We start from the raw sequence: 142,453 nt of genomic DNA, 5'->3' as shown, positions 1-142,453 counted from the left end.
TTCTAGGTTGGTTATCATAGAAAAAATCATTTTTGTTCTTTTTTTCAATGATAGACAATATTGCATATTATATTGTACTAAGAATGATTTACTATTTAATAACTAGATCTATTCTACAAGCTAAATGAACAAATTTGTTTGGCCAGATGATAAATATTCAATTTTATGATAAAGCCTTAAAACTCCCTTTGGATAGATGTTTATTCGATTTAGCTGACTGACAGCATCATTCCAGCAGAAATATCTGTAGCTTCCGCTCCTGGTGTTCGGGCCCTTTCTGCGCAGTCCCCGCCCCCACCGAAGACCCCGCCTACCCAGCACTCTCGCAGAGGGTCTCTGGGAACGCCCAGGTGTGCGTTAGCCTCCCGTTGGGTGTGCGTGGGACAGCCAGGGGACCGCGGCGTCGCTAGCCATCCATAGCACGCCGCGGCGCGCACGAGGCCCGCCCAGGTGCGATAGCGCTCTCCCGCGCCCGCCATATGGGCTCGTGGGGCGTTCGGGATCGCTCAGGTGCGCCTGCGTTCTCCTCCGCCGTCCATATGGCCGCGTGGGGGGGGGGGGCATTCCAGCTCGCCCAGGTGCGCCGCTCGCTCGCCCTTTATTCTCCTGGCGCGCGGGAGAGCCTTCTGGTCACAGGACATGGCGGGGCCTCTGAGATTTCAGAACCGCCGTAGCCTGTCTGTGGCTGTGCGTGTCTGTTTGTGTGGGTCTGTATGTACAGTACTGTATGTGGGACTGTATGTGCTCTGATGAACTTCAGCTGATATTCATAATAAAGTAGGTGAACATAACACAGTGTGTTATGACAGAATGGTCTGATAAACAGTATGGAACTTACTGGAATATCTTTAATGACATCTTTGATTTGGATGAGTCTGGGTATTCCATGCAAGATCAAGTATACAGCTAAAATCTTGGATGAAAGAAAGAGCATTTATGCCAGGGTTGCACTTATCCATAAAAGGGCTGGTGTGGGTGCAGGTTTATGTGTCTTAGTGCAAAGCTACAGCAAAAACCCGCACCCACAATGGCCTTTTTTGTATATGATTGGTCATCCCTGATCTTCAGTATTTTAATGACGAACCAATGGACTAAAGGTTCAAGAAGAGCAGAGCTTCCAATGTAATCAAATGACTAGAAAACTCACACACACAAGCACACACACATTTAGCGCTTACAAATTGTGTTACTTTTTGACAAATCGTGTCACGCCGCGTAGCCCCGTAAACTTGCTCTCTGCGGTCTGACTTTCGCTTCCCAGACTACGCCCCTCGCATTCTCGCCTAACCCCCTGCCCCTTCCCTTTCCTCCTCGTCCAGACAAAGCAACTCAACACCGGGTTAGGGGGCACCAGCGACTCCGGGCTTCCTCTGGGCACCCTCCCGGGCCCTCTCCTAATCAGGGGGGCGCATCGGCGGAGCGCTCGCTCCCGGCCTCCCGTTCCGAGGGGTCAGCGCAGCCCCCCCCCCGAGGTGCGGGTCAGCGATACCCCCGGCCCTCGGCCGAGGGCAGGAACACCATCCTCGGGAGGGAGACGCAAAGGTCTCCCCATTGTTCCCGGCTCCTCTTCCTGGGGAAACATGCCAGGTCTTGTCGGCTGTCTCCAGACGTGTAAATTGACAGGGGATTAGAGGAAGGGGCGAGGCGGGAAGAGAAGGTGGAGCGTGCTCTTAATCCGCACTATCAAATGTCCTTCAGGGACAGCTTTATAGCAGGCTCCCAGTCACCCGGCCTACATATGCATATGTATTACATATCCACTTTAGATGTTGCTAATGCTATACTGTCCTGTGTTCAACAAATTAAATAATAAGATAAATATACACTTAGCATACAAAAAAAATGTATTTGTATATACATGTAAATTACGTACAGGATTACACATAATATTCACAATGTTGATATACATTTTATATAAGTTAAATACGGATTTACATTCAACTGGAACATTCCAGTCAATTCTAAAATGAGCTGTTCTGTGTATGATTTCATATTGTGTATGTGCCGGTGTGAAAGAGCGAGAGAGTAGTTCTGTGTGTTGGGGGTTTAGGAGACCCAGATGCTGATATCGATGCTGTTTCTTTAGATTTAAAGAGAGGCAGCTCCCTTGGGTAACCCTAAGGGTAGAAATATCTCTCTCTTTTTTTGCTTTTTGCCAACTCTTCAACTCTACACTTCAATTTAGCCAATTCTGACTGATGCGCTGCTTGAGAGTAGATGTTCATATTTCAATGACAGTTTCAGCTGGTTCACAAAAAAAAATAATAATAATACCATTTCTCACATCACAAAAGAATTATTATTTTTCTGTCCAGCTATATGGGAGCATATCCATATACCAAAATATACCATCAGCCATTGCTCTGGTCTTCATTAATTCCCAGAAACAGTTAACAAATGATTAAGCACCACTTTCCCCTGAAACATAAAACATAATTTTGCGAAGATTAGGAATAAGTACTTACTGTATCGAATGTCAGGATTGTCAAAAGCCCAAACGGGGTGGCTGGTTTTGAGCAGGAAAAGACTGTATTGAATATAGCTCTGTCAGATGCGTTCAGCTTCACTGCACTGATTACTTCATGATGTGAGCAAAATCTAACCTTGCCATTTTCCCAGCACCTAACGGCTCTCTGGCCTGCCTGGATGGAATTATAGAATTTCCTATAGAAAGCAGAAGTGCTGTTGTAATAGGAACAATGTGTCAGTGTCTAAATGGCCTCAAACGAGGCTTGATATTAAAAATAGCAGGAGAAACCCCCGGAACACGAGTTCTCATGAACCGAGGGCAAATCCGGAAGGCGGTTTTCGCCCGCAATCAGCGATGGAGATTTATTGAGAGCAGATTTCGGTCCCTGGAAAGGCGCCCGGGACGCTGCGATTTTAATACGAGTTCTCGTTCGCCTCCGTAAAACAGTCAGAACGGGTTAGCAGCCAGCAGGAACACCAAGGCTAAGCTAATAACCAGACAGATCCATGCGCAGGCCCAGCCTGATCTACTGCTCCTTAACGAATCTGTACTGGGGCAAAAATGCTGATTCTGACTTCCACGCAGGGTTTATGGAAACCGGTGAACAGAAATGACAGAAAGCAGCAGCAGGAGAGCATTGTAAGGAATTTTGTCCATACAGTTGATCAAATTTTATATTTTCCTGCAGGTTGAACTGTTTTGCAGACAGCAGAAGTCTTTCATTTTACAAGACTGTGCTTCTAACAGAAGTGCAATTATGTTACCGTCACAGTGGACAGTCCTGCAAAGCATGAAGATATGCATTTCAGAAGCAGTGTTTGCATGTGCCCTGTCTTGCTATGCATGGTATACTGGCACGTCACGGTCATAATTTTCTCGCCGTTTACAGTAAATCGCACGTCATTTGCGATGAACTGCACTTGACTGGAACCTCTCTGAACTCTCTGCAATTTCTAACAAGTCTGGAATTCTTATGGCTGCGATACTGCCCAGAGTCTCCCAGAGGTAATGTCCTCTCTTTCTCTCTCTCTCTCTCTCCGCGAGACGCAGTATTTCAGACCCCGAACATCAACAAAGAAGATCATTCTGGACATCAGACACCTCCTTCATTCCATTACAAGCCCCATGTTTTCCTGGGGGCTCGCCGTTGCTTTTGGGTCCGGCTATCCGCGCCCGTTACCCGAATGCAAGTTCTGTTCAAGGTCTTATATCAGAGGAAATAATAAAGCAGCACACAGTCTCTGTTCTGGGTTACTTGATGGCTAACAGGCTCACAGTGATGGGAACCCCAGGCAACCCTGTCATGTTGAACTGAAGGGGCTGCCCGCGCCACCTTGTCGCTAAAATAGATCTTGCCCGAGTACTGCTTTGTACTTGGACAGGACGTACACAGTGGCGGTTACAACACTGTTCTCCTTAGCACGGTGTGTTCAGGTCCCAGGCCATATCCTTATATTTTTCTCAAGGAAGGTGCTTTGCCTAATTTCTAAACCCTAAATTGCATCAATGGTTCATAGATTATACAAACTGTGAAATTGTAAACTGCCCCAGAAAAGGGCATATTTTCCAGCTGGTTAACCATGCTTTGTTTTTACAGTAATGCGGACACGTATTAAGTGATATCTTTAAAGCACATATAACCGAGCAATAAAATCACTCGAAAGCATGAAGAAAGTGACAGATTATTGGAGATTGATGAAAAAAAAAATCTTCATTGAAGCTGGAAGGCATTACAGACAGACACTGAGAAGTGATAAGAACGTTGAAACAAATCGTTCTGTTTCAAAGAGCGCTCCCCCAACACACTGCTGGCTGGAGAATTTGGCTAGCCCAGCTCTCAGTCGAACATGCCAGATAATGTTAACACCAAAAGAAATGAGCGCGAGCGTCGGGAGTAATCCTCCGAATTCGAGTTTATTCATGTCGTATGTTAAGGAGAGTGTGCACTGTGACAAACACCGAAAGCCTGCGCCATTCAATTCCAAATGCGCTCGTGATTCCCGACATCACTGTTTGTTGAACTGAACATCTTATGGCGCTCGCAGATATTTCTAGATGGACAGCTTGTCCTTCTAAAGCCCGTGCTTTGCTGTTTTTTATTCTTTGGTTTTATGACATTCTCGAGCCAGCTGGCTTGAGCAAAAAGCGAAGGGAAATAAGCTCCTTATTGCAAAGTCCTGGTATTTACTTTCCACCCGGGCTGAGTGTTCTCATTATGGGATGTTCATGAGGCTTCCAGCGCTAATTGGTCTTCCAGTGAACACAGAAAAGACTCTTGAAAAATATGACTGCAGGCGATATAACCTAATTAGGAAGTTTGCCACTTTAAGAGGCTCAAATCTGGCAGAGACACGCTTTCTCTGAGATAAACAGGAATACCCACAATGGGTGCTATCGTGAGAAAATGATTCGAAATTTGCTTAAAAAACACACACATTATCACGCTGTTGTTAAATGCATTAATGGTATTTGTTAACAAAAAGGATTAGGAGCTTTGCTTAAGCAGCTGCTATCCTCCTTTTGGCGATATTTTGCTACTATGCACTACAAATGTCAAACAGAAAATCCTCCATAACCTTTAACCCGATAGATATAATTGGTTGACTCCACTTAAGACTACAATGACTCGGGGTTGACAATAAGATATGTGTTTTGTGTGTGTATGTATCTGTGTGTGTTAGCACGTGTGCATGTCTTTGCGTGTGCATTTGATTTTCTGTTTTCTATTATTATTGATTATAACCAAAATATGCAATCCCTAGCCTGTTTATGCTTTACTTTTCAGATCCAGCACCTGAGAAGAGCCTGAATTTTTCAAGATGCAAAGAAAAAAAGCAGCTATGCTCTTTCATATTCACTGTCATAGAACTGACGCCGTAACACTACAGATATTATGTTCTTCTGAAGTTTAAGGCAAGAACCCTTGTCTATAATATTCCGTGTTATTTTATACTCCTACATAAAGTACAAAGACTTCCACTGAACAGACCTACCGTACATATTTTTTATGTTATTTTATGTCATTGGGTGATGAGAGGAATGTTCTGACAGGCATCAATAAACACTTGAAAAAGCAATAAAGTGAACGCGAAATTATACCTTTCTTTACTGTGCATCCCCTGTTATAAATAACGGGCAGAGTTTCTCGAATCGAGCGCGCCATTTGCTGTTTCATTTAAATTGAGCAATCTCAGTAGCTGCGCTGTAAAAGCTGAAGGCACTTACGGGAACGGGCATTAAAGGGCCAATAAGTCCAGTTAAATTAAGGATCGGGTGCTGCGACTGCTGGGCGAGGGACTCTTGGATGGGTTGGGTCTCGTTCGCGAGGAGACGAGGAAGCAGCGCGCTCTCCGTGGGCTGGAGGGTCGTCCGGCGCGACCGACAGCGGGCGGCACAGCGGCCTCAGCCGGGCGGAATTTTAACACCACCCCCCTTCCCAGTTCTTTGTCCCTCATCTCTCTGAGCAATGGTAGGAGCGGGTTGGGGTGGGGGGTGGGCGGGTGGAGGGGGTGGGGGGTGCGAGAAGGCACGAGGAGGGCTGATCCAGAGTCAGCGGCGTTTGGCTGGGACCGGGCCCGTGTTCTGACAGAACAAGTGTTGCATGAGATGTGAAGGATGGCGCTGGTCCGTCTGAAAGCCCCGGAGCAGGTGTTCTTCATCCGCAGCTGCGGCGGAGCACGCCCCCCCCCACCCGCCCCGCGCACACGCACCCCAGCCCCCCCCTTCCAACCCCCCACCCCCTACCCCCCCGGAGCAGCGAGCCGAAGCGAACGCGCTGGCTTGGCCCCCGTCGCGTACCTGTGCGCCACGATGCACTAATGATAATGGATGCAGGCCTATTAACCATCAGATCCATAATGGAACATAACACTGATTGTTTTGGGAATGAGTCAGCGGCTTTGCACAATAATATATAACTTTATTTTTTTTTTAAATGAGAGCAGGAGAGACAGATAGAGAGCGATAGAGATAGAGAGAGCAAGAGAGAGAGTGATAGAGAGAGAGAGAGAGAGAGAGAGAGAGAGAGAGAGATCCAAACGCCCACGGGTCTCCGAGGCCTTGTACCTCATCCAGGTGCGCAGAGACCTCCCGTTTTAATAAGCAACACAAATGAACACATGAGATGCTCCATGATCCTCTATTTAAATCTATCGCTCTGGGCGATACATTGGTTAGGTACTGATATGTTTTTTTTTTGTTTTTTTTTGTTTTTTTTTGGTTTCTGGACCCACTGCTCAGGGGCGGGAGTTCAACAGCAGTAATAACTGCATTAGCTGGTCCGCTGACAATCTGTTGAGACACCCACCAGTAAAACACACGATTCCCCTTCGGTAATGTCTGCATCATTATGAGCAGCGCTGGTGGCTCGCTCAGCGGAGGTGGGAATTGCTGCAGTACCACTGGAAACAGAAGGCAGAGGTACATTAATTCATTTAGTGGACGAGGTTTTTTTTTTTCTTCTTTCTCTTCCTTCGTAGCGCGCTGTTGTGTTTCGTGGCGGTTTTCTAACGTGTTGAGCCTGTCGGTTTTGGAACGCGGTTGCGTGCGTAATAGCCAGTGTTCTGTTGGAAGCCCCGGCCCAACGATCCTGCCCCCGGGCTTGGCACGGGTGGGCCACGCAGCCGCGCGGTTTCCAGGACCTGACCGGGGCCAAACCCGGTTATGCCGTCCCACAGGCAGGGTGACCGCTCCATCGACACAGGGGCTGATTTGGGCCAGGACCCCTCCCACCAGGCATCTGCTGGCTGGTTGTTTCCATTCAAAAGAGACTTGCCAACCAACAAAAAAAAAAAAAAATGAAAGTATGATCCACTCCACCCTTTTCTGCTGTTCAAATACTAACATGCCAACATTGGAGAATAGATGTGCGCAATTAAATGCGCAATTAAATGCATGTGGTGTTCCCATGAACATTTGTGCAATGCTTATTTTCATTTGTATTTATTTGCTTTTCACTTTAAACTGACAAACAGCACATGCTTACAAATGTAAGAGAAGAGGACTGTCCAATCACATCCCCCGAAGTTCATAAGAGAGAATAGAGAATCTGATATGCATGACAAAACTTAACATGATCGCATTTTGAACAAATGCAGCAATGCAATGTCTTTTTCATTTTGTTTAACTACATTTTGTGTCCAGCGTGAGAAAATCTCAGATCCATTCTTTTAAAGCAGAAACCGCCATGAAACATGAGTGCAAAATGTAAATTGGATGAAAAGGTAAATTGGTGCTGTCTAAATGATGGTTTCAATATCTACAGTAGCACAATAAATGGCTGATGTTGATTAGATTTTTAGCATTAATGCTCGCAGTTAATTGTGAGTGAAAGATAGAGGTTGACGAGAAAATGTTTAATGCTTGCATTTACATGAAAGTCAAAGTTAAGAAGAAATATTAAATATAGGCCCCAATTTTAGTAACTTGAGAAAAGGAAATTCCTTGCAATGGGCCCAAGTAGTCGGAGTACTGACTATGTGAGAGCTGCGTTTGGTGGGCCGGGATATAAGCAGGGGATAAATTATGCCTGCTAGCAAGCATCTTGTTTTTTCTCATTGTCCAGTGTTGTGCCTAAAAAGGTCTAATCTCAGAGATCCTGATTACAAGTCACTCTATTAGCAGGGTGGTTATGGTACAACTTCACGGCTTAACCCCGAAATCTCATGTTTTAAAAATGTCCTTGAAACAGCGCGACAAAGCACAACAAGCAGGGCCGGGTTACTGTATGGTGCTTCTACAGCAGACCAAGCAAAAACATGCAAATAAACACAGACCGGGATCCCAGTAAATATCAGACAACATACATTCGTAAGTGACAACTACGGGCAAACACAAAGGGCCTGACGACTATTGATCGTAAATCGCTCAAAGTTGTATCCGGAGCGAACACTCCGTCATCCCCGTGTCCATTGTGCAGGGTTTCTTGAAAAGCTCATTATTTTTTATTGGAGTCATCTGCGGTATGCATCGCCAGTGAGGTCATGTGTCTGAGGGACTGGCGGGGAAACGTAATACTGGCTGTCGGAGTTTCGGTGCAACCTCCCGGACCATTACTGCTTGTTTTAAGATGATCTAGAAGAATAATTGTGCGGCACCGTGACAGGCCATCAATCGACGCTCTCTCAAAATGTCTCCTGCAGGAGCTCGGAGCGGTAATAGGAACATGCCCTGGAACGCCGTGTGGAAAAATATGTCTAATACAGTCATAAAGGCTTCACCGCAGGCCCTTTCCCACCTGTAAAAAATGAGACAGTGAGAGATCTGGAGTGGACGAAGCCCTGATTGATCCCCGTTTCCTCTCCCGAACATTGTTTGCTTTTCATCGCGGGCCATCGCTTCCTTTGACACGCCGAACCGCCGCCTCTATTAGTCACCGGCTCCTCCGGAAAAGCGGCCCGCGCGAAACGACGCGCGGAGACCGCGAGGTTGAGTGGGGCGGCGTCCTGCGCTCCCCCTGAATTCATCTCACCTGAGTGGCTGTCGATTGCTCTCCCTCACATGCAGAGAGGATAACTACCTTCTAATCTTTTCTTTCCCCCCATCTAATGTAACTTACTGCATACAAATTTTGATGTGAAATATTTAAAATAGCCAAACAGTTGAAATGATTCATTCATTATGAATGATGAAGCGTCTAGTCAGAAATTACTTCTAGATTACACTCATGGACTTTTGAAAAATGAGGCACTTTAGCAACATTGCTGAAATATTGTTGTTTTATTTCTTTTTGCCAAGTACTGTTTACAAGGTGATAAATGGGCCGAAGACGGCGTGCGGTCAGCGGGAACGCCAGACGCTATAGATAACGCTAAAGGAAGACGCGTGCCAGAGGACAAGGACCCGGCAGATTAAAAAAAATAATAATGTGGTGGGTTTCCCTTCCGTGTCCTGGATGGCTTCTTTTTTTTTTTTTTTTGTTTCTAATAGACTGGAATAATTTCCATTTGTAAGTGTAACAGCCAAATCCCAGACTAATTTGAAAGGGAGAGGAGGGGAATGTAACAGCATCTAAAATTAACCCTCTGGACTCGAAGCGGCGTTCGGCACGCGAGGCGGGCGGTGAAAGGAGCCCGAGGAAGGGGATGAGAAATAATAATAATATCCAGCCTCAGGTGGAGCGACTCGGGAGCCCTGGGGAATTCCCCCCGGTGACAACCGGCGCACCAGGAAAGACTAGCTTACTGGAACTTTTCTCTCTAATAGACACAAATGGGCTCACTTCCTTGCTCCTTTATGAGACATTTTGTCTTGGGTTGGGGGACCAGAGGCCCTCGGTGACAGGCTCCATTGGTATCTGAGGGGCTGCTCGGGTCACCGAGAGAGAGAAACACCATTTCCATATCACAGAATAAATCCCTCTCTACAGAGCACATGTATATTCCCTCAATAATAGTCTCTGAAATAGACATGGATTGCATGGCACTTTTTGATGGAGGGATGACGAACTGGAGAAAGGGGGAGGGGAAGGGTTGGTGGGGGTGGGGGGTGGTGGTGGTGGTGGTGGTGGTTTGGGGGGGGGGGGGGTTGGGAGTGTGGGGAGGGTGGAACAAAAAAAAAATCTCTAGGCTTCAGATAGAGAGCACGAGCCCCACAGGGACTGCTGGGACTTGAGGAGGCAGCCATTACTGCGGTGAGGGAAGAGAGCCGATTTCTATTCTGCAGCCAACAAATGCAACCTCTGGGACTCGCTCGCAGACGGGTGGAAGAGTTAAAACCATTCTCTTGTTTGCTCCTGACACAAGGCATCTGAAAAACTCTCATCTCCTATCATGACATTTGTGATCTCCCCCGAGGAAGATCTGATGTCATACCTGGTTTGGAGTATTAGCTGGAACTCAGCGTTGCGGAGGCTAATTATTCATTTTTTCGCTGCTCCATCTGTTTTGTTTGCCGGGGTGTAGACATTAGAGCGGAGCGCGGCAGAGGGCCCGGGCGGGAGCCGGCCCGCCGGAGCAGGAGAGCGTGAAAGTGGAGAGAGAGGGAGAGAGAGAGAGAGAGAGAGAGAGAGAGAGGGAGAGAGAGAGAGAGAGAGAGAGAGAGAGAAAGAGCGCCCGGAGGGCTGGGCCGCCCCGTCCGCGCCTCGGCCGCCCGCCCGCCCGCCCGCCTGACGTGCCGCTAGACGGGGCCCCCGCGCTCGCTAAACCAAATTACCAGGCAAACAGAATGAGCTGGCCCTGAATCTCTGACCTCCCTCGCTCCCTCTGATGTATTTTTCACTCGGAGGCAGAGTCCCAGAACAAAGGGATAGGAGGGGACGCGCGGACCCCGGGACGCAGCGCTGAGCGCCCGTAACAGGCGGGGCCACATGTCAAGCAAACTAACAGTTGTAAACAATCAAAGGTTACCGTGTGGAAAATGAGCACGGAGAGCCGTGTAGACACACAGGTAGGCTGTCGTCAGCCTTTAACGGCCTTGCCCCCCAGCATCCTCCCTTAGTTCTGCAAGGGGTATAAATTGCGCAGCTTGCCGAGTTGCTGCTCATCTTTTTTAACTGACAGACTTTCATTGCTTTCAGAATTAGGCTTTGTTCTCGACGCCGCTGCAGCGAAACCGAGAGGCGAGGGCTCGCGGTGTGTGTCCACGGCCTGGAAGCTTCCTGAACCTGTGCAGCGTGAATAATTCCACACAGACTTCACTGAGGGATTACAAATGTTTATGTGACCAAGGAAAGGAAATAATGACCGTTTTTATTTTAGGATTTCTCACCGCAGCTCAACCTTTAGAGGGGCGGTTTTCATTGAAGTGTAATATCAAACTGAAGCCGGGATTCATTATTCATCACTGCAATTTTTTTGTTTGAAAAGTAAAACAGTAGCCCTTGCTAAAATTCAGGACAAACCTTATATGCACATACTGAGTAGAGACCTTTTAAACTGTTGATCATTAATCAATTACACATTATACCGCTGACCTATTCAAAAGAAAACAAAAGACGTCATTAAAACTGCATCAAATGAAAAATATTTCTCTTAATATTATCACATAAGTTATTTTGTTCTGTAGTTACTTACAGCTTCTTTCAAAAGGTCATAATCATACATTTCCAGTTTAATTCCACCTCCCTGGCCACATATGGTATACACACAAAAGCAAAAAACTCACCCAAGCGCACACACAGACACACACACACGGACACAGACACACACGCAGACACACACACACGGACACACACACTCGGACATGCCCCCCCCCCCCCCCCCCCCCCCCCGTGCGATGCGGTATCCGGGTCTGGTTTTTCTCAAGGTTCAGTCAGTTTGAGTGGCAAAGCCTTGACAAAGAGCCCGGGCGGCGGTGAAGGCAGAGCAAGGCATCGGGGCCTGAAGTCAATCAGTCAGCCAGTCACTCATGCACTTCACCAATCAGTTTCTGCCCATTTACCCGGCGGTCCAAGGCTCACTCAGCCTCTGTCCATCACCGTCACGTCGATTCCTCTGACCTGCCACGGCTCCGCCATTTATCCCGCGCGGCCGGCCCGCCCGGCTCGGGCACGACACCGGGCCAGACAGCCGCGCTCCAGCCAACTCAAACAGAGATAGAACACACAGCGCTTCGGCTCCGAAATGGCATCGTAGCATTAGAACCTGGCCGAGCAACTGACAAAATAATATCTGCGCCACACACATTAAAATGTCTACTGACACAATAGGATTTGCACCACACACATTAACACATGAACATTATACTGTGCATCAACATTAAGAGTAAGTGGTTTAGTATGCCAACGGTTAAAATAAACCGTGTTAAAGAATGCTAACTATGTTAGCCTTGGCTGTAGTAATGGCTGTAGCTGTGTTTCTTTCCCCTTCAAAAGTTTGATAATTAATTAGTCATCTCGATCACATCCCAGAAATTCAGCAGCCACCTGCTGTATTTTAGTATGCACAGCAGCCGTGCTCAGCTCTTCCAGGAGGCAGTGTAAAGTCATCATTTAGACTCTGAATCAATCAGTCCTTTGTCTCATTTTTTCCCCATGACCATTTCAGTTGTTCCTGCATTTTTTTTTTCTCTCCTCTCTTTGGTGGCAAAGTTAACTTGTTTGGACGACTTGGAAAAGAGACTTCAAAGACCTTAGAAAGGTTGGGAGGGGAAAAAAACAAGACACCTGCGATTAAATCCCAAATACTAAATTATAAGACTTAAACAATTAACAATAACTTGTATTAAAAATTGATCATAAGGACTTAAGTGGTTCTAAATTATATATAGCCCGTTGACGCATTTAAAAATGCATTATAATATAATTTGCATAGACTTTTTTTCATTGGGAGATAATGAAGAGTTCTTTTCCAGCTTCTTTCATGAAGAATGAAGCTCTCATGCCTTTTTTGCTCCCCCTCCAACACACTCTCCTTATTGTGCCTCATTAAATATTTAAAGTAAGCCGTTTTAATTGTCAAAACTTTGACAGGTTGATGGAAGTGACTCGAAAATTAGGTTCCTGGGCCTTACCATGCATTTTAATAAGTTCTTATTGGAGGCCCTACTGTCATTCAGAGTAGTGTTCATAGCATATCAAAACTATGCTTCTCTTACAAGCTTGGTCTTCTGACAAGGCCACCTAGGGTGCCAAAGTTGTACTCAAGAAGCATTTATAACTCAGCCCAGTAGAGGTCATAGCACACAGTACATCCAGCTTTCCAATTTCAAAAATGCATTTTCCTACATTAAAAAATATCTATTCTCAAATATGTGCAAACAAACTGTAGGCGTGTTAAATGTTTCTATAATATAAATGATGGGTCTTTTATAAGACTGATATAGTTGCCCTTTAAGGCTTGACTTGGATTTGAGACAGCGCTCTCCTGGGTCAGATTGCTTTCTTTCTGTGCCTCAGAGCAAGCCCTGTCCCACAGCACAGAAATGTGCATGCCCCCCCCCCCCACCCCCCACCCCCCGAACTGAGATTGAACTACTTCAGTGTAATCCCGTATACCTGCCTAAGGCACTCTCAACCTCCCTCTCATTTCTTTTGACTTTCCGCATTCTCTTGTTTATGAATGATTAATAAATGATAGATCCGTTTTACATGCCCGACGTGTGTTGGGACTTGTCTGTGTCACTCTCGTGGCGGATGCCACGGGGAAGCCTTCGCCGCGGCTCCCCCTGCGCCCCGCGCTCCCGCGGCGAGAGAGCGGCGCGGAGGCCCGCGTCGCGCGGTTCAAACGGAGAGAGGAGGCGCTCCGCTCGACGGCGGGTTCCCGGAGCGTCGCTCCGTTTGATCCCGGGATCTTTTTTTCCTCGACGGCGGGCCCGCCCGAGCTCTCTGCTCTCTCCAACTGGGCTGAGCGCTCGGCGCTCCGGTCGAACCCGCCGTCGGGCCGCGGGCAGAGTCTATCGTGAATCTCGCCGGTTCAGGCGGTTCTGGGTGACTGTTGGGGGTTTGTTTGATTTTCAGCAGGTACCCCTGACCCCCCCCCCCCCCCCCCCCCGCCCCACCCCCAGACCCACCCCAGAAACCTCTGAGGTCAAACACAATTCACTCTGCCCCTGCGTGCCAGCTAGAATGCTATTATCAGTTATCCATGTGGAATCTAGTTTGAAAACTAAAGGAATCTGGAATGAAATATAATTCCAGTATGTGTGCACTTCTGCTAGCAAATAAGGATTTTTTTGTTAAGTCAGCAGCAATTAAATCACTCATAATTAGTATCAGAGTATAGCTACAATGAGGCCAAAGTTCTTGAATATGCTCATTGAGTTATAATTCAATAAACCATAAAGGCCTTAATTTACTGCAATTTGCTTAAGGAAAGCAACTGTGAACTAACACATTCATCATTCATCATTCCACAATGTCTCAATAAACATGCCACTTTACAACAGTCTGCCTCTAATAAGGTGTACCAGTAGGGTCTGTGAGGCCAGAGAAAACCCTGACTGTGTTGAAATACAGCTCCAGGAATCTTACATACACGCCTGTCTGACAAAGGGCACAAGACCAGATTTCCATAAAGTGGAAGCTTTTATTTATTCATGAATTTATTATACATTATTATAATGGCCGTTAACACTAAATGACAGGCTGAACACAACAGAACTGATCAGTTTATATATATACAAACATACGTGTGTGTGTGTGTGCGTGCGTGCATGCGTGTGTAACATCACTCTTATAAAGGCCTCTTAGGCCGTGTGTAATGCGTGCACGGCCTAAGATATTGATATGACCGTATTTAGCGCGGTTGATATTACTTAGCTCCTCGCAAGGATTTGGGCGGGTTTAGACAGCGCGATGTCTCACAAGTCCCAGCAAAGCGCGGCGCGGCGCCGGCTCCTTGATGTTTTTAATCACTTTGTTGTGAGATCAAATGAACTTGACAGACCAGGCTATCGGAACATTGCCTCTCTAAAGTGCAGTTTGCCCGCCGCGCTCCAGGGGGCCCCGCCGGGGCCCGACAGCTAATTGTTAATTGTTCGTTGGGGCACCTCGGAAAGCGCCAGGACGACGGCGAAGGGGGCGCCTTGGCTGCCTCCTTCCCAGCGCTGCCTTCGCCTTTCCGTCGCGTTACTTACACTTATTTATTTTTTATCCCGCTCGGTCGACGGAAGAGAAAAAAAAAAAAAAAAAAAGGGAAGTATCATAAGGCCCTGACTGTGGGATCCATTTGTGTCGTTTGTACTTACAAATGTTATTAAAACATGAGATATCCACTCCCGGTGTATTTTTAACCGTGTTAATGCATTTTGCGCGTGTCATCGCCTGACAGCTCCACCCCACTTGCTAGTCAGCCACGAGGGAAATTTACATGCATTTGAATTCGCCCTGCCAAGCACTGCCATCTCCCCCTGACAGCCCATTTAACTGGGTGATAAGTTAATCTGTGCAACAGTGGAGAGGTTGCAGTATTTTACCCTGGACCTCTCCGCGAGCGCGATCCTCACTCCTGTCCCCGAAAGCACCCTGATCACCTGACCCGGGACCCTGTCTTTTGTCTCGCTGAGACGTGATTAAGAAAACAATGGCTCAGTGTCCTCCCGTTCGCACTGCCGCGTCAGTGAAGCACCCCACAGGTCTCTTAGTCATCGTTTTAAAATACGACGTAGGCGGATGACGTGGCAAGCATTTTGAAGATTCTTTCGCAAATGAAGTTCAAGCATCTGGGTCTCCTCTTATAGGCATTTTTGGTAAGGCCATTCAGGAAATATAATTTTAACCTTACAGAAGACAGCAGAGCTTCTGTGTGCGAGTACAGATAGTTCCTTGTGTTCCCACCCCTGTCCTACACACCTCAGTCTCTGCTGAGCCCCACTGTAAAGATAATACTGTAAAAAAATACAGTAAAAAAGACTCCATGGTTTTTCTGGAACACCCCATTCACGAACCCTTTTACCTACCCACTGATGTACACCATACAGTATACTGCAGCAGCAGTCTTTCAGTTTTTCACAAAGGAAGAAAAGAATCTTTGAAAGAATTCTCCCAGCATGCACTGCACATGTGTTTAGTTGGGCCATTGTTAATTTTTAATTGACAGTGTTAATGGTAATCCACCTTCACTCTAATATAGTTTTTATATTGCCCGTGTCTGCTTCCCTTGTGGGTTCCACGGAGTCTGTGGTTCCCTCTGTCTGCCATGTTCTGTTCTTGAAAGACTTTTCAGCATTTCAGCCCAGTAAAAGCAAAATACTGCACTTGAATGCTGAAACATCCATTTTGATCATGAATCTGTCTCCTCTTGGCGGTGACAGTGAGACACTTCATAAACAATGTGTTTTGAAATTCGGCCCGTTTGAACAAAGTTTAATAACTACAGAGTTAAGGATCTGACATAAATAAATAAATCAAAATAAATGAACATATACAAAACACGCAAAAATGTACAGAAGAACGCAGACGGTCTGACAGCCTGTGTCGTCTGTAGTATTTCAGTCTGTAACAGACATAATATAAACGCATGCAATGTCTGCAAAGAGGAGTCACAGCAGCCTCGGTGTTTGATGACACAGCTGTCATAGGGTGAAAAAAAAGAAAGAAAAACAGGAGTCACTCCTTCGACATTAACCGTACAAACGAGCGACATCCAAACAGTTCCCTCAACAGCACTGTCAGGGAGGTGAAAGAGGTTCATGATTAAATAACCGTTTGTTTTCATGGTTCAAAAATTAATGCGCGAAGCCCAGCGCAGCCATAAAAGCAAAATGATTACACACAAATGAACTCGCACCGCCCTCAGCTCTCAACGTCTTGTTCTTTCCCAAATGGGACCATGCCAGGGTAATCCGTCCCCCTTTTTGTCACATTAACTGTTTACCCACTTAAGTTCACCGCAGCTGGCAAATTTGAGCTGCTCGTTGCTATTACAACAGCTGATCCATCTCAAAGTCAAATGAGTGTGTCATGTCCATCAGTGTCAAAGTACGAAATACGAAATATGAGAAAAATATTTAAATATATGTAAAAATATATCAAAATCTACATACAAACATAACAATTACTTGATATATCTATTCCTATTTAATATAATCAATTTCATGCAAATTGGTAATGATTTGCAATCTAACTGTATGTGATTTTGACAACTGTGCATGAAAGCATAAATATAAAAATGGCAATAATTGACATATTTTGCATTTTAAACATTCAAGTGACCATGAGATCTTCACATGATTGCACTGATGACATAAAATGCATAATCAGTCTGCAGAGCTTCATTTGTTTCTGTGACACACAGTTGCAGGAGGGGGATCTGCTGGTGCTTATCCACCTGGGACAATTAGTATTATTTTCCATAAAAGTTAATTAGATTGATGTTATGCCATGTTATATAAAGGCTATATAATGTTTTAGCTGTAGAATATCAGGCCTGCTAATTAGTGTTGTGTCATTAATATCTGGATCCATCTCTGTTGTTGAAATTCTATAGTTTCACCATATTGATAAACAGAGTATTTAGCCATTCCTCACCAAGACAAGCTAAGTTTATAGTGCACATTGTTGCTGGTGAAGTATTCGTTTTTATAGTATTGCAGAGCACATGCACACACCATTTATGAATCACTCAATGGGAGGCTACATGGGAAATCTGCTACAGGGGGCCCTAGACCGCGTGCTGGGGTATCCGATATTGTCATCGCCATGGCGTCGAGGTGTGGCGTGAGCGGCCCGGGGTGAGGTACCTCTGGGATGCGGTGACCCCACTAATTGTGGGTTCTGAGAGGGGGGGGGCGGGGTGGGTCTCTGTGGACATGCTGGTCAGCTGTTAACCCGAAAAATCAAAAACATCCCTCTCTCAAGAGAGGCCCCTCGGAGAGAGACAGAGACAGAGACCAGCCTTGTCCAGTCCAGGGCCTAGCGATCTGTTCATAGGGTCAGCATCCAGTCTCTCCAGACACAAGCACGAGGCAAGACCAAAGAGCCCCGTATCTCCCTGTGCATGTAAAAAAAAGAGACACCGCCAAGCCATAGGGCAAAGAAGAATGGACAGATAGACTGGAAATTGTACTCTTCCACCTTATATCAATGCTCAACAGTGCAAGGTGGCATTTTCAACTTGTACTCAAGTCCTAATTTATTAAATGTCTCTGAAATGCTACTGTGGATGGAGGGCCTCGGGAGAGGCAACATTTCATCTTTTTTTCTTTCTTTTTTTTTTTTTTGAAGGAAAGCATATTTGAGCCAACTGCCTTTTTTCTGAGGACAGGTGCTGCAGACACGTTTTCCACTCCAGCGCTCCCGTGAGAAACGCCGGCTCATGAGAAGAAATCAATTAGAAATCGCAGGCGGATTTGGTGAGGTATCGTTCGCGGGGGGGGGGGGGGGGGGGGAGGTGGTGGGGGGGCGGGAAGGAAAAGGGAAGAAACGTTGGAAAAGGAACATTGCAACTTCATTATTTAGGTACACACACACACAAAGAACACACACACCCACACACACTTATTCACACACGCACACACACACACTCACACAGTGCTAATGGCATATCCTCAGCTGGTCAAGGGCTTAATATCCGTAACACAGAACAAGCCCGCGCCGTAACAGTTGGAGAGGAAAGCCCCGCCGCTATGAGCTTGGCCGACGCGGCAGCGAGCAGCGAGCAGCGAGCAGCGAGCAGCGAGCAGCGGCGCTCAGTCACTGACCATAGCGTAATTGATGTTGTTTTTCACGGGTCAGTTGGCCGCTAAAATATATCTGATGTATAATTACATATTAATTAACCTCAGCTTTCAGACGCCTCTCGCGTGGGACGCCGCGGAGAGGCCCGGTCTTCCTCCTGGGCGCCGCGGCGTCCCAGGGTACTTGTTGAGGGGGTGCAGAGGTTTTGATCCAGCTGTCCCGGCCCCCGCTCCCCCGGGACGACTCAGCCCCGCCGTCTAAAGGACACCTTCTCCTCTGGAAGTTGAAAGCGGACGCGGGCGGTCAGGGCTGGGTAAACACTGAGTGATGCTCCGGCGAACGAGCGCCTAGGAGGCGGGGCCGAGCGGAGCGCCCGCAGAGCAACAGCGCTCAGCCAGGTCAGCGCGTGCACACATAGCCGTGAGTCACAGCCTGTGACATCACTAATCAACAGCAAATTAAGTTCGGAATGCGGAAGTTATATTCGACTCATTTTATTGCCCAGAGAAGCGACGGACCGGGGATCCATCTGTATGGCTGTGCTTCTATATGTTGCTTCTTCATATCTCACAAGTCAGGACTCCAAAGCTCCAACTCTGATAAATTTGGGAGAGATTTGTGAAAGAAAAGCTTACAACCTCTAGGCACCCATCCCATTAATTATTTTCTTTTGAGCAACTGTTGAGAAAATTCTATTTTCTCAGACCACCTATGTATATATATATATATATATATATATAGAGAGAGAGAGAGAGAGAGAGAGAGAGAGAGAGAGAGAGAATATATATTATATGTAGATATAGATATTACTGGTAGTTACACATGGGAGTGTCACAATAGGAAATGTAATTGGGCTACTTAAATTACACTTTAATTGCATATTATCAGTAAATGCTATGAAGCACATACACATATACATGCATTTTTTTATTTTTAAAAAGGTCAGATATAATAAATAAGGTCGACCTGGCTGTGTTTACATTAGGGTAAGTACATGCCCAAGGCATAGCCAAGCACAGCCTCATAGGTTACAATACATAAATATGACTGTGAACGGCTGATTGGTGTCAACACTCAGTGAGCGGGGGAGGGGGGATGAAAAGAAAAAAAGAGGGAGGAAAATCCTATTTTTTTTTTTTTTCTATTTTCTCTCATATTTTTTTTCCCTCTCTTTAAGCAGGAGGAGGCCGAAGCCGGCTCCCTTCATCTGATACGGTGACCTCTCAAGTGCATCGAAGCCCCGAGGGCTGGACCGGCCCAGCCACCATCAAACCCCTTGGGTTGATAATCTTCTCCCACATTCGCCGTCGACTGCAGACACAACACCATTAGCTACAGCTCCACTGGTGCTCATTAGGGCCGATCAATACGGGCTACTACAGGGACGGCAACTGCTACACCTTCTGCCGCTATTATAGAAGGGTCCCTTTGACTTCGAGGTCCCCCCCTCTCTCCCCTCCCATTTTCTCGGCGCGCCGCGGAAGCTAACCCCTCGGCGCGCGGGTCGGTTTCGGGGTGCCGGCTGGGTACGGCTCGCACGCGCGCAGTACGCGCGTCGGACGCGGTCGGAAAAACTGCGCGCCCCCCCCCCCACCCCCACCCGGCTCCCCCATTTACCTCACACGCGCGCACAGCGTAATGTGATTAATCAGAGGCCCGCGTATCTCCGAGTGTGTTGGGACATCAGAGGGATTGGTCTTTTGGCAACTGACGACTCGCACCCCCCCACACCTACCCCCCTCCCCCCCTCACCCCTCAACAAAACTGAGAAAAATGGAAGCAAGCACAGACAGATTTCATCTCTAAAGCTTTCTATAAATAACAAGTTGCCTCGCATGTAAATAATGCAAGGCTGGACGTGAAATAAAAGCTCTTGTCACTTTCAATAATGCGCATGGAAATTTGATAGATGGCGAGAGAGCCAACGTATGCATGCAGGCGTGTGTACAGAACAGAACGCACATATGTGCAAAAAGCAAAGGGTTTCCTTTGCTGTCATTAAAAAAAAAAAACTTGGATGTAAACATTTCTGACTTTCGGCGCTCAGATTGTGTGGGTAATTTGACACTGATGGCTGCTCGCTTCTTAATTATTTTGGGGATTAAAGGGTGCAGTCGAGACATGAAAGGGCAGCACGATTGCACTGCCGATGTGGAGCAAGAAACAGACAGCTCTAACAATATCTGTAACAACAGTGTGTTGTTATGATGATCATATAGCCACGCATGGCCTTTTTCTGCTAAGAGCTGACAGCTCATATTCAAGACATGAGAGCTAAATCGTTAAGATGTTGCTTGTTAAAAAATATGGAGCGAGAAGACAAACAAGGGCCGCTGCGTACATCAATGATGTAAGCATCCTTCCCTTTTAAGGGGGAGCCTTTTAATCTCAGCAGAACAAAATGAAGAGCCAATAGTTTCCCAATTTATTTGCTTTTAAATTGGAGCTTTGGAGAAATCAGAAAGAACAAGAGAAGAGGGTGGGGGGGGGAGAGAAAAAGGAGAAAAAGAAAAAAACTGACCTGGTGTTGCATGAGTTTGTAGCTGGAAGGTAAGTCCTGGTTATATTGAAGCAAAGTTCTGAAAATAAGCAAAGAACAGATTTATTGATTTTCGGTGGAGTCTGGGTGTAGAAAAGAGAAAGAATAAAGAAGTGCTCTTTGCCCGATATGTCCAAATGACATCCCAAGAGACCTGCTTAATGGTGGGGGAGGGGAGGAGGGGCAGGTGCCTACCCTGTCTCATGGATAGAACTGCCCTTAGGCTAGGGCTAATGGTATTGGCTGAGCCTGCTATAAGAAGCTCTTTTCTAATAGCCAACTTTGTGTGTGCCAGAAGACAGACAGATATTGATTGGTCCAAATGCCCTTGAGTTGACAACATCTGAAATGAAAATCCACCAGGCTAGCCCAAACTTTCTGCAAGTTATGTTTCTGGAATGCGATTAAAAAAATGGGGGGGGGAGTTCACATGTGTATTGTGTGTGTTGGGGGGGAGGGGGGGTTCGGGGTTTGGTAAGGAGTGGTCCTGTGCCCCCACCCTCAATTTTTCTTTCTCTGCCAGGAAACCCCACATGTGGACGGAGTGATTATTATAACTCACTGTAGCACGCGGACCCTCCTTTACTGTCTTGAAGCACTAATAATCTCATTGACATCAAATTCAAATCCGTTGGATATTTCACCATGCCTGTTTTTTTTCCTCTCCTCGCTCTGCATCATTGATGACTTGGCACCATACAGAAGAAGGAAGCAGTCGATTGAAGTAATCTGCCTTGTGTGATTGGATGGCACTGAACAAATAACACCAATCAGAAACATCTTCCAGGTAAACATAGAACCTCCCAGTAAATTTTACTGCAATGTTTGATTTAAAAAATATATGATATGAATGCATTTTTTTTGTCATGCTATTTATCACAATAGTATAATCTGTTAGGAATACAGAATTTTTGCTTACCGTTTCAAAGCATGGATGAGAATACGAATACACAGCAAATTCTTAATCATTATAAAGATTACCCTAACCCCGGACCTGTGGTCGTCCATGTTAACACAATCATACTGCTGATCACTGATGAAATAACTGACATACCATGGTTAGCAAAAATAAGGGAGGCTAATGAATGTGAAATGCAAATGCTGAAGAAGATGTGCTACCGCTCATGCTTTCTACAAATCCTGAATCATGACTTCATGATTTATGTATGTATGTATGTATGTATACACAACATATATAAATATATAACTGTGAACCATGACCTTTTACCTACTATGGGAAATTTATGCAGAAGGCCTGCTGTTTTATTAGCACACTGAAAAGAATTTCAAATTTCACATAAATACAAAGAGGAGAAAGGCACCTAAAGCTTAGGTCATGTACAGTACTTTGTATGCATACGTGAAGGACTAAGAGTCTTTCACTGTTTCTATACCTCAGTGCGTTGGCATCACTACAGCCAGCAGTTCCACTATAAATACAATAAAAATGGAAACAAGCAAAAAATGTATGCCACTTAAAGCATTTGACTAATCTTGTTTCAGTTCACTGGGCAAAGCCAGTGAGTGTACTTAATCTTTACATAGGAGTGAGTCCTTAGGTAACTTGCTCTGGCTAAAACCATGTATAGCTTTAGTCAGTGATCAAGTACATGCAATTTAATTGCTGTGCAGTGCTTCTGCAATTATATACCGGTTGCAATGTATGGCCTCCAGTAATTGTCTCCCTTTTATGGACACAACTGTCAGAAAACAAAAAATGCAGCACATCAAATAACAGGCAAAAAAATATTTATAGTTTCTTTTTTCTTCTTCTTTTTAAATGCATTCAGGGCTTCTGTATATTAAACATGTTTTCTGTAAAAAGAAAAAAAAGCTTTACTGTTCTTTCTATCCCATGTGCTTTGCAAAAGGAGAACTCTGAACCACAGACTCCTGAGTTCCGGTTTCCAAGTCTTATTATCTCCAGTGGAAAACCTGAGTTAACAAGACTTTGTTGCAAGGACACCTTTAACAGGACCAAGACGGCAATTCATCACAAGAGATCCCCAGCCGTGACTTCGAGATCCAGCCTACTGTATCAGAGCCCTCCTTTCCGAGTCGAACAGCAGGGATTATCAGCATCCCGGTGACAACCAGCATGAGCACTGGAGCTACACCGGCAAATGCATGTGACCCTCACCTCATTTTACCAAGACATTAGGCAATCTAATAAAGGCGGGTAGCCCACAATCTGTTCAGCTAGTCGGTTGACTTGGGTTGCCGTAGTCTTTGAGGTCAAAATTCTAATGGTTATTGTTTTGTTTTTTTTTGTTTTTTTTTTCAAATTTAGGATGCAAATTTTACATCTGATGAACAGTACAGAGGAAACACAGGGAACATCCAAAGCTGCAATAGCCCTTCAGAAAAGGGTTTTTGCTGCATGTGAACTCCAGTGGAAATCCCCTGTTTTTCATGTATTGTGTATTGTTATGTATCTGTTGTGCTCCTGCAAGTACTCTAGTATGTCAGAAGAAATACATAATTTTATGTGGAACTGCAGTGTGAATGTAGACTTCAAGTGTTTCTGCTTGCCATGTTCAAACTGATGTAGTATTGTATATATACCAAAGAAAAGTCAATTGCTATTTTATCTTGATAATTCATTATTGAACATAAAATAGAATTCACATACTACCCAAAAGAGAGAATTATATGACAATAGCCATTTCAAGTATACATACATCAGGAATAGCAAATTATTATTTTTTTTTGGCGGGGGGGAGGACAGACAAAGAACTTTCTTTGCAGTGGATCCAGCTAAAGTACCAGTCCATGTCACAGTGGTGAGCTCCATGGACTGGGACTGAATCCTGGCCGCATCATCCCTGCTGCGCAGTGCCTAATTGGCCTTAGCGTCGCCCAGGGAGGGAGGGTCTGAACCAGCAGGATTTTCCCAGGCTCACACAAGGGCACCGCGTCTCGCGGATCGCCCGCCTCCCGCGCGTGAAATGCGGCCCTCGGGCGCGACGCGCGGCTCGGCTGCTGGACCGCGGAGCGAAACGAGGCACCAGTTGGCGCCGCGCTCCTCGCAGGACAAGTGTGCCAGCCTGCACTGCCAAATCAAATTGATAGAGGACTCTGTGGCAAAGGGACAGGGCCATAAACATGACTGGCTATTCGAAAATGGAGAAAACAAGAGAATACTTACAAAAAATAAATACAATGAACACAATAAACAAAATAAATCGTATTAATGAGCATGATATTTTGATTCTTGCTCAATTAGCCCTAATAGCCTTTATTCATACTGTAGCTGTCGTATTAAATCTTTTTGCCTTGCACTGTCACTGCATTCTCTGAACAGGATGTTCAGCTATAAATTGTACCCATGTTAATTAACTGTGTCACCTTCCCATTCTGTAGACAAGGGCTGCCAATGATCATAGTCAACTCAAAGAACAGGAAGGGTTCCCTCTGAGATATCAGAATTAAAAAACAGAGAATCGTGAAATGGTGTTACAAGGGTCACGGAGGTGTCTTTGTATTGGAATTCTAAGCTCATTTCAGCATTCCTTTTGCTAATTAATTTTATAAAAAACAAATTATTACAACTCAGTGTTTTGCGAGGGCTCTGAATGCCATTTAATATATTTTAAATCTATTATTTATATCGAATAATCCCAATTCCATTTGAATCTTTTGTGCCGTCAAGATCGGCGAAAAAAGGACTGTTGAGTGTTAAAGTGTTTGAAGCCAGGCCACGTGGGCTTAATTTCAGCCTAATTGTTTTATTTAGATTTATAGATTTCTGAACGCAGGGCTTCGTACACTCCAGAGAGGGATTTAATGAAATATTGAGTTCAAAAGAATTTTGGACCACACAGAGGAGGGGCTGAGATTGCTGTGGACTATCGTAGGGTGACTCCACCAAGATGAAAGTCTAAGCAAATCGGCTCCTAGAAAACGAGAACACCGGCGGCCAGAATAGGGTAACGGGCAGATATTATGTACGCAGCAAATGGAAACAGCAAAAGACTAGCGCAGTTCTGCATTGACGTACAATATGACAGAAACTACATTTCCCATGAAAATATTCATTACAAAACTAAATCACCATGATGTAATATTATGAATTACAGACATGCACCAATGTAGTTATTTCAAGCATAGCGCAATGGTTTGTTTTCATTTTAGCTAGCTACACAGATACATTTAGTGAGAAACTGACAGAATGTAACCCACAATAAATATCCACAAGGTTTTTGTGACAGCAGTAAATGTGGAACTTTTTGTACATATTCACATAAAGTAGTCCAAATAAGTGGAACAAGGAAGTAGACACGAGGCGTGAATTGATGTGGTGTGCCTAAATGTGGTCGAAGAAGTCTACTGATGAGACATGAGGCAGGTAAAGTGGCAGAAAATAGCTCATAGCTAAGCAATAGTCAGCATCATATGAATGCTTTCTGAATCATCTCGCCTGCATAACTCCCATAGGTTCTTCCCAGTCCAAATGTTCTTTGATTTCTTCATTTCCTTGAGGAATGCAACAAGAAATGCATACAGTAAATGTGTTTATTGAGAGAGCATATAACTTTTTCACATTTGTTGCATTTATCTTGGAGTAAACCTTGTATGCATAATTATGCTATTAATTTATAATATCCATACGTTTATTTGGGTGCTGCCTCAATTCTTTTCATAGGATATCCATATATATTGATTAAACTAGGGATTTCCATGAAGGGGAACAGTTACTTATCTCCCAAATGCCTCCAAATGTGGCTAGGATTGCCTGTCCTGAACAAACAGTGAAAGTACAGATTCAGTATGCTTTTCGCATAATACAACACATTTTGCGTAAACACATTCAGGATGTGATTGGGTTCAGAGCTACTGAGGATTGCAAGTAAAGACATGCAACAAAATACCCACAATGTGCATACGTACAATAATATATACACAATATACACAATCATTCATATTAGTGAATTTCAATCATGTTCTCACCTTTACACATCACATGGATATGTACAAAATCATGGTATTTTCCTGTATTTGTTAAATAATCTGGCAAATGGCATCAAAATGACTCAAGAGTCTTTGTATACTTGAAAGACATTTTCTCATTCAATGCAGAGTACATCTGGTATGACTGGTAGAAACACAGATATAATCATTACAATGTATACTGAAATGCAGCATCTGAAATACTGGATGTTATTTTAAAAGATACTTAATTGACAATAATTATCATTAAAGGTAAGTACAAAGGTACAGGCAGGGCTCACACAGTCTGTACAAGAGTGATGATCATATATCAAGTACTTATGGCCCCATGAACAACACAGACAGTGTAAGTTATATAACCATTTTAATGGTGTTAAAGATATGAAAACCTGAAAGGAAATGCCCTAAAACACTCGTATCATATCATAAAATTCAAGGTTATTCTATGCAGCAATTCATCTGTCTGTGCATACTGAAAAAAAACACTTGCAGACAAAAAAAAACCATCATATATAATCTAGAATTACCATTTGTCACATCTACGAAACTGGTTAGAATATGAAAGGATTTTAACCTCTTGGAGAAGAGGGGACGATTTTCAGTACGCTTTGTGCTTTGTCAAATTGAGAGAAAAGCAGAGGGATGGCAGAGGAGGAGAAGGAGGGGGAGGAGGAGGAGTAGGGGGAAAAAAGAGTATTCTCCAGATGATTTAGAGTAAAATCCTTAAATGGAAAAAAGTAGCAATACATCACTTAAATGTAGGTATGTTCAGACATTTACTGTACCCTGATTTGGTTTGCACTAAGATGTTACACTCTGCTGCGAGGGCCTCAGGGAGCGGGATTTTCCGCTCAGCCTCATTTTACAATGCTTAGCATTTGAGCACGACCGGCACAGGCCAGACTCCTGATCAAATATCGGACATCTTTCTTCTCGAGGAAGCAGAGGGGAGAAATGGGCTTTCACTCACCCAAACGTGTATATTTTTATGAGGCTAACAGGCGCACAGAGGCCCACTGCGAGTTATCTTAAAAGTAGTCAACTCTATTCGCTCTAATCAAGAGGCTAGCATGAACAGGGGCACCCTGGGATTGGCGAGAGTCAGAAACAGCATTTAGCACTTTGCTGACCTTGAGTCCACCTTTTCAAAAACGTCCTCGTGGAGCTAAGATTTTTTTTCCAGTCATTTTCAAGTCATTTTCTCCCCCTCAGGAGAATAAAGCACTTGATTGACCAGGACTCTTAGGCCAAATACAGCCACAGAAGAGGAGCTAACAGCCCCTGCTATGTCAAGAAGAAGATAAGTTTTTTTCATACACACATACATATATATATATATATATATATATATATACATGGAGAGAGAGAGAGAGAGCTCCATAATGTTTGGGACAAAGACATATTTTTGCCTCTGTACTCCACAATATTAGATTTACAATTTAAAAATTCATGCGTGGTTAAACCTCTTATTTAAGGGTGTTTTTTTTTTTAATTAACTTTGGTTTTATGAAATTGGTATCTTTTTTTATAAACAACCGTGTTGAAATTAAGTAAGTAACTAAGTATCATCACCAGGCCTGTAGTTGTTTTCTCTTCAGTGCATGAAATGCACGTTTTGATTGGGTGACTGAGTTGTCCGGTCAAGAATTTTCCCATTTTTGGCTTTGAAAAACACCTTTGTTGCTTTAGTAGTATGTTTTGCATCAATGTCTTACTGTACAATGAAGCGCCATCCAATCAGTTTGGAGACATTTGCTTGAAGTTGAGCAGCTAAGATGCTTTTTTGTACACTTCAGAATTCATTCAGCTGCTGCGATCAGCAGTTACATCATCAATGAAGGCAGGTGAGCCAGTACCTGTAACAGCCATACATGCTCAAACCATAATACCCCCACCGCCATGTTCTACATATGAGAGGTGGGGGCTTTGGATCTTGAGCAGCTCCTTTTTAGCCTCCACACTTAGCCCTTGCCATCACTCTGCTACAAGTGAATCTCGGGTTTCATCTGTCCACAAGATCTTTTTCCAGAAATCTGCAGGCTCTTTTAGGTACTTCTTAACTGTATCCTGGCCATCCTGTTTTGCTGCTAACTAGTAGTTTGCATCTCGCAGTGTAGCCTCTGTAGTTCTGTTTGTGAAGTCTTCTACGGACAGTACTGTCACTGACACATCGATGCCAGGCTTGTGAAGAGTGTTTATAATCAGACAGTTGTTTTGGGATTTTTCTTCATTATGGTGTGAATTCTTTGGTCATAAACTGCACAGGTCATTATTGGCCTACCAGGCTCGTTGCCATTACTAAGCTCACCAGCACTCTCTTCTTAACTTAATAATGTTCCAGTTGATTTTGGTAAGCCTAAGGTTTGGTCTATGTTTTTTTTTTTTTTTTTCTCAGCATCATACTGGCTTTCTTGTCTTTCATGGGCACAACTCTGGTCATCATGTTGTTAAATGCCAATAACAGACTCCAAAGGCTATCAAAAGCCTACAATCAAGACTAGATACTGAAAGTTCTCTTATACTTGACTAAGGAAGCAGAAACACCTGTGAAGCCATTTATCCCAAACCTTATGTTGCCCTGAAATGATAGGACTAAGTATAAATAATGCTGTAATTTCTACATGGTGAAGCCAACATATATTTTAAAAAATACCCTTAAATAAAAGCTGAGAATGTGCACTTTAACCACGTGTGTGTGTGTGTCTGTGTCTGTGTGTGTGTGCATGTTATTTGAAGGTGGTGCTCAGAAGTTCAGGTGTCACCCAAGAGGCAATTACTTATTTTTTTGTTTCTACTTAGCAATAATGTATTGAAAAGTTAAATATTACCATATGGTTTCTAGGGTGGTTGACTACAGTAACTGCAGCACTGTCCAAACACTTTTTAAAACTGGATTTACAGTGGATTTTGTTAAAGATACAGTATTTATCAAGATAAACACACAAATACAAAGCACACACTTAGAAATACATTCTTTCACAAACAGACTGATTTATGACAATGAATACTGACAATTAACGCAAACGTAATGGAATAATCCCAACATCATACGTCCTCAATTCCAACAGTCATAAAGAGATTTCAGGTGTACTCCCGGTTAACAATTTTCAAAAATAAAGAAAATGTTTGATTTTTTCCATCCTTGACGTTGCGTTCTGGGATTGATTTAGTTCACAACAGAATTGCAATTTAGACACACGAGAGGTGTTTCGGCGAAATGAAAGAAAATGGAGGCTGGAGGAGAGCTCTCGGAGAGGCGGGCCGGCCTCTCTGATGCGAACGCTGTTTCTGTACCACTGAGCTTTAAACAATGATGCGGCTTGGCCCGATTAGGATTAAATGTTCTTTCCTGCTAGTGTAGACGTTGCCTCTTTCTTCGCTGCGGGAGCCTCTGGGCTCTCTTAGCAATAGGAGTAAATTAGTGTGCACCTGTTCCAGAATCAGATAATACACCTCTGGGGGGTTTACTTTAGAGTAAAATAAAATGTACAAAGAATAAACGGAATATTACAGCACTACAGTAGCGAGGCAAAGTTGCTCCCACTTGCGTGAGGGTGGGAGGGGAGGTTGGGGGGGGGGGGGAACGGTTTTGCACAACAGGCTGCACAATATCCTTCATAAACTTCACCTTCAGAGAGGCTGTGGATCCGGCTCGTTCAGCCGAGCTCCTCCCTGACCGAGTCCTGTGGAGATGCCCTTCAACCGACAACAGTTTCAGTTCCGACCCTATGGCTACTCGTTCAGTCGCTCATTCAGACGCTCGCAGCAAAATATATTTACACGCGTCACGGTTTCCTAAGGCCTTACTGGAATCAGAACTGTTGCAGAGAAATATGAAACTACCGCTGAGAAACAGGGGTAATGTGTGGGTTAATTCCACTTTTGCTTAATGCTGCACCATCACCCATTGCAGGTCACATTTTCGACAACCTTTTGACATTTTTCTTTGCCGAGAAAACCATGTTAATCGCAACTAGATTAACCGTGTAATTGTGCAAGAAGTTCAACATCAGCGAGGTGCTAATACAGTAACACAAGTAACATTTGTAATTTTACACTGACTCCAATTTTGATATTGCATCCCATTAGTAAATGCATGAGATTTTTTTCCTTTACACTCACAGATGATTGAACTGAACTCACAGAATAAATTAAAACTTCATAAGTCTCAGACTAAGAGCAGGCCAGGGTGCACAGTAGCTTAAAATGAACTAATTAAAAACTCAGCCTTTCCCACGGAGACTTCCTGATCGGCATTATGTAATTTCAAATTTCATTACAAATAAAAAATAAATAAAACAACACTCAATCTGGGCCAACCAGAAAGTTCATTTGTACTGACGTGCTCCACTCCCCTGCAAACACACACACATAGACAGACACACACACAAAATGGTGTTCTCTCAGCCAGAATGGGAATGCTCTTATAATTCATAAATTATAAACATGTGCAGTGCTTTAAAATGTCATTCCCTTTAAGGAGAAGGGATCTGACACATAAGTAGTCCTGCGGTTACGGGGGGGGGGGGGGCCAGGAGGTCGCTCGCTGCCGGTCCGTGAGCAGGGCCGATATTGTGTCCCGCCGCATATCCATCAGAGAGAGCGGCTGGCCGGTCCCCAGGGGCCCGGTCTGAAATGTGCTTGTACTTATCTGAAATGCTATCAGTAGCGCACTCGCCGACAGCACCAGGACTTAAGCTTATCCCCAATATCAGCCATTACGAGATTCTGCTCTCGCGTAAGAACGTGCCACCCTGTGCGATACGGGTCAGGTGACTTTCGGACGGAAGGTCCGAAGTTGAGATTTTTCCCGGACTTTGGACCGAACGCGGTTACCTTCGACTAGGCCTGGCTCAGTTACCTGGGATTTCTTTATTGTTATTCGTCGCAAAAAGCCCAGCTGTTATCGTTCATTTTCCCCGCGCCGTCCTGTTGGGGCAGAACTAACAGGATTAGGCAGATAATTGTTTTTAATCTCTTGTACTCAGGAATGGGGATAAACCCACATTATGAGACAATATTTAAGAGCATTTCACACCTTTCAGATCATATTGCTTTAATCCACAGATTAAAAAGCAGCTCTTCCAATAAATCCTCCTCGCGGCACTTATTTGATGGAAAGCGAACTTCTGCGCACAGTGTGTGCCATCCTTGGGACCGCATACACATCAGACACTACACTGATGATCAATATTCTATAATGTCATACATATAGTCATGACACATCTCAACAAAACAGAAATCTATTGGACAGTGGCAGTGAGAAAAGCCTGCATGTATATCGATGAAATATGCAAATATGACTGGAAGTGCAAGAGAAAAAAAGGGAAAATGAAGATTGGAATGACTGACTGGAACTACTTTCAGCTCAGAAATGATAAATATAAAAATATACATTTCCCAAAGGCACAACATATCAGATATAGACACTGGTAATTATATATTTTTAATTAGTGTCAATTAAAGATATTGCAACAAGTAATTCCTGTAACCACTAATTCTAATCATTTAGGCTTGTGATAAGAATAATAAGAAAAATACGTGCAAGCCACAACTCTGCATTAATACAAAATGTGTGTAATATACATTAATAAATGCTTAACTTTGAAATTTGTCTCTAACTTTGTGAGCAGAATTCTGTAATCAGGTTTGATATTGATGAAGCAGACAATGTGCGATAAATTCAGACCAAATTGTACCAACCTGGGTAGATTTAACACAGGTTCTTAAAAACAAAATAATCTAAACAATGGCTGCCTGAGAACTGTTTTTGAACAATCAGTCAAAAATAAGGAAATGTGAAATGTGAGACAGTTCTTTCGAAAAATACATACTGACCTTTCACTCTCAGTGTAAGCCTACTTAATTTAAACATGACATAGCAATTGTATTTTTAACATTACTCACCATATTTGCATTATAAGAATACATTTCAGTTAAAATTATTCTCTCATGAGCACGAAACACAAGAGAGGTAAGATTCAAATTGGTCTTTGCCAAGAAGAAATGATACCATAATTTGAGCTCTGCAAGTTTCATCAGTAACAAATGAATGGTCATAAAAAACTTAAGAACAGTTGTTTTCTTCTATGTAATGTAGCCAAGGTATGGGGTAACATTTATATGAAGGGCGATTGTTTCTGTTTTTAGTGGACTATCTAAAAAAACTATCCTATTTAAAAAGCTGAGTATCTTTTATTGTATGAGAACAGAAAAAAGAAAACTCAAAACTTTATTTAGGCCTTATAACATACAAATAGCCTTAATTTGGCAGTGAAAAAAACAAAAACAGCATCAGTGTCAGACCAAATATGTCCATATGAGGCCAGTATCAGTTTGGAAAAAACTTTCATTATTTTAAGACGTGGAACTACTCTGTGTGTTTCATTCTAGAAATAAATTATGGAGACACTGGGGTGATGTCTTCTGATCTCCAGGAAGGCAGTTCTTGCATGCATAAAATGCCCAGCTGGTCACGAGATAAAACACTAATAATTAGTTCCAAAATGTTACATTTCATCATGAATACTTTTAATAATCCTATTTATTTAGTCTCATACGTGCTGCATAATTTCAGCCACCGCCACCAACCGCCCCCCCCCTCCACCCCCCACCCCCCCCACCTGCACATAAACACACACACCCTCTCTCTCCCACTGGTGCCCCTCTACGGAGAATTCCAGTTCTTAAGCAGAGCATTATCATTCTTGCTTCTAATTAAACTGGCGAGCCGGTGGCATGTCCTGCCTTGAAGTCGTGCTGAAGATCAGGGCGGGATTGAAATGCGCGCGGACGGCCCGCCTTCCCCGCGGCCGCGCCGCGCCCGACGGCTCCCGCCCGGCCCCGCTGCTCCCTTTGACCGGCCCGGATCCGGCCTGATCAAAAGTAGCCGACGTGGGGCTCAGGCAGAGGGCAGGGGCGGGGCTCGGCGGCAGGGGGGTGGGGGTGGGGGTGGTGGGGGCGGGGGAGAACGGGCGAGGCGTGGGCCCCGCTCGCGTCCCGGATGTGGGGAGCCGGGTCCCCCGCTGCAGCCGGGCTCTGATGATGAGGCCGGGGCCCGCAGATTTCTGAGGCCTCCCTCAAAGCAGAAGGTGGCCCCGCCAAGCAGGGCCCCCGCCAACAGCGTCTCTAATTAACTCGGTGAAAAAAAAGGCGGTGCCCCCACCCCCTCCCCCCAAACCCCCAAAACCCCCCTCGCCCCAGCCGAGGAAATCGGCCGTCCCGCGTTCCCCGGGCCGGACCACACAGCAGCCCCAGAAGGCCCAAGGTGTGCTTTATTTTCATACGCCAGATTGGGTCAGCGCAGTGGCGGGGAAGGGCTGTGGCTCGCTTTGTACACACAGTTCTAGGAAGCGACAAAGAAGCAAGGACAGTCTAAAAGCACCTGAGGTAATCAGTGCATATTAACGGCACCAAAACCTGCGCCATTACATTTATTATGGCTGCACTAGATGTTATGTCTGTATCTAAACATGCCATTTTCAACATAGCGTTAAGGACATTTGCATGGATAGAGTGACCAAAGTATGATTAAAGCGTCTTTGTGTTGAATTTGTTGTGGTTTTGTTGTACCAAACACTAACATGAGCATACATAAATGACCGTATTTCATACAGAACAATTATGTAGAAAATCCATTTCAAATGCAGCACAATATTGATTCATTTGGGCGAGCACATCAAAAAACACAGAAAAGACAGACATACCCAGATATCGATATCATATTTGAAAAAAAAAAAAAACAAAACATTTATACCATAAAAAATCTAATAGGTGTCACGTTTTATTTGATGGTGCGAGATTATCCCGTAGCGTGGAGAGGTAGACACCTCGTAACCCCCAGAAAATAATTTCTTATCTCCCAGAGAACGTTTATAGACATTCAACTTTTTTCTTTTTTTTATACTCGTCTCGGATCCCTGCCAATACATCAATCCATCCGCGAGCGCAGCCAACCTCCCAATAAGCATGGCAATGAAAGCGGTGCCATATTAGTGATTTATCAATCGGCTTTGGCTCCTGCCTGCTGTTCCCAGTTGCCTCCGCGCGTTTATGGGAAGGCGGATCTCCGGAGCGCCGGTGTTCTGGCTCCGGCGCGGGGCCTAGCGGGGCCTAGCGGGTCCGGCGGACCGGGGGGTGGGGTGGGGTGGGGTGGGGGGGGGATCCCGACGGGTGGATCGCGGGGAGAGGAGGAGCCGGAGAGGGGGGAGCCCTGAGAGAGCGAGACCGGGGGCCCTGGGGCGGCCTCGGAGGGGGCCGGGAGACGAGTCGCCGTGTTTAACACGCGGCGGTAATGAGTTTTACCGCGGCTTAAGCCGTATTGCTTTCCGCCAGGTGACGGGAGCTTGGGGGGGGGGCGGGTAGGGGTGGGAGGTGGTGGGGAGCTGGGTTGGCGGCTGTGGGAGCTCCCGCTCTTGCCGGACCCGCTCGACTACGCGGAGCGAGAGAGGGATGGGGGAACGGGGGGACAAGCGCTCACGCTCGTCCACCGCGGCCAGCGTGACCCATGAGCCCCGTCCCCCCGCGGCGGGATCGCGTCGATTCGGACAGCGGCGCGCACGACTCAGAGACCTCATTCTCTCCTCCTCTCTGCGGCCCTTTTCCATCGTTCCACCTCTGAGCGCTGTCATTAACCGCTCCCCAACAGGGGGGACGGACGCATTCGCCATCAAGAGCCTGCTTCTGAATACATTTCACTGAATTATGAATGCCGCATGCGGTTATGTAATGTTCTCCGTAACTTTTTTTTTTACATGACTTACACTAATTTAGATATGCAAATGCGGCAATCGCAATTTACGGGGCAGAGAGAGGTGAAGCCAGAGGGAAGAGCTCTACTCCGGCAGCCCAGTGAAAACACCACTCCTCTAACAAAACAGATTCCATCGCCCCTAACTGTTTCTGACTCGAATACTTACTGGATTCTTCATCAGGACTCCGCCGCGTTCATTCATATTTCATGTTTGCTTGTTCTCTCGGAATTCCTCTGCCTTTCTTTGATGGCGGAAAATAAAAGCTCTCGTATCTCTGCGAAAAGACTCACAGGCTGTTCGGAATAATATAACCGGTGAGCTGCCATGAACGTTGCCAAAGAAATGAGATCTATATATCTTATCAGGGCCACATTCTGATTGTTCTCCATTTGAATTGCATAGCCTTACAGGAGTGCAGGCACCATCAATATGAATGTAAAATACTTTTCCACCAGCAGACACTGTATTGGCCTGTACGAGATATTTTCATAACAGTGCGGACATGTCTTTTCTACCAATTGACTAGAGAGGTAGGAGTCCTGTATAAAGAGTTCTCCTGCTTCACTGAAAATTTTCCATGATTATTTTTTCCCTAATGTGACCAAAAGTTCTTCCCAATATCATGTTAAACATCCTCCTCATCTTCTAATACAAAATCTACAAGCACACAAAAAAAAGAAACACTGCAAATTGAGTGGTTTAAAACATAGATGAGACTATTGCATGGGACTCAATGAACTACCCCGTGATTACACGCAAGCACACAGGAACACATGCACACGGAAGCGCGGGCACACACACGCGTGCACTCGGACGGACGCGGGCGTGTGTGTTTCATTAGAGGCGGCTTGCAGAGGTGTTTCTCAGCGCTGTTTGCTCATGGCTTGTGTTTCGGTGGCGCCGGTGTTGACAGAGAGGAGGGCCTGAGCGTACTTGACCTGCAGCCCATTAAGGCCTGGTCTGGAACATGTTTTTTTCCCTCCCATCGCCCTCGCAATGCATTCTGAAAGCTAGACTCAATTATGACTCCTCAAACTGGATCGGGTCCAGCTTACCGCGGGGTCAACCCGTTTTAGCACACGCGACGTCCGAGCCGGCCGTAGCACTGTCTCAGCAGAGAAAACGTACGCTCAGCATCACCGACCTGCTCGCACAAATGCGTGTTCAATACCTCACACGCACCAACAATGAAAGCCCACAATTCATATTTTTTAAATGAATGTTGCCCCTATTGCTGCTATTATTTGAATGTTTTTGAAAATTTGCCACACCGAAAATCAATCAAAATATTTCCATCATCTAAATCATCTCTAATAACTAGTTAGCAGCGTATTCCTGACAGAGAAACATGCTCTTGACACACTATCACTTTTAAATTATATCTAAATAAAGCATTATTATGAATGGATAATGGTATAGTGCCACTTAATTACTAGCCATGCTGACTTTTAATTTAAGTCCAAATTAAATTATGTTGCATGTTTCAGCAGCTGTCCTTACAAATATTCATCATATTGGCTTAGGTGTTCCTGTTTTATACTTTGGGTAAAATTTTGTAATGTTAATAAGAATTGTTATGGCTAGATTATAGAAAAAATTCACACTGTTATTTCCTACAATCCTTAAAGAACAGTTTTCCTGCTTTTAGAGACGGGTTGTCTTCCAAAGCTTAAGAGTGCCACCCGGTGGAAAAATAATGTTATTTAATTTCAGTAACTGACAGAAAAGTTCTCTGAACTTTAACAGTTCTCAGGTATCAAATCGATCTCCCTTTTTCTGCAAATATTTAACTTTAAAAGATATGCCTGAAACATTAATTATTTAATTGCTAATATACTGTATATTCATACACACAAACATAAAGAACAACTTTTCTGTTCTTTATCTTCAAATATGGATTGCACATTGGTCACTTTTTCATTTTCTGTCAATACTAAACATATTGGCATTGGAATTCCCTTCCTGGATTTTCACTTCAATCTGCCCTACACAATTCCCAGATTGCATCACTCTGGTCTGTTTGTATATTAATGCGCTGTACTCAACCTCAACTGTTTTTCACCTAAAAGAGCAAAGTCAGAAAACACACTCAGCTAAGCTGTAGATAAATTTGTGTGGGTAAGTCTATAGAATATGAAATGGTATGGTACAGTAAATCCACTTACAGTAGGCAGCGCAGTGGCCTCACACTATGGAGTGTGACCAGCTTTACAGAGCACTGTGCAACTGTAGCTGATGAGCAAACTGAGGTTCATTAAATAAATAATAAATGGCACAATAATTTTAGGGCAGCCACCAATACATAGTCTGATTATATTGTTTTGTTTTAATGCAATTGCAGCAAGAGGTGCCCATTTTCCACATGCAGTAGAGCCAGGAAATCTCCGGTAGTGACATCAGTGATTTTATGGAAAATGTAAAAGGAAAGGTGGCGTTATTCACTGAGAAACAGGATTCAGACCAGTTTTTCCCAACGGTATCTGATGTATTCACATGTATGTATCTTCCAAAAGCTACAAAACAGCATCTTCCAACAGCTGTAAAACAATATACCTTTTTTTTATTTTGAGATGGAAACATATCTTTGTGTGCCTAGATGATAAGAGTTATTTTACTGAAGAGAATAATAAGAGATGAAATTTCACAAAGCCTTGTGAGAAAAACCATCTATCTTCATAATATTTATCCTATCCTCAGTTATGGGTTTAATCATGATACATTCTGATGAATGATAACCTGCACTTACACAATTATATTTGGGAGTAAAACACTGATTGGTAGTCTTGGATTGTATACTATTCTTAATTTCCTGTGTTGAAAAGGGTTGATAAGTCCAAATAATTATTTGTGAACATTTACCAATTGCTAGCTAAGAAAAGCCAATACTAAGGATACAGTAAATAATTATATAGTTGATTAAACATCAGGATAATGGCTTCATCAGAGTCAGAAGCTTTTAATGGAATGGCTGGAGAGAGACAGAAAAAGAAACTCAGTCCTCAACTGGTGATTCTCAAAATTACTGAGTCTTGTAGTAGCTTTATACCCACTTAGCTTTTCAGTCAAACACATTCCCATTGACACATTTTGTCACCATGATTAGACTGTAGGCTTGTAGCTTAGCTCTTATCTCTCAACAAACATTCAGTATTGTAATGTTATGAGATTTACCAAGGAATTGTAGCAGTCCAACTGAGATAATGCCAGTGATCATTCTTCTGTTTAACAGTTGTCCACACAATCATTTGCACGGACATCATGGGAACAGTGTAATAATCGTTAAAACTAAGCTATGCAGATTAGAATGTTTAAGTTATTTCTCTAGGAGGTTTAGCATGTAAAGAAACCCATTGAATTGTATGTTACTTTTAAACACGCATTTTATTGCTTCCAATCTGAGGCATAGGTTTAGGCCTAATACACAATGTAGATGTTCTGTGTCCATAAAAGTCCAAGTAGTCACATTTACTGAGCGAGAAAAAGCACTTCGGGCCAAATGTAAAATGTCTATTTACAAGGGTGAGGGGATAGCTTAAAGATCACCTGCCTGCATTCGTCAAGTTAAAAAGTCCAGAACGAAAGCCACTCCAGACGTGTTTAAATTAGCCTTTCCCCTGGTGGGCCCAAATCAAATAAAACACAACAGTTGGAGTCCAAACAAGTTACAAGAACGTCCTTGCGGGTTTTATCCACTAAAGCAATAGTAACTAGAACAACCTTCTCAAAGGCTAAAATGTCCCAGTGGCCCAACACTCAATAAAGATTTGGCTACTTAAGAAGGTCGAAGCAGCAAGCCATTTAGGGCCTGACACGGACCCGGCGAGCACACCGCGTTTCGCCATCAGTCATACTGGGGTAATGCAATTTTACTGATAGTTTTTTCCCCCGCACTAGCTAGTGATTTGCTTAAGCTAATGCACGATGCAAATGACACCCAGAACAATGCATCTTCATCACCCCGAACCTCTGTCCCAGACGCGAGCTCTCTCCTGGGGTAGTCCCTTTCGCTTTACGTGACTGTCTGGGGCTGAAGCTGCCGGTGATGTCAGACTGGTTCAACACCACAGGACTATATTAGGTATTCTTTGCTGATACATATATATATTTATGTTTTTTCAGCAGAACATCTCCATGAACACTAGTACACTGTGGCTTTAAAGGAAGAAAGAAACAAAAATGTACATTTGATGCTGTATGCTGGATTTTCCCACTCTGGGAGATGTGCTTACCTTGCTGAGGCTGTGATAAGAAATAATTGTTTTGTTTTGCATTATTTGATTTGTTCCAGAAAACATTAAACGCTTCACTGCCCTTCTATTTTTGTTAATGTAGTCTAGAAAAAGAAAAAAAAAAGATTCTAAATCGCTATCACACTGAGCTCCATATTGTTTGGGACAAAGTCATTTTTTCTTGATTTGGCTGCACTCCACAATTTCAGATTTGTTTAGTAAACAAATTATTTGCATGTGATTAAAGTGCAGATTCTCAGCTTTGATTAAAAGGGATTTTTATACATTTTGGTTTCACCATGGAAAGATTTCAGCACATTTTAGACATAGCCCCCCATTTCAGGGCATCATATTGTTTGGGACAAATGAATTCACAGGTGTTTCAAATCAGGTATGTTCAATTGCTTCCTTAGCGCCGGTACAAGAGAGCATTCAGTAACTTGTCTTGATTCTTTTGATTGTCTTTGGAGTCTGTTATTGGCATTTTTTAACATGAAGACCAGGGTTCTACCAATGAAAGTCAAGGAAGTGATCATGAGGCTGAGAAATAAAAAGAAAACAGAGACATACTTCAAACCTTAAGACTAATCAAAATCAACTGTTTGGAACATCATTAAGAAGAAAGAGCACTGGTGAGTTTGGTAATCACAAAGGTAGGCCAAGGAAGACCTCTACAGTTGATGACAGAATAATTCCATCATAATGAAGAACTACCCCCAAACACCTGTCTGACAGATCAGAAACATTCTTCAGGACTACACTGCAAGATGTAAAACCACAGGTTAGCCACAAAATAGGAGGACAGGTCTGCCCTTAGAACCTCCAGCCTTCTGGTTACAAAGCCAAGGCCCAGAGTAGCAGAGAGCTGCCCCATAATTAAATTTTTTAAAAGTTCATTTGTGCCACTGTGTGTCATTATCATCATACATATTTAATGCAGTTGACACAAGGGGGAATCTTTTCTGGCTACTGGCTGTCAGTCTTGAAAATAATCAGGGTCTGACAAACTTTGGAGTGACTACATGGCTTCAAAAGTTCAGCTCTAATTAAAGATGAAAGCATAGAGTTGAAGATGGGTATCTAAGTTGTGCATAGCTCTAACTTCAGTCAACAGTCTTAAACAGGTGTTGAAGTTGCTGAGATATGTTCCTATTATACTGTAAATTTCATAAATGTGTATATATACAGGAAGTGACAAGTGATGAGTTTAAAAAGAGATTATTCCAAAATACAGACTATGGTAACTGTTAATAAAATTAGTTTTCATTACATAAGCATGGCTCAAGACATAAAATGATGCATGCATAATAATACACATAAACATGAAAAACTGCAGGCACCATTATTTTCCACATGCATTTTGAACACTTCACAGATCTGAATACACTTTTTTAAAAAGACTAACAATCGTCCAGCTTTGGCAAGACTTCACTGTTGCTTAACAGTGTGTACAGCGGTCTGCTAAGATGAGTCGCAAATCCACTGAACAAAGGGACAATTACTAGTGGTCTTATAGTGCCAGCCTTAACTTTTAATGCATTCCTTCTGAAGTCCCCATTCATCACTATAAGACATTTTATTGTGTTTGTTTTCGCCTTTGACTGACAAGCTTTGTTTGGTGTTTGTCGACTTTGCAATTGAGCCTGTAGTGGCGCGATTACAGGCTTACATCAAAGTTCTTTTTAAACTGCATCCCATGGCCTGCTCTCTCCCTGTAGACCTGTCTGTTCTGACAGTGCGTACCCCTTGTATGTGACAGTGCTCGCGCCGAGAGAGGGGGAGAGCAGTCAGCGGAGATGACGACTCTCAGCCCAGGACTCTACAGGTTCTACTTCATGGCCCCGAGCATTAATGTTGTACTCTTTGTTGCAGACTGCCATGCGGATTGAGATAAACTCGACGAGGGCTTCTACGAGCCTTCCAGACCGACACTGCTAATCTTGTCCCCCCCCCCCCCCAATTCTCTCCTCTGGTAGCAGCCTTCAAATCGCGTCGCTAAATCCCTCCATATCTCCCTCCCAGGCCTCTACCTCTTGTGTTTGCGAACAATTCCCTCTCAGCAGCCCTTGGATGTCAGCCCAAGACTACTACAGCCTGGCTCACAACAGCCAGGAGAGAAATAACCCCACATTATAGATATTCATATAAGTATATCATTTTCATTATGGATATCATTCATGTGCCATTGACGGCTCTAATATGCTTTTTTCCAGCATTTACGATTTCATAAGGCATTGTGCAGGATGCTCTGGGAAAAATGAAAGGGAGGATCCGAGGATGAGAAAGCGAGAAATCAAATGTAACAGAAAATAAAAAAATCTGCCATTATCCCAGGCAACAAGATTACACATTCAATTAAATGTATGACTAAAAGCTCATTAAGTACGATTTGAATGGAATTTTAATGCAGTGTACACGACTCTGGTTGCACGTTGTCAGAACAACTGCGTTCCTAATTTCAATAATAAACATCAAACTTCTGGAATGGAAAAAAAAAACACACTTCAATCCCGCCACAGACGAGAGTTCTATTCCCTGATCGCAAGGGCTATCTCTAAAGTATAACTGTGTTCTCTTCCCCTGTCAAACTGAGTCCTCAAATCTAATTTGAATGCTAATTATTTTGGTCAGTTTATAAACTATAGATCAACCTAGTCTCTGTCTCTTTTTTAATTTTTTTTTTTTTTTTTTTGGAGAACCTCGAAGAGCCTCCCCTTGTGGATTTAAATTACCTTGCCTCCCAACTTGTCTCCTGTCTCTGCATCTTTCATTATACAACAGATGACCTATCAGATATTCCTCTTCTTCAGCAGCTCATCTCTTATTGCCAGCCATCAGCGAGAAAAAAGCGGACGGCCCCTTTTTATCTTCATTCTGCTGCTGCCCGCCCGCCTTTTTTTTTTTCTTTCTAAAGATCGCTTGCCAATTGCTCTCTCTGCTTTACCCAGTGGAACATACAATGTCTTCTGAACTGACAATTCTAGCTTCTTTTATTCTGGTTCTATTTTTTTTTTTTTTTCATTTTTTCTTTGATGAAAAAAAAAAGCATTTAGATAGTGTAAGAATCCAAGTGTATGCTCCTTGTAATTAAATATGCTATATTGTTTGTGGAATACAGAGTATGCTGGTGTCAGCTGCTAATTTAATTTTAAAACTAAAATTAAGACATTTTTAGTGGGAGAGAACTACAATAGATATAATTAAATGAAGATGTATACTGTATATATGCAGTGGAGTCCATAAGAATTTGGACAGGGACACTTTTTTGTGGCTCTACTCCAGCACAATGGATTTGAAATGAAACAACGAATAAGAGGTTTAAGTGCAGAATGTCAGCTTTCATTTGCAGGCATTTCATCCATCTCAGGAGGAACATGCATTTGGAGTCTGTCATCTCCTAACATGAGGACCAAATCAGTGTCAATGCCAGTAAAGGAGGCAATCGTGAGACTGATAAATCTGAATGAATTGATCCGAAACACAACCAAAACATTGGGTGTGTCAAAATCAACTGTTTGGTATATTGTTAGAAAGCAAGAATGCACTGGCAACCTTATAGCAAATAACCTTATATAACCTAACCCTAACCTTAACCCTTATAGCAATAGCAAATAATCAGGTCGACCACAGAAGACCACTGTAGTGGTTAACATAATTTCAGTTGCAAAGAAAAAACTTTTCAGATGGACGAAAAGATCAACACTCCAAGATATAGGCATAAATGTGCCACAGACCACGATAAAGAGAAGATTACATAAGCATAACCTGGGGCTTCACAGCAAGATCCACACCGCAGGTAAGCCTCAAGAAGAGAAAGCACCCCCCCCCCCCCCCATCTTTGAAACATGATGGTGGTGGTGTTATGGGTTGACCATGTATGGCTGCCACTGGAAATGGCTTACTTGCCTTATTAGTTGATGCGGCAGCTGATGGCAGCAGGATTAATTCCAAAGTGCACAGAAACAACTCATCTGAGATCCAACCAAATGCCTCAAGACTCACTGAACGGCAATTCACCTTGCAGCAGGACAATGACACACTGTTAAATCAACCAAGGATTTTTTTTCAGTGCCAAAAAGAGGAATGTTCATGACTGGCCAAGTCAATCACTCGTCCTGAAAGAATTCAATTAAAAAAGGGGTTTCATTTGCTGAAGACTGAAGGTAAAAAGCCCCTGAAACAAGCAAGAACGGAAGATGGCTGCCGTACAGGCCTGGCAGAGCATCACCAGGGAAGATAACCAGCATCTGGTGATGTCTATGACTTCAGGCAGTCATTGAATGCAAGACTTGCAACCAAGTACCAAATATGAGGACTTCAATATTAATTTGTGCAATTACATTTGGTCCCCTAACATGGGAGGGGGCAATGTACAAAACCGGCTGAAATTCCTACATGGATCACTGGATATGGATGTAAACACCCATAAATATAAAAGCTATAAGTCTTCACTTTCACCTCATATTCATAGTTTAATCATTTTCATTTCAAATCCAATGTGCTCAAATACAGAGCCAAAACAACAAAATTGTAACTGCCCAAACACTTAAGGATTGCACTATATACAAGTAAACATAGTGATATGTTGCTGGACAGAGGTCATTCATTACACCATTACTTCATATGCTACCGCATCTAATCGGAAGTGGTCAGTATTGTGATTTTGTCCAAAATTGGGTAGTGCTGAAAGCTACATTTAGCTTGTCTCTAGCTGTAGTTTTCAATATGGTTGCCATTATTTTCTTCCCCACACAAAGGAATTTATCTTTCTTGAAGAAAACATGTTGAGATCCTTTTTAACACTAAATAATGGAAGCGTAGCCATTCTTTTTCTGCTTGTTGGGTGCTGGAGAATGAGAGCCAATTTAATTGAAGGCTGAACCCCCGAAAAGGGGTCTTCTGAGACCTTTCCTTTTTTCCTAATGCCATTATCTCCCTTTCCTGGTGTCTAGGATGCATAAACACAGCAGTCATTGGAAAGACATTGTTCCTGATAATTACTGTCAGACTTCAAGATAAGTGCACTACGTGATGCAACGTTCTAGTCGGGGCCCACTCTCCCTCTTCTCTGCAAATGCGTTCTTGAGCCTTCAAATGGGACCTATGGCAACAGCACTTGGCATTTTGCCATCAACATCAGTCTGTTTTTTTTTAATACAAAGGCACAATCTGGGCCCTTTCATCTCTCCAGCTATATTTAAAGATGACATTCTAGCCTGGCAGACTCTCCCATTGTCCTCTCCGTGATTATTTGCCTGTATTGTTGTTTAGCCAGAGTCGAAGGTTCCTAATGAAAGGTCTGCTCCCAATTTAAAGGTATTTATTAAAATGCAGGCTATCCAATACACTCCTGAGCATGAGGGTGCGGGGCAGGGGGGTTGCAGGGAGAAAACCTGAACGAGCTGGTTAAAAGTTAATTGTATAATTTTCATGCAGATGAGGGCCACATGTACATGAATCCCTGCTCTGCAATTATTGAAATAAATAAATAAAGCACTATAGAAATGCACTGGGACTCCGTGCCGGGTAAACAATCAGCTGAAGTTTAATTTGTGGTAAACAAAGTGAAGATACACCAGGGGTCTCTAAAGGAGAAACTAAGGTTAAATTAAATTTAGAAATGCACAGATACAAGACGTTTTGTGTTTAAACCACGCAATTAACCCAATCCCTTAATGATGAAAAAGGGCTGGTTGCAAAGCAGTACTCCAGGAACTGCTGTATAATAAAAGGAAGGATATTACCACCCGTCACCAGCTGTGAAATTTACATGTGGGGTTAAGATCCGGGCCAGGACTCCGAGGACTGCACACGGCGGAGTCACAATCTTTGTGCCGTCATGTCATTTGGTTAAATGCAACTGTTTACAACTAGACGCAACATTCCTCAACAAAAAAGTGCCATCGCCTCGGAAAACGTAAAAATCATACAACAAAATTAAATTTATCAATCACACTTAATGAGAAAGCAATTCAGTGAAGACAGAAAGCAGTTTAGACATTTTTAATAAGAGTGTAACTGTAGTCAATATACTCAAAATATGCTGATACAGAATGCGTTACATTCTAAGCTTTGAAACCTCTTTTTATTCCATAAAATATTTAAAAATAAAGACGTCGGACCTGCAACAAAATATTGATTTTCAGCAGGTAAATTACAGTGCATTTATACTCTGAAATAAACTGAAGCACAATGTTTGACATTAGACTTGAAAATTGAATGTAGAATTTACACATTACATGAACTACCCTGATAAATAAGAATCTCAAAGACTTGGTATTGAAAACAAAAGTAATCACAAGACACCAAGGAAAAGTGGTTACTAAATACAACACATTGAGGACTTATTTTGCTATCCAAATGTCAACAAGAATATTAAACCACTTTGAAATGTTTAATGGAGGACTCCTGTTTTGAAAATACCAAAGTATAAGATTTAATTTCTTTCTAATTTACTATTCTTTGATAATGTTCACATTTTCCCATAAGCGACTTCAGATTAGTTTCGTAGAGAGCATACAACTACAGACTAACAATACTGGTTTTGACAAGTCGTCCCATGTGAACAGAGATCATGATTCAGAGTCCCAATGCACAATTCTATTAGGGTGAATTTCATCTACAGGGGTTTGCTTGAAATAAAATCTTATTTTTAGGTTAGCCTCCTGCAGTTTTCAATTTTTACTATCCAATACCAAATTACAATTAAAAAAAATAATAATTTGAGAAAGCCAAAGGTGAATGCCAAAGTTTACATTGTCTAATTAGGTTATGGGGAACAGTTTGTGAAGAAAATGATAATAAAATAGAATAAAATGACCAATAAAATGGAAAAGAGTCATCCAGAAATGACACTGGAACTGCTTGTGCTTTCAAAATGTAAAAAGCATTTAAGCTTGCCTCTATGCCTAAATAACCAACAATCAAAATACACTTAAATGACATTACAAAATATGCCAGACTACTTGCAAATGCATAGTAGACAGAAAGCAATGTCATTGGACAATGAAGGAATATGAAATATAAATTTGGGTTTTATTTATTTTTTTTTTTTACAGAAAAATATGGCAGTGCCAATATTTCTACAGGAAATCTAAATCCAAATTGCACAATTTTTGCAACTTTAAAACATCTAATAAATGCGCACAATTTGAAATAAAACAGCAACCCCGCATATACAAGTAATCCATGTCCTTTACGTAAAAACTATTAGAAGTTACTATAAAAATATAAAAATAAACAAGGCTAAAGTCAGTCAAGCAGAGGAAAGTAAATGCACGCTATAAAACTACATAAAAAACAAATTAAAACCATGTAAGCTTGCCGATTACTATATATACACGCACTAAACATTCAGCTCATTTCTGCCTGGTACGTCTCACTGGTTTGGCCTCTTCTGAGCTTGTACTGTCCGCCTTCTTTTCAGCCTTTGCTCTTCCTCGAGTGGCAGTTTCTGCAGGAGAAAGAAAATGACTTGCAAAATAAAAGGACCCCTCAATCAGGACAGTTAGCAAATAGTTTGCATGCAATTTATGCGTGCAAGAAACTGACCGTAGAAAGAACTCTGTGCTTTTAAACGTGAATATGGGCTCATGGTAGCATTGATCTCCCTAAATCTACAAATTGTAATTTAACTAAATGCTTTGCTTGTTAATAACCACCACCTGGATTCTATTTTTTTTTTTTTTTTTTAAATCAGTAGGGCTACTTTGATAAGATTAATTCAGGATTCGTTACTTACGTTTAGCACTTTCCTTTTTTCTTTTGGTAGGGCACTCCTCTTGGGCTGGCACAGGTTTCACATCATCTTGGGCCATCTTTCTCCCGCCCCGTCTAGCAGGCCTTGGGGTTTCCATGATTGGCTTTGTTTCTTCTACCTCTTTAGCAAGCGCTTTCCCTGACTTTTTTGCAGTGCCCCTTTTTGCTTTGTTTGACTCGTCCTCAATTTTGGTTTCATCCACTTTTGTCATCCTGCCTCTAGCCCTCTTAGGCAGGGAATCAAGGCTCACAGACTCACTAGTCGAGTCATTATCACCATTAACCTCATCTGTATCTTTCTGTGTCAATTTCCTTTTTGTCCCTCTTTTTGCAAGGGGGACATCATCTTTTACAGGGTCGGATTTAGGTTTAACAGCCTGCGTTCTTCCTTTTCTTGTGGACTGAGCCTTTTCCGTGTACGGTTCTGAACCCTGCTGCCCAGTCGGCTGAACGGCGGATTTCTTTCCAGCTCTTCCTCTGCGTGGGACAGGTTGCGGCTCCAAATTCACTTTGGTTTCGTCAGCCCCATTCTCAGCAAGTCCTGCAGTTGATCCTTCACTGATCATCGACCGTCTTTGCTGAGATCCTTCTTCAGAACTGGGTGACACTGCAATTTCAGTGGTATGTGAAATCGCCAAATCAGAAGTCCAATTGACAGATTTCTTTGCAGGAACTCGTTTCACATTCTTGATACTGGTTGCAGTTTCTACACTTCTATCAGCTTCAAGAACTCCAGCTTTTCGTGAGCCAGCTTTTCCTCGTCCATTTTTCACAAGATCATTTGACGATGAAGTGTCAGGTATGCAGTCTCCATCCAAAGGTGCAGAAGGAACATCAAGAGCAACTGAATCAGAAATCTTAGCCTGTCTTCTCGTCCCCCTCACCTTCTTGGGGGACTTGGTAGAACATTCTGTGGATGAAATTTCAGCTTGGACTGAAGTCACCTCTGCTGTGCTGTCCAAATTCTGAGCCTTTCTACCCCTGCCACGACCAGACTTTAAAGAAGGAGCAGGGGAAGCAACCGTTTGCGAGGCCAAACTGTCAACTGCACCACGACGTCCTCTTTTTGGGAGGACCTCGAGTGATGTCTGAACCTCTGTCACAAGGGCCTTAGCTTTCCTTCCTCGCCCAGACTTAACAACAGGTACCTCTTCCTTTGACTCGGGCAAACAGTTTCCAACATCAGACTGCTTGGCATCAGACACAATGCTCTCCATAGCTTGTGCTACACTGTTATCAACCTCACTCGTTTCAGCTTGTTTTGGCTTTCTTCCTCTTCTAGGTTTTATGACGGGTACAGGTGCAGGCATCGTCTCCGGTGCATCATCAATTTTTTTAGGTGCTGGGGACATTTCAATGCATTTGATCCTGTCGCTCTCATAACTCTCATCAGCTACATCTGTTACTTTTGCCTTTTTGCCTCTACCAATTTTTCTAACAGGAGCTGTGGAAGTGTCATTTTGAGGAATTTCTTTGGTTTTCTTTCCTCTTCTTCCTTTAGCAGGGACCAGATCAGGAACAGGCTCTTCTGCAATTTCCATGTCTGAACCTCTCACTTCATCACCACCTTCCATTTTGGACTCCATATTTTCACTTTGCTTTTCTTTAATGGTAGCCTTTTCAAATTCTTCCAATTTCTTTGCCCCCTTTCTTCGTGTTGATTTGATTGGAGCTGCAACAACTGAGCTGATTGGCTCTTCCTTGATTTCTGAGATTTTTTGACGGGTCCTCTTTATTACAGTAGCTGCTACCTGACGCGCTTGTCTACCTCGTTTAGGTTTTTCCTCAGGCAAATTCTGGTCTACATCACCTGCACTGTTGATTTCTGCATCATTTTGAGCCTTTGCAGGGTCACCGTTGTTTGCATCATCCCCTGAAATATTTTCCACTTGTTTTTGCGATCTTCCCCTCACAGATTTTTTTGTAGCATTACTTTTGGTTTCCTCAGGCATCAGCCTAATGGATTCTTCTTTAGAAGCCATCTCTGCTTCTGTAAATGCGCATTTTAAATCAATATTATTTTTATTCATTTAAAATATGCAAAAAGATGGAAAAAAAAATCATGCCTAGGCCTACATTTCAACCATATGGAACACAAAATAGTTACAACAATCGCCAGCATAGTCGGCTATTTTACCTTGAACAAATACAAAGTGTGGCCATTCATTTAATACTTATGGAAAGGGGGGGGGGGGACTACACATACTGAGAAAATCTATACTCATCTGCATCTAGCAGAAAGCAAATCAATATATTTTGCTAGTTCCACATGAAACACACATTCCTTATCAGAAATATTTCCTTTTAAATCCAAAGGTACATCTTCCCTTGCCACCCACAAATACTACCAATGAACATAATTGGACAATGAAGCATATTATGAAATTACAATGTTGGGTAGTTGTATACAATTGTAATGGCATGGTTTGACTGTAGTTTGCAAGCACGTTCATTTGTACAGTATTATTCCTTTTAAATCGCTGACTGGTTTAAGTTTTCCTTTTAGGCTGCTTTGTTTACAAGAGCCTATTTCAGTTGTCAACGGCAGTGTTCATATGCAACACTGGCTACAAAGGATTTTATTTTATGCCATTTAGCTCAAACAACCAAATGGAAACTGGTTCAATGAGTATTCAACTGAACTGAACACTCACTGAAATGGCACATAAACCTGACCAGTAACCAGAATAAAATTACCTGCTAATGGTGGCCAGGTGGGCAAGTTTCAAGGCCTGCTATATCGTTCCAAATGGGTTTAATATAAACACTCGACACCATCATTCACCATCAACTTAAACAAAATCAAATTAGATTAAAACCAGAATTCAAAGTACAGTCATTTTAACTTACCACCAGGAGCTGGAACACTCTTCTCAAATTGTGGAGAGGCACTCGTTTCTGAAACCTAAAAGGGATAAATGCAGAGATAAATTTTGTGGCCATCCGTCTTATTTGACTGAGCATATAGTGAATACAAGTAAGGATTTTACCTTTTCTTCAGAGGTTTCACACTCTTTAAAGCCAACTTCTGAGGGCAAATAATCTGATGGTTCTTCCATAAGCTCCTGTAACCCTGTAAAATCTTCGACTGCTACACCTTTCTGTCTGGGCGATTTCATCAATCTTCTGATTCCAAAGTGACTTTCAACAGGCTGCCCCTTTTGTTTAGGTGTCTTCATCAGCTGCTTCACTCCAGTTAAGTCTTCTACAGGCTCCACCTTTTGTTTGGGCGTCTGCATCAATCGCTTCAATCCAATCATGTCTTCTACAGGCTCACCCTTTTGCTTGGGAGTCTTCATCAAACGCTTCACACCAGTTGTGCATACCAGTGGAGTAGTCTTTATCTTTGGGGTCTTCATAACTTCTTTCACACCAACAAGACTAACTTCCTGAGACACCTTTGGTTCTCTTGGAGTTTTCAGTAACCTCTTAATTCCTCGGAGGTCTTCTACTTGTTGGACCTTCTGCTTTGGAGTTTTCATGATTTTCTTGACTCCTGTTAGACATGTCAGGGATTCAGCTTTTTGTTTAGGTGTCCTAATCCCCCTCTTCGTGACTGGGTCCAGTACTGGTTCTTCAGTAACCAAGGCAGTCATCACTGAATCACTTTCCTGATGAGCATCATCACCATTCATACTAGAATCCTGATCTTGGAGGAGCCATGCAATTGCCTCATTGTCATAAACTCCGTGTTTTTCAGTGCTGATGACACTTAATGGAGATACAACCATTTCACCTACAACAAACAAATCAATTAAATTAACAAACATTAAGCTAACAAGGCAAAAACTTGTCCAAGAATGTTACTATTAGAACTGTACCTAGATAAGCAAGTACAGGTTATGTAGACATTGTACATTAATAGTCCGCTACATATTGAAACTTTCTAGACATTCAATTTTCGTAATTAGTGGTTCATCTTCTTTTTGAAATTTCCCAGTTTCATTGTAGCATATTTACAGCTTAAGCCTTTTACTTCCCTTCCTGTTTTTTGTTTGACAAGCCTGCAGAACAATTCAAAAGTGTGTACTAAACTGCAATATACAGACAACGGGATCCAGCTGAACAGCTCAGACAGGTCCTGTTGGACAGAACAGCTTTTCAATCTTTTTCCAATGTCTGATACTCCTCAGCTTGACGTGATCAAAACAATTCACCTCTGAGAAGCTGATTAGGAATTGTTTTTCTACAGTAGACAGATATTCAGCAATGTCACAATATTTCGTACTGCAAAACCAATGAAAAACCAAAATATCAGACTATACTTAACGGAAACTGATAAACTCACAAAATGGAGAATAAAGGGTAGATTAATGTGGCTGTTGAGAATCACCAAGTGCTGCATGATCAGACTACAGGAATTTAGAGAAGATGGTTCTGTCGTGAGAAAGTACTTTTTGCAGCCTGGTTAATTCCATATTAGAATATTTTAAATCAGTTACCCATTTCCTCAGGTGTGTCCATCACAGAGAATTCGGTACAGGATGTAGCATTAGCCTTTGGAGTCTCTGGGCAAAAACGGTCACTGTTCTGAATTCTCTTCTGCACATTCACAGGGGTGCGGAAGATCTCTGCAATTCCTGGAAGCATTGATGAAATGGTACAAAACCATGAAACGCAGACACAGTAAAATGGTGATCTGCTGTAAAATTCCAAACACAATACTAGAAAAATATTGCATTATGAATAGAGGCTAAACAAGTCTGGAAATAAAGTACCTGACAAGTCCTCATTGATTTTCATGTTCTTCCTCAGCAATGCAATATTGTGGACAATCTTTGGAGCACAACCTGCTGTTTGGGCTACCTTTGTATGGGCTTTCCCCACAACAATTGTAGCTGGAGAAGCCGCATGTCCAGTGCTAAAATGCTCTTTGATTTTCTTGGCCGGTGTCTGAAATGCAATTTTCGAAGTTAGTCTCAGGAATCTCAGCTTTGAAACCAAGTGCCAATCACGAAGGGTACACAAATTATATTAAGCACATTCATACAAGTCACGTATAAGCAGATGTCTAGCCCAGTATGGACATGTTCAACTGCACATCAGTTAAATCCTTGTACCAACTGTGTAAGCAAAGATTACATTTCATTTTAAATTTCAGCCTTTTGCACAATCCTTCACTCAAACACCAGCCTGACCTTTGCTAACTTCAGTACAGATCACAAACTAATGTTTATACCAATTTTTTTTAAAAACAAGTGTTTTCTTTAAAAACGCATGCTGACTGTAAAGTGGAAACAAAATTACCTGAAACATTATAAAACTGACGACATCCATAAGCTTACCTTCGGTTTCTTTACCACGGTTTTCTTGACAGTGGTTGCTTTTCTGGTACATTTCTTAGTAGTGGCAGAAGTCTGCGGCTTGCTCACACCAAATTTAACAATATCAGCCCAGGAGCTTAGAACTAGAATACAGAAAGGGCAAAATAATTTCTAAATATCACAGGTTTCTACTAAATTAAAAATAAATAATGCAATTTTTATTGTGTAATGAACCTGCCTGAACAGGGGAAGGCAGCACAAGTTCAGATGCTTACCTTTCAAATTTGCCCTAGAAGCTCCACTTCGTCTGGAGCGAATAACTTCAAGGACACTCTTTCTTGCGCTTTTAGGGGTTTTCTTTGATGTTGACTTCATGCTTTTTCTCCTCAATGGAACACTGGGCGTCACACACGTTGACATTTCCACAGCACCTGTGGCCTGATCAGCAACTGGGGAAGGAGTGCTAATGCGCGAGACCGAAAACCTGCCTTTTACAGAAGGCGTTTGGTGGAATGAGAAGCATTCCCTAAAGAACATCCCCGGAGATGGCGTTTTTGCAGTAGAACCGGAGGCCTTCTCGACAGGAAGAGGAGTCTTAGGCATTTCTGCTGCAGACTGACCAGGAGACATCTTCAATGCATCAGAGACTGATCTTCTACGACGTCCACTTGTCACAGGAGTAGAAGATGGACTTCCAACATCAGCAAGGACAGCCTCAGAAGGGGTCTTTGTTGATGTTAAGGGGGACTCCTTATTCGGAGTTCCGTTTAATTGCTTGATTGGAGTTTTTCCTGATAATGGGGTTTGAGGAGTCTTCTTACCAGGACTGAGAGATTTCCTGCCCTTTGGTACCACAGGATCTTGTGTGGATGGGGAGCATTTTCCTTGGGATGAAGTCTCAGCAGGAGACTTTGGACCTACTGAATTCCTAACTTCAGATTTTTTTGGAGATGGGGTTTTAGCTTTTGTTTTAGGGGACTTGGCAGGAGAGACACATTTGGGAGATGCTTTCTTGCCTGGACTGCGCTTGGGCGTTTTACTTTTCGGACTAGACGCTTCAGCACTCAACTCCTGTAAATTTAAACAAAATGAAATTAAACATTACATCAACGGTGCTTGCACAACAGTTGCATGGGTAAAGATGTACACGAGCGTGACGAAACGTACCTCCATCAGGCCAAGGGAAAAGGATCCCCTCAGGACCGTTTCTCTAAGAGCAGAGAGGCTGCGTCTCCCAGGCGTGGCACCTCTGCGAAGAGGAGAGTTGGGAGGAAGGCGTTTGTCAAACAGCTCCGGGCTCAGCTGACCGCCAAACGAGACTCTTTTCCTTTTGAGTTGAGGGCCGGGCAAATCGCTTTCAAGTTTTCCACTTTTGCGTTTTTTACCAGAGGATGTCGAAGTGCCTAGATAACAAAGCACAAAAACAACAGCAGTTAAAATTATTTATTTTTTAAATAATAATTTAAAAAAATATGGGTAAAGAAATGACGTGTGATCAAAGCAATGGCCTACAGCAGTGCTTCTGAAATTCAGTCCTGAGGGATCCCTGGGTATGCTGGTTTCCATTCCAACCACAATCTTTCCAAACAGTTAATTTTGCTTAATTACACTTAATGTTTTGAGGGATAATTTACCCTATTAGGCCACATTATGCCAAGAAATAGCAATGTAAATTCCATATTCACATATGAAAAATGTGAATGTTTTTTTTTCTTTAAACTGATCAGATGAAAGACTAACTTGAATAGGCTCCTAATCAGTGGAAGAGAGGACACTAAAGCCACTAAAACTTAGCATATGGTAGATAATAAAGAATTCAAAGATAGTAAATGAGCCAAACCTGCACTGTATTAAGTTTAAGAACAATATTTTGAATGAATTTAAAATGTGTTTATCAACCATAATTGAGCTAAAGAACAGAAAACCAGCTATACAGGGGTCTCCCAAAACTAATCTTTGAAAAACACTGCTCTAAAAGGTGAATCCAAACATTCGGGGAATTATTAAAAAAAAAAAAAAAAAGATTGCTTGGGGTCTTTAAATATTTCAAGTGTTCCAAAGCTCAGGATGGATACTCCCTTTTCCAAATTTATAAACAAGAAAACAGCAGTTACTTTTGATGGAAAGTATGCAATTTCTAAAAACGAGAGGTCCAGATCTGATAGTGTGCACATTATGTCATGGACATGCACCTTAAGTTCAGTTCTGTTTGGAAGCCCATCAAAGAGATGCCTCAAAGATTGGTGAAAATAGAAATTTCCATGTTACTAATACGGTCTCCTGCCCAGGGAAGTATAACATTGCATTCAACATATAAATAAATACATAAATAGATAAATAATCTCAACTGAATAAAAAAGGGCTCAATACAGTATTCATGTCAGAGCATCTCACTGGTTCTTCATGCATAATTAAAGAAAATGATATTAATTGCTCCGGCTCTTTAAATGCTTTCTTTGCACATTTACTCGGATTGGTAAACTGTGGGGCAAGGAGGTACAATTAAATCAGGCACCTGCATTGACGGATTTATCTCCACTAGGTGGTGCTGTCGATTCAAGTTCAAGCAGCACATCGGAAGCTTGAAGCTTTTTTCCTGGAGATTTCCTGGGCGAGACCCTCCGAGGACTCGCAGCATCTTTGGCCTTTGGAGACTTTTCTTTTTGGACTGCCTCAGACACTTCAGCTTCTGACTCGCACTGGGCTCGTTTTAATTCGAGGACATCATGGCTATCGAGTGAGTGGGGTGTACCGGGTGTGCCTGGGGTCTCCGCAGAATTCTGACATGGAAGGACTGTGGATCCCTTGCTTCTCCTTCTCTTTGGAGTTTTTGAACTTTCAGTGCTTTGGAATGTTTCTTCCGAGACGCTGTTCTCCGACACAATCTGTCTCACCACTTCACTGGCACAAAACTTTTGGGGAATGCCTTGTTGAGGCTTCTTTTGAGAGGTGGGAGTTCCCTTCTCCTCCGGGACAGACTTCTTTGCAGGAGTTCCCAGAGAACGTCTGCTTTCCTCAGGAGCGGCTTTGCTAGGTGTTGCAACCGGTTGGGAAGAGTCTTCCACCTGCCCCTCGGCTGGCAGTGCAGAAACAACGCTCACCTCCAGGGATGACTCAGAATTCACCTTGCTCCTTCTCTTGGTAGACTTGGGAGTTGCCTCACCGCCAAATCTACTTTCGGGCAGGGTGCTGTCCATTTGCTCCGCACAACCAACTGAGGACCTTCTTTTCTCTTTAGTCATCTTTTTTGGCCGTGGAGTGGACTGACCAACTCGAGGTGTGGACTCCGCTCCTCCCGTTTCTTCAGCCACCGTTTTGACTTCCACCGTCTTCTGAGGCTCGCGCCTGGAGAGCGGAGTTTTGGGTTGTGCCGCCTCAGCAGGCCTCCTCGGCGATTTCATGCTGAGATTTTGCTTTACCATTTGATACAGCTCACAGAAGGGAGACCGACTCTCCTTGTCGCTGGGTTTTCTTTGTTCCGGCCCAGTCTGATCCGCTTCTTTCGCTGTATCTTCATAATCTTTGACGGCAAGTGCCTGCACGTTACTGGTATTGGTTCCATCTTTCAGACAAGATGAGTCTGTTAATAGATTTAGTAAATTAAAATTAGAGGTAAATGTATGATAAGGAAATGGCCATAAACTAGACACACATTCTTTTACAAAGTAAATAAATTTGCATATGAACAATTTTGCATTACTTGGCTACGTGGCATTTTGCATCAGGAAGGAGAAAAAAAAAAAAAAAAAAAAAAACAGTAAGCCTAAACACCATCACAACCACACATCACAAACGATGAAAGTTGTTGCACAAACCTGAAGTTAGCTCAGATGACTTCCTCCTTTCTCCAGTAATCAAAGTACCAGGATCTACCACCTGTTGGTCATGCAAAACCTATGAATAAATTGCATATATAAAAAGCCTGAAACAAGATGCCAAACTTATCAAATCAAAATACTTTGATAGTCTATAACTTCTTTCAGTTGAGATACCTAAATGGTGATGAACTTCATAGCTTTTTGTATCAAACTTTGGGGGGAAAATAGGCACAAAGAAAACTATGGAATCCAGTCGTCACTAGCATGGGGGAAAGTTCTGAGAAGTTGATATTATCATTGCTGACAATGATAATGACAAAGGTTTTAAAAACACTGAAGTTACATATAAACTCATACCTGCAGAGTTTCACTTTTCCCTGCCAAAGAGGGTCTCTTTTTCTTGGGAGTTGGCGCCGGAGGATATTCAAACCTTGGTAATAGAATTAACTTGAAATTTATACTGTTTTCACCAACACCCATGAAACAACTTAAACGATCATGCAGAAAATACTTCAGTGAAAAACAGCACTATTCGTTGAACTCCAGCCCATTGTAAATATGAAAAATAGTTCAGTCACAAGTTATCTTAAAACAAATATTCACATCAACACCCACTTAAAACACCACGCCAAGAGTGTACAACTTACCTGAAAGAACGATCAATAATTGTGATTACATCTCCATGCTTCAAACGCTGAGCCTGTTTCATAGCATCTCCATTTATACGAGTTGGATTTACTAAACTCAAATTTGTTAACATGACCTGAAATGAAAAGAAATGTACATTTATTACAGATACAAAACCATAGGTCACTGCCAAGGTTATGCAACAAAGAAAATGCACCCATTTCGGATAGTTTACCTCTTTATTTTCGTTCAGATCAATTCTACAATGCTCCTTGGACACTTGAGGAAGTTGGATCCGAATATCACAATCTGGTTTCCTGCAAAATGATATGGTAATGTAATGCAAGTGACTACACGCAAGAGAAGCCATTATCCAGTTAAGTACCCGCTTATGAGGAAATGTTATCTAAACAGTTTATAGGTTTACGTTATTTCTATTCGGCTACATTTTTCGTAATTGAAGAAATCAGCTTACCTCCCGAACAAGCAAGCTGCTGTTAGCGGGAATTCGGTTCCATCTCCTCCACTCCTCTTGATTACAACTATCTTTCCGTGCAAAGGCATGTTGCTTTCTTACCTAAACAAAACATTTGTCTTAATATGAGCTAACGTGGCTCATCACTCTACACAGTGTCTAACGTCAACTAAGAAATTGAGATCGCTAGTTCTAAAACATAATAACGTTAAATCAGATTTTCAAAGTTCTGCCTTTAGCTAATAAATGAACAAATGTCCACCAAACGGGTGTGTGAAAGAACTAGATTGTTAACGTTAAAAATCAAGCATAATGACGTCAAATTTGGTTTCAACACAATTCATCATACTGGCCGCTGAACACGAGGGCCAGCTACCGAAGTTATATCTCTTTAGCTAGCAAGCAAGCCAAAATCAACCCGCTAATTTATCGAAGCAAAATCACGAACATGGCCATGTGGTTACATTACAGCCGGCATGCCATTGTGTCGTGTATCTACACAGATTTATCTATCGATGCATAGCTCTATGCTGCAACATTTCTTTTTCTTTTTGTTGCATTTCAGCTGGCCAACTCGGAGCGAAGACCGCAACCTTGGTAATTAATTTCATCCACATTTTGACAGGCTAAAAATATGCATTTCCCAAATAATCTAACATTACCACCTTAAACGTTCAATTTAAGGTACTCAAGGTAATTAGTAACTTTCTGCAGTTAACGTTAAGTAGCTAACATTAGCTAGCACTTCCCATGAGCTTGCAAGCGAGAAACGTTTGACTGTATATTTTATTTAGCTAGCTAGTGCCAACTTTAGTTCAAACTTTAGCTAACCAGTTACCTATCTAGTTAGTTAATTTTGCATACACATCAACACAGCCCTTTAAACTGCAAGACAACAGTTCAGTAGCATTAGCTTAAACTACATTAGAAAAAAACGCGGGCAATTGGCTATCTTAATCAGCCCACTAGTTAGCCAAGTAAACTAAGGCTATGATAGCTAGCAATTAGCAGACCTAACTAGGTACACTAAAGATATACCAAGAGCAGCCATCACACTGTATCTAATATGTCGTTGGTAGATTACACACTGGACTGACCTGTATAAAATTCCTTTAAAGTAACGGGACTTCCATCAATGTTGAAAGGACATTACTTCGCCGTAATTTAAAAGAAAATAAAATCACAGGACTGTGTGACAGACCGTCGCAACCTCGTTTCCTGCATCTAATACGTCAATATACACAGGCACATGTTGAAGTAAATGTGTTCTGTGTTGTTAAAGCAGCTACATATCCCTCCGCCACTAACCTATCAAAATGTACTTATTGAAGGTAACATTACTGTAACGATAAGTATAAAATCAGAAATGTACTTTTGCACATTATTTACAATGGAAAAAAGCCATAACTGAAATATTCAAACTTTAGGAAATATTATATTAAGAACTACTTTGTTTCGTACTGTGTGGAACGATATCAAGGCGAAGCACTGATCACAATTTGAAAATGTTTGAAATTCCGCGCGAACTGCATCCATTGGCTCTAATGTAATGATGCGAAGACTGCAACAAGACGGAAGTGGTTTGGATTTGAAAAAAACTGTAACGGACAACGCAGATAGCCAATAGACAAGTTTCCTCGACCACGCCTCCTTTTCCGCTTCCGGGCTAATTGTTTACCTAGCGTAAGGTGTTGTTTTAACCTGGTAATTTGTGTGTTTTAAACTACTGTTTTTAACTACAATGCAAATCAAATGGGAACATTCATCGACTTATATTGGTAGGGGAAGGTGTTGTGTTTATCCCACACCCCTATACAGCACACACCTGGCCCAAAATAACGTTCAGCAAAATTTGTTCCTACTTCGTGGAAGTACTTTTAGTTACATCACAGAGATTTAACTTGCAGAAAAAAACATGATGATCATGCAAAGCACTTCGCATCAAATAATTACTGGCAAAATTGTCGCTGTCACCTTATTTTCTAAATAAAAATGTAAAGCAATGCTATTCAGTAAAAACATTTTTTTAAGCATATAATGATGGTACCCGCTAACTCCAGCCAATGTCTTGAACAAAGAGTGATCTTTGAACAATAATAAATAGAAGTAGAAGTAAAAAGAAAATAAGAAGTAGCAAATAATTTGTAAAGTCAATAGCTTCTTCAAATGAAACTGAGTGAAATGGATATTCAACTTCTAAATCCAAATTTAAATGTGATATTTTAACAAAAACTAAAATTTTGTATGATATTTTTATTGGCTTCTATCCTGTGGGTAAACACTTGGTAGTGGTATGCTGCTGTTTGTGTTTGCAAGCCCATGCACGTGCGAGTGCTTGCTGTCCCCAATCTTGTATAATGAGCAGAAATAACATTTCATTATAAGAAATTAACTATAACTTACATGTGTTTTTGTGTACATTACTTATAACTCAGTATGTTACTGTACAGTAGGCATACTTCATTTCAGACAAAATGTCTTCATCGTTCGGTAGGAGTGGTGGGTTTCTGAGGATTCAAACATTCGGTCAAATAGTCAAATATTATAAGTTTCATTTTATGGTAAATAATGCATCTAAAAATGAAATTGCCACTGTTAAACGCTTATAAGTCTGAGATCACAAATAAAGTGAGGGACATTCATGGTAAATATGTTCCAGTTTTATTTGATATTCAAGTATGAATCGCAAAACTGCAAAAAAATTATTTGTGACATTGTCTGATTGCATAGCTCTGTTAAATTGCAATGCTGGCCAGCTATGTGATTCCGGAGCCCCAGGGATTCTTTTGCAAATCACTACAGTCTAATGTGAAGTTTAAAGCCAGTTTGAAGGTAGCAATTATAGGCTACAGACAGCCTATCTATTCTGAATGTGTGTTTTTTTCCTGCTTAACTGTCGGCAAGTACCCCATTAGAGCAGAATGTCTCATTCCCTGACACAGTTCAGAATTACACATTTTTACATTCCTCAGTATTAAGTATCAAATTTCAGCATGTGTGATGTGTCAATGTATTGGAAACAAAAAGCTTCAGTGTTGAATAAATAACAACTGTTATGCATCTGAGATTCAATGCATTTAATACAGTAGTACAAACTGCATTTACAAAGACATTGCAAACCTCAAAAGCACTCCATGATGAGAGACACCTGAAGCAAGTGATGTAGCGGACAACAAGCTCCAGCGACAGACTCGGTACAACAACTCAAAATCTCAAGAGAAAATAATGGCAGTTTTTTTTTTATCTTGGTTCAAGGTCAGCCGTCACGCAGTACTGAGGATGTTTCATTCCGCAAGGTACGTTTGGTCAGAAACACCATTACAAAGACCTTTCATTATATAAAAAGAGCTGTGGTAAGCACCTCTAATAACTGTACAGTCAACCCTCTTTATGTCTGCTCAGAGGCAGAGCCAAAATTGGCAATAAAACAAGGAATGGAATGATAATGATGGTATGTATAATGACCATTATTTTAATGACAGGCATTTATTAAAATAGAATACTGAATGGTCTGTGACAGTGGTGTTATAAAAGGTGTGCCAATACAGTAGGTGATATGCATAAAGTTTCTGAACAAAGCAACGTTTATTCATCTTGTGTTGTATTGACATATTTTTCTCACATATTCTTGTGCTTTTCTCTTTTTTGTTACCACTTTTTGGTTTGATCAAAATGTAGACTATATGTAGATTAGGCTATATAATTATTTTGACCAAATATCTGCCAGACGTATGTCCATTTGCTGAAGTCACCTGGTGACTATTATTTCCTGATCAGAAATATCCATGGTTTTCTAATCAATATATGGCACACCATCAAGCACAAATCACACAAATGTCAAAATAAGTACAACAATGAAACTGTTCAAAAATATATCTGCGGTGGTTCTGCCGCTCTTGCATTATAATAAAATATGTACATATTAACACATTGTTTCAATAATAACCTCTAGCTCCCTATGAAGAACAGATCCATCTACACCTGACAGTGTGCATCGGGTAGTGTGCTTCAGATTATGTGCAGCCTCTTCATCGAACATTCCCCACAGTCCTTCAGACAAAACTATAAATATAATTCTATTATTCTTAAATTCTGAAGTTGTGATAGTTTGTTGAGCAGAAGTACCAGTGTGCACAGATTAACTGCCAAGCCCATGGTCTCTATTCCTCTTGTTTAACTTTTTTTCTGTTTGTTTGTATTTATTTGTTTTTGTTATTATATAATCTAATTTTTAAATATAATTCTCCTTCTGATTTGTCTAATGGAAATATAATTGTCTGTATGTATTGTATTTAAGGTCTGTATTTCTGTAAATTTATACCTGTCATAGATGCCCTCTGAGTATGCAACAAGAGAGACTCAGGGTAAGGAAAAAAGACAAGACATAATCCTTTTCACATCAGAAATAGAAATTTCCAAAAAATGTGAACCAAACTGTACACAAATAGAACTTAACATTTGCACATGACATGTTGGGATGGGGAGAGGGCATCTACAATAGTACATAAATAATTTTTACAATAACTACAACATTATAAATATCACATGGATTGTAATTTTAAATATAACTCAACCGGGTTTAACAAATTAAAAAGAAATACAAAATAAAAGTACATTATAATAATGTACTGTACAAGAAATGCTACTGTGATGATGCAAACTTTTTTTTTTTAAACTAACAAAAAAAAAAAACAAATAATACTGTTAAATTCCATGACAAAATAATTAATTTACATCATGTCAAATTTACATTTGCATTTTAGTGAATTTGACATTTACAATTTCAATTGAGTAAAATAAGTATGTCACAATATGGTACAATTATTATGCATTTTTAGTTACATTAAAGACAAGTGCATAGCTAAATTGAAGATTATGTATTTCCGTTCAGAAAAAAACTATATCCTGACCAAAAGGCATTTTTAGACAGAATTTTGAACAACATACACAATTAAGGCAGATTTTAATTTCTTCATTTGAAATTGGCATAGTCAGAGAATATATCAACAAAATCTTGTACCACTCTGTAGCAGAAGTCGTATTGTTCCTGAAAAAATAGAGAAATTAGTCAGCACAGAAAACTGAATTCAAAAAACTTTAAAAAGCAGCCTCAACTTTCTTAATTTACACAGTCATTGTCAATATGAGAAAATGCTTACAAAAACAATAATAATACATTCATCAATGTTCTCTCACTTTCCCTTTTTACTTCTGAATTTACTGATGCGAATCAATAACACCAATGTTTCCCAGCTCTGGTTCTTGTGGACCTCAAAAGCAGATTTGTATCCACCATTTGGAAAGCAAGAACAAGGTTTTTTATAATCTCTAAAGGATATTACCTAATCACGTAAAAATAATTTGTTTAAATCATACGGTTAATATCTCGGTGTAATGAAAACAGAACACCATTCGGCAGGACGCCGGGTTGCTGTATAATATAAAAACAGCAGTCTCTGATCGCAACTGCAGATGGGATTCTGGGTAAACATTGACTTCCTGCACGCGGAGGACGTCATCACTTCCTGCGGAGTACGTACCACGGTCTGCACCATGTGCGGTCTCTGCATCCGTAAACTCTTGACGGTCTGGAACACATCCAGCAGGCCTTCAGCCTTGACTCGCTCTAGGATGTTGCTCAGAGCGATGAAAGTACCTGTACGCCCAGCGCCAGCACTGTGAAAGAAACATGGGGTCGGAAGTGTTACCTTAGCGACAGGCAGCGCCAGCGCCACATCATTACCAAAATAGCACTGACCCTCCTGCTGCCGCTAATGAGAAAGGTTTGTCACCCTTTAGAGAGAGAAGTGTTCGTACGAATCATGGCTGGACGAAACTTATAAACTCAGTCATGTAAGACCTAAATAATGATAAGGAAATTGCATTGGCAAGGTACATGAATCAAAAAGGACGTGTTAATATTCAACAGACTATTTGTGTTGCTACTTTCGTGCTACTTTAAATACATTTTGTTTCAAAGTTACAACTTTTGTGTTACAAAAATACAATTAATGTGTTACAAAGGAAGATTTTTTGCACAGACTGTGTTGAGTACTACAAAATGTAAAAAAAATGGCACCTGATGTGTTGTTTTTATCACCTGTTTTGAGAGTGAAGTAATCCTACACATGCCATAACTTGTTTTTGTTGCAGTACATTTTTTTTTACTTAGTATTCTTACAGTGTGATCACATGACTATTAGTGTGACCATTGAATGGCGTTTGTGTAAACAGTGTCACAGCCACAGCGTCCTATATAATGGCGGTTGTGGAAACGGTGACCTACAGTATGCCACAGCCGCAGCCTGCTCTGTTTGATTGTGTTTTTGTTCATAATCTGCCGAGGGGAAAATGTTCTTTGTGACTGTGTCGACCCGGACCTGCAGTGCACAATGATGGGGTGGTTTCCGGACTGCTGCTGCTGTTTCTGCACGGCGGCGATGATGTCGATCATCCCCTTGCCGTCGGTCGGGATGCCGATTTCCGGCCAGCCGTGGAAGTGGAAGTGGCGAACCAGCCGCGTCTGCTTTTCCTGGCGATGGAAAGGGACACGCGCGTCACTCACGGCGAGACGTGTCGCTGGCTCCGTTCCGGCGGAATGGGCGCCACGGCGCAGAGAACTCACCGAGCCGTACGTTAGCACCAGGTCCCGCAGGCTGAAAGTGTCGCACAGAGTGTCAGACTTGATTTCTACGGTATAGTTGCCGTATGTTACAGTGTCCTCTGTTGGCCAGTACTGGAAACACTTGTCCTGTGAATGGGAGACACAAGTATATAACCTAAAACTAAAACATGTTACACCTGAGAAAGTACTTTGAGGTAATTTGAAAATATCCAAAGGTCAGAGGTCATCTTGCTTACTCTTTTGACCACCATGTTAGTTTTCTTTTGTTTCTTTTTTTGTTTGTATGTTACTCAGTAATCCATTTATAACTGATTAAAAAGAGATCACCGTTGAAACGATTGAGATGCTTTGTTGTGAGACTATCTGGTAACATTTGGACCCCAGGTCCCTCTGAAACACACATCGCACTCGTGCGACGCTGCGAGGTCGTCCTTCCACGGAGCTGAGCTCGGCAAACAGTACCTGCTCCCTCTCCTGCAGCTCGGTCAACATGACGATAGAGTGACACTTCCACTCCCACACCATCCTCCAGAAGTCATCCACCGTGTGGGACAGTGGTCCCTGCGTGGCAATGAAGTAGTCCTTCTGCCTGTAACCCTGGTGAGAAAGACCATGATACACAAGCTCAAAGCTATGTCTCCATTAGAGTTGAGCTAACGCTAACACTACAGATGGGCTGTTGGATCTGGGTAATTACTTTCTCGCAGTGGCACAGAGGCTTCAATGCTTTCGGTAAGCCTAATGTTTCTGACTGTTTTGTTCTTATACCTCAGCCTCATAACGGCTTCCTTGGCTTTCATTGGCACAACTCTGGTCCTCATGTTGACTAATGCCAATAACAGACTCCAAAGGCAATCAAAAGCCTAGAATCAAAGCTAGATACTGAAAGCTTACTTATACTTGCACTAAGGAACCAATTTTATACATCGGACTAATCAGAAACACCTTGTGAATTGTTTGATTACAAATCTGAAATTGTGGAGTACAAAGCCAAATCAAGAAAGAAATATATATTTGTCCCAAACATTATGGAGCTCACTGTACTGTATGTAACATTGTTCACTGCACACTGTTCAAAGCAGGAGGCAGACATCTGTGACTACCTGTGATTTCACCCAGATAGTCACTGATGTTTGTCATACCAATTAGGACACAACACACAATGAACCCTTCTAGTGATTTAAAATGGAGTACTGGAGTTAGGCGACATTAGCAATTCGCTAAATATGAACCATATGGAGACGCTATTTTTACTGTACTTCATTGCCAAATCAGCTCTAACAATAAATTTAAATACCAGGAAAACGGGTGAGGTAGTGGCTGGTAAGGAAGAGGAAGCAAAAGAATTTCACTGTGCAGTTCCAGGAAATGTTGAAGTTACACAACAGCTTGGCTCTGTTCTATACCGGGGCTTAAAAAAAAATCCCAGATTGCAATGTCAGTCAGGAGGAGAGCTCTATTTGTGTTTACAGATGTCTGAAACCTACATGGGTGATACCATCTGAGCTAAATCGGCGAGGCCAGATTGTCATCCGGGGGTAAGGAGGCAAGCACAGAGCGCCTTTCAACCCACAAGGTGCAAGTCTGCGCCTGTCTACCAGCAGTGCTGCTGCTTTCAACGAGCTACTGGCACTGTACCAAACATGTCTGACATATTCCATATATGAGGTATGTGCACCGATTTGAAAAATAAAAAGAGGTATGCGCACTTCACACAGCAGTGTGATTTTGGGAGGAAAAACAAAAGGAATACTTACGTCTATGAAAGATGCGTTTATGTAATCTGTGAATTCCTGGCCTCTTTTCATTGACAGAATTACTCTGTTGAAGTCATCTGTGAAGATAAAAAATTATGGAAATCAGCAATGGAAGCAGTGGAGCCCAGGGTCAGTCCGTGTCAAAGCCTTCGCCCATCTCCAACTGACAAACCTGCCATTTAAAGGTCACAGTCTTCAGCTGTCTGAGCCTTAATGGCGACTATCTACTTTGCTCTTGTAAGGGCATTTGTGATTCATGGACAGATCCACCACACTAACTTGCTGAAATGTTCATCGAAATCCAATCTGTTAAACATAATTTGCGAGGTAGGCGAGACTGAGTAATGAAAATGTATCATTGAGCAGAAGGACGGCAAATCAATGAAAGTTTATTAAATAAGACGGCCGGCAGATTGGATGGAAGATATTTCAGTGTCAATATGTCAAGGTTTTCCCTCTGAGCATGAATACAAAATTATAACCGGGAAGATATATAGGCATTTGGACCCATTTCAGCATATAAATATCAACTGCACCAACTGCTTAGTCTGGGGAATGAGAGGCTAAAAGGACAAAATCGCGATTGGATGAAAGTCTCTGACCTGTTGGCTAATATCTATTTTCATTAAATTTATCTTGTTGCTTGTTTAATGTGAATTCAAAAATATCAATACATTTCTGACTATTATTTCCAGACTAAAGCCCACTGAGCATGCCCACTCTATATACTGTATATATTGACTATTCACAAAGCTCAGCAACAACACACAGGATTGAGTTACAGTGCTTTTGGATTCTGAAAGAGCTATTTTGTTAGTGGTCGTGCTCCTCCACCCTAAATGCTAGTTCACGCTAGCCAATTATTCCGAGTTTGATCAAGATTCAAGTTTATAAATGTATCTGTATTAACAGTCTGTTTGCAATAGTGTCACAACTATGCTAGTTAAAACCACTCTGAAAAAACAAATTAGAGCGCGCAGAGAAATATGTTTACACGGAATAATCTGTAGAACACGGTTCTTCTTCATGTTGGCAGGAAGGTTCCCCGTTCTCATGTTCTCTTTCATTATCCGCATGTTTGTCAATTTCTGGGGAGAAACAAAAATGAAATCAAACACTGCTCAAACACTTCTAAATTCCTAAAAGGAATCAAACAATAAACTTAGCGCATCCAAAAAGCTTAAGGCACTGTTGCTGGGAGATTCAGTTTAGAAGTATTTTATTACCTTCTAAAATGAAAGCTAAAAGACAAAAGGTTCATACGTCTGTAGAACCGGTAGACATTATTTCATGTCTGTTTGGGAGAAACATTGTACCATTGCTGATTTGCTTAAATGGGCACTTTTTTGCACCACATACAAAGCCATCTTGTGTATGTGCCATTGGATGTCATCAGAAAGCTGCATGGTCTGCACACATACAGCTTAAACCAGCCTGAAGAGGCATGGTACATACTACATCAATAAGTTATATCGCTACATATGCTTGAGCAGGACAGCGGTGTGGAGCTGCTCTTACTTTGAACTCCTCCTCCAGCCCTACTCTGTCGAATGGCGCCGAGGTGTTATGCAGCTTCTGTAGGTGCCCCTCCAGGGAGGACACGTCAAGCTCTGTGTCACCGTAGAGGTAGTATTCCAGCAGTGCCTGGTAGATGAACGAGTACTGCATCTGTGTGCCAGAGAGAGAGAGAGAGAGAGAGAGAGAGAGAGAGAGAGAGAGAGAGAGAGAGAGAGAGAGAGAGAGAGAGAGAGAGAGAGAGAGAGAGAGAGAGAGAGAGAGAGAGAGAGAGAGAGAGAGAGAGAGAGAGAGAGAGAGAGAGAGAGAGAGAGAGAGAGAGAGAGAGAGAGAGAGAGAGAGAGTTTAGTTTACGAGGAAAACAGATAGACAGATAGACAGACAGACAGACAGATAGACAGATAGATAGATAGATAGATCTCTTGCAACAACAAATGCCACTGATTAAACGTCAAGGAAAAGCAGAATCACTGAGCATCAATTCCCGGAACTCAGCCCATTCAGAGCTTCCCCGCCCGTGCCCTCACGAGGCCCCACTCACGTCCGTCTGAACCAGCTGCGAGCGCTGCTCCCGTATCCTGGACACGAAGCCGAAGACGTCCACCGTCTGCTCGGCGTGCATCATGTCGATCATGGCGTCGATGACGATGAAGGTCCCTGTCCTGCCCACGCCGGCGCTGTGGAGAGGAAGAGAGGTGGCGCAATGTTCACTCGCACATCCGCTCAGACATGACCTTCAACTGTTTACATTTCAAACTGAAAGGGCCAAACACAGAGAAGTCAATGAAATTGACACAAACCGATCTGTTCCATGTTACATTGTTACAAGTTACACTGGATTAGAATTTCTGTGGAATTACTACACATGTACAATTACAACTTTACAATTAACTACAAATTTACAAATGTACAATTAAAAATAAATTGACAGAGGTAGATTGACAGGTGAGGTGGCAGAAAATGGCGACGCCCATGAATACCTGCAATGCACCACAATGGGGCCGGCGAAGGACGGGTTGACCGTCTTCACCTTCTTGAGGAACTTGAGCATTCCTATGGGGGAGAAGGGGACCCCAAAGTCCGGCCAGCTGGTGAAGTGAAGCTGTGTGACCAGTCTGGGCGTCTTGGAGCCATCACTGGCCTAAAAAAAGAGTCAAAAGAGACACCTGAAGCAACAGGAAGCATGTACAGGAAGGACACCTGCCCTAAGAAGACAATACATCTCAAGCTTATTCTCAAATGGAGTGTAGTAAGGCCATTGTAAAATGATACTTTTGGGATTAATTATCTCAGGATCATGAGACAGGAGACAATTAGTTCAGCATTCCCATGCAATCAAAAATGATTCAAGATGCCTGAAGGATTTCAAAAAGTATATATGTGAGTAATGTAGAGAAGATAACATGCTATGTTGCTAGGACTTGATGAACTGTTCTTATCTTTGATCGGTATAGCTTCTTTATGTGCTAATTTCAGTCTGTTCTTGCTTAGTGATACTAAACATGTATTGCCAGGAGTTATAAATAGTGTATTAAATCTGCGGTGAATGCTATTATGACAACAACGATTCATGTGACAGCAAATTAATTGAATATATAAATAAAAGCAAAATGAGAACTGCAAAATGATTTTAGTTGAGTGAAAAGCAAAATGTTGACTTTTCCAGCCTAGTATTCATTTCATTGAAGGAACAACGTTTTCAGAACAACAGTCTAATTTCTAGTTTATCATTCATATTATGGAAGCACTTGTCATCCGGTTAGAAAATGGATAGATGGATGGACTTCTCATCTGCTTACTACAAATGTAGAAGACGTCATTACAGACCAGTACCACTGCTGAATTACTACTATAGGCCAAACATTACTGTGGATATGCAGCCTGAGGAGGAGCGGCATCAAATTGCATAAATATAGAGCATGCACTGTAGCATGAATGCAAACATATTGCACATAGGCGAGCAGTGTTGGGCTGAATGGCCTGTTCTCGTCTTACATTATGTTATGTTATGTTATGTTATATTGCCTGAATGGAGTTTCAGACATCACGCTCATCAATAATACAGTCACAACAGAATGATGGGCCACTGACTGCAGTATCTGAAACTCCATTGGTAACGACTGCAAACAGAAAACAACTCAAGAGGACCCCATAAATTGGAAACACAAGCTATTACAATGCCGTTCGCGTGCCAAAGCCCTCAGCAATTTCACCTGGCAGAAAAAAAAACATTACATCAGATATCAGAATAGCCTTGCGTTACGGGGAGAAGTCACATGATTGAGACTGTCTGATTCTCCGCATGTCACGTTTCTTTCACGTTTCCACCGCATTATAGAATTTGTAGTGCGTTCTCACAGAGGAAATTCATCTGGCAACCGCGCCCTGACGGCGTCAAAGAAAGCTGTCGGCTCTGTCGCACTTACATATTGCACACAGAACTTCCTAATGGTGTAGTCCACCAGCACAGTGAAGTCCTCCACGGCTACACGCACACTCCCATACGTCCAGCAGCCCTGGTCTGGCCAATACTGATAACACTTGTCCTGTGGAGACACAAAAACAGTCATCGCTTCGAGTAAGTCACAGTAATTAACGTTGGGGGTGTTAAACACTAGTAACAACGACAACTGAATCTCTACGTACAATATACAAATTTCCATTGTGAATGCTAAAATTGCAGTTCGCATCATGAGTGGAGGGGAATAAAGTACATCGGAACTTCCATTATTTTCAGTGTCCAAAATTTAAAAGTCTACATATAGACACTGACACATGCTACTCGGGATTCAGGGAAGATTTAGATGTTCCGCTCCTGAATAAAAAGACGTGGAGATGATAAACCTGACTGAATCTGACAATCTGTTTATGCCTCAGTGCAACTCTGGAGAGGGAGCGAAGCTCTGCAATGCGAGCAGTAGCATTTCAAAGGTGACTTTTAAGACAACGGCTTCGTAAAATCAGGAAACCTAATCTGGCCGACTGTCAATCTGAATTACTCTGCCTGTGAGTGGGGGGGGGGGATCAAACCACTTAATGAGAGCCCGCTAACTAATTATGATAAAGCCTTGGAGGGCTTTATTAACTATTATTTAAGCATTGATTTCGAGTAGTGCAAAAAGCAGATTTTAATCTCCCTTCCATTCTGTCTGTATTGATTTCTCCTCAGTGCCGTAATGCATTCAGAGACTTAATTCCAGGTGAAGACACACGTGGAGCCCACCGAAACTGAAAGGATGCCATTTTAAGCTTGCGGACAGATCTGACGTCACTTGTGTTTGAGGTAAAAACCAAATGTCAAAAATAATTTGGGGCCCCAGAGTGTCTCGGTTAGAAAAGGCGCCCACCTCAATTGCAGGCTAAGGACAAAGCCAAAGCACCTGAGGACACAATCTACACAATTTGCGGACAATAATCCAGTGCCGTCTAGCCACTCTACAGTTTTCTACAGGCTACCTAATGTGTTCAGAGAATAGTGCACCTCTCTTTACACGGTACTACCCATAGGAAAGCAAAATCCAAGAAGAGATCTCATAGTTGTTTCTTTCATTTCTCCTAGACACAAATTAGCTATTTTTAATACTAAGGTGAAACCAAAGGCTTTTTCTCCTACTTCTCAAATTAAACTCAGGAGAAACAACCACATATAATCTCATTTATGTCTTACTCTGATCAAAACAAGAGATCTCTAAATGATCTTAAATAAGACTAATTTAGGTCTCCTGAACATGGGACCATGAGATCAGAGAAAGAGCTCAAAGAAAACTCAGCTATGACTCCTAGGATCTCATGATTCTTTTCAAATATGTCTCAGTTTTCTCATAGTGACCTCATGAGAAACAACCGCACCTCAATTCAATATCAATATCAATATATTCGTCTTACTGAAGTCTCAAATTCATTCTCTCATTATCTCATCGTTTCTCCTAAGGGGGTTTTAGGAGCAACAATTCAGATTGAAGTGACCTCAAAAAGATGTACAATTGAGATCTTACTACTTTCTTAAGAGTTAAAGAAAAGACTATCCTGAGCAAAAGAGTTTTCCTCTGGGTAGTTCTCACACGACGTGGTTTTTGGCATGACTGCAGGCGAGTGGATTAAAGTGCGCACACTTCAGCTGCACTGCTCCCAATGTGGATAGCATTGAAATGAGTGCACAGCACACCAGGCGATTTCAAAAGTGAGAAAAAGTAGGGAAACCCCTCCCTGCCTAAGCTGGAACTCGCACCTTACTTGCACCATACTAGCACCTTTACGGACCCCCTGGACCCGCTCGTGACTTTCGAAAACTGTCCCTGTTTTAACCCCTTAGTTACGCCCCTTCCTTCAAGCAAGAAGACATTTTGATTCAGCTCTTTTAAATTTTACACTGGCATTGCCATTAACTTCCACCTGCAAATATCGCTAATGAGACAACCACAGTAATGACCAGAAACACTTACTTCTTTTCTTTCTTTCAGATTTGTCAGCATCACGATAGTTGCAGCCTTTTGCTCCCATACCATTCTCCAGAAGTCAGCTACTGTGTCCTGTTTAGGTCCTGTGACACACAAACATGTGCTAAGTATTTTGAGTCTGAACCATACTAACCTTCAGTATTTTATTTGTCAACCAAGGGCAAACAACAAAGAAACAGTCACAGAACTACTTGAGTATATGTGAAAATAATTATGCTATAACCTTTACCTTGTGCTGCAATGAATTTGTTCTTTTCTTTGTAGCCCTAGAATAAGAGGAAGTGTCATTAGTACACATTCTCTATATAAAGCATGCAGAATGGGCACTGGTTTCTAGGACTGCAACAGTTTCCAGATAAACTGCAGCGTGCGCAATACCTTACACAGAACTCACATCAATGTATGAGCCGTTGACATAGTCAGAACACAAGGCTCCGTCAATCTGTGTTAAAACCACCCTCGAATGGTCATCTGTTGAAAAGAGAGATATGAATAGATTCAACATTTTTAGATAGATAGAAGGAACATTATTTGTGGCAGTAGATAGATAGATAGATAGATAGATAGATAGAGATAGATAGATAGAAAGAACATTATTTGTGACATTCTGTACGCATAGAAACAAGCACTGTCCACACCTTGGAAAAAAAACACCCATAAGAGTCAGTACTGTCCACATAAAAGGAAAACAGTGAGGGACATTTTAAAAAATCCATATAGTCCTTAAACGTTATTCAGAAGAAACAAGAACTGCCAGTGCACAGGCAGAAAACAAAACAATGGAAACAGTAATGTAAATTCACTTAATTGGGTGCTGGGTGCGGTGGCATGAGGGTATACCAACGTCTGGAATTTTCCAAGAGGGATATGACAACACCCTTCCACGAGAAAGCCAGTCAACACATTTAGCTGGTGGAAGTGTAAAACATTCCTCAGACATCCTTCCAGAACATCCCAGGGAGAAGCATCCCACCATGGACACCGCTTGCTTTTGAAAAATCAGCGAGGTCAGCTTTCTCGGTTGATTAAGTTCCTGCAGAACTTGCCCCGACATTCTGACCTCTTTTACGATAACAGCCACACTTTTGCGGAGGCCTCTTATTTTTATACATGGTCATTCTCTTCCCTCATTTAGCAACCCGGTAGTTGATTTCATTGTTTTGTTCACTGTCTCTATGTAGTTTACCAGAACGGTGCAAGAAAAGACTAACAGGCAGTGTAGTATAATGGGTAAGGTAATGTTCTTGTAACCTAAAGGTCACAGGTTTGATACCCGGGTAGGACACTGCCGTTGTACCCCTTGAGCAAAGTACTTAACCTGAATTGCTTCAGTTTAATTACATTGATTCAAATTGCTTTCATTGCATTTTTAAATTCAGTATATATCCAGCTGTATAAATGGACGCAATGTAAAAGCTATTTAAAAACGTGTGTAAGTGACTCTGGATAAGAGCGTCTGCTAAATGCCTGTAATGTAATGGAATGAGCAACCTGTCCTCAGTACTCCTATGGATTCCTTGCGATGTCAGGGTGTTCGACAAAAAGCAATAAAAGACACAGAAGGGCAGGTTAATGGCTGTGACCAGAGAAGTCACTGGAAGCAATGAGAGAGACCCAGAGAGCAGGTGTGCACTGAAAACAGAAGTGGATTCAAAACAATTCAACAGGAGTAAAAGGAGGAATTAGGAATTCAGCGATCTCCAGCAAAGATAATCGAGGGGAAAGAAGACACGGCTTTATTAAGAGACATAAAGCAGAAGTGAAAAAGGGATGCGATAATGAGAGAAGATAAACGACTGAGATGAGCTTTTTGTCTGATTCCCCCTGCTTTGGTTTTTGCTTTTATTTATGTAAAGCACACTGGGTTGCCTCTGTGCATGAAGTGTGCTATATACATACATTTTGATTGATTGATTGATTGATTGATTGATTGATTGATTGGTTGGACTCTCATGGAACATGAACACGAGAGCCTTTTTCGAAATTCACACAACTTATGAGTCAAACTGCCACATGCCCCTGACTAACTGTGTATCACATCAGACATGGGGACAATTCGCTGCATTAACCACAAGACACAACGGGAAGTATGATCTACAGATTGTGTGAAGTGTGACACAGGCTCATGTCATTTCCTGTTTCCTGATTTGAACTGCCAGGCTGCATCACACACAGTTTAAATTCTATTAAATTTTTCACAGTATGTGCAGAACGGGCCACTCACATGGAAGAATATTGGGATATCTATTCTTTTCTCTGTTGTCATCTTTGTTGGCCTCCTCGCATGTGCCCTGCAAGTACCCGCCAGGCAAAGACTGGAAGAAAATTTAAAAAAACAGCGTATACCACCACTGTAAGGCACTACTGAGATCCACATTAAACATTACGAACACCCGCTTCTACAAAGGTTAGCAAGCCACTGTGAAATCTGCCACAGTGATATACATTTACTGGCAATGCTTTTGTATAGCGCTTTGTTGTACAGCCTGACCTCATTTCCTCTTGGGCGTAAACAGAAACAAAGGGAAACACTCCTTTATGTGCCCATATATATGAGAGCTAGCATAAACATCCTCTCTATCAGATACTGGAACACCATGCGTTAGAGCTAGAGCTACTCAGAGTAATTCAACAAAACAGGAACCTTATTAGTTTCGGGAAATTCAACAAATGAGCAATTCACGAAACAAGTGTGGAAAATATTGGTGGGATACATATGAAACATGATGCTGCCATCCAGGATTTCAATGAAAAAGTTAATTCAGCCATTCAAGGACATTATTGTTAAAGTGGTAGAATCCCATTAATCATAGCTCTGGATAAACTCAGAGTTTCCTAATAAAACTGCAAATCTCAATATAGTAAAAAGCCAATGGTAGAGTACCACAAATTCCAGAAAACCTGAAACTATGCTACTTTTCCCAAAAGAAAGGCTAACATCAGAAATTAATTTTCTTACAAAATAACCAATCTACTACTCCCTAGATTTATAGACATAAATATAACAGGCTATGCTCAGACACCATTAAAGCATACATTTATATTTTATTTTACATTTAAGAATATCAATAAGGCTAAATAAAACAGAAGAATGGTTCCATTCTTTTTGAGCGTACCCGTTCTGTTCATGAGCAAACTGTTCATGTTCATCAGAGCTGAACGTAGGCAGGTTTAGTGATTTAAAAAAACGTGCTACTTCAAATCTCACAAGTATAGCTATGAGAAAGTTGCCTTTCCATGGTGCTATGGGAGTCACACATCTAGCAGGCCACACAATTAGACGAAAGTAACCGCGAGTGTGGGTGCGAAAAGGCGATACGTACGTTGAACTCTTCGCGGAAGAGCTTCCCGTCGTCGGCCGAGCGCACCCGAACCTCCTCCTCCAGGCAGTCCAAGGGGAGGGGCAGGTACGTCTTGGACGCCGAGGGCGACCTCGGGAGCAGCACCACCGTCTGTTGCTCTGCGCGAGTGAGACAGGACACATTCAATCATCTGAACTCTGGGGGGCGCTGTCCAAATAGCATAAGGAGGCAATCAGTACCGTCCCATTCGTCGGACGTAACTGCGTCGGACCTTCAGGACATTTAATCTGATCGTTATTTTTAATCAATCCAGAGGTAATGGGGAAATGGGTCTTTGAAGCATGAATTCATGGATTCAGGAATTTTGGTTAAAAATTTTTATAATTAATGAGAGACTACCAGATTACATAAAAACCAAGCTAGGGTGGATACACAGTCTATTATTTCTGTCATCTGGGACAATGTCAGTATCAATTCATTGAACATATTAATAAATCTTAATCCTTACATATATTCCATTTCAAATATAATCACATAATCTAGATAACCAAGCATAGCCTTCTTATTAAATTTCTGGCAAAGCTTAAAAATATTACTTATATTACTACATTTCACATTCAAATAGGTCAATATCAATGTGCAAATTTCTTTGCATGAATATAAATGCTGCCAGAATAGACTGGAATCAAGAGGGTTTTTTTTATTATTTTTGAGCCAGTCTGATCATGCTTGTTACAGTTGCCAATTGCCAACACTTGCTCCAGAAACAAGAAAAAGAGGAGGCTAGGCTGCTGGGTGGCTCATTTGGTTAAGACACCATGCTGTAGTGCATGGATGAGCCCCACGGACTCGGATCGAATCCAGACTGTGCCAGTGCCGACTGTGGCCGGCATCTCCACTGGACAATCGGCACTCGTGGACAGCATGTCAAAACCACGTATGAAAGGTCTTCCTCTGATTCCACTCTATGCCAGCTTGGCTGTAGCTGTAGTTGTAGCCTATGGCGTGAACGTCTACACTGTCTCAAATCGGCAGTGGGGTCCACAGCCCTCGTTGCAGATAATTGGACATTCCATCCAAATCAGGAAAGGAATTCACCTATAAATTTAGCGCCAAATTGATTTTGAAAAAAGAATAGGCAAAACAGTTAGGGTAACGCTAACGATAACACCTCACCATTTAGAAATAAAAACCTACATGATTGGCTTTCATATTGGGGTTTACAATAGAAACCTTGTGAGTACGTTTTCATCAGCTGTTAACCTTTGAGAAGAGTCAAGCACCCTGTGCTGACTCAAACCGCGACCCCACCAGCAGAACGCTGACCGCCACACGACCGTTGTTAGCTTAGCTTAGTAAGAGAGAGCAGGAATAAGCAGCTAGGCGGTTCAGACAGGGTGGTTAGTGGCACAGCAAAGTCGCATTCTCTGCGCTCCGAATACCTGACCTTGCACGGGAGACGAGTTTAACTCTCCAGAACTGCCTCCGAGCGCCTTGCTGTGGTCTACAACACAACACAGACGAGGAGCCGGAGACAGACAGCAAGCAGCGTTAGACTGTCAACGGGTTTAACCACACTTACTGCACTGCTCATCACAAAATTAACGGCATTCACGTTATCACAGTACCCGATAAATAAATTGGAAAAATGAATAAACACATGAATATAATGAATAAACAATGAATAAATAAATAAATAGATGTCAATTGCACAATTGGAACACTAACATCAAACAGCCAGGGTACCTGTAAGCACAGGTTACCTAACCTTCTGTTCAAAGTACACACATATGAATATTAGCAGGTCTTGACATGCAGGGCCATGATGTGTTTAGCTTTTAGGTAAGATTCTGATGGTGAATAAAGGTTGAGGTCCCTTATTCTGAAAATGAACACAGTTCATCCCGCCATTTGTACAAGAGAAGGGCATCTTTGTTGAATCACGACTCAAAAAGAGTGAAAACCCAACCTTGACAACAGGCTGGAAATAATTCCTTCTGTGTTTGGGTGCATGCGGAAGTTGCAAGTCACAAGATACCAATCTTCAAACAGTAGGACTTCTATCAAATAACTGAGGAAACAGCTTCCACCAATCATTCTCAAACAAAAACGTGCCTTACACATCTAGAAATAACCTCAAAGTAAAATGTACCAGAAGGGATCTTATACTAATCAATTTTACAATATGTACACTCCACCATTAGAGCTACTGCAGCTAGTCAAGGTAATATGACTATCAGGTACTCTCTATGGCTGTCTGTATGGTTATCAAGCCAGGCTACACCAATAATAAATAATGTTGATGATAATAATAACATGTTTTATAATCTGTTTGCATTGCATCTATAGTCTTTTGTACTAAATTGCGGAGATAGAAATCACAGCGCTCACGGAACACAAAAAAAAGTAAGCTAACCTAAAGCTCAATATTCTGTGCTAACATCACAAACCAAACCCACAGGAAGCAGCACGTTACAGTTTTAGACTGCGGACCAGCAAACATTCTCTCAGTGTGTAGAAGTGTGAAGTTATGTTTAAAATGCCCCTTCTGACACCCTACTGAACAAACTATGTGTACAGACCAACGCTCCAGACTCAACAAAAACTATCTACCTTGCTCTTCCAAAATGCCATTTGGCATCTTCTTGTCGACTGTAGTGACAACTACCTTCCGCTGGTTCCTTAACCTAAAAATTAAACAGAAGACAGAGAGAGAAACAGAGGACGAGAGAGAGAGAGAGAGAGAAAGAGAGAGAGAGATTTAAGCCATTAAAACAACACTTCTACAACCTCTTCCTGTTGTCCGGAGAACAAACAGCCAAGCACGACCCACCATCTGAAACTGGATAATGTGTTCTTTCTCATGGGAGGGCCCCCGAGTTCCTTTATTTTCCTCGTTCGTTCTGTGCTACCCGCAGGGACGGCGTGCTCTGGCCCACCCTCGGCTTCGGCTTTCGGTTTTAGCTGCGCGAGTGCGCGCCATGCCCGGGGGGGGGGGGGGGGGGCTTGACGTCAGCATTTCCCCTCTCCGACTATGGCTCATGGCTCTTACCTGAGGAAGTACCAGGCCAGGAGCATGCCGATGACGACCACCAGAGACACCACCAGCACGGTGGGGAGGACGTAGGGGGATGCTTGTTTTTCTGGGTCTGGGGGTGGGGGGGGGGGGGGGCAGACAGACAAAAGGAACAGGAAGAGCCAGTGAAAGCAGGCGCGGAGGAAAGCCGCCGGTGGAGACAGCGGTCGGGTAAACATTGCCGTAGCGAGGCGGCTCTCTCCCGTCTACGCTCTCTCATCCCACATCATCGCTCGCCCCAGCTGTGACTCATCCACAGAGGAACACGCAGTTATTGGGCATAGTCTCTCGCTACTCAAAAAAGAATCACTTGTTCGACGAGCAAGTTCATATACACGTAAAATTTGGCCACACTTCTGCTTGTCAGCATGTGTTTTCAAGACAAAAAACCAGAGTAACTGACATTTTCCTGCTTGAGAATGACAACGTGCAACATCAAATTATAGCCTGACCTAACCCAAGCCGGTTCACCTTAGACGCAATAATGTGCAGTTAAAGAGACAGTTACACACCAAGTTTATTTCAGTGGTCTAGATGACAGTAATTAAACCGGCACAGAAATCTTGAGTGCTCATATAATAACATGTTTTCAATATGTAATTGATTGACAGGTATTCAGGTTTTTCAGCACAACCTGCATAAATGTGATGTAAAATGCAGACAAGACATTTAAAATGAAGACAAAGCACAAATGTAACTATTTCAGAGCTGAAAGTACAGCATTTCTAAAATGGATTGCTTTCATTGATATATGAAATTGGACAATGCCAACGTACATTTATTTTCATAATGGCCATATACTCTGAGATGTGTACCTCGTGCACTTACTTGTTGTGTGGTTTCCATTTGATAAATTGTTTGATTGTGTTGCCACGTCAACTAAAAACAGTAGCGGGACCATGGTGGCTACAGAAGAGAAAACAAACATGAAACTGAATTACAGTCAGCAAACACAATAACAAACATAGAAGATGGAGGGCATTCTGATTCAAATAATCAAGATGTTAACTAATAAGGTTACATTTAACCTTTTGCTTTTAAAAACAACCTCCTCAATTTGAGTTCTTCATTTAAACAGGCAAGGTAAAGAATTCTATAAAGTTCATTTAAAAACATGATTGCTTTATAACAATGACTCAATCAAGAAAAAAATTAAACAAAATGAAGAATACGCAGTTACAGTTTATATGGCAAAGTACACAATCAGTATGGATTTTCTTTTTTCTATATTTTTAGGCTCCACCTGCTTTATTATACATGCTCTACATTTTCCCCTACATACTCACTCCAAGTAACCCTTAAAACTTCCTTTTCCTCCATAAGATTGTACGATAACTTGGTTGTAGATATTTACCAAATGGATATTTAGATATTTACCAAAGGCTTAAAACAGCATCATGGAAACAAAACTATTAGCACAAGACGCTACATTTAAGGCAACCCATAGTAAGCTCAAACTCTTTCCACTAGGAGAATATTACAGTGTCTGTAACATTCAGAACATGCAAATGTGTTAAAAATGTACATAAGAAAAAAACCCCCAACCCCCCCCCCCCCCGTCCCCCCGTCCCCCCCCCCCCCCCCCCCCCCCGTCCCCCCATCCCCTTTGCCGATGACCTCAGCTCCAACCATGTGAAGGCATCAAGGCCAGGCAAGAACAAAACAAAACACTTCCTGTAAAATGATTCCATTGGGCAAAACGCGACATGCTGCACTATCACAGGATTCCACAAGAGGGCAGACTATTCATATGTATAAAATTAGGCTGCAGTACATCTCACAAAACACTCATCGACAGCATACAAACTGACAGAATATTCCTTAGTTGAGTTGAGTTATTTTACATAGTGTAACAGAATATAATATAAATATCAGAAATAATGTAAATATAAAACATATAAAGCATTTTCTGTATTCTTGTTCTAATGTTGACAACTAAAAAATCTAGCCTATAATTTGATTCAATTGAAAAAGAGAAGTGAAGTCACAGCAGATTTTTGTTATTGCAGATTTCGCATTTTTAGTTTACTTAAATTATTCCCTGCACACTGGCGAAGTATCGATATTGACCTAAAGACCCACTGCATCATGCAGCTTGACTTTAACCAAACACAGATAAATCACTAGTTGACCAGAGTCAGGGGTATAGCCTCAGCATAGGATGGGGGGAGTCCCTACCTAGCACTAACCACAGTGACAAGAAACCACTCAATAAATTCACCAGCAATGAGCCATTGCCTAAGCTGTTCCATTCCATAGTAGACACACTTCTGAGAACATCCTATGTTGCTTTAGTTTGACATATTACCCATGTATCCACAGCACGTATTATTATGGATAGTAACTGAAACTCTAGGCATTGTTCAAAGTTAGAACAGCAGTTGCTGGTCTGGGACCTGTGGCTTTCTGGTCGTTCAGTTATCTACCCACTGCGGAGTGCCAGCCCGACTGGAGGCAGTACCCGCGTTACACGAGACCCCGCACGCGTTCACGCTGCGCTGTGGCCGATCGCCTCTTCTGTTCACAGCGGGACTCACAAGCAAAGCTGCGCCTCTTTCATCTGCTCAAATTGTGTCTGTAATCAACTTCAAAGGGCTTTCAGTCAGGGTGAGAGGAGGACAAACGCATGGAGGGAAAGAGGAAAGATCTCTCCACACTGCACGGTAGGGCATTACTTTGTAAAAGTACTAGCACTCTCTGGGTCTTGCACGCAGATGCCTGGGACGTGTCTGGAATCGCACTACATACAATATCCTCCAGCTAATTTAGTATGTGAGTAAAGAGTACGTTGGCTTCTCGAACATACTACATCGTCATAGAAACGCTCCACTTCCTTTCAGCACTTTGTACGTTGATGATGGCGTGAGACAGACGTGAAATATTTTGCACGACACTGGCCTGTGCCGTTATTGGTTGATGTCTGGTTTCTTGGGTCGTGAACTATCGCAATGCATTGTAGGATACTCAAGCCAACGTAGTGTGCAGTGTTCACATGCTACAATATTTCAACAAATATTTAACGAATGTAGTATGACATCCTGGTATTTTTCACATAATATTTCATTCACGCTATTGTTTTGGACATGCTAAAAATGATATATAGTATGTAGTACACAGTATGTGGTACATAGTATGTGATCTCGGCCGCAGCCCTGGTCACTTAAACACCAGGAACCAATCAGCTTACAGCAGTGTCCCACAATGGCGTGGGATCATCACAGAGGTCACAAACTTCCCGTTTCAATGATTTTTCAGTACATCAAGCAGAAAAAATCATTGCTGGTAAAAATTTACTTTCAGATTAACTGTAATTTGGCAATGCAAAAACCCCTTTTCTCATGGGTTACACCAGCTAAATCCCGTGATTGTTTAGACCTTTAGGCTTAAAGCTATTAAATGGAAGGGCCAGGGTGAAATATAACAGACATGGTCTAAAACAGTAACAAGCTCTGGTCAAAGTACACCAGCAGCTGGAGAAACAGTTACGCGGTTTGAGTGTTTTATGACATAACGGCCTCAACAGAGTTTGCGACCCTCACCGAATTCTCCAGAGGGAGCTACTGTAAGTCAACACGGAGGCAGAGATCTTTTTTTTTATTTTATTTTTTTTTTTTTTTTACGCACAGCTACGAAGGCACGGGTATTATACTCCATGCTGTCGCGGCAACGTGCGCAGAACAAGTCCGGCGTACTCGATGCCGCGGAGTTGCGTGACTACGGGCGAGAGAGGGCGCGAAACGCACGGCGCGCAGTCAACGCCGCGGCTTTCCCTGTCGGCTCGGGTCGGAAAGAAAAAAACAAAAAACAAAAAAAAAATAAACGGCGGGCCGATGAATAAAATCCGGGCCGCCGGTCCCCGGACGCGAAGACTGATGGCGGAGCTGTAATGAGGAGAGGATCCTCCGGCTGGAGCTGGGCAGAAGTATCGACTCTCCTGGACAAACGAGCCGCCTTCGGTTGCGTGCGTGATCAGACGGGCGCTCGCCGGCGGGAGGCTGCAGTGCTCGTGGCGCTACTCGCCGATGCTATCAGCGGGGTGATATTACCGCAACGCAATCTGTCTCCCCGGGCACCGTGTCCACAGACTTGGCTGCCTATGGTCCTCTGTGCTCTGCAGAGTGTGTGTGTGTGTGTGTTTCAGCGTGTGTGTGTGTGTGAGTGTGAGTGTGAGTGTGTGTGTGTGTGTGTATGGGGGGGGGGGGGGGGCTTTGTAGGCCCAGCTCCCCCACACTTTCTCCTAATGAGGATTCGCCCTGCACAGACTGTTTCTAGGATTCACCCGCTATGTCAAAGTTCAGAGTTCACCCACTCATAACCGCAGAGTAGACTGTTGTCTCACAAGCATTCACCCTTTCATTACGAAAGAGTACAGACTGTTCCGTCAGAAGGATTCATCCTCTCATTGCTGAAGAGAAAAGACGGTTCACTAAAGGATTCATCCTAGCATTACAATATAGTACAGACTGGTCCCTCAAAAAAGATCCACCATCTCATAACTGCAGACTGCACACCGTCTACAACTATTTCTCCCACTGCTCACTGCACAGAACCCCCCCTTTCATCGTTACACAGCAACAGACTGTGTGCTCATGAATACTGACCCCCTCATCTCAACAGTTCACTCCCAGACCAGCAGAAACTCATCAGACGCAGAAACAGCTGACCTCACCCTTCAGTCCATATGCATCATCTCCACTTTACGAGGTCGACCCACATAGTCACAGATCTTAATCAAAGACCTATTACCGTACGGTATTTTTAGTCTAGCTTTCAAATGACATCTATGGTGTGAGCAAGACGTACATACGTACCTTTCTCGGTCGGGAAACCACAGACAGACAGACACACACACACACACCTGCACACCCACACACCCACACACCGTATCCTCCCCTACACTCACAAAAGCATGCAAACGCATGTCCAGCTTTATCCTGGTATGATATGTTAAGCCTTCGGACAACTTTCAGCATAAAAGAAACTATTCTCCCATAAAATATTCCATCCACTGATGTTACTGATGGCACATACAACATTATTAAATACCAACAGCCACTAAGTGGCTGAACATGAGAACCAGGCCATCAACAGATGTCCCCCATATGTCCACTGCAGTTCATTGTTATAGATCAGTCTGGCAGTGCCCATAGGTGAAGTCGACCCTCTAGTCCCCGCAGCACACAGTCACCCAGGTGCCATTGTCCGTCGGGCATCGCCCTCCCACAAAGCGGGTCACGGGGCGCCCCTGCAGGGGTACGAAACCCGTCACGAAAACCCATTCCCACTGTAAAGAATTCTCGGAACGTTCCGGGTCGCCTCGTCGTCCTCCGTTCCGCGGGCCTCGCGTAAACGACCCGTCGCGGTGGGCAGCGAGGGACCGGGAGGCGCGCCGCGTTTCGGAGAGCAGAAGCGAGAGGTGCGCGAGTGAGGGGAAGAGCGTGACGCGCGTGTCGCGTGCGCGGAAAAGGCGCTTTCGAACCGATGTCCTAACGAAGCCTCACGAGGGCCTTCTCATGACTCCGCGCGCCACGAGTCATTTCGGGAACGGAAGAACGAAAGAGAGCTTACCGCCCGCTTCAAAGACCTCAGACGCAGGCACATCCTGCACACACATAATGAAACCAGAAATAAATACTCACAAACGATCGGACTAATAAATGATCAGATGATAAGCTGTGTCTCAACAGCTATGTTGCAACAATACAGAGACAAAATTTGTTTCCTGTGGTAAACATATGTGGTTTGTAGACAGCATTGTACACACGGTAAGAGGCATAAAAATGTCAACGCTACTTTAATAGTTTGCAACTTTAATAGAGGTCTAAGCAGGTAATTTCTACCACTCACCACTGCACTCAGGTCTAGCACTCACTCCTGCAAAGAGGGAAGTCATTTCAGAGCTTCAACCGGCAGAAAACATGTTTTCTTGGTCAAGAAAAGCTGCCTTGCGAAGGCTGTTCAACATTTGTTTGGCATTGTAGCATTATAAAAACACTGCGGTAAAGCTGCAGTGGAACTGGGCCTGAGCAAACACCAAGACAAGAAGCCTGAACAATATAGAACCTGCACCTACACTGACAGAATACACTACCACATGTCCTACACACAAGGTATGAACCTGTGCACTTGTACTTGTGCAACACATCACTGGCTCTATACTAGACCTGTACAACTTTACACCCCTGCCTCACTCAGGTAATGGGAGAACCATGTATACACAGGGCTGTAATTCCTATACAGATTATTCGATATGGATGTAAATACTCTCAAATTAAAGCAGACAGTCTGCACTATTCGTATTCTCTGTTTTATTTCAAATCCGATGTGCTGCAGTATTATACATAACTCTCTTCAGGCCCTCTCACTATCGTTTTCCAATACAGACACAGCATGATGCTCACTTTAAAAACATCTTAAGTCTCGTCCAGTCTTGCACTCACATTGCCTTGCCTCCGCACTAATGTCCCTCCGGACCCGGACCCACATTAGAAATCCAATCCAATCATTTTCACATTAATCCAAATATGTTTTCTTGCATTTTAATTGGTTCATCACGTCTTTCCTAATAATCCTTGTCCAAATAGTATTTTTGACGATAAAATCTCTTTTAAAAGTTTTTTGACTGTCGTTTTGAGAATACGCAGGAAAAACACGAGACACACTTCTTACAGAATTTAGGCTACACTTTATCGCCGGTCACTGCAGTCTCTTCCTACAAACACTTCCTGCTCGCTCCGACAGTAGATAAACACAGTCTGCCCTATCTTTTCATCTGATGATAGAATGCCGAATATTAGACAACTCATAATATTTATCACGGCGCACGAAAGGGGTTCAGGTCAAAGGGGAGTACTCTGTTGCCTACGCTCAGGAAAAACGGCTGAGCATTTCCGTTAGAATCTGAATTGAGGCAGCTGTATAACATATCAGCTAAGAGTGTGACATCCACACGAACTGGCTGAATGACATCACCCTCCATATTTGGGGTGAGAGATCGGAGAGGTGACAGAAGTAACAGATAACAAGATGGTGATATGGGTGTTATATGCCCAGACATGCAGACACAAATAACAAGAACGCTGTCAAGTCTGGCTCCAATTCAGTGCCAAGATGTGTCCAACCAGAAGACTCCTTGACCCAGCAGCAAAACAAGATCTCCCCGAGGCAAAAAAAAATCCTGTCAGCATACAGTGTCCGCGTGCCGACCTGCTGTCTTGTTTTTTGAGTTCTTTGGAAGGTCCAACTCTGACTGTCTGAACCATCAGTTTGTATGTTTGACACATTATTAAGCAACAATAAACAACAGGCCTGCAAAATCAGCTTCAGCAAACTTGGGAGGGGGAGGAGTGTAAGGTGTAACCTTAGTACAGTTGAAGAATAATTTGTTTATATAATCATACTTCACGTATTCTGAAGTATACTGCTTTTTGCATATGGGTACTAATAACCAAAAACAAATCTCAATTTTAAAACACAATCTACGGAAAAGTGGAGGCTCAGTTACTGGAAAGAATACAGTGGTTTTCCCTTCCCTTGCATCTCACCAAGAAAATAATAAGATTGAATTATGAAGAATTATTACTGTGCTCAGATGTGTTGCGAAGATATGGTGTTGAAATGGCCTGAGGACCAGTTATGTGCTAGAACATACAAGAGAGAATCTTGAGGCCAACAGAAAAGAAAAAAAATCTCTGAGCTTTAGTTCCAAACAAACACGCGGGGAGTAAAAAGAGTTTTCTCCTTTGTATTTTTAATAAATTTTAGCGCTAGCAGATTTTGTGATGTTAAGAAAATATAGAGAATATGTTACGCTTGCCTGTGAGAAATACATATATGATATTCATGGCATGGTGTTTTGCTGCTAGACTGAATCTTGTCATATGGCAACGAGTGCCCATTAGTCCTGTCAGAAAGGTCAGTGTTCCTCCAGCTCACCAGACTCCAAACTAACAAGCAGAGAAAGAGAAAAAGAAATCTCATTAAAACAAGACAACATGACAGATGGACTTTAACCCCTTTCCTCATTTGATGGAGCCTTGTTTTCCTGTCACTCTCCCTCATTACTAATCCTTCTGAAAAACATATGAACGGTAGACTTATAGGTGCAGTATGCAAGTCTGCTGGATGAACAGTTTTGTTCATATTTGGTTAAATTTCCTTCACATCCCAACAATATCAATAAATTACAAGGGCAAAAAAAATCTGGTCTCTCTGACTGCCCCAGGCAATGAAATCAGCCACTCCAAATTTCACCACGCCTTAACAACCAATCAGGACAGCTGTCTGCCCTGCCTCCTGTTGCGCGTTCACAGCTCTGCCAGAGAAAACAGGGTGGGCGGGGTTATGCTACGCAGCAAAGAGCAGAGCAGAGCAGAGGTAACGTTACCTGTCCTACACCTCCAAACAACGCAGAACTCCAGTGCTACCTGGTCATATTATATATATATATATATATATATATATATATATATATATAAACTAACTACCTGTTCCTACTGAACTACTGAGAAAGTAAGGTAGTTACCTAGTTTAAAATCCCTACAGACAAAGGAAAGGAAGAAAAGGAAGAAAAGCAGAGCTTGAGTCTGAAAGACATTTTTATGGTTTTTTATTTGTTATTATTCCAGTGATGAAAAAACAATGTTTTGGCCAAAGGCCTTTGACAACCAAATGTTCTTTTTTTACCATCTGCTCCAAATAACTCCATGAGTGCAGATTTTTCTTTTCCTTTTTGCGAAATGTATCCATCAGTCCACTCTGAATAGCTGTGCAACTTCCCTGAAGTTAAACACCAAATCACCAGATAAGTGTTAGAAACAATGTTTAAGATTCTCAGCCATTCTCAGCATTCGTTTCTTAATCAGGGAAACCTCCCACACACGATGACCTCACCACATTCTGTTGTGACACGGTGTGTCTGAACTGACAAAACATTGATTTTTCTGAAAATCCACATCTGCAGTCACTCTTTCTTCAACCTGGGTGAAAGAATATTTTGAATGCACGGAGGAATGTTTTTCATTTAAAATCACGTCTCATTTGGATTATCTCTGGGGGGAGTGCGGATGAAGGCAGTGAGAGGTGGAAAAATAATTAATGCCTGTCAAAAACAGGGAGACCTGGCCAAAAGTTCCGCTGTTTATTATGAAGTAAATCTCTCATTATTCAGGAAGCCTACGCTATAAATAGGCACAAAAACACATCTGTGATATTGCATGTTTGTTTAAAACAGCAACCTCCGAGAGTCAAAAACAGCACATTTAAAATTATGCTTAATGGCAGCTCAGTAACATTTCACCAAAAGCTAACCAGATAAGCTGGGATTTGATCACAGTAGATGGTTAAAAAAAATACAAAATACAATATACAAAAGGTGATTTTACTGTGCCACTACCATGATCTGCCTCTGCATATCAACTGCTAGCAGTAGACAGAGGAGAGAGACAGGCCAGTAGTATGATAATATTAGTATCAAGGCAGCACTAAAATATAGTGGCTAGGATGCTTGCAACCAGAAGGTTACAGGTTTATTTCCCGAGTGGACAGGGCACAGCATTACGCCAAGCACCAAATCTGACTGTCAAAATGGACTAATTGTAATGTGAGAAATTCAAGCTACAATATAAAAGTTACCCAGGACAACATATGTACAAAGAAAAATATACACACCATTGCATTCGACTAGCGTTTCATCTTCTGGGCTCCCTTTGCCTCGCGCCCAAGAACAGTCAATTGGAAAATTAACGTGAGGACGATTTACTGCGTTACCGTATGAATGAACACAATCGCGCGCGGACCCGCTCGCATCCATTCCGCCACGGTAGCTGCCCTCTCAAGCGTGCCCTGATTCACACGCGCTACAGCCGAAACGAGAGGCTTGACTGGACGTGTCCGCGGGCTTCCTTCTTAAATACGGCGCTTTCGCCGCGCTCAATCGCCAATTTGGTCTTAAATCAAATCGCCGATCCCGTGAACGTAAACCGGAATGCTAACGAACGCCTTTCCCACAACTATAAATAGAAAGGCAGATAATGACTGATTAGGAAATAATTGCCTCCGAATTTAACAGAGACATGTAGACTCAGCGCACTACTTATTGCATTACTGTGCTTCATTTCCCTGTGCTGCTGTTGTATTAATGTTTGTTCCGCAGCAGGCTGATGCCAATCTGTGTCCCTCTCCTAGCCAGCCACGTAGAACAGAATTGCATTAATCAATTCATTGCTTCTCCACTAAGAGCTTTAATACCGGCGACGATGGCTGGCAGCTCCACCCTGCCTACAGATAACTGTCTCATTAGGATCACGCGCTGTGTTTCCCAGAGCGACCGTGGAGAGAGGGTCGGGGGACAGAATTCTAAAGCTCGCCACCAAGTATCACGCTTTGATGAAAAGCATTACTTTTACATGTTTTATTTCTGAATTACCTTCATTTTGACTCCAGCTGTGATTCTATTCCCCCAACACCCCACCCATCCCCCCGGCTAATCACAGCTGGAGTCAAAACAGAGGTAAATCAGGGATAGAATACATGTAAAAGAGCTCCATAGTCAGTCATCTGCACTATGGCAATGATAAGAATAAACCCCAGTGATTCAAATTCACACCTTGAGTGTTGGATGAGCACCATCACAAGCATCTGGTCAAAGGTCATGACCTTTTCTTGCATTGTGTGAAAAGTCAGACCTGGTTTAATCAAACGTTAGTCCAAATGCCACAAACACGAAAGGGAGAGTTACGGTGGGATAATCCTTTTAAAAAAATCTTCCAACCATCCAAACCTTTCCAGATTTCATCACGCCCATCACACGTGAAAGCATATAGGGGCTCACAAAGGTGAAATTGAATTTCATTTCTACAAATGGATTTAAAATGAACTGTCTCACCCTTTGAAAAAATGGTGTGGCCTCCTCATAGCAGAATAGTTCAAATTTCTGGAATTTATTGCTAACACCAACAAGCACCTACACAGAGATATGATCCCCAGCCCACATCCTTATTATTATTATTATTATTATGATTATTATTATTATTATTATTTGAAAGCACATGGGATGTCCCACAGTAGTTGTTAATGTGCTCCCTGGAGGGAACACAGCTCCGAAGCTCTCCGGATTAACAGCGGTACACGCCTGAGGTCACCCGCGCGTGAAACCCGCTACGCAGGAGCCGCGCTCAGCTCAGGGGCCGGTGCTGCAGGCATCCGTTTCCAAAACGCACGGCAACGGAACGAGAGAGGAGACTCCCTCAACTGCTGCAGCCCTGTCGGAGGATCAGCCCACCCACTCATCAGACACAAAGCACTCTGGGAATGTTCTGAAGGATGGATAGACCTCCCAGAGACGTGCTTACTCAGATCAAGGCAGTTAAAATAATTAATGTTGCTTTTTTCATACACAGTTTGGTGAGTTGATTCAGTTGATTCAGTTCTGTTACGATTTTTTATACAATGGCTTAACTGGGCAAAGGGGATGGAAATTAGCCATGAAAAGAATCCTTACATGCAACGCATCTGTTTCTTGTTCATAACTCGTAACGTAATGTTCAGCTGTAATGTCGTCAGCAAATACACAATTCAATAAATATATTTTGTCGATTGCCCAATTTGACAAATTCACCAATGAATGAACACATGTACTTAATTGTGAGTCAAATTCAAGTACCAATGCTGACTGAATCCAGCCAGTGGAGACTGAGACTGTTTCAGGCAGCCGAGGTGACTGAAGCAGTGAGTCGCTGGTCGCCCCGTGCTACGCGCGCTTTCACAGAGCGCGTGCAGATACGGGAGAATGGCACTACAGGGCGCAGGTGGAAGCGTGCCGAGCCGTCGGCCGCCACGTCGCAGCACGCCCGGCACGCGGAAAACACTCACCGCGACGACCCGCCAGAGAGAATCAGGCTACTTCAGATACGGGGCTTTTCTCCGAAGATCTCAAAGCGCGCGCTTTTATCTGACGCTACGTCGCGGAGAGCGAATCGTCCGCGGACGTTATCGCAAGGTAGCTGTGAAACGCAGGTCGACAAAGACTTGAAGTGTCCCTTCTGCGTGATAGAAGCAGGAGGGGCCCATAAAAACAACCCGAGATTTTGCCGGAGCATTTCTCAGCCGTGACATTTTACGTGCTCTTTTTCATGTCTCGTTTTACTACTGAACCACACAGCATCAGCAACCTAGGGCTCTGGAAACATTACAAAGGAAAAATAGTGGGACAAGGCTGTTTTGCTGTAGATTAGAACTAATATTTTATGTCTGAATAATGCAAGTAATCCAATGCTAAAGAGAATCAGCGATATCTAGTCCAACTGTTTTGAACTACCAGAGTGTGAAAACATGCATAGTTCTTTGTTGTAGGTCTTTGTGTAGTTCCTTTTTTTGTAACATTTTACCCTCAACAAGCAACACAGACAACCACAGGATACACAAGAAAGAAAGACAACACACTGAATCTTGTAAGTAACGATTATTTGGTAGTCCTTATTCACAAACATGGCAGTATACTACACGCCCCAGTCTGTTTTAGTGTACATTGAACAGTCAGTGTTAAAATATCCAACAGACAGCATTACTCATGACATGACTGTACCTTAATCCATTAACAAGAGAAAATGGCTTCCACCCATTCAGTACTTATGAAAGAACATTTCACATAAATAAAGGTTCTTCTATAGAGACTCACTTTTTAATTGGCAAAACATTTTTTGCAACCCATTGATAAATGACAACTCAACACTATTAGTGCATGTTACAAACACGAACATCAACAGGCCCCCATTTGTCACACAATCTCCGAGACCGACCGTGGCAGTACCCAGCAGGAAGTGCTGTCAGACAACATCCTTCCTCCAGGATGTGATCGCCACGGAAACGCAAAAGATATACCTTGGGCAACACTTTGTTGTTGTTGGGGAAAGTCGGGGGGAAGGGGGCACCGTGGGGGGTTTTGAGGGGTTGCAGGACAGGGTAAGGTCAGGATAAGTACTGTGGAAACTCAGGCAAAAAACTGACTGGAGGGAAGCAATATGAATCCTTCCGTAACCTTGACAGCGCTACACCTCGAGTGCAACCCTTCCTCACACGATGGCGGCGTTGTGAGGAATGGAGCCCGTTTACTCTGGGGGATCTACGCGAAAGGCTTCTGACACACCTCAGTGTTTACACAGTTAACACCTACATTCTAAAAATACCGGCGCGGTCTGATAAGGTTAGGCTCCACTGGCCAAGGGAGTGTCCATTCACAGTGAACCGCAGCACTGAGCGTAAATAAAACAGGAATGGCAGGAATTGTCCACCGGTTTCAAATGGCACTCACGTGGGCACCCTGGACAGAGCTAAAGCCTTCCATTTCACACAAGTAAAAACAAAAACAAGACCAGGTCAAAACCTAGTATATGGCTGGATCGGCCGACCAATGGTGTAACTTCATAACTCAGCCGACCAATGGTGTAACTTCATAACTCGGCTGACCAATGGTGTAACTTCACCACTCACTCAGTCACTCAGTCACAGACATTCGCGTTTACAGGGCTCACACCGCTGTTGCAGTCCAGCCAAAAACAAGAACTTTGGTGCAAGCTCTTTTAAACCTGCAAAGACGGATCAGTCAAACACCTCAGCATATTCAGATGACATTTTCTCTTGTGCTATATGCAAGACACAATAGTGTGTCCGCAATATAATTCTCACATGAAAAGACAGCCATGGCTGCATACATTATACATATCACTGACATCCACATCAAAATATCTATCGTCGAAAGGACCTCTACCTTGTTAACATATATTAATTAGGTTAAGCAGGTGTTCGCATTGGCAACACCGCAAGGCCATGATTAGGCCTACTTATTCAGAACACCACAAAATAACTTCTTCGGGGAAATACTTTTACTTCTTTATTTTTTTATTCCCACAGAAAATACGGACGGGGCTTAATGACGTTAATTAGCGCCGAAAAGAACTTCTATGTCCTATTTTCGCTGGTGTTTTTCTCGTTCCCTTTCAGGTTCCTGCGTGTGCGCTCTATTGAAATGTGACTCATTCAGTTGGCGGGCGGTCGTGGCACGGCCAGCTCGCAGCGAGAGAGAGAGAGAGAGAGAGAGAGAGAGAGGTCCGCAAGGCCGTCGCGCTCGCTGCCATTGTGCTGCACTGCCCGCTACGCAGAAACAGGAAGTCCCCCCCCCCCACGTCCAGACCTCACATGCCAACAAAAGAAGGCCCCGAGACGAACCCGCTGGGCAGAACATCCGAAAAACGAAGAAGAAGAAGAAAAAAAAACACTCCGCTGATGACTTGCCCATACGCCGGGGTGGACGTCCGGACCGGCGCGGAAAGCGAGGGAGAGCCTCCGGGGCCTCCGCTGCGCGGCTCGTGTTGTCCGTTGTTCGCTAGCCGGGCGGTGTCACGACCCGAGGGACAGATTGTCTGTGAGGAGCCCTAGAGGTGACCTTCCCAGAGAAGAGACCAGAGCAGGGGCCGTGTTCGCAGGGAGTGTCGCTGTGTGGTGCAATCCTTCCGAAGAACCTGCAGTATGGTGCCCAACCAGAGGGTTGGGCCTTTTACTGACGCGTTAACACAGCGTAAAATAAAGTGCACGCCTCCCAAATGTATCTATTTTCTGGTTCCCAGGATTTTGTAGATTTGTTAAGAAAACCATGTTGAATAATGCGTTGATTCTGCTTTCACGGAACAAGAAACAAGGCACGGGAGCCAGAAAATATAGGAAACCTTTACAGGAAGAAAACACACTTCTGGTGCAACACACTTTCTCCCAACTTCTGCTGTCTCAGATTGAACTTTTACCAGTGCCTCAGACTTGAGGATTTAGCTGTCCCTACTTCTGCAGGAATTGGATCGCTACGCGTGTGCTCCACGGTAATCTCTGAAGCCCGAGCGTGGACGTGGGTTTCGGACGTTCGACTCGTCCGGAAAGGGAAGTTGCGGACCCTCTCGCGCTTCGGCTGGCGCGGTCTCGTAGCGGGCCGTTACTGAAGGGGCCACAGGAAGCGTGCGCCGGAGTCCCCGACTGCACGCTGTTAAATCTGGTTCCTCGACTGTTTTACAGGCTCTCTGCATTTTTTAAAAGGGCAAATGCACATTTTTACGCCGCTCCGCCTGTCCGCTCGGTTTTTACACCAAAGTGCATTTGCCTCGGAGCCCGGGCGCTTCTAATTAGCGAATTTTAACTACTGATGAATTATTAAATGAGTAACGCCTATATACTAATGTGTGTGTTTTAATTGGCAGGGCTGTGTTTGTAATGGTGTCTGTGAAACCGTTTTACACAGCCCTGGTCGGGACCGTCCGCGGAGTGATTAAAGGAGTCAGGTGTGTGAAGCGAGCGCGGCATCAGAAGAGCGCTGAGAGGCGCGGAGACCGTTAGGGCGAGCGAAGCGTCTGCAGGAGAGAGAGGGGCACTGAACAGGCAGGATTACGCGTCTAACGCCGGAGAGCCCTTGGGTTGGTTTTCTCGAAGGCGATCGCCCAGTCGGACCCCGGCACCCCCCCCCCCCCCCCCCGGAGTTCAAGTGGCACGGCTGTTGTCCCGAACGTGCCCGCGGCGCGCAGAGGGGGCCGGGTGTTTTCGGGTGACGTCCGCCGCCCTCCCACGGCTTCCCCCTTTGTGTGTTTGTGCAGCGTAAGCACACGCTGTGTGATAGGAGCCGTTTCCTGTGCAGCCAGGCCAGGGCTCTTCCTGAGTGGCACCGAGCCCGGAACACACTCCTCACACGGGGCCCGGACCTGATCCTACTGGGGACGCTCGCACTCAGTGACACACACACATGCACGCTTACACACACACACACACACACACACACACACACAGGCTCACACACACACGCACGCTTACACGCACACACATGCACGCTTACACACAGGCATACACACACATGCACACACATGCACGCTTACACACACACACATAGGCACACACACATGCACGCTTACACACACACACACAGGCACACACACACACACACACACACACGCACGCTTACACACACACACATGCACGCTTACACACAGGCATACACACACATGCACACACATGCACGCTTACACACAGACACACATGCGCACACACACACACATACATACATTTGTATTGTCTACCAAGGATAAGCTATTTTAATTAATGTTTTGTTGGCCCATTTTACAAATTGACTGGTCAACCCAAGTCCAATACAGGTAACTATTACTGCCGAGGAGTCACCTGAGACCATCATTGCATAATGGCTATCGGATTCGCGGCACTTTTAATTCTATGGCACGATGTGAGCGGAGAAGCTAATTAACAGTAAAGTTAATCTACCGATAATGACAGCAAAAGTAAGCTCCCTCCCTCTAGGCAGCCCCATCCTGCAATCCACCAACCAGACACAAAGGCAACGCAAGAGACTGGCTCACAGTCGCTGAACAGCTTTATTGGATCCATTACAAGTGAAGTGGAGCACCATAACCTGCGTCTTTCTCATGTCCTCGCTATAAAATGCAGAAAAAGTCCACATATTGCATTTGAGTCCCCACAACAGCCTATCACACCTGCAACGAGGTCACGAACCAGTCAAATGCTGTGAAGTTTGATTGACACTTCAATCACGCAACATACAACTACGAGCACCTCAGCGTACTTGGGTAACCAGCGTGACACCACTATGAGAAATAATTGAAAGCAACAACATTAACTGGCCATGAAACCACGAGCCTGAAATTATGTACGTAGCAGAATGTTCGTAATATTACCTGTTCTATGCAAAAAAAGAAACATGAAAAGTGCATTGAATTTCAAACACAATTATACATTATGGAGTCAATCCAGCGAGGAGAGATTTGTATCTGCAGTCTATTGAGGCAGACTCAGAGATGTGCCATATCAGTTTCATAAGAATCCGGAGCAGACCAAACAAAACACATGAAACCCTGGCTTTGTGTGCACGTGTGTGCGTGTGTGTGTATGCGTGTGTGTGTGTGTGTGTGTGTGTGTGTGTGTGTGTGCGTGTGTGTATGTGTGTGTGTGTGTGTGTGTGTATGCACGTGTGTGTGTGTGTGTGTGTGTGTGTGTGTGTGTATGCGTGCACGTGTGTGTGTGTGTGCAAGTGTGCAGTCAGAGACAGACAGGCAGGACTTCAGCTCAGCTGCAGACCCTCAGCTCCACGCTTTCACAACGCGTTCTTTACCTTGTTCCTCTTTGAGCGTGACGGTGCTGCGGCTGGACGGGTGTACTTACAGCTCCGGAGAAACGACGCTGCGACTCCCAGGTCCATAACAAGAGCCGGGCGAGCGAGCGAGCGAGCGGTTGTGCGCCGCCGGGTCCTGCGGGTGCTGTGTCCTCGGTCCGGTCGGCCCCCGGGCCCCGACGCACTCACATAGCTCGGTCCCGGGGCTCCTGCTCTTCGTGGGTCGGCCGGGGGGAAAGGGGGGGTTTGGTTGTGTAACCTGGGGGGGGGGGGGGGCGGTGCAGAGTAACTGGGTGGGCGGGGCGGTCAGAGAGAGGCGGTCTCAGCGGCCGAGGCTCAGGACGGCAGGCCACATCCCCTCCGCAGGTCTCGGGGTCTCAAAGGGACGCGGGCCACCTGGGACAGAAAAGAGCGCGCGATTGGCTTAATCAGTCGGGAGGAACAGCGCCGGCTGCATCAGGTCAGGGGCTGGGGTGGGGGGGGGGCGGGAGGTGGGGGGGTGGAGGGCGAAAGGCAAGATCGAAAGCACACGGCTCGTACGACATGGCATCAGGCTTCTGGGAAACAGCCAATTAAGGAAAAGCCTCTCTCATCAGCTATCCCAGTAAACACAGCCTCGACCAAGTTCATTTAAGTGTCCAAATGAGGTCACACAAATTATCAGACATGCATTGTTCACCTGAAAAAAAATGTAATACCTTATGAGTCTAAACACTGATGAGAAAGAGAATACCTTTAATTGCGTTCAACTTAATCATAATCATAATTTGTTATCAGAGTTAGAAACTGGAGTCACTGGTTGCTGTCTAAAATTGAGAACGATAAAACCTTACAATTTTCATTCATGTTTAAAGCTGCTGAGAAAGAACGCATTTATTAAAAAATATAATTTTCAGTACAGATTAGTATTGCATAAATCCTCTGTTTTTCATAATGACAGAATTGTTGCTTCCTCTGAGCTGGAATAAGATATCCTACTAAGTACTTATTGTTCACACTCAAATAACTTTAATTCATTGCCATTTTCTCCGATTCAAATAAAATTAAAATTGTGTGGGGAGAAAAACTAAAATAAAAAGCTGAGATTGCTTGTTTGTGATATAAAGCGTAGTAAAATATTAGTAGGACTGGAACAGAAAGCAGGGAAAGACGCGTGTAACGGTAAGACGGTTTGTGACTGTAAAGCGAAAGGGGGCGTGGAGCTGCTCAGAGAGAGAAGGGGACGCTGGACAATTTATCTACCTGGGAACGCTGTGCCACAAAAGAATCCAGACCTTGTACATTCCGAGCTGTTGCCATGGCGACGGTCTAGCGCGGCTGAAACGGACTGGCGGTGGCTTTTCGGCTCCCCCGGTAACGCCTGGGGAGACGCGAGGAGCCCCCGCTCGGCAAAAAAAAAAAAAAAAAAGAAGAAGAGAAAAAAACCAAAAAAACAAACGCGTCACCGCCGAACGAAGACGAGCCGCCGCCATCTGCGCGGCGGTGGCGTGGAGAACGAGGTGTCACGCCGCGGGGTTCGATGACACGCGCACAATGGCGGAAAATAAAAGAGATTTAAGGGCTTTTCGGCAGGACGTGGCGCGGGGCGCGGACCGGGAGCGCTCCCTGGTGTTTTTGGGGCTCCCGCGGATCTCCTCCGAGCAGGAGGCTGCATGGCCGCCTTGGGTTTACCCCAGCAAACATTAATCTCACCACACCGCCATAGCACATACATCAAATATATGAGGCGGGCTAATAAAATCACCGCATGGGAAATCCTTGGCTCGCCTGTATCTTTAGCTTTTCAGATTGTATTTCTGTTTTATTTCACCTAATAATGTCGTAGTTCGGCATTCATGAAAAAAAATAAAAATAAATAAAAACCCGGACCTTTCACAATATTGTATTATCACATGACCAAATAATTGTTTCATTACTGCAGAGAAAGGTCTATGTTTTCCCTGAACAGACCCGCCTTGACCAAACATGCTTATCGTGAATGATTTTATCATTTGCATAATTCAACAAAAACAGGAAGTGACACCAGAGCGCGGTGTTTCAATGGAGAAGCGTGTAACTGAAACTCAGGGTGATTCCAGGTAAGGCCAGCCCACTGCAGGGATGGGACTGCTTCTCCAGAAGGTGGCATGTGGTGCGGCGTCGCTCTGCGGTCATGTAGCCTCCTGCCCCAGAGACTTGTGCTCGCTCCAGATGGCCTCGTTCTACCAGGCTCACTTCCCCTGCCTCGGCTAGCATGCCAGTGATGCGGGAGGAGCAAAGCACGGGAAGCTAACGGTAAACAGCAGCTGCCAGCGCAAACAATCTCGGTTTATCACACGGCACAGCTCCAGCGGTCCGCGGCTATCCAGGCAGAGCACGATATCCAGCAGAGACTACAGTCAACAAACAGTACAGTATCCCACACAGTCTGTGGAACATAACAGTATTCAGCATGTAGCCTAGGTCTAGTCAGTAAGCAATATGGTGTCCAGGTCAGACTTGTAGTCAAGCAAAAGTATGGTGCCCAACAATCTAATATTACTTAACAATTTGGCACCAGCACAAAATGTAGGAAATAAACAGGGTCCCGTATAGTCAGTTAGTCAAGAGACCATAAGACTGACTGTACAATGCAATCACATTTAAGAGTATAGCCCAGTAGTCTCTAGTCAGAAAACCGTATGGTACCCAGCACAATCTGTAGTCGATAAACAGCATCACACCCAGGACAGTCTGTTGTCAATACTCTTTACCACACCCAGTACAGTGTGATATTGAGAACAGTCTATCGCCATGGAAAACAGTAAGGTCTATCAACGCGCAGACCAGTGTCAACAGTGCGCAGTCACCATACAGCAGCACAGCTGCATCAAAAGCTCCAATTCAGCTGAGACAGCAAACAAAGCGCGCGGCGCAGCTCACATTAGCCTGCAGCCAGCTGTGCGCGGACACGGCCTGGTTCCAGAGCTGTGTCTGGTCAGTAAACAATGCCCGGGACTGTGAGCGCTGCCCCCCTTTTCCCTCTGCAGCAAACCTCAGCTCTTCACTCCAGAGATCTTCCACTCGGAGGGACAGCTCTGTCACGGATGTAGTCTGTGGACACAATTTTGATAAACGGACGCTAACTGACACCTGCGTAATTGGTTACCATTCCTTTGTTCAGGCAGTGGGGATCTTAAAAGAACAAACTGGTTTCTTTTTTTTCCCGTTGGAAATACTGTACATGTGATCTCTTGGCAGAGGTGGCCATTCTATGTTCTGAAAGTATAGGCCTAAGTCCACAGTATTTTGATCCAATCCCCTGGAATTTACTAATTAGCACAATTCTTCAGCCAGGAGGTAGAACTAATTAGCGGGTAGAAAAAGCACATGGCAAGACTTTCACTTCCTTACCCCTGGACGTTCCACCACGATCCACCATCACGTTTCAGAGTAATGAGACGACAACTGTATCTCTAACCCGGAATAAACCGTGTCCCACGTCCTTCGCAGAACTTCAGCCACACTTCCGGTCCACTTGCAGCGGTGTGAGAGCGCTCGAGCGAAGTGAGATTCACACAAACGGGCACGAATCCGGCTTTTACACCTTCGCCACTCGGCATCCTGTGGTGACAGGCCTCGAGTCAATGTGCGACACAGTGAGAGCAAAACCTCAGCCAGCCAAACCGCTTCGAAAGCGCGAGCGCTGGCTGACTGGCCCCCCTCCGAACGCTCGAGTCGGAAGAGCTTTTTGTCGGCGCATCTGCGCTCTGAATGAACGAGTCCTCGGAGAGAAGCCGGGGGAACCCGGGAGCTGATCAGTATGCGACGCGGAGGCGGAGGCAGCGGAGCAACCTCTCGACGGTCGAAGGGAAAGTGCCTGGTGCTGACTGGGAGCTTTTCGCAGCGAAATCTGGTTATGTCTCTGGACGTATGTAAAACAAGCTCAGATCCAATTACCGGGGTCGCCCCCTGCCCCCCCGTCCGCATGCGGGTGGCTCCGGCTCTCCGGGGCTGCCGCGGGATCCGCCGGGTCGAACGAATACCGTAAATCTGACCGCCGGGGGCGAGAGAGAGGGGCCTTCACAGACACATCTCAGCCTAACCTGCTTAACCTGCCCAGACCAGATGCAACCCGTCAGCTTGCACAGCTTGTGTCTACAGTCATAACGTCCACGCAAACATAATTATTTTCTGCAATGATAGCGGGAGAAAAAAAAAAATGGAAACCACAACAGACACCGAACGAAGGCGCCGCGTCGTTGGTTTTCCCCAGGCAGACGTGCAGTAAACCTGGAATCGATCGACATTCATCCCTAACCGTGACTCACAATTAAATGCAGGTTTTTCGTTTTTTTTTCTTTTCATCACGCATTTTTGGCGAGCTCAGCAATCGGCGAAATTAATGAAAAAAATGTGCTTGCGCCGAAAAAAAAGCAACACTTCCAATTTATTTGTCGGTCTGAGCAGAGGATGAATGCTGATTGAATCCAGGCTGTAACGGCGTGGCGGTCGTTCCCATTTAGTTTTTCCATTTCCTCAATGGCTGGCATAAACGCTATTGCAGAATCTCTCTCTGTCAAACTACATATCACAACGCTTTCCACCCACGCGCACACCCACGGTTGCCTGAATAAAAAGAGCATGTACACGACATTTCCAGTTGGCAGAAGGTTGAACAGAAGATCTGGTGTAGCCTAAGTAGTGTAGCTTGGAAGAGTCAGTGTGTCCAAAGGAGAAAGTGACACTTGTCCCCCTTGTGTCTGGAGGGCAAGCTAACCATAGCGCTTGTCACACGTACATGTGAGGACCGCCATTCTGAACACGTGGCAGACCCACCAACGTCACATACGAAAATAGGGCTCATGCGGCCCCTGCAGGGCACGGGTTCCTTTGCCAGGGGACACAGTAAACTAGCGCATGTGCTATAAAGGCCAGCAAAGAAGGGAAGATGCTCCCGGGAGAGCTCCAGAAATATCAGAGTTAATCAAGTGATGCCACTCGCTCGCCAAAAGCAGCGGGTAAGGACCTAGATTCTCCGGGCGGAGGGAAAAAAAAGCTCACGCGACTTCAGCGCTTTTGCCTGCGCGATGAGGTCGGCCGTTTCCTCCGCTCAGCAAGTGGACACGCGGCTAAAAATGTAACGACGACCTAGATTTGAAAAAGCCACGTTTGATTCGCCTGTCGACGACTCGCGTCGGATCCAATTAGCAAATCGTAACGTTCGTGTAAAGGCACAGGGGAACCGTACAAGACAACACTGGGCGAATGTGGCCTGTGTTTAATACTTTCCCTGTCGACATATTTCAAGCTAACGCCATCACTGCAGAGATCTGTGATGGGTGTTGTCTTTACACACACGTGTTCGATCATGCAGTCGTTGGGAGTGATAAAATAAAAACAGTATGGTCTAATCAGTTTCATGCTCGTATCCTCTGAACTAACCAACGCCTGTTTTCCTAGAGCTCACTGGTAAGCTTCTGTTTCCTCTGAAAGTCACATTAAAATAATGCCCCCCATCGACAGCCAGTCATCTCATTAATGTCCCCATACACCAGTCCAGTCCAGTCTAGTATATGAAAGACGTATGTGTTCCTTTCAGCATATGGAGCAGTGGAACAAATACAAATTTCCAAAATAAATCAGTAAATAAAAATAATGAATTTACTAGTGAACAGCTCATGCTGAACATAATGTCTCATTGCCCCCGTAAATCCTTGTGATCTTTCATTTCAAGGTTCAATATTTCTTTTGATCAGCTTTTATTAATTTTTCCAGTGCAGTCAGGAAGACAAATTGGCACAGAGTCAGTCCTCAAATCACAAAAAAAGTCAAATAAAATAAAATTAAAAAATAATAAATTAAATGCCCCATAAATAGGTTCCATAAATAGGTAGTCTGATGAAAAAGAAACCAAAATTAGCCATCTCTCCTTATTGTACAGCTGATGAAGGATCTAGCAGTTGAGACCTGGTAGAGAAGACCTTTGGTGATGAGGTAAGCCTGCCCACTCATTCCCACCGAGAAGCGGAGCCATTTTGGCGAGAGATTCCTGAGGAGGATTTCAGGCTTAGGGACCTGATGAGAATAACTCAGACACACGGATTACCATTTAATTTTGGACTGTGCTTGGGGCTCAACTTTAAATCAGACTTGATGCCACCATCAACAGCCAATTTTTCTCACATATCAGTTAAAACACAATCAGAATACCACTGAGTGTCTACTCCATGGCTGTCTAGTCCAGTAGGTTTTTAACAAAAACAGACAAAACTGCTCCTTGATGGAATGTTCAGTAGTTTACCATACCATTGTAACATATACAGTGCAGTCCATATGTACTAGGAAAGTGAAACAACAAATTCTGTTGTTTTGACTCTGAACTCCAGCGCATTGGATTTGAAATGAAGCAATGAACATGAGGATAAAATGCAGACTGTCAGCTTTAATTTGAGGGCATTTACATCCATACCACAACTAAAGGTCTAGAGTTGATTCTAGGTTTGGCATTTGCATTTGGCGTCTTTTGCTGTTATCTCTCAATATGAGGACAAAAAAGGGTCAATGCCAGTAAAGCAGGCCAACATGAGGCTGAAGAATCGGAATGAATCAAAGACACAGCCAAAACATTGGGTGTGTCAAAATCAACTGTTTGGTACATTGTTAAGTAGCAGTCATGCAACTGTGAACTCAGCAAAAGCAAACGTCCTGGTAGGCCATGGAAGATTGTAGGATTGTAGCATAGATTTAGCAAAGACTACTGTAAAGAGAAGACTACACCAGCATTTTGAAAAAAATTCACCCTTTAATGGCTAATTTCTCTATGGTCTTGTGGGTCATTATGTCACATTGCATTTTGAAATTCAGTAGGCACACTTATCGAGAATGACTTATAATACAGATTTCATATTTATTTAAGATACAATCCATTTATAAAGCTGGAATTAAGTACCTTGGCTACAAGTAAAACGGCCTGGGAATTGAACCCACAACCTTTTGTGTTACGAGACCAGGTCCAACCAAAAACTCAATGCTTTACTTCATCACAGGGCTGGAACAGATGAGCAAACGCAAATGAGTCCACTTGCCTGTCGTTCTCTGCACTGAAATCTTGCCCTACTCCGATGAAACTTCTAAAGTTGGCGCACTTCCTCTACACTGTCAACCAAACTTAAATGCTGTCCAGGACACGGAGGCGAAGATTCATCCATCAGCATTAAAGAAATGAATCCGCTCTGAACAAAAGTAAGGAATTCTCTGAACAGGGCAGCTAGGAAACGGCCGGCTCTGTCTGCTGCAATCACACAAGAGCATGGTTCTGTATCTGCAGGCCAACAGTCATACGGACCCTGAGAACAAGAAAGCTATGGTTAACCTCATTAGTCACCGTTTAAGGGACTATCGGCTGCAATGTGCCTACTGTAACATCACACTTACCGAGTATGCGCTATATACCCGTACTTAATCATCACATTTTCCTTTCTTATCATGTTTTGTATTGGCATTAAAATAAGTACAGCGTGGTGTATAGTACATTGACCATGCTAAAGGTAAAGGAAATACAAGCTTGATGTACAAAACAAGTGTGAATGTGTCAGTGCTTCACGATGGCTGAACAATGTTTCCAACTGCAAGGTAAACTGTGCAACAGTTACTCCCAGGCAAAAGGAAAATTCTATCTCTTCCACTGAAATCATGCACCATGGCTCCATGTTTGTTTCCTGTTAGGTCACTGAGTCATCCTCAGAAAAAAAACACATTTCCATTTGTTCTCATCCTATCAGTCCACTGCTAGGCAAATAATGCAAGTAAGACGGCTAGCCATGTAAACAGGGGAATGACAATTCTGGCCAATTTCCTTTCTTCTTGCCACCGCAAATAGCTGCACAATTCACACAACGGTGTTTCCAGGCTGCAGTTCAATAGGAAGCGAAGGAGCCAGCAGAACGTTGGCTGGTATTGATGTGTTTTGCACCTGGGGTCACCAGATATTGTAATGAGCTTCTGATCCACATCCAAACAGTTAGTGGAGGAGAAGACCCGGTGTGTTGCTCTGAGTGTGGGCTGGTGTTGTGGGTGAAGCAGGGGGCTGCGTGGTATCTCTGTCTCAGAGCTGAGCTGTATTAGTATGAATCAGTGTCTACGGAGACTCTATGTCTGAAGTACACAGACTCAGCGGGGGGGGGGCGCATTTATTTCACTGGACACGGACACACACGCATGCGCACAAACACACACACACACATACACACACACACAAATACAGACATGTAACACATACACAGGCACGCACACACACGCAAACACACACACCCAAATACGCACTCATATGCGGACACACACACACAAATGTGCATACACACACATGCACATACAAACGCATGCATGCACACGCACACACACACACACACACGCACGCACACACATATGCACACACACACACACACATACACACACACACACACACACATGCACACACGTGTGAATAGCCACATGCACACTCCCAAGTATATGCAAGCAAACACGTCTGCTCACATTGTAGAATCTCTAGTCCAGAATGAATAACGTGGTTTATATTTCACTGGAAAAATTATCAATATGAACACCCAGCTGTCTGCTGAATTTAAGTACCCTGGTTAAGGGCGCAATGGCAGTGCCTCAGTAAGGACATGGCCTGAAACGCTTTGGCCAGATTCAGTCCCTACACATACTGTAGGTCCGCCCTGCTGCTCGTGCGTGCACAGGGACTCCCACTGCCCCATATCCCAGCATTCTGTGCAGACTGCAGTCCCCTCTGTGTCAAGACTGCGGAAACTGCACAGCTGCAGTCTCTTTAGTGGAGCTTGGAGCTTTCCTGCAGAGCAAACCCACAATTAAACCTTCTTATGCCTGTCCATTCAGAAGACAAAATCCAAATAGAATTCTATCTGTACAGAATTGTGATATCAAACTTCAGAACTTGCAAGTCCATATAATAACACTATTTTGTATGGCATCGATATTACTTCAATGCGTCTTCAAAAAGTAATATATTGTGGTTATTCTGTTGCAAATCAAAATAAATCCGTAAAGTAACAAACACAAGTTACTAGATTAATGTGTCTTAAAAAGTTATATCTTGTGTTTATTTTATCGCATATCCAAATCCAAAGATAGCAAAAAGCTTTATGGTACTAACTGATTTTTCACAGAACTGTCTGATGGAACTCAATGATTCTAAGCTCTCGATCTGCCTGAGGGGAGCAGGTACAGAACAAAGCTCTGAAAGCAGGATCCTGTTTGGTCTGTCCAGAGGGCACCGGGGACAAGCCCCGCCTTCTGTGGCTGTCCCCCGTGGAGGGACGCTTGGGGCCAGCGAGCCGCGAATAGAAGGTGAAGCCAAGGGGGGCCTGGCAGCGCCGCGTCAGCGATTTACGACCTGACACTGCGTCTGCACTGCCGGACCGGGGGGGGGGGGGTGTCTCTTCATACTGCGGCAGGTAACACGCGGCACTGCCCCCGCCCACACACACACGCCCACACGCACACACTCACAGGCACACATACACACACACACACACACACACGCCCACTCGCACACACTCACAGGCACACATATACACACACACACACACACACAGCCCCCTCCCCTCCACACACACACATGTACACACACCTCCGCCCCCCACCCCCACACACACACACACACGCCACTGCCCCACTGTCCGGCTCCCGCAGGCCAGCTTAACTAACAAAACTACCGCCGTAACAGGCCCATTAAATATTTACAGCACTGTTAATGAGGAAAAATAAACAAATAAGTCAATAAAAAAGCAAAAAAAAAAAAAAAACATTCCCCTCGCGATGCCGCGGTGGCGTTGTCGGCGGGGCGGGGTTAGAGGACGGCGGCGGAGGAGCGGCGCTGTGGCGTTTTGATGGATTGCGCGCGCGGGGAAACGCGCAGAGTGATGGATCGAACGGCGGCTCTTAAACAGCGGCCCCGGAAGTGAAATAAATGACAGCGGCGCGGAGAGAGAGAGATGCATAAATACATCATCATTTGCGTTCCTGTAACAGAACAGAAATGGGACATCCTGACGCACGTCAACACAGGGCCGCACTGGAGAAGCCACTTCTGCTGGGAGCAGAAAGGTGTTGTACGCCAGAGGCAAGCAGCTCCTGGTCCTAAAGTAGCACAGCCCCACTGATTTTCCTTTTAAAGTACTAGAACACAGAGCAGTAAAAGTGACTATGCATCACAAGCACTAATCAATAATTGGGCACTAATGAATAATTGTTCGTATTATGTAATAAAGAGGGTTTGACTTCAAGGAAACTGGGTGAACCCCTGGAACAGGATACCCATTGCCAGTAAAGGCTGGAGGGAACATAATTTGCCTGTTTGGGACCGCTTCCTGGAACAGCAGCTACTGTATCACACCCTGCGCTGACCGAAGGTCACCCATCGGCAGATGGCCCCTCGCCAGAACAAACAGGCTGAGCGATAAAATCGCCCGGGCGTCCAACCTGGCCCTCGTGGTTTTATTAAAGCAAAATCTGCAATTCATAGAGTGCAGAAGCATTCATAATACCGCAGCTTCGGGGCTTAAATTACCTTTATCGTAATCATTACCGGTATTCTTTCACTGTGCAGCAGACGTTCTTATCTTAGAAGGAAACTTCTAGAACTTCTGAACAGTTCAAAAGAGAGTTTGCATTAGAGGAAGCACGGAGCACAAACTGTAAATTAAGCACGACGCTGCATAAAAGCGCGCTAATACAAAACAGGAAATACTTGTTTAAAAACAAACCACCAACTTCAGAAAATCCAATATTGAATCAGTCAGTCAGTCCTGCCAAATATCTGTCGTTGTAACTCTTAGGCAAAACAGTACATTGAAAGTGTGTTTCCTCATACAGTGGGTACAACCTGTGTCCAACAAACAAAGAGAGAGAGATCCATGCTGGCTGACACTGAGTCAAAACAACAATTTCCTCCACAAAGCAAAAGCCAGGGGTGTGCCCAAGCGGGACAAGCTAAACGGGCGAATGTGAGCTGCGTGCAAATCAGCCACGCGCGCTAATCGATAAAGTTGTGCTGAGCGGTTACAAGAGACTCCCTGAGGTAAATAATGGCCGCCATCGCGTTCGGTAAGAGGAAGTGCTCCCGAGACGGACAAAACGGCCGCCCAGGAGCCGCCCTGCGTCGCCCCGCCGCCCCGCCCCGCACAGCGGGCCTCGACCCGCCCGCTATCGATTTTCGTTTGCGCGCCGAGGCCTCGTCGGCCGGTCGCAGGCACAGCTCTTCAAACGGCTCGCAGCGACGTAACGGAAACAATCCCAGAACCCATCAGCACAGCAAAACGTCGCACCCCATAATAGGACTATAAAAAAGGACCCCGTGGCGGCTTCCCTTTTACTCAGGATCAAGGGTAGAACTACTGACACAGCAGTCAACGCTGCCCCACACTCAAACCCAAACACAAATCTCTCACAGTGAGCACTCCTTAAGGCTCACACCACTAAAAGTTATTAGGCCGGGCTGGGTGTGCCCTGTGCTCTGAATTAAAGCGTTAGGCCAGGACCCAAAGAACAAAGTCTTATCTATACATCTTCTAACCCTGACACAGAAACAGCAAGGCAGGCAGCTACCGCTGCTGTTTACACAAGCTCCTTAGTGAACAGGGCTTGCTGGGATACAAGAGAGTTCAACAGGAAGACCTGAGAGCAGCCATGACCCAATGCCCCCAGGCAAGGTGGTCATGGTCAGACACTCAAAAAAAAACTTTTTTCAATGCCTAGATTCATTCAACATTTGCCCTTATCTTTGACAAACAGAAGAAACGCGAGAGTCGTTTTTTCTCCCCTCTCAGACACAGTCTGGCAATTTCATTTCGATGACTGCTGAGCTCGCCAAACCGTGAAGAAAAAACACTGTCGTTTCATTTTAAATGTGAGTCAAAGTTAAGGACAAATGTTAATTGAATCCGCCGCTGAACATTGCTGATTCAGTCTCCACTGAACTGTAGACGGTGCCTGGCGGGGGCTGTAAGAACGACTGGGGGAAGACATATGAGCAATGGGTCCGGACACAAGCAGAGCTACCCTTTTAAACTCTACCGCGAGAAGGACGGAGTGGCGACAGAGCAAGTGGACTGTGCCTAAGCTGCGTCCACACACCTCAGCATTAAAACATTATGTTACAGCCATTTAGCAGATGCTCTTATCCAGAGCAACTTACAGAACCTTTCCATAGCATTGACATTGCATCCATTTATACAGCTGGATACAGACGCTGAAGAAACGCAGGTTAAGTACCCTGCCCAATGGTACCACAGCATTGTTCTAACCGGGAATCGAACCTGTGACCTTTAGGATACAAGAGCAGTTCCTCACCCATTATACTACACTGCCTCCCACCCCAAAACACGGGAGACCGCATGTCTTCTGGGCTCTGTTACAGTTAGTCAGATGCTGTGGCACAAGAACAGGAAGCTTTAAGAGATGAAACTCTCCAACAGCACGCTTGGGAAATTCATTCAAATCGAAATCATGTGGTTGGCCCCCTGTCCTGTCTGCACCGCAGTGACGCAGCAGTGAACACTGAAAGGCTACAACTGCAGTATCATGAAGTCTAATTTAGTTTCCTCTAAAATGCAGGTTATAACCAATTATTAATATTATTATCATTATTATTGTTGTTATTATTATTATTATTATTAGTATTAGTATTATTATTAGTATTATTATTATTATTATTATTATTATTATTGTTATTATTAATAACCAATATTACTGTATATTTACTCTGCACTGTTAAGGACATTTAACTCCTACCTGTGATCCAGTTCATAAAGTGTTAAGCTGCTGGTAAAAAAAGGGAGTTTTTAGTCACTGTCCAAAGCTGACTCAGACGATGCTGTGTCTCAACGAGGAGGAAGATTAAAGAATGAGGTCACTTCCTGCATGTCAGCCAGTCCGGGCAGCGTAACAGAAAAGAGTTTAAACTTAGCCGGACTGTGAGAACTCTGCAAGTGCGTGGTGTGGTGGAGCGCCTAAGAGTACTCAGAGAACTGGCTATCCCCCAGTGGCCAAAGCAAAATCCCACCCACTCCCCCCGCATTTCCTCATTTCACAGAGAATTCGGAAACACTCTGTCACCCCGTACACCTAGGCGCACCCTTTTCAACAAAGTTCACGAAATATGAAAGCACTGAATAAAAATCCCAGCCCGATATTATGAACAAATTGTAAATATCACATGAGACAATGCTTAGCTACTACATCTTGAAAGCTGAATTGCTGTATGACATGATTTGAAATGAGGGGGAAAGCCTTTAGTGATGTATTTCTCGAAGCAGATGGAGATGATCTGGCAGCAGCGCCGTCCTGTGATATCATTAAGATTTACTGGTGGGTGTGTCTCGCTGCCATCTGCCTAAAACTAAAAGCCAATGAACTGGCTCATAACCGCCAAGCCGCGAAAACGGCGCCAAACACCCACAGCCAAAAGAGCGCGACAAAAAAAATCTGCTGTGGTCTCACAAACTACTTCTTTAAGTGACAGTAGCTAGTTCCTTATTATTTAGAAAGCACTTTTGTTCCATAAACTCATTTAACTGTACACACACACACACACACACAGCCTTGCACACGCATGCATGTATGTGTGCATACAGGCTCTTACAGTATATGAACACTCACACAATGAATGGACACATGTACAAATTTGTGCATGCAGACAGGCAGACAGTCACACACACACACACACACACACACACACACACACACACACACACACACACCTGTGGTCTGAAAGCCGCAGCAGACTGCACACTTCACGCGCAGGCAGTGAGAGAGGGGAAGTAGACGGTCCGCAGAGGCGCGATTCCCAGACACGCGGCGTTCGGAGTGGCGGCGGGGACACGGACGAGGCGCCGGAGAAAGTTACCTCCCCGTCTCGCGGCGCACTCCTCCGCGCGCGGTCCCCCTCTGCAGGAGTTCGGCCGGCCTCCCTCCTCCTCCTCTCTCACCACGGCCTTCCTGCGCCAAAACCACCGCCGCGCGCGGTCGACCTGAGGATAGGCGGGTCCCGATTCCAGGCCCCCCCCCCCACCCCCCCCACCCCCCTCTTTCCTCTATCGGTGGTGTCAAAAATCTGAGGAAGAAGAAGACGGACCGCTTCAGCCCTCCTCCAGGAAACGGTCCTGGAAACACAGCGATGGGAAAAATGCGACCCGGTCGCTCTCGACGCGACCGCAGCGCGCACGAGCAGCACATTCCGCGCGGGACTCCGGAATGTCATTTTTTTTAACGCGCGCCAGGCGGCCGCGTTCTAACGCGCGATGAAATCATTTCCGTTTAATGCAACACCTCGCCGCACGCCGTCATCCCTCTGGAGATTGATGAACTGCCCGAGAGCATTTTAGTGGACGTTTGACATTTCGCGGAGAGGGGTGTCATGGCGAGCGTTTCATTGGGGTGGGAGGGGGGGGCGGGTGGCCGGAATTCTTTTTGCGTTGTTGCCGTTCTCGTTGTTAGTGTTAATCAGTTTAACCACCAGGGTCCAGGTTGAACTATGCGGTTGTTCCCTGTACTTGGACCGGTACTTCTCTCTAGGGGTTTCGTCATACTTGTTCCTGGTTATGGTTATACACTTTGTTGTACGTCGCTCTGGATAAGAGCGTCTGCCAAATGCCTGTAATGTAATGTAATGTAATGTAATTCAGCGTTTTTGTGGGAGATGAGGAGAGTGTTTGGCTGAAGATTTTGTTGACAGGGAGGGGCGGTAATTCTTATAAAAAAAAAAAAAAAACAGTGTCTGGCACAGAAGATTCACGCTTAACAGCCAAGCTAACCATATGCGAGTAGAACCATATGTGGCTACACACGCTAAGCACTTTCAGTGAACAGATGCGCGTTCATTAACAGATAACAGTCCATTAAAAGCGCTTCAATTAAAGCTCTGTTCGCTTCAACTCTCCTTATTCTTTTCTTGTTAGTTGCATGAGAAAGGGTAGCTTGGGTGGCGGTGGTTTTCTTGGACCGAGAAGGGGAGGGAATTTGAACTTTTTTTTCAGTCCGCGTACACCTTTGCGTGAACATCCGTATGCCTTACAAAACAAACGCGTGATTGTCAGGCCTTGGCATGAGAGCAGGAGTTAGGGTCGAAAAATTTCTCATGAGACTTGCAGACAATGCCGCGATGTCAGCGCCTCATTACGAAGAGAGATCTTTATTTATGTTCGTCAGAGCCGGCGAAGATGTTGACAGTGGAAAAATTGAGAAAACAGGGAATGCGGTGATTTAATACCTGTGGAAAAACGTCTCTCCGATGTCTCCTGTTCCTGTGACCTGGCACCACCCGACACACAAACACACACAAACACACACATCCTTCGGCTCAAATCTCACCGACACGGAGAGTTTTTTGCCGAGGATAACGAAGTGAGTTTTGCGGTGGGCGGACGTAGGGGGCGAGCAGAAAAAAATTGAGCAGTGACAGGATGTCGAAGCTGGAACGTGACGGAAAGAACTATCCTGCGGTACACAAAGGTCCTGCAGAAAAGGAATGCATGAGCTGTTGTTTTTAAAATTCTATGTGTAGCATGCTGCAGTCTACTTAACCTCGTGATCCTTTAAATCTGCATTAATTAGAGACACTTCCCAAAATGGAGCCTTTGCATATGTTCCGCAATTTATCGTTATATACTATAGCCACAGTATAGTATATTTATTCACTGAAGTATACACATAAAAATACAGGAAAAAGACAATTTAATACTTTTTGAATGTATTAGTAAGACCCATAGTTTGGTGCAAATCGAACACTGCGTAAGTCCCTTTTCAATACTTCCACAGCAGTTTCACCTCCTACACCGTAAACCCATATCATTCATAAATGAACAATATAGGAGGTGAAACTGCTGTGCACAGGTTCGAGTTTGGACAGGATCCAAGCGTGCGTCCCCATCTCCTCCCTTGCTCCCCCAGACAGAGCGTGTATTCCATGTTTTCATCAGCAATGCGCACACAGAGGGACTTCACGCAGACCGCGCTCCACTTTCCCTGGCTGACCCTGCCGCAGAGGTGGAAACTCCAGGTTCATAAAGTGAAAGTCCTCCCCAGTGTTTTGTTCCAATCGCCTGGACTTGCCAATTAGCACAATTCTTCAGCCAGGAGAAAGAACTAATTAGTGAAATCAGCTGGCTGAGTTCAAGGGTGGAAGAAACACATGGCATGATTTTTACCTTCTGACCCCTGGACTTTTCACCTCTGCCCTGCCGCCTGTCATGTGTGAAGATTCTGGGGCCGTCGGGCCGATTTCTGGGGCCACTTCTGCGGAAAGGGCGTGTCGTGTATTTTACCAGTTTCCCTACCCTGTTGAACGTGTGACAAACTGCTACCTGTATGACTGGGAGCTAGTCTTTCGCTCCCATCCCGAGCACCCAGAGGATATGATTTATCGCCCCATCGACTCGAATACTGCTGATTCAGGCGCCGTCTCGTATTCCTCTCACTGTCTCATGCTATCAAAATGGCAAGATGGGTCAAGCCTTCCACGGTTTCCCAAACTCGCGACTTCATCCATTAAAGGCAATAAATGAGTAATGAGCCTCGACCACTGTGATCATTTCTATGCGCACACGTACTGTATACTAATTTCAGGGAAGCCTATTCTGGTTTAGGTATGGAAGTGCCAAAAAGTTAGGATTCGGCCCAGATACTGTAAAACGAAACAGCCGGTACAATCGCATATAAAAGGAATCTTTAGCCAGGCACCCAAGTGAGAAGTCTTTTAAAATTTGATTTATGCTTGAGAATACATCCAATGCAGCACTGTGCATTATTTTTCTCAATAGGAAACAGGCAAGTTTGAATAGCACTACCACTGCTGTGTTGTCCATTCTCACTGCAGCAAGCTAAATCATACTGTCTGCAGCATTTCTGTTTATTTGATTTTTACAGGCCTCTTCCTATTATATTTTAAATAAAAGTCAAATTAACATCATACTATATATGCTGCATATGCTTTTCTGTCTCACATTTAATCAATAATAATTGATACCCATACAGCTACAGACATTGTCGTAGGCTAATCCAATTTCAGGTAGTTTTTCCGATATTATAAAACCCATCAAAAAAAAGTTTATCCTATGGCTACATGTCGTATTCCTGTTTTCCATGTTCATCATCTGTAGCCGGCAGCTCAAAAAGCAGATTCTTCTCAATGTCCCGTGGAGTGGTGTAGCAGGATTTTCCATGGACTGAAAAAGAGCTGTTAGCTCTCGGAGGCTAAACGGTCAACCACCAACTTAGTTGTTATGAAAACAAACAACTAGCAGCGTTGGTCTTCAACATCCATTACTAATACAGCCATGGGTCAAGGACCATGGGTCATGTGTGGCTGGAAGAAAAAGATGGTGCAACACTGCCATAAATGTTAAGAGATTTAAAAAATCTGGCAAGTTTTCTGAGATTCCATGATGTAATTAAGGGCTTGATAAAGGCATAACCAGTATGGCTTATCCATTTCTACAAAAAACAATACAATACAGCAAACAAGAGAAAGCACAAATATCAGCATGCTGAAATTATACTAAGCACAGAAGTCCAAAGAAAATTGGACCACAGTATAATTACATTCATTGTATTGCATTTAATTATTTCTGGGTCACATATCAAAGGTATTGGCACTCTGTAAAACATAGCAGCTGGTTCTAAGAAAAGCCAGAAAAAAAAACATACTAATAACTTCCTTTTCTTTATTTTTTATTTAAAACGTTTTGTTATATTCTTCCCTGTAGCTGAGTATGCGGTCAACTAGCTTGCCCGATTCCAAAGCACAACAGACAGCCCAGCTGTATTTCTTACTCCTCCAGAGCATCTTATGTTCATTGTTACTTTTTGGTAGCGCGCGCATTCCAGGGCTAAATAATGTTACCTTTGTCCAGACCTTCGGATGCGTCACGTCTCGTTCTCTCCTCTCTTTATGTTTCAGGGGATTAATCGCGGGGGGCCAATGCCAGTCCAGATCTTTATCCTCGCTCGCGCAAGCCGAGCTCGGAGCGCGGCGACTCGGAGCGCATGCCTGCGGAACGCGCTGCAGCCAGTCGGATCGACCGGGACGCGTAACAGGGGAATCGGCGTAAACAAAGGCCCACGTGCTTTCGAGCTGAACGCTGTAGATAAGGAGGGGGCGGGAGGGGCTGGGTACGGTTTACTGCGCGAAACCCGCGGCTGTACAAACTGATTCCTGTCGGCCGGATCCACTCTCTGCTTCGCGCTGGTCCCAGAACAGTGTCCTCTGGCACAGCGGCAGCAGCGGTTCGATTTTTTTATTTTTTTTTGCATTCGCGTGCTTTATTCACAATGTATTTCACGCTGTGGTGAGCCCGCTGAGTTTTTGCCGCCTTTTTTCTCGGCTCAGACGAGAAAGCATTGCCTACAACGTCCGTGCTCAGCATTCATTCTGGTTTTCTCAAGAAAAAAAAAATCTAGTACATATATTATCTCCATCCGTGTAGGCTACCTGGATATCAGAACAAGAACAACACTATACACAATACAACGTGCCCTGTTCCCCTTCTGCAAGGGTCAAAAATGTTGAGATTAGTCAGTCATTAATTCGAAATCTGGATTAAGGAAATCCTGAGGCAGGCTCCAGGACCAAGATTACCGCTGTGACAGCTAGAGGAAAGTGCACCGACAATGAAAATTTTTGTTCCCATGCAATGATAGCGCCCACTGCTAACAATGAGGCACTCATTGCTAATAGGGTCAGGGCTGATTAGGCAAGAGGCAGGAGGCCCTTAGAGAACCTGACATATCCTGCAGAATCAGACAGGATTTTCCGATTATGACATCACAAGTACCAATTAGCCCATTAACACTGCTGAGTTCTCCAGTGTACGGATGGGAAGCAAAAAGCATGTAGGCCTACCCCTGGCCCTTAAAATGTGCTTTACCACAGGAAGAGAATTCTCCAGCGGTCCCTTGAGTGAGTCCTCTAGAACCATGCTGCTTTACAATGCAGACAGAGAGACAAAGCAATGTTGTTGCAGTTCAGGGGAAATGAGGGTGAAAATGTCATTTGTGTCAGTTAGACAAGCACGGGCATTAGTATAGCTTGTTATGTGTATATGATTGATTTTTAAATATAAGCATTTAAAATGTAGGCTATTGTCCTTGTGCCAGAATAAAGACACCTGGATTTGACTGAAAACAAAATGATGATGACAATGATCATGACGATGATGATGATGATGATGATGATTATTATTATTATTATTATTATTATTATTATTATTCTGTGCAATGGACTGGCAAATGTTCCAGGGTGTATTCCTGCCTCTCGCAAAATGCATGATGGGATAGGCTCCAGCACCTCCAGGAATAAGCAGGTATAGATAATGGATGGATTATTATTATTATTATTATTATTATTATTAGAGAAGCCGAATGCCATTTATGTGCAGTCTCATTGGTTGCTCCTGAAATGTCTCTCGTAATCAGATACTGCATGCTGAGAAAATTGAGTTTATAAGACCAGCTATAATAGTTGTGAGGCTATTCCTTGAGAATGCATTTTGAAAATATTACAGCCAAAATATAATTAATATGTATGATAATTAAATTATACAAAAACACCCTCATACAGTCTCTCAAAAAGTGACGAATCAATTAATACAACAAAAGAACCCATTTATTTTTTACTTATACATTTTTTTTTTTTTTTTTTTACTTCTGCATCCATCATTATTCCTGGGCCTCCGGACCTTGCAATGACTCCTTTTTCGCTCTATTGTGTACTAGCAATCACAACTGGCATTTTAATTTATTTTTTGATGGCCATCAGGTAGTCTGCATAACCAATTTCCATCAAAGTCACCACGCACTCAGTCAAGTGTGTCCTGGAAGTCTCCGGCAGGTTTCCCTTCCACCTGAGCACTTACTAAAGGACTCAGCTCCACTAATTACAGCCTTTGCTCCAGCATTCCCAATGCGGAGATCGTTAGTCGCTAATTACAGACAGCCGGAAAACCTGTCGTGGACCAAGACTAACAGCACGTAATGCGAGGCCGAGGGCGCCAGTGAATGTCTTGACACGACTGTACATTTGCATTTACATTTTGGCATTCATCAGACCCCTTATGCAGGCTAAATGCATACATTTAGGCTTTGGCAGGGAACACCTCTGACGCTAAGCAACCAGGGTCACAAGCCATAGCGATAGTCAATACATAATTGCAGGGTAGCCAATACATAATTGACTACCACTTTCACTTGTGACCCTGAAGCCATTGAAGGTAAAACAGCAAGATAACGAACGCTGTGTTATTACAACGCAAACTGGTTAGGGGATATAGTTTCGATTCAGTATTGCAAAATGCTCAGCAGTTCAGCAATAGACCAGCCAAGGCGCAGTTAAAATAGGTGCGATTTTAGCCTGCAGCAGAAGACGGGCAGCGACTCTGCTCTCCTGATTGTAGCGGACAGCTCATTTCATCACGGTGGCTGGTGTGAAGAGATGTGCTCATTTAGGGAGGGACCGGGAAGGACGGCAGCCAATGGGTGCGGAGCATTGTGGTCTGCCAGGGGTGTAAGTTTGATTATAGCTTGCAGGTAAGAGGGTGCCTTCCCTCTTGCAGTGCCACAGGCCAGGACTAGAGATTCCTATTTAGGCTAATTCAAGCCACAATCAACAGCTAGTGGAGGGATATGACGTGTGTGTATTCTGGATGTACATAAGTATGTGACCATAAGTATGTCATGTATGTTACAAACATACCGATTATATGGAAAACAGTAGGCTAAAAGGTGAATGATGAAATGTATTCAATATTTGAAAGTACAGCAAGTAGCCAAATATTTTTGTTTTTGCTTTTTTTTAAAACTTCTATCACTGAAACATTCCACGCTCTGAACAAAGAAATGAGGCACTATTGTTCAGATTGTCTCAAAATAGGAGCTCATTGTCATTACAACACAACATGCTCTGAATAATTTATGCGTTTTATGTTTTAGGGCACGCAAGTCCAGCCTCGTTATCAGCAACTGAAAAAAATAAAAAAATCCCCCCAAAAGCATTAAGACACAATGGTGCTAAAATACCGCAGAGAATAATTATCTTGCAAATGCTGCTATCTGCATGCGCTCCCCATACAGACATGAGAATCATTACATTCCAGTTCCCTTTCAGCAGTAATCTTAAAAATGAGTAAACAGCTCATTAGAATGGACACCTCATTAGCTTTGTTTGGTGCACTCCAACAGGAGCTGTCATTACTTCAGCAATTAATTTTATAACCAGTCCGTTAATGAATGATGAAATCACATCTTCAGTCATACTACCCATATTTTTTTCACATACTTTACATTGCTTATTATGATGAACTATACGACTATTTATATAACGATAGTTATACAAACTGTAGGCTTTAACTAGTTAACGAACCAACTCAACTGATCTGAAAAGAAGCTAAGTAAGCACCATTTTAAAAAGCAATGTGTGTTGGAAAGCACTATTATAACTGTGGGTTAAAGTAACATCTCCTTACTATTGCTGCCTTTTCAACTCTTATTGTGGCTTATAAATTGTATATAACACATATAAGGAGTTATATACGTATGATCACATCACATCTTGCTATGGCATTTCTGACATAATTTATGGAAGTCTATTACTAGTGAAATTACAAAAAGGTAAAAAAATTAAATTGGATGGATCCTTTCTGCTCACTGAATGTCCTGCCTGTTTCGTGTTTAATCCACTAAAACCAGAGACACCTGGTGAAACGAAATGCACATTTGTTTTGTATTATGCTGTGTGGCCACCAAACCAGGAAGGATGTGGCCCTTGGCTTTGTTACATTAAAAACATTATTTCAGATTACACTGTTCACTGTCATGAAATGTTTTCTATACTAACCGGTGTTTTTTTTTTCTTCTTGATTTTAATAACAGTGCATTACATGTTAAATGTATACTATGCATGATTTTGTAGCCTTGCAGTGCTTTACAATCAAAGAAGTCTCCTCCCCTCTCTTCAACCCCACCCACTCAAGCTGAGTACTCCACCTAACGTAGTGAGCTGGACAGCTAGAGGTAACATTACTTACAGGTCCAACCGAAAACAAACTAACTCTGCACAGCTTTTCATCCCCTTTGTGAACCTCAGCTGATGCCACCAAAGAAAAGCAATTCCATGGGTAACCCTGGTTCCTGAACGAGCCCTGTCGGCTTGTATTTTTGTTTTACTGTGTCTGGGCTTCTTAGCTGGCAACAAAACCTCTGCTGAAATCAGATCCCAAGAAACAACTACCAAAAATGTCCCACACACATTTTATAATAAGAAAACAAAGGTTAAGGTGCACAAATTCAGCAGAAGTGCATAAAGACAGAGATTGCCAGTGCATCAAAGATATGCCTTAGCATAGCTATTTTATAATATTTTCAAGGTAAAAATCCTGCATAGTATGCCCTTTATAAATTGTGTTTTATACACAACCCAGTTTGTCACCATGTAATGTCTTTTTTTAGATCTCCCTGCATGTATCGATTTCTCAATCAACAGTATACTTTTAATTAGGCCTATGGCTATCAATGACATTGTCATTTCAGTCAGTGAAAAGCCTTTTATTCCATTTAAGTTAGCCCAGTTAGTGAGCCACAGCCTGACAAAACAAAATGCCTTTTGATATCCATTTAAAAAGAAATCTATGCTGCATATACTGTAGCCTAACACAGCAGCAGCAACTGTCTGTAGAAAGTTTTGGATTTTGCTTATTACAAGACCTGAAGGAATTTTGCGCCACAGAAAATTGACGGGAGTGGCATTAGAATGGACGCAAGTACATTCCTTGACCCACGGGGGATGAAATCTGACTGTATCTTGGCAGGGCGGGAGACCGGGAGGAGATGACAGAAAATCATTCAAAACTGCGGAAGCTTCTACAAGGTCAGAAGTTGAGCTCATTTGGCTGATCTAACAGCTACTGTTCTTGAATCACAAAACAGTATCCGTCAATATATTAGTGAACCTCTGACAGAAAGCATCCCTCTTCATAAATTCCTCATTAACCCTTTGAGAGAAAATGAAAAATAGACACACACCAGCGGCTTGTTTTGTAAGCTTATAAAATCTGGCTCAGAGCAGTGAGGTTGTGTGGAGAACAGGAGGCATGTTGTGCTCAGGGAAACCGGTGAACTGTTTTCCGAAAGGACGAATGGCTCTAATATTGTCAGGGTCACTGGGTACTCTTACACTACTGTGTTTATGGGGAATTCCCAGAAAGCTCCCAGGGGTTTTGTGTCGGCGCATGCAAAGGTGCGGCCATTAGCAATGTTTACTATGACTCAAACACAGACCAAACCCACAATCTACAAGAGGGACATTTTCTCATGTGTAGCAGGATAATTATACGAGGTTATCATCCCATTCATCGACAATGACGTGACCGGAAAAATGCACTTGAACATTTTACACAAACCCAATGTAGTTTGTGGTTAGGTATTTTTCAGGTGACAAATTCCTATTTTACAGACCATGTTCGTCGTAATGTTCTCTGTGAGGCGCAAGAATTGAGATGACCGCTGGTTTTTATCTTTAATCACCATTTAAGTCATTCAATAATGTAACCGGTTTTTGAATCATAAGTCTATTCTTCAACATTGTGTAAAGGGTGCTACTGGGTGCAATATGCAGTTCAAGCATTTGGCCTCGTTTCAACGACACACCCTGGATACGGCCTGGAATTTAATCCTGACAATGCCAGAGCTAACTGTGGCCAGCAGCTCCACGGGCATGAATGTGCACGAATGGCTAAGGTAGTATCACCCTGGGTAGGCGGGGTACTGCATACATCTATACGTATTCCACTCATCCAAGGCGTTGGCCTCAGATGCATCCACAAAAAAAACCGGATGTTCCTCCATCGCTCCGCTCACTGTAGTTGATCTCTAAAACGCCGGCGTCCAACCTGCTCCTCTCTCTTTTTATGCTGACCCCTCAAAATGCAGCCCATTTCAGCGATTTTAAATGGAGGATCAATTAGAAGGGTAGAGCTTCCGCGCAGTTAGCGACACATAATGGCTGTAATGGCTTGCTAACGTGTCTCGGGCTGATAAGGTTATTCGGCGGCCGGCGCGATTACGAGCAGAGGTGGCGGTCCGGGCGCGGCGAGCTGTTCGCCGTAAATCTCCACGCAACACCGGGGGCGTACACGTAGCTCACGGCACTGGCTTCAAATGCTCTGCCAGGGCATGAAGCACCGTCTAATTCCCAGAAGAGTCTTTGGCTTCTCTGCTATTCTTTGGGAGTGAACAATAATTGCAAAGACAAGATGTGGTGGAATTACAGAGAGACGCGGGATTACGGTTGAGAGTCTGGACTGGAGCCTCCCTGTTTGTGGTGTTGTTCGTGAAATTGGCTGACAAATTCAAGCATGTGGCCAGAGACTCCGACACACGCTGAGCTTACCACTATTCCCTCAGTATGAGGTCAATGAAAACAACGTCATCCGAGGATCGCTACATGGACACCTGCTCAATTTCCACCCTGTGACCAAATCGGGAGGGAATCCTGAATCCAGCAGGGCAGGGGAGATTTCTGAAACTAAGTGAAACTAAGAAAAAAATGCATACATTGTGAAAGTTCTCAGAAACCCCATCGCTTCCTGCCTGTACACCACTTTCGTTAACGTGGGTTGTATTTAAACGCGCTTTATGAATAAATTTGATTTGATTTGATTCGACTTCATAATGGGGACTGTTGGGGGCGAAATGAAACCAATTCCACGTATACGCAGCACTGTTAATGCGCCGAACTGGCAGGCCGTTCTCCTAATGGCTGTAAAAGCCTTGTAGGGGCTTTTTGAAACGTCGCTTCATTTAAATCAGAGCGATCTGTCCCTCAGGGCAGGGGAAAGGCGGCAGCCATAGATCAGCCCCGTCGAGCGGCTCCGCCCCTTCCCTCAGAGAGATGAGGAATTTGCAGCCCGTCGGCAGTTTTCCCGCTCGGAGGGGGCCTTTTTCCCGAGGCCCCGGAGGCCACCTACTCTGAGCAGAAGAAGGGCGGTGACTGGAAACGCCAGCCTGCAGTTGATTAAAGGCAGGGTCGCTACCTGCTAGGGCCTCTCCTTCCACATTCGTTTCCAATGATTAGGCGCGCGTCCAGTGCCCTGCCGCGACGCCCTTCTGTCGCAACCGTCTGTTTCTGGCTTTGCCTACAGGAAACAGCCTCCAGTCATACTTCTCTTCCTCTCTCACTGACTGACCCATTCACTGACCTGCAGTTACAACGTATTTACCACTAGAGGGCCGGCGACGCAATCGCAGCCGCTGAACATAGCCCGCTCGGCTAATCCCTGAATTTGCAGCAGACACGCTGACACGCTGTCGTCAGCTCCTCCCCTCGTCCACCTGCACAGCCACGGCCGGTGGCCTAGTCAGTCCCCCTCACCTCAATCGGCCAAGGAGACAGACTGTATCGCGGCAGGGTCTAGCACTGACCCCCAAAGCTCCACCTCCACGCGCCTTTATCGACCAGACACACATCAGTCGCATCACACGCCCAGTTGGGACATCTGAAACCCCTCTGTGTTTGACACCAGGCTACCCTACGGAGACAAGTGTCAGAGCGTCTGTCGTGTCACAGCCATTTGCGATTGTTCCCAGTCAATTAAAAACCAGACCGCACATATTCTGTTCATGTAGCACCGTTCAGCGTGTGTTCACAATATAGACATTACAGCAGCACGTAAAACGTCGTATTTGACAACATTGCACTTTCCATGAAAAAGTTTCCAAGCAGAATTAGCTTAATTGGGGGTACTAAATCCTCCTCTTCTCTGACAGTTTAACAGCAATTCAGTGCCACCGTGCTTTTAATGAAATTGTAAAGCTTCCAAAACCTTGTAAACACATTATGAGTGCATATTACTAGTGCATTTGTACTTTTACTACAACAACATTGTCTTTAATTAAAGGGCCCACTTCGTGGTAAAAAAAAATATCAGCATTGAAAATAACAGCAAACACTGCCTACACATTAAGAAAGAGTAAGAGTATCTACGTGACCTTGGCTACTGCATCAGACAGAGAGTTGAAATTCCTGGCTAAGAAATCAGTATGCTGGAGCCTGTTTCAGTAAACACAACGGGGAGGATCTCACCGCCGCATTTCGCTTACTTATGTGACAAATTCATGACATTGGGAGAGTGGAGAAGGTCGTTCGCGTGGATGAGTTTATGAGTGGCAGTGCTGGTGCAGTGACTGAGGGACAGGCTTCCCTCCTAGAATACCGTGAGCTTAATATGACTACCGTCATGGCACCTTCGAGCGAGGCGCTTAACTGGAATTGCTTCAGTAAAAATGGGTAATATGTAAAAATGTAATCTGTGTCAGTCGCACAGGATGAGTGCGCGCGCTGAGGAAACAAATTGAAAATGAAGAAGTGGTTAAATTAAATTTATACTCTTACTGTAAATGAAAAACTAGGTTGCCCGAGATAAGGGGCCTCATTGCAGAGCCGTCTCTCCCACTAGGCAGATCAGGCGTTTGCATCTAGGGCCCCGCCTCCTCGCCCCAGGGCCCCGCCTTGTCGCATTTGTTTCCAAGAAGAAGAATCAGAAGATGCCAATGTTTTGGAGGGGCCCCCAAATTATGTTTTGCCTAGGGCGCCCAAAAGTCTAGGGACGGCTCTGCTTCGTCGGTTGAATTGTTTCTGAGACCTGCGTGTTGGGAGTTGGAGCTGGTAGGTTTAAATGGGCCTCTCGTTATGAACATTATTACCTATTTCCCTTTTCTTAAATACTTTCAGCTTGAAACGCAGCCATCAGGTGTGTTATGAGTCAGCTGCGAAACTAAGTAATTGAGGTTCAAAGATCAAACATAATCAAATGCTGTCACTGGATTTGATATGAAAATCTGACAGGACCAAATTGCTGGGAAGCGGGAAAACGCACTCGGAAATGGGAAAGGAAAGGAAAAGAGGGCGGAGCTAAGACCGCGGCAGCCTCAGCATCCGTCAGGAGCCCCGACAGGAGAACGAGTCGCCGCGCCCGGCGGACGCAGTCAGAGGGAGCGGATCTGAGCGCGGGGTTAATTGGGGCGCGTGCAAACGAAAGCCGTTTTAGCATTCCCCTTCATCGTCTGAGGCCGCGAGTCGGGCACCGGGCTCCCGCGGTTCCCGCGGTTACCGTGTTTATTCACCAGCGGCGGCCGAGCGCACCTTGACTCTCAGATGAAACGAGCCTTCCCTCTGAGGCTCTGTTCCGCCAGGCCAGCCGGGGGGCTGGGGAGCCCGGGGGGGATGTCGACGGGGGGTGGGACATGAGAGGGAATCCCCCCCCCCGACTTTTATCGCCCCCGCTTTGCCCTTACGCAAAGCGCAGTGCGGAACCATCGGTACAGAAAAAACCTTTAAAAAAACATTTGCTCAATTGCCGTTCAATTGTTCAATTGCTTTTCAATTGCCGTTCAATTGATGTTCAATTGTTCAATTGCCGCAACGCTCAGTCTGAAACGGGTCGTTTCTCAGGTGATATTCAGAGTGCAGTGAGGACAAGTCTTTCGATCAAAAAAGAAAGCGCAATGAATATTGGATGAACGAATCAAAAAATCGCTGTGATCTCTAACGCTACAGCGGGGACTCGGAAAATCCCTGGCCTTCAGCCATGCGGTGTCTTACCGAGCGAGGACGTTTACACATACGCGTTTACACATAACAGTGGGCGCCGGCGGAGCGGGGGAACCAAAAACAACCTCCACATTCCCGCCTCCCTTGTTTATAAGGGCAGGGAAAATAACGAGGGAGTGCGCCAGAGCCGTGACAGGATTTTCGGACTAATCCGCCCAATTACGGTTTTACAGCCCGCCTCAAAACGCCATTTAGCTAAAATGGCAGCAGTAGACTGTGGGTGCTGGTGATGTGTCTACAGTCGCGCGCGCTAACGGCTAAGTGCCCACTTGTAACCCAGCATCAGGCTTCGAATACACAACAGCAAATCAGAAAGCAAATGACAGAAATGGAGTTAAACTAAGCATGCGTAACTGACTGTCTGTGTGAGGTTGCCTAGTCTTCACCGACGGTATGGTTGACCCACACCTGCTGTCCAACAGCCTGTAGATACACTACATGGACAACCCTTCTAATTAGTGGGTCTGGCTGCTTCACCCACACCCATTGCTAACAGAGGCATAAAATCAAGTCATATCAAATCATACAGCCAGGCAATCTCCATAGACAAGCATTGGCAGTGCAATGGGTTAAACCGAAAAATGGGTGGCACTGTTATAGGATGCCACCTTTCCAACAAGTCAGTTTGTCAAATTTCTTCCCTGCCAGAGCTGCCTGCCTCGGTCAATTGTAAGTGCTGCTATTGTGAAGTGGAAACATCTAGGAGCAACAACAGCTCAGCCCGCAAAGTGGTAGGCCACACAAGCTCACAGAACGGGACCGCAGAGTCCTGAAGCCCATAGCACGTAAAAATCATCTGTCCTCGGTTGCAACACTCACTACTGAGTTCCAGTCTGCCTCTGGAAGCAACGTCAGCACAAGAACTGTTTGTTGGGAGCTTCATGAAATGGTTTTCCATGGCCGAGCAGCCTAAGATCGCCATGTGTAATGCCAAGCATCAGCTGGTGTGGTGTAAAGCCCGAATGCATAGTGCCAACTGTAAAGTTTGATGGTGGTGGAATTATGGTCTGGGCCTGTTTTTCGTGGTCTGGGCTAGACCCCTTAATTCCAGTGAAGGGAAATAGTAAATCAACAGCATACAATGAGATTCTAGAGAATTGTGTGCTTCCAACTCTGTGGCAGCAGTTTCAAGAAGGCCCTTTCCTGTTTCATCATGACAATGCCCTCGGGCACAAAGAGAGGTATATAAAGAAATGGCTTGCCGAGTTTGGTGTGGAAGAACTTGACTGACCTGCACAGAGCCCTGACCTCAAAATCAGCGTCAAAACCTTACTAATGTGCCTGAAAGGAAGCAAATCCCTACAGCCATGTTCAAAGATCTAGTGGAAAGCCTTTCTAGAAGAGTGGAGGCAGTTACCGTAATAAAGGGAGGACCAGCTCCATATTAATGCCCATGGTTTTGGAATGAGATGTTCAACAAGCTCATATGGATGTGATGCATGGGTGTCCACGTACTTTTGGCCATATAGCGTATGACTGCACATAAATAAATCTGTGGTGTTGCTTGAGCCTCTATTCTTCACTGACTGGAACCGACCAGGGAAGAGACTGCAATAGTGCTGACCAAATCAGAGCTGGAGATCTATAAACCGCCAGTTGTCAACGGGGGACCAGCTAATCAAGCAGCAAATCCAACAGTTGACATCCCACTGTATCTAACAGTACGAGCAACGGAACAGGGAAACACAGTGTTCTGGAGAGAGGCACGTTCGGGCTTTTTCAAAGGAGCGTTTTTCACAAATCCGGATCCTTCCCTGCCCCTCAGCCCGTGGATGAGAGACCCCCCGGCCCCGCCCGCGTGCGCGCCGCACGTCACGCTCCGCCGCGGTCCACGCTAATCAAAGGCCCCCGATAACCGGCCGCGTGGAGCCCGACTTCAGGACGACGGGTATCAGAGAATCAGAGAGGCAGCCCTTTTGCGCCGAGAGGATGTTCGGCTCATTAAAATGAAATGCCACTTCCTTCTTCCAACTCCGAGCCCCCACCGGCACGGCAACCGCCCCCCCTCTCCCCCCTCAAACCCCCCCCCCCCCCCCCACACACACACACACACACACCCTGCAAAGAGCCGCAGAGTCAACCGTCTTTCTCTTTAATGAACTTCAGCTCCACTGTTCCAGCTCGTTGTTGCCAGGGCTGGGTCAAGGCAGAGCTTCTCTCCGATGCCCCCGATGACATTTAGTGCCTCGCAAACTGTCCAACGGCCAAATGAAGCGGCGCTACCGCCCAGAGCAACAAGAAAGGGAGCGCGTGTTGGAGGGCACTCGTTCCGGGATAACAACCTCAGCGTAACGCGCGTTCGTCGTTCTCGGCAACGGACACGGAACCGCTGCGAGCACAGCCTCGCCGCGCTAACTGTACGTTTCAAACTGCACCTGACACCTCTTACCCTGAGAAGGCAGAAAAAGAAGTCTTACCAGATTTCAAAAAATAAATTAGGCACGTTACAATAGTCTGATGACAGGCACTCCGGAAATATGCAAAGAAGCCCTTTTCCCATTGTTAAAAATATATCTACGCCCGTGCGTCCTGTCGAGAGCCAGATGTTCGGGGGGAGAGAGAGAGAGAGACGTCTACATTTGCGGTGGTTCGCCGAGCACAGGAAAAAATCAGCAAAAGAAAAAGCCCTTCTCCCCACCCCCTGTTCCACAGGGACACACACGCAGGCAGATTCATTTCGAAACCGTTTATTATGATGATTACAAGGAAAGTATGTAGCCGTTATTTTATTGGCACGCAACCCCCCTCCCACCTCTTTAGGTCAGAGGGGCGGGGCTAGACCGGGCTTAGCTCATTGTTTGTGTTCCTGGCCGTTCATGAGCTGACGCTTACTGTAAGTATATGGGGGGCACAGGGTGGGGGGGGGGGGGCCAGGAGGGAGTGGGCGGTGAATGGTTGTACATTAACACTCATTATCCCACTTCAGGCATATTTAAGCTTGGGCCGTTTTGACCATATAAACCAACTGCACCCATTTCTTTACATTACCTGCAGCTGAGCTGGCCCATTAATGAAAACAGATAGCCTCTCCAACTAGTGTGGGAAACCAGCCAGGGACCGTAATGATTCGTTCACGTACTGTGACTCCTTTTGGTTTTTATCGACACGGACAGGCAATGGCGCGAAACGGTTCCAATCCCCTGGGGGAAACGTCGTCGTATCCTTGATCAAGGTAGCCCGAGTCCCTTATGCAAATACCCACGTCTATAAACGAGAGTGAACAGCAGACATGTTTTATTTATGAGCGTCATCATTTCACGGCTGTCGTCAACAGCCACCTCGCTGCCATGTTCTTCAGGCTAATTTGGCCCCTGCTCCACCCTCTGAACATCCTTCATAGACTTTTTTTTTCCCCACAGTCAGCCTTAATGTTCTTACGATGGTCAGGTTAACTCAAAGGTCCTAACTCAAACCAGGACAATGATGATGATGATGATGATGATGATGAGGTTGCTGGTGTTTCGGTATGTGCTTTTGAAAGGAATGAGGAAGTGTATGCGGGAGTCTCGCTCGTGAGGCCCGCACAGCAGGCCTGAAAGCACGCCGTCCCAGCTGCGATTACACACGCTTCCATATAACCATACCGCTAGTATGCTACTCAGAGGCCAGAGCGCCACACAGACGCGATTTTCCCAATCAAAGCCGTCGCGAGCTAATGTATAAATATGTATGTTTCTCAGACAGCGCCGTGACAGTTCTGCACCCAGACACAATTACATTACTGACTCAGGTCGCACCCCATGAAAGAAAGCGGAGCCGAATATTATCGCTCAATTAACGTCAGGGATCTGTGGTGTTTCATACAGTTCCGCTGACACTAGCACCTTTTTTTTCCTTTTCATCTGTTTTTTTTTTTTGTCATGTTCTAAACCATTTTCATATGACCATATTCTCCTCCAATGAAAGTTGAAACAATTCTGTGCTGAATAACAGTGACTTGTAAACTGACATAATGCTTTAAATGCAGGCTAAGACTTCAACTCAACACTATAGGAAAAGGACATAGCTAAGCTCCAACCGCAGGGGTAGTGATGTCATGACAGAGACGTCAACACATTAGCGTTAAAGTCAATGCAACCATGACCTGATACATTGTTCCCATCTGTAATTCTCAGAATCCAGGAAAAGGGTTTTTTCAACAGATCTGCCTGCTTTAAAACAATACAGCAGATGGAAATTCTGTGCCATGTGTTTACTAGCAAATGTTAGTCTGTCTTATACCAATGCCTCTGGCACTACTGCACTGAGAGCTGGAGCAGAATCATTTAGCATAGTGTTTCAATACCACATGCCACAACTGTGGGCACACAAGTCATGTGACCCAGTTTCTCAGTAACCTGGAGGACTATTTCCCAGCTCCTCTTGTTTTAAGAGACTAGATACACCTACAGAAACCTCAAAATTACCCTCAAGCCATAAAAACACCCTTCAGCCCAAGCTGTGAACCATCGGAATGCAGAGGCATGTCTGTTCATTTCCATTTTTTTCTGAACCATTTTTTTGTTGTTGTTTTATAAAATAATTGTGCTGTCTGACTACAGCCTTCCAAAATCACTAGCTTACCACCTAGTTCCCAAAAGTAATACCAAAAGTAAGGCCTGAGCCTTAACCTTTATTTAACTGTAAATAAATATTTTTTGTGATTAACTATAACGCAGGAATGCAAGCAATATGTTCTCGTTTTGGTTTAAACCCTCAAAGTGCCTCAAAGAAACACCTACAAGAGAGTCGCTGCCAATTCCCATTTCTCTTAAGCCAGTACAAATCTCCTTCCTCTTGCCCCCGCACTGACACACACAAATGCACATCAGAGATGTGCCACCCCCCCCCCCCCCCCCCCCCCCCCCCCCCCCCCCAATCTGGGCCTGCCTCTTCCTGCTCTCGATCACTCCGCTGATACCAAAGAGAGCACTGGGACTGAGAGCCAGGTCCACAATGCCATACATAGCCTGTGTGTGAATGCAGCACTTTGTCTCAGAAGGGCTTTCAACGGGAGACCGTCTTTTCGAAAAGACTTTCCTTCACAGTCCTTTGATCGCAGAGCAAAGGCACAGAGAAACACTTGACGTCTTCCGGCCTGTTAGGACAGAAACAGATCGTCCATCAAAAAGTCTCTTTTGGGAGGTCTGCCTAGAAAAACATCTCTGAAATAGCATCAAGTAATATATTTTCCACACAGGAGAAGAAAAAAAAAAGTTTCTACGTACATTACGTGCGTGTTCCTAACACAGAATAATTAAAAACTAATTCTTTTGCTTTATTTCCTGTGCTGTTAACATTTTTGCACTGCAAAATGAGGGAAATAAGGATATATTTGTGATTTATTACAGCTCAGGAACGCAAACAATGCCATTGTTTAAGGCCAATAGAAAATACTCCCGGTTTTTCCAGGGAGTACATTTCAGCAGAAATGACTTCAAAGACAAATACCATGTATTCCAGTCAATGCCAAAATAACTTAATGGCTCACTGAATTTCACGGACACCAAAGAGTTCACTGAAGCAGCAACGTAATTAATGCCGAAGTCAAACCACGAGTAGAAGTTCCACCTATTCTCCTTTGGTCCGGTTCAGGGGAAAAGACATACCCGAACAGTGCGCGCGCTGTTGAGCATCTTCCTGAAGTCCTCCCGGTGCCAGAGAGCGAATGAGAAGGAAGCGCAACATCTGGGCGCTCGGGCGACGCATACATAATTCATCGGGTGGACGCTCTGAGGCGTCAGTGTCTGCCGCGACACAAGCGAGCCGTTATGCGCTCGCTCGCTCGCTCGGCGTCCGCCGGAAGGGCCTTTCTTCTCCGGACCGGGCCCTCCTGCCATTCCCGATGGCCCGATATTCCCGGGAAAGGAAATGGGCTCTCCGAGCAGAAATCCGAAGCAAAGTGTGCCGAAGGGCTCGCTTAAAAGCCCGCTGACAGAGGGAGGGGGGACAGACAGGAAGACTGAACGCATAAAAGACAAGTGGTAACTCAAAATGGAAGGACATTAAATGAACGCTTTGGCCGTTCAGTTGTTTGGTTGTAGTTTCCGACCTCTATAGTCTTTCACTCAATTGCTGTGAAGCGGTGCTTTACCCTTAGCATGACTGCATGACATATGCTGCAAAACAATTACTACTGCAATAGCATTAATGACATTCAATGAGGGCGGCACGGTGGTGCAGTGGGTAGCACTGTCGCCTCACAGCAAGAAGGTTGTGGGTTCGAATCCTGGCTTGGGGCCTTTCTGTGTGGAGTTTGCTCTCCCCGTGTCTGCGCGGGTTTCCTCCCACAGTCCAAAGACGTGCCGAGGTAGGCCGATTGGAGACCCTAAAATTGCCCATAGGTATGAGTGTGTGAGTGAATGGTGTGTGTGCCCTGCAATAGATTGGCAGCCTGTCCAGGGTGTATTCCTGCCTCTCGCCCAATGCACGCTGGGATAGGCTCCAGCACCCCCCGTGACCCTGCTCAGGATAAGCGGTTATAGATAATGGATGGATGGATATTCAATGAGCATTCATAGCTAGCAGATAGAGAAAGTTCACAGAGAAGGTAGTAAGGGGAAGTACTGAAAAACAAGTTAATGTTCAAAACATTGATTGCCAATATTTAATTTAAAGAGACATGAATATCACATGTTAACAAATAAAATGATCCTTTGAAACTATTTAATATTGAGGGACTGTGTAAATTTGGTTCATTGTGCTAACATCACGTCAAATCAGGGAGATTGTGCCAACCTGAGACAGCAGGGCTCTACGTTGCTCCCATTTTAGGAGCGTTTACTCACGAAAATTGATGTGCGCTAACTGGAAAAAATCATTTTGCACGTCTCCTAATTGGGATGCATTAGAGTGCTCCACAAATTTTTAGCTAAGGAGCACATGTGTTCCTTGAAAGAAATGTCAGCACAGAGCCCCCGACAGCCTTGTTAGCACTGAGAATCTAGCAGTTGTTCTCCAAGACCATAAATGCTCAACTACTGAGACACTCGCTGTGCCCAGCGAAAGAGCCAAATGGCGGTAAATGCATTATGCAGAGAAACACATTGCCTCTAATGAAGTAACAGACAAACCCTGAATTCAAAGGCGTTTAAACAACTGCCCCAGGCAGGGCAGGGCATATTAACTTGCTGATGGGATTTGGTAACCACTCTTTTATCTGACTTCCCTTTTAACAACACATGCAGCTCTGAAAAACAATTTGAATTTGTGTATGAAAGGAGAATGCTCTTTTCTTCTCTTTCCGTATTCCTGGTGCCATCTCCCGTAGATGGAGGAACTCCACACATAACATGGACGCCACACGCCGTGATGTTCAGGAGCTGAACTGGACCAGCCTCCTCTAGACTGGCTACACTGCGGTCGTTGAGAAAGTCACAAGCAAACAGAACGGCGCTAATGCTAATCCTGACAGATGGCTGACAAACGTTTGGCCACAACTGCAAGGGTCTACCACAACCACCACTGCTGCTTCTACTGCTGCTGTCGCCGCTGCAGCCAGACTGACCTTGGAAGAGAAATCAGCAAAGTCACTCTTGGAGTATACTGCTGCCTCCATGTATCCATCAGCGAAAGATGGAAATATTGCATTCTAAAGTGAAAACACACAAACACTGTGGGGACCGGTGTCTGTTGCAGGCTTAGCCGGATATTTAAGAGCAAAGCGAGCTGAGATGAACACATCGCAGGGGCACACGCCAAAACAATAACCGTGTCGTCACAGCGACCGTTCCTTCCGCCCCACCTCACCCAGGGGACCCAAGACTGCAGGTGGCGCTGTTTGCGCAGCTGGGGAAGTTCCCCACACTAACCGTGAGGTCAGCAGATCTGGGGTATCGGATCTGGGGTATCGTTCGGGAGAGGCCACGCCCCTCTTTCCCAGCATTCCTGCTCCAGTGCGAATGCAAAAGATCAGGAGTTTTCCTTGTGGCTGCCTCCAAACAGGAAGCATTGAAGTTACTAATATTTCTCACTCCATTACCCCCATTAAGGTGACCCTGACCAATAGAAAAGAACAGCATCATTTTGAAGTATCAAACAAGAAACAATCACTCATTGCAACTCACTAACGAGGACCATGCATTGAAATCCTGAAAGCAAAAAAAGCAGGAAAAGTTCGGAAAAACAGCCACGCCCCTTTCCTAAATATTTTAGATTTTTAGATACAAAGGAAAAATCTGCCCTACATTTAAGGCTAAAACTAAGTAAACATGACCTGACGGTCACCTCTCCTTCGGTGCTTGATGCACAGGATGTGGGTTCAAGAAAGAAAATCTAAATCACTAGCCCGCAATGTGTGAACGTACAGCACGCAGAGATACGGGGGGAATCTCTTCCTCTGTGCCTCACAACCCAGCTGAGTCACCTTGAAAGCAGTCAGCATGTTCCAACAAGGCAAAGGGGAGAAAATGAAACAAAATGTTTTGCGGGAGGTGTTCGAGGAGGATCCTCAAAGGGGACATGCCGTGAAACCAAGAAACAAAGACAGCGCGGTAACTGACGCTAACAGCGCAATGGGCCATGTCTTTCTCCCGTGTGTTCTGGCTTCTGTTCTTCTGATACTCCTGTAATCTTACAAACCTTACGCATTCACAGAGTAATGGAGCTGGGAAGCGAGCTGTGAGCACCGCCTAACTGGAAACCTCAACACATTCATCAATTTTCAAAAAATACGTACATAAAACAACACGATCCCCAACTGGATAAAGATTTTTTGCCTTTTAATATGCTATCTATTATATATTTACAATTGCAGTACAGGTGCATCTCTGATATTCACCTAATTTTATAGCATGCAATGCTTCACCTTCAGATGTGCCTTTGCACCAATGGGAGTTTTGTCCTCCCCACCAAGAATGGTATCACTTCAAAGAGCATGCTAAATGGACTAGCACCTGTGAGTAGCATACAGTTGAGCATATATGCTTTCTTCAGTGTAGTCTAGTCTAGAATTCACTTTACATTTCTCAAGAAATGGCCCAGTAAGAACCCTTACAAGAGTTTTCAACACAAATATGAAATTCAGAAGCAGTGCAGATCGAGTCGTGTGTCACATGCTTACAAGCTACATTAATTGCTTCTTTCTACAGTTGTTTGAAAAAATGTTTGAAAGAATCGAGTTCAGGGTCAGATTTCAGAAACCAAGCTTATGAGGACTGCTATTCCACATTGTAAAATTCCATCAGCCATTTCCGGAAAGCCATTTCCTCTAGAACTACGACAGGAAGCGGCAGGCCAAAAGTTGTGGAAGAAGGAACACTTAACCAGAGATGAGTGAAATGGAAGAAAAAGTAGCAATCACTATTTGTCACATCGATGGCAGCAATAAAGGCAAAATTAATCGCAACCTATATGTGGTTCTCTCTATTGTGGTAAAAGCCTAACCAGATATGGCCCAAGTTGTTTTTGCAAGTTATAAATCCTTTTTTAAAATTCAATTCTCACGTCCCCCAATTAAGAATTACACAAGTAAATATTATAGATCAAAGAAAGTGAAACACGAAAATGGTTGCATACACTCTCTTACAAGGGAAACATCAAAAAATAAGGACATGGACATCTTATTGACACATGGAATTGCTTGAAGGACAAAGGAAAAGTAGGCTACTTGCACATGTATAAATGATTGATTTTGAAATTGTAAAAAAGAAATTGGCCAGTAGCAAAGAAATTAATCCCTGTTTATGTATACTTTTCATATTACCCAAGACCAGAATTCTACAACACCTTCGTCATCAGGAGTAATTTGACTAAATTCTAGGAACACTATCTTGTCAAGCAGGCTTCAACATGCATCACATACAAAGCGTTTCTGTTATCACCTGAAGATAATAAAATGCATTTCTTACATCTTTGGCAGAATTTGTTTCTTTTTTTAATAGCAAGGCCATAAGGCTTTTTAACCCTGTTGTATATGTAACAAATAAACATCTAGCAATTTTTCAAGTGAGTGACGCATCTGTTTTCATTCAAATACTACATTGTTGGGTAGCCCTTCAGCCTGAAGTCGGCTGAGCAAAACTTTCCTTTCAGTTCGTAACAAGAGGTCAGCACAAAGGCCAAAGCAAACGCTGCGGAGAAGTAGATGATGAGGGACTGGCTGAGGTGTAGTATTTATTCGATCGATTTGGCAGAGAGCTGCCAGAACAAATAAGAGAACCAGCGCGTGGTAAGTAAAAGGCCCAGTGGCTTTGTAGAAAAAGCAGGTGATTTTGTATGCCCCCAGGTTATGTTCGGTGAATACAAATCTATAGAGCAAGCTAGCAAGAAATCAGTCAGATTAGAAACACTCGTCGTAATACTCATTGCCACATCCTGAGGCAGTGACATAACAAATCCCCAGTTTCAGAACTCATGTGATGTGTCAACCCAGACTCCCAATGATTCTGCAATGCACGACTCACAACATCCTGTGTGATTGGTACGGTTACAGCAACGCTGCCTTACTATTTTCCGCAATTGCCCTCTGCGTTCTAAGCCTTGCTCTGAGTACACCTCCGGAGGATGGAGGTGAAAATCTTATTGATGCAGGCGGTTCGAGCGTTCCGCCCTGAAAGCACGCCTCCCCACGCTGGTCATGCGAGATCTCTGCTTTCACTCCTCCAGGCTAACGCATTTTCTATTCCAGATGAATGTTTGGAGGTAGCGACGCAAACTAGTTTGAACACTCACCTAATACCACCCTCGGAAAGGAACTGGAACTGCTCTGACGAAGGAACTGGACTTGTGGGCCGTGGCTAAAGGATTGCAGGTTTCAATCCAAAACTGTTGCCTTGAGCAGGGTACTTTAATGGCTCCAGCAAATATCTAAATCCAAAAAAGACTGTGTATTTCTTTTAAAAATGTCTATGTAAGCTGGGTGAGATTGTCTGCCAAGAAAATGATTACAAAGATAGTCAACAGTTAGACTACTTTTGTAGTAGCACTTTTTGTCGTTGTAGTCCTGTATATAGGAAACCTTAAGATAATGTCTAGATAGTACTGTAAGTGTGCTCAAGAGAAACGAGGCCCCACCCAATCTGGTGTCTTCGACTCTCAATTGTATGTAGCCTGAAGCTTTTTTGGCTTCCTTTCCTCTTAAATAATTAACTTCCAAGTTGAGGAAGTTCCTACTGACTCCATTTTGAATTGGGGGGAGGTACCCAGGTGTCTCTATAGAAAGAATCAGTGGTCTTACTCACAACTTAACACAAAAAGGGTCAGAGTTCTGCATGCATTTTTCGAAGGATTTTGAATTGTTTAAATGTTTCGAAGTAGATAATAGGTCTCATTATAGTTTCAATGCCTGTGACTGTCAAAATATGTAATAATTAAAGAGTGGCACTGAATTGTAACTGATATCAGTTGAATGATTCATACACATTATTAATTCACTAAAACCAGAACATCCAATCCAAAGGCTTTTTCATATTATACAAGACAGGAAAAGGTTTCCAAACCTGAACCCTGCATGACACAAAATCTGACACTATGAGAACATCATGTCCCCGTCCCATATGATTTATACGCACACCCTTTTAAGACCGTTCAGGATACTGTAGAACACAATGCAGATGCCATTTAGAAAATGCTATTCTTGAACAGCAGGAGTGCATTATAACTCCATATGCATCTTCACAAGGGAAGGCTCTCTGACTCTCTGTCCTCAGATATAAACTGTGCTTTGTTCCATATAAGGGGTCCAACGAAAAAGGAAGAACTCTCCATTGAATATCTGTGGCTTGCTGTGTTGTCTTTTGGCTGAAAAGGCATAAATCCATTTTCTCTCTTAAGCCTATTTTTTGTAAAAGCCCTGTATAAATGATGTTCGTATTACAGAATTAGGATTCATTCACTAGAAAAGGAAGTTCTGCAACCTTGTGCAATATAAAATGTAGTCTTGAAGCACTTGTGCAGGATGATAACATGTTACAAAACACAAAACCAATCAACTGAAGACAGCGGACACTGAAAATTGCAGCCCAAGGGCGCACTTACATGGTTAAAAGCAATCCTGTAAAACATCACATATTCATTCAGTCTGAAGCCCTCACGGAAGATTGCCAGGCAACGGCAAATGCTACAGAAGAGAATGTATTGCAAGTGAAGCGTGAATACTGTAGACATGAAGGTACTTTTCACGAAATGTGTCTGTGTGTGTGTGTGTGTGTGTGCGTGTGTGCGTGTGTGTATGTGAGCTAAAACTATCAAACCGGTAATGTCCTAAAGGGTAGCCTACTTTTATGCGACTTTAGTGAGCTATGATGAATGTAAGACGTTCAAATCTTTATACATTAGTCTGACGCAGATTCGTGACAACATAATTATGTAGGATATTGGCGCTTATACAAATATAAGCCTGCAGTAATTTACGGTAACGAGCTAATGCAGATACTGTAGTTTTTAAATCATGTTGTATTTTATAAGAATAATTGTCAAAGACCTGAAATAAAATAATCATGGGCCGACGTCTTGTTAGGCTAAATGAGGAAAACGAAAAGATTATTATATTGCAAGAATGGTATCTACGAGCCTGTTCCACTAACCCACATTCACTGTACATTAACTGTAGCCTATTCTCTGGTTGTCAGACCCTGGACAGACATCGCTCTTTTTCGCATTAGCTTAGCTCCTAATGTTGTCATGACAAAAATCACAAGTGACATAGAGAAAATAAACAAATCTATTTGAATGAATAAAAACAATCAAAATATATTTCCTTTATCATGCATGTTGAAGAACAAACGCCTGTTTGCTTGACTTGTTTATTTCGCTTTTATTTTCCTTGTTTGTATCACTCGCTACAAACACGCCGAATCTTGGTTAGCTGTCTGGCTACCTGTATGTGATGGAACGCGATTCTGAAGCAGAGTCATTTTCCATTTCAAAACAAATTACAATTGATTAGCTACACTATATCACTGCTGTCCACTAATCGAGATATTGATGTAGCTGTTCATTATGCGAAATAATTCTCTCCTATTCTCATTTAACAATAAACCGCCCACAATCCCCAACCAATGTACATTAGGTTATGTCTCTTACCGTACTGTGGGTGACACTTGCCCAATTAGGATAACAGTGCCAGCGAGGGAATGGAGAAATCCTGGGATCCGACCCGAACAGGGGAAATATCTCTCTAGTTCTGGCTTGCTTGTTTTCGAAAAAATAGCAAATCTTGTTTAAATGACTTCCACTCCACACTGCTGTCAGTGACTAACCCACCCCGGGTATTTCATCCTAGTAACTGAAGAGAGAGAGAGCCGCCTGGCGCTCTTGTGTGAAACAACACGTGCGCTAGTCCAGTAGCACCTCAGGGCGCAAAAATTCGGCCGTGCGTGCATAGCCTACCACTGTTCAGGCAGTAGCACCATCCACTTAAGTAATGTGCAAGTTACTTCATTTTTAATTATTCTAGATATATTTTCACCAAAAGTGGCAAGAGTTTATTGAATATTTATTAACTCAAAATAAAGTCAAAAACAGAAAACAAAAGGTTGGTTTAATTTGCACTGAAACAATCAATTGGATTATAGATTGTTCAGTGATTATGATAAATAACTATGCTTCACTTACCAAAAATGAAGGATTAAAAAAAAATTATGATTCACCTTACTGGTATAAAAGTGATGATAAGAGTGTTACATTTAACAAACGATTTACTAAAATTAGTCATTTTTGAGTATATAATACTTTTCGTACAATTACAGTCTGTAGGGTTTTTGAAGGTTTAGATTTATGGTAAAAGAATCAAGCCAAGAAACGGCACCATCTACTGGTGAAACATACAGGTAGCAATAACAAACGTTCTTATTTTATGTTGGTGGGATCTTAGGGGGACGTTTTGAAGATAATTTATGAACGCAACATAAAATTCGAATAAAAATATAATCAATAACGATGACATCCATTTAATTTATGTGCTGTTTTGGTGTGGCATTATATAGACATGTTATAATACTAATAATAATAATTATCATCATCATCATCATCATCATCGTCGTCGTCGTCGTCAATTGATACGTGTTTACAACTTTGTGGCTATGTAAGACATTTAATTATACGTTTGAATAATTGCAATAACAAAGCACCACAGTACACAGCACACTTAAGTTCTAATGCAAACATTTTCACAGAGATGTAGTCATTATTATATAGTTCATTATGCAATCATAAACTAAAGAGAATACAGACATTTTGTAAGTAACAATAAGGTCTGGGGTTTCTTATAAAGTGTGCTCATTCTGTTGTCAATCTCATGTGGACCATAGAGGATCAGATCTCACAGTTACACAAATTATGTAATACTCTACTAATAGTGATATGGAGGTGTATACTGTGTCCCCTTTCATGTTTTCCACTTTTGTGAGAGACACCAACACAACTGAAGAATGTTAGTGACTGTTAATGTGACCTTAATTTAAAAATGTCTTAAATGTCAACAAACAATAGTTTAAATATGAGCGATAATTCTGAGGGCCATGTGAAAATTCAGAGTGGTTGCTTCTGTGGATTTGTCTTTCAGGAAAATACTTTCTTTTGATCATCAAGGCCAAGACAGGAGCAGCCTGGCCTACATTTTTATGATTTTCCAGGAATTAGCACAGATTTCAGGTCCACAGTGGCATTCTTTAAGCACACCACATAAGCCTGTATGATCTGTATGACTTTCAATCTGTACTTACGTTGTGCATGCACATTTCTTTGTGCATGCATGCAATCTTTGTTTAGCTCTCACCTCAATGGAAATGTGCTTGTTGGTTAAAATGTACGTAGTTAGTCCTTATCTTGGATTTTATGGCATTTCTCTTTTAGTGGGACTTTGAACCACACCCAGTCATTTAGCTTATGACGGAAGAATTGTTAAAGATGTATTTTTAAAATACTGTCATTATAAATTGATATTTTATTAAACATTTGTGTACAAAGTTATTGTTTATTTTGCCCAATCTTTTCCCTTTTCTCCAATCACTAAAACATTTGGCAAAGATCTGATTAAATTGACACCGCCTGCAGTAAACTAGCTTTCAATGGGTTGTGTTCAGTTGTCATGCTGATAAACTGGACACTTTTAATAACATATAGAACTTCATGCCTCAGACATGCTTCAGACACGCTTATACTGCTTTGGCAGGGGCTGTAAGGAATTTGGTCAATAACTTCACTTTAAACATAGTTTTTATTTGTATGTCCATTTCATAAATCTAATTTTTTTTTCTTAGTTGTGGGTGAACGGCAGTACAGTTATGCCCAATCCAGGCCATTACGAAATTAAATCACACCAACAACGATCAGGTAATACAGTCCATATACTAGGGATGAGAACATTTTAGACTAAATCATATTTACACCCTCACATGCACTGGTCTAGAAAAATAATGTGGCGGTACCAGGCAAATGTATGATAGTATCTACTCCACAGCACCACAATAAGAGTGCAGTTCCTGGCAGACATACAATTTGTCATACCACTGGCACACCTGACGGGTGAAATTGTACCTGGGTATCAATCTCTCATATCCCCTTTATGATGTTTGACAGTAAACACATGCCTTGACAACCCCTCATTCTTCTGATCAAAGTCCACAGTCATATCACTTTATGGCCTGGCTCAATGTTCACATCTTGCTGCAGTTTCTCATCCTTGGGAAAACGTTTAGCGTAGAAAATCCATTTCGGGAACACTACGTGCTTTTAGGAGTCCCGGGTGGAAAAACGCGGTTTTGGGATACGGGGAACTGAAATTGGAAGATTGTGAGAATGCCGTCGTCCAAGAAAACTTTACACTTCTTGACGAGCGCCCTGGCCACCAGCGCCGGTGTCTCCGTGCTGGGCTACGGGATGTCAGCCCAGTGGTCCTTTTCTGAGATGGAGTGCTCGGCTAAAGATACCGACAATTACAACGGCACGGCAAACGTACAGTTCGGGCTTTTCAAGTGCGGGCTGGCAAAAAAGTCTTGCCCCAGCTTTGACAACGACAATGATTTTGAAGGTATGCTTCCCGTCCTTTATCTCACTAGACTCCGAAGAGATTTGTGTTGTTTTCTCATCCATGTTGTTGGAAGTTTTGGTGCGCACGTGAAGCTAGCATTCTAATTGAAATTACATTGTTTAGTCTCTAGTTTTTGTCTGTCCATAACTGATTCTAAGGTCATAGGCCCATTTAAGGTCATGCCGTTCTTGTTCGGTTTGTTAGCACAATCCCGAATCTCCTTTTCTCCTTTCCATTAGTTTTGACGCTGCTCCTCAGTGTAGGGGGCACCCCGTTCATCCTCCACGCCATTATCATAAGCCTGTTGGCCCTCACCTTGCTCAGCTCAGCAGGCAGCTTACTGATCACTCTGTACAACAGCGTCAGCAACCCTTACGAGACCTACATGGGACCCTTGGGCCTGTACGTCTGCAGCTCCGTCAGTGGTGAGTGTCTTTCCCAAGTCCCCAAGTTGATTCAAACCATACTGTCAGGGGCAGATGACCATGTGCTTTAATACTGGAAAGTGTGTGTGTGTGTGTGTGTGTGTGTGTGTGGAAGAAGAAAAGAAATTATAGAATTATATCCTTGTGCATGTGTGTGTGTTGGAGGGAGATGGGGGGTGCAGGTTTTTATTCTAGCCCAGCATTAAAACAAGGCGAGGCAAGGTTTTGATTGAACACTATGCTTAATTCAAAAGTTGAATCCAGTTGAGAGATGTTTTGACATAAACAAACTTGGCTGGACCATCTTGGCGTGCAGGTGAATACTTTTGGCTACATTTGGTTAAAAAGTGAAAGTTTTCTAGCCGACTAGGACATAGCCAGGCAAAATCCTGGTAAAACCTGATTTATGTTGGAGCTAACGTGAGCTAAACTAATCTGTTTATGTCAAAACATCTCTCAACCCAGACTTCCACTCCCCTACACGTCTAGATTTGGGATTTTGCTCACTGGGTGGGAAGGGGTTGAAGGGGGGATGCTATGTTTTCATAATATTCCATAAAAGAATGCTTCCTGTGCCTGTCTGGCCAAAGTTTGAGAAAAAAAAAACTTTAATGTGTGTGGTATGTGTGTGTGTGTGTGTGTGTGTGTGTGTGCATGCATCCTATTTTATCATGCAATAAAATATTCTGTTATCTGAAAAATAAAACAGCTCAAATATATATTTTGTGTTTTAATTATTGTTTTAAGACTATCAGACTATCACACATTGTTACACAATCCTTGCTTGTCCTTCAATTTCCCTTCCACTTGCTGCTTTACCAACTAAAATGTTGCTGTGCTGTTCTATGATCTGTCTACTCTTTTACAATTCCTTAGGTATGATTTCTTCTCTGCTCAGAAAATTCACCAATCCATGAATTCATTCATCCATTTGTTGACTGATACAGTAGCCCATTATTTGTTTTAGTGTTTACTAAGTCCCACTGATGTTTTCTTCAAATGGCCTGCTTTCTTACAGGTATCCTTTCATTTCTGACACTGGTTTTGTTCCTGATAAACACGCTAGTGGTCGGTGTGCCTCAAGAGCTTGTTCAGAATAACGTGGCGGTCAATCTCAGGGACATCAACACAGAACTGCAGGTGGGGTTCTACCTGCTGATCCCGTTCATGGCCACCAGTGTGATCGCTATCCTGTCCGTCTTCATGTACGAGCACACAGCCTACACCCAGAGGAAGGAGCAGCAGCGGCCCACCGAGGACGCGCCCAAAGACATCATGCTGTACTGACCGTCGGCAGTCTCCGCCTGCAGATCAGAACTACGTGATGAGGGTGGGGATAGCGTACGCCTCCTCCCGCACAAAGTCCCCGCGACCCTGCCAGTGACGCTAAGGAAACTGGCAGATATACTTGGGGATTTTCTCTGTGGATGTCCATTTTATACTATTTCTTTCGTAGCCTACTGTTCACCACATTGCGGTTTACAGGCGAAAGCGGTCGTTAATTTATTTTACCATAAATGTAGTAGAAGAATTTGCAACTTCTCGAAACCTTTCACGGTTTTTTTTTAAATTGGTTAAGGCAGTTATCTAGCTATCTAGCCTTCTTCCTTATGTCTGGCAAAATCAACATCAAAAGAGATTCATATGTACTCATAAATCACTAAAACATACTAAATTATCTTTGCTGTTTTACAGCAAAGTAGACATGGGCAAACAGAATATTATGAGATGAAGAAGAGGTTTATTCTGTCAATTATGAGTGTATTCATATTTTGTAACAGTATGTATATATTAAATCTTGTGTGCGTATGTAGCTGTTGGATCAGCCTATACTTCAGAGCAGGGATACTTAAATCTGGCTGTCAAGGCGAGTAGTTCGCAAGCCTACTGCCAGCTTTAATTCTTTCCCTCTAATTCGGACTGATTTAAACCTGGAACACCAGGTGAGTTAAATATCAGCCAATCAGTGGCATTATTTGATCGATTAACTATTAGGTAGAAAAGAAAACCAGATTTTAGTATCCCTTGGCCACAGCTAGTATTCAGAAGAGTACAGTGAGTCATTCCGGTTATTAGCTCTTGCACAATCTAAAGTACATGTTGTGGCCTATACCCTACTGAAGTGTGATGTCAATTTTGCACCCAAATATGGAATTCCGGTTCCATTGCCTTGGCACAGTAATGGCAAAATGAATTGCGGTATATAAAATGATTGCCTGGAACTACGATGCCAACAAAATTTTGCTTAAGATCTTTGGATTTAAAATGGCTATCTTTACTTGTTAAAGTAGCATCACACCTAGTTTGTCAGCAAATAGCTATATTTATTTTACTACACGGCGTTAATAACACCTGTAATGAATTCACCCTTCGGCATTTCTAATGTCTCAGTTTCAAATATAAAAGGAAGAAATGATTGGTACACGGGAAACAAAAATTCTATCCATTTTAACCATAGGCGGAAAAAAAAAATGGAACAGGAAATGATCTGGAACCACCAAAATGACAAAACTTAGGTGGTCCATACTTTGCGTTTGGAGTTCAGGACACCTTGGCTTCCATCTTAATAACACATTTACAAACATCATTAATGTATTTTCTAACAATGTATAATGCAGTGTTTCATTAATATGCTAATTAATCATTTGTAACTGCACAGTAGAAAGTGTTATTGTTAGTGTTATCAATCAATCAAAATATATGTGACAATTATACCTATTATATATTTATATATATTTATAATATTTAATCTCACTAAAATTATTGTATAGTCCTTGCACTATTTCACTCTAAAAGGCATCCTGAGTTTGTTGATCATTTCATTTTTTTTTTTTTTTTTTTTAATTTCTTATTTTTATGTTTGTCGTTTTGCAGTAATTTTACAATTTTCAGATTACTAAAAGGAGAAACAGCAACCTTCCCAAAACTCCATCTATTTATAGACTTGTTTTCTCTAAAGGGACAAAATATATCTCTTCAAATCAAGAGGTGGTTCCACTGAACCATAAACCAACAACCAAGCATTTACAGCTCTCATTTAGTATAGCCACTCCTTAACTGTTTTAAAGAAAAAAAATTAACAGTAGGTTTGGCAATTCTACAGATTTGTTCTGCATGTAAGAAAACACATTTCCTCATTAGACCTGCTGTAAAACATTTTAGATTTGGGGAGTGGATACGCTGAAAATCTATAGGACGTTTTTCATTCAAACAGATGCTGAGTTGTTCCCCAGGTGATATTGCAGAGAAGTTTCTTATGTTGAATTATAAACAAACGGAACATTTTCTGCCCTCTGCTGGCAGGTCTTTATAACATCACATATATGAAGGAAAAATTAGAAAACCGAAATGCACCATTGTTATTACTATTGTTGTCGTAGCATTATTTTACTAATTAATTAATCATTTGTCATGTAAATTTAAATTTAATTTTACACTTTAAGTCTTTTCACTGATTAGTTTATCTTACTAAATATAGTCAATGCAATGTAATTTCTTAAACTGAACCAATGGGGGAATTCGACTTAGATGTTTGCCATGAGTAAATATAAACACATTAAACGCACTGACATTCACCCACTGGCAAATTCCTGTCTAAGGGTA

General features: G+C 43.5%; 3 protein-coding genes across 7 annotated transcripts; 1 reads left to right on the top strand and 2 right to left on the bottom strand.

Moving 5' to 3' along the window:
- Positions 1-44,983: 44,983 nt before the first annotated feature.
- On the bottom strand, positions 44,984-58,186 carry mki67 (marker of proliferation Ki-67). Of its 2 annotated transcripts, none has more exons than XM_035405296.1 (16): positions 58,035-58,186; positions 56,938-57,039; positions 56,698-56,779; positions 56,483-56,598; positions 56,193-56,265; positions 55,833-55,911; positions 54,533-55,597; positions 53,185-53,420; positions 52,293-53,088; positions 52,039-52,160; positions 51,472-51,646; positions 51,196-51,333; positions 49,744-50,489; positions 49,604-49,658; positions 46,737-48,743; positions 44,984-46,448 (listed from the first exon to the last, which is right to left on the bottom strand). In XM_035405296.1, the coding sequence occupies exons 2-16, from the start codon at positions 57,024-57,026 to the stop codon at positions 46,354-46,356; spliced, it is 5,874 nt and encodes a 1,957-aa protein (XP_035261187.1). In that variant the 5' UTR covers positions 57,027-57,039; positions 58,035-58,186; the 3' UTR covers positions 44,984-46,353. The 2 variants fall into 2 exon arrangements, with proteins under 2 accessions (XP_035261187.1, XP_035261188.1); XM_035405297.1 differs by having other exon boundaries at positions 55,833-55,893.
- Positions 58,187-59,996: 1,810 nt separating this feature from the next.
- ptprea (protein tyrosine phosphatase receptor type Ea) lies at positions 59,997-135,619 on the bottom strand. 4 transcript variants are annotated; one of them, XM_035404091.1, is made up of 22 exons: positions 135,479-135,619; positions 94,890-95,235; positions 78,498-78,575; positions 77,646-77,742; positions 77,207-77,280; positions 76,041-76,097; positions 74,615-74,751; positions 73,516-73,606; positions 71,686-71,762; positions 71,521-71,557; positions 71,277-71,374; positions 69,261-69,380; positions 67,815-67,975; positions 67,376-67,511; positions 66,838-66,987; positions 66,314-66,407; positions 65,320-65,396; positions 64,025-64,159; positions 63,563-63,688; positions 63,318-63,469; positions 62,478-62,613; positions 60,000-61,984 (listed from the first exon to the last, which is right to left on the bottom strand). In XM_035404091.1, the coding sequence occupies exons 2-22, from the start codon at positions 94,924-94,926 to the stop codon at positions 61,910-61,912; spliced, it is 2,145 nt and encodes a 714-aa protein (XP_035259982.1). In that variant the 5' UTR covers positions 94,927-95,235; positions 135,479-135,619; the 3' UTR covers positions 60,000-61,909. The 4 variants fall into 4 exon arrangements, with proteins under 4 accessions (XP_035259984.1, XP_035259985.1, XP_035259982.1 ...); XM_035404092.1 differs by lacking the exon at positions 76,041-76,097; XM_035404093.1 differs by lacking the exons at positions 77,646-77,742; positions 78,498-78,575; positions 94,890-95,235; positions 135,479-135,619 and adding an exon at positions 77,427-77,556 and having other exon boundaries at positions 59,997-61,984.
- Positions 135,620-135,768: 149 nt separating this feature from the next.
- LOC118220292 (clarin-3) lies at positions 135,769-142,215 on the top strand. Its single transcript, XM_035404096.1, has 3 exons — positions 135,769-138,425; positions 138,665-138,850; positions 139,869-142,215. The coding sequence occupies exons 1-3, from the start codon at positions 138,194-138,196 to the stop codon at positions 140,135-140,137; spliced, it is 687 nt and encodes a 228-aa protein (XP_035259987.1). The 5' UTR covers positions 135,769-138,193; the 3' UTR covers positions 140,138-142,215.
- The last annotated feature ends 238 nt before the right edge of the window (positions 142,216-142,453 follow it).

The sequence above is a fragment of the Anguilla anguilla genome, chromosome 2, assembly GCF_013347855.1.
Source record: "Anguilla anguilla isolate fAngAng1 chromosome 2, fAngAng1.pri, whole genome shotgun sequence".
NCBI lineage: Eukaryota > Metazoa > Chordata > Actinopteri > Anguilliformes > Anguillidae > Anguilla > Anguilla anguilla.
Note: the sequence above shows the minus strand (reverse complement) of the source record. Positions and strands in the feature narration are given on the sequence as shown.

What these genes read in the sequence shown, in the direction of transcription:
- mki67 (XM_035405296.1), bottom strand. Translation starts at nt 57,026, where the DNA reads ATGCCTTTGCACGGAAAGATAGTTGTAATCAAGAGGAGTGGAGGAGAT. An exon ending in AATCAATGAGGACTTGTCAG is followed by an intron (nt 51,334 to 51,471) that starts GTACTTTATTTC and finishes CAATGCTTCCAG; the next exon opens with GAATTGCAGAGATCTTCCGC. An exon ending in AAAAAAGGAAAGTGCTAAAC is followed by an intron (nt 46,449 to 46,736) that starts GTAAGTAACGAA and finishes TTTCTCCTGCAG; the next exon opens with AAACTGCCACTCGAGGAAGA.
- ptprea (XM_035404091.1), bottom strand. Translation starts at nt 94,926, where the DNA reads ATGGACCTGGGAGTCGCAGCGTCGTTTCTCCGGAGCT. An exon ending in TCAACGGCTCATACATTGAT is followed by an intron (nt 71,558 to 71,685) that starts GTGAGTTCTGTG and finishes CTCTTATTCTAG; the next exon opens with GGCTACAAAGAAAAGAACAA. An exon ending in GGAAGTTCTGTGTGCAATAT is followed by an intron (nt 67,976 to 69,260) that starts GTAAGTGCGACA and finishes CTCTTTTTTTAG; the next exon opens with GCCAGTGATGGCTCCAAGAC.
- LOC118220292 (XM_035404096.1), top strand. Translation starts at nt 138,194, where the DNA reads ATGCCGTCGTCCAAGAAAACTTTACACTTCTTGACGAGCGCCCTGGCC. An exon ending in CAACGACAATGATTTTGAAG is followed by an intron (nt 138,426 to 138,664) that starts GTATGCTTCCCG and finishes CCTTTCCATTAG; the next exon opens with TTTTGACGCTGCTCCTCAGT. An exon ending in CGTCTGCAGCTCCGTCAGTG is followed by an intron (nt 138,851 to 139,868) that starts GTGAGTGTCTTT and finishes GCTTTCTTACAG; the next exon opens with GTATCCTTTCATTTCTGACA.